The 123,991-nt window shown below is 46.5% G+C and overlaps 3 protein-coding genes and 1 pseudogene across 6 annotated transcripts; 3 read left to right on the top strand and 1 right to left on the bottom strand.

Moving 5' to 3' along the window:
• The first annotated feature begins 12,791 nt into the window (after nucleotides 1–12,791).
• On the top strand, nucleotides 12,792–18,195 carry NOP56 (NOP56 ribonucleoprotein). Its single transcript, XM_082857564.1, has 12 exons — nucleotides 12,792–12,829; nucleotides 12,972–13,061; nucleotides 13,516–13,630; nucleotides 14,213–14,374; nucleotides 14,532–14,730; nucleotides 15,100–15,287; nucleotides 15,369–15,520; nucleotides 15,701–15,801; nucleotides 16,166–16,314; nucleotides 16,531–16,652; nucleotides 16,837–16,974; nucleotides 17,742–18,195. Exons 1-12 carry the CDS (start codon nucleotides 12,827–12,829, stop codon nucleotides 18,108–18,110), a joined length of 1,788 nt encoding a protein of 595 aa, XP_082713690.1. The 5' UTR covers nucleotides 12,792–12,826; the 3' UTR covers nucleotides 18,111–18,195.
• A 37-nt stretch (nucleotides 18,196–18,232) lies between these two features.
• On the bottom strand, nucleotides 18,233–23,318 carry IDH3B (isocitrate dehydrogenase (NAD(+)) 3 non-catalytic subunit beta). 2 transcript variants are annotated; one of them, XM_082857563.1, is made up of 12 exons: nucleotides 23,267–23,318; nucleotides 23,067–23,147; nucleotides 22,857–22,955; nucleotides 22,650–22,770; nucleotides 20,691–20,751; nucleotides 20,481–20,613; nucleotides 20,246–20,379; nucleotides 20,053–20,155; nucleotides 19,817–19,963; nucleotides 19,483–19,577; nucleotides 19,309–19,369; nucleotides 18,233–18,326 (listed from the first exon to the last, which is right to left on the bottom strand). In XM_082857563.1, exons 1-12 carry the CDS (start codon nucleotides 23,300–23,302, stop codon nucleotides 18,246–18,248), a joined length of 1,152 nt encoding a protein of 383 aa, XP_082713689.1. In that variant the 5' UTR covers nucleotides 23,303–23,318; the 3' UTR covers nucleotides 18,233–18,245. The 2 variants fall into 2 exon arrangements, with proteins under 2 accessions (XP_082713689.1, XP_082713688.1); XM_082857562.1 differs by having other exon boundaries at nucleotides 18,318–18,617.
• A 9,627-nt stretch (nucleotides 23,319–32,945) lies between these two features.
• On the top strand, nucleotides 32,946–34,173 carry LOC309973230 (STE20-related kinase adapter protein alpha-like; annotated as a pseudogene). The gene has a single exon. The product of its transcript is annotated as an STE20-related kinase adapter protein alpha-like (transcript).
• Nucleotides 34,174–48,174: 14,001 nt separating this feature from the next.
• Nucleotides 48,175–102,365, top strand: EBF4 (EBF family member 4; the record flags this gene model as incomplete). Of its 2 annotated transcripts, XM_082857073.1 has the most annotated exons (17): nucleotides 48,175–48,513; nucleotides 49,027–49,148; nucleotides 59,053–59,209; nucleotides 59,449–59,512; nucleotides 59,685–59,740; nucleotides 61,376–61,449; nucleotides 62,543–62,611; nucleotides 93,931–94,012; nucleotides 94,796–94,913; nucleotides 95,013–95,146; nucleotides 95,239–95,365; nucleotides 96,908–96,996; nucleotides 97,121–97,186; nucleotides 97,284–97,461; nucleotides 97,556–97,744; nucleotides 100,847–101,044; nucleotides 102,295–102,365. In XM_082857073.1, 17 exons carry the CDS (start codon nucleotides 48,184–48,186, stop codon nucleotides 102,363–102,365), a joined length of 2,124 nt encoding a protein of 707 aa, XP_082713199.1. The 2 variants fall into 2 exon arrangements, with proteins under 2 accessions (XP_082713199.1, XP_082713200.1); XM_082857074.1 differs by lacking the exons at nucleotides 48,175–48,513; nucleotides 59,053–59,209; nucleotides 61,376–61,449 and having other exon boundaries at nucleotides 49,012–49,148.
• Between the last annotated feature and the right edge of the window lie 21,626 nt (nucleotides 102,366–123,991).

Below are 123,991 nucleotides of genomic sequence, written 5' to 3'. Positions count from 1 at the left end.
CAGACAAATTATCCTGTTCTGATGATGCACAACTTTATGTGAAGGAATGTATTTGTTATCTGTTGCTGCATAACAAATTATCCCCAAAACTTAACAGCTTAAAACAATAAACATTTATTATCTCACACAGTTTCTGTGGGTCAAGAACTTGGGATTGGCTTCACTGGGCAGTTCTGGTTCTGCATATTGCAGTCAAGATCTGAGGCAGGGCTATGGTCATCAGAAGATTTGACAGGGCTAGAAGATATGTTTGCAAATGGCTCACTCACAGCTGCTGGCAGGAGCCTTCAGTTCTTTGCTGGCTATCCACAGACTTGATTACTCCCCACGTGGACCTCTTCATAGGGCTGCTTGGGTGTCCTCACAACACAGCAGCTGATTTCCCCCCAGAGCCAGTGATCCGAGAGAAAGCAAAGAGGAAGCCACAAGGCCTCTTATAACCTGTTCTAAGAAGTTACACTATCAATTCCACCAGTTTCTATTCATTAGAATGGAGTCACTAAGTCTAGCTTACACTCAAAGAGAAGGAAATTTGGCTTCATCTCTCGAAGAATTTTTGGACATATTTTAACAGGAGATCTCCTAATTCGAATAGTTACCAGATCTCTATCAAGAAAACGCTAAAGCTTTTTTGAAAGACATCCGTCAGAGGATTCATTAATGATGGCTCCTGCTACTGTCAAGCGCAACAGGAAACTAGGTGAGCTAGGGAGTTGGGTAGAGAAAGAAGGCAAGGGTAAGAGAGGAGGGATGTTCATGTGGTGTGGCTTTACAGCTGGGACATGTCGTTAGAAAACTGTCTAAATTGTGCTTTCATCTCTGCATTCTCAGGTTTGATCTTCCAGCTAATTCCATCTTAAAGCTTCGCTACTCAGCCTATCCAGGGGTCATCAAGCATGAAGACCACTCTTCCCTCCTTCCCTCTTTCCTTCCCTTCCTTCCTTCTTTCCTCTCTTTCTTTCTTTCCTCAGCTCACCTAAGAATGATTTGAACTAGAAAGTCTATTTAATAATTCATCCATAGGAATATAACTGGTATCTTACTGATATTACCTTAGTTTGTCTGTGAATTTGTCTTACTGGAGGGAAATGAAAGAGACACTGAATTTTTCTGTCAGACACTATTTCTACAGGCTGATCCTTTCATTTCTAATAATATACATGCTCAATGTCTATAAAGAGCTCCATTATACACAGAACCACATAAGTAGGAACACACTTTTGCTGAAGATCAAGGGGGACACCTGATCACCCCGTGACTCACACACTCACAGAAACTGGGAGTGATGAACCAGCCAGTAGGTACCTGGGCAGGGTACCAACAGCATCCACTACACTGGTGATCCTCAATTCAGATATGCTTTGTAGAGCCCTACCCAAAGCTGGGGCACCAAAGTTCCACATGCTGTATAAGAGACAATAAGGAATAAGCCTGCCAAACAAAAGGGACATTTGTCTCTCTTGACCTCGCAGAAAGTGGTGGACAAAAAGTCTCCTTTGAGAATTTATATCCACAAGGCAGCCCTCACACAGAGAATCAAAATCCCCATACCAGCTGCATGTTCAAAAAAAAAAAAAACTCAAATGGAAAATTTAACTTAAAGTGATCTTAGGTTATTTACCATCACATCAAAAAGAATAAAATACTTAGGAATAAACCTACCTAAAGAGGCAAAAAACCTGTACTACAAAAACTATAAGACGTTGATGAAAGAAATTAAAGACCATGCAAACAAATGGAAAGATATACAGTGTTCTTGGATTGGAAGAATCAATATTGTTAAAAAGACCATACTACCCAAGGCAATCTACACATTCAGTGCAGTCCCTATCAAATTACCAGTGGCATTTTTCACAGAACTAGAACAAAACATTTTTTAATTTGTATGGAAAAAACTAAAGACCCTGAATAGCCAAAACAATCTTGAGAAAGAAGAACAGAACTGGAAAAATCATGTTCCCTGAATTCAGACTATACTACAAAGCTACAATAATCAAAATAGTACGGTACTGGCACAAAAACAGACACATAGATCAATGGAACAGGATAGAAAGCCCAGAAATAAACTCACACTCTTATGGTCAATTAATCTATGATAAAGATGACAAGAATATACAATGGAGAGAAGACAGTCTCTTCAATAAGTGGTGCTGGGAAAACTGGACAGCCACATGTGAAAGAATGAAAGTAGAACACTTCCTAACACCATACACAAAAATAAACTCAAAATGGATTAAAGACCTAAATATAAGACCAGATACTATAAAACTCCTAGAGAAAAACATAGGCAGAACACTCTTCGACATAAATCACAGCAATAGTTTTTTTGGATTCATCTCCTAGAGTAATGTAAACAAAAGCAGAAATAAACAAATGGGACCAAATTAAACTTAAAAGCTTTTGCACAGCAGAGGAAGCCAAAACAAAATGAAAAAACAACCTATGGAATGGGAGAAAATATTTGCAAACAATGCAGCCAACAAGGGATTAATTTCCAAAATACACAAACGGTTCATACAGCTCAATATCAAAAAAACAACCAATCAAAAAAATGGGCAACAGGGCTTCCCTGGTGGTGCAGTGGTTGAGAGTCTGCCTGCCCATGCAGGGGACACGGGTTCGTGCCCCGGTCCGGGAAGATCCCACATGCCGCAGAGCAGCTGGGCCCGTGAGCCGTGGCCGCTGAGTCTGCGCGTCCGGAGCCTGTGCTCCGCAATGGGAGAGGCCACAACAGTGAGAGGCCCACGTACCACAAAAAAAAAAAAAAAAAAAGGGCAGAAGACCTAAATAGACATTTTTCCAAAGAAAACATACAGATGACCAACAGGCACATGAAAAGATGCTAAACTTCACTAATTACTAGAGAAATGCAAATCAAAATTATGAGGTATCACCTCACACCTGTCAGAATGGCCATCATCAAAAAGTCTAAAAATAATAAATGCTGGAGAGGGTATGGAGAAAAGGGAACCCTCCTAAACTATTTGTGGGAATGTAAATTGGTGCAGCCACTATGGAGAATAGTATGGAGTTTCCTTAAAAAAACTGAAAATAGAGTTACCATATGATCCAGTAATCCCACTCCTGGGCATATATTTGGAAAAGACAAAAACTCTAATTCTAAAAGGTACATGAATCCCAATGTTCATAGCAGTACTATTTTCAGTCGCCAAGACATGGAAGCAACCTAAGTGTCCATCAACAGATAAATGGATAAAGAAGACATGGAATACACACACACACACACACACACACACACACACACACACACACACACACAATGGAATATTACTCAACCATAAAAAAGAATGAAATAATGCCATTTGCAGCAACATGGATGGACCTAGAGTTTATCACACTAAGACGGACAGAGAAAGGCAAGTATCATATGATATCATGTATGTGTGAAATCTTAAAAAAATGATACAAATCAACTTATTTACAAAACAAAAATAGATTCACAGACATAGAAAACAAACTTATGGTTACCAAAGGGGAAGGGGGGGGATGAATTAGGAGTTTGCAATTAACAGATACACATTACTATATATAAAATAGATAAACAACAAGGATCTACTGTATAGCACAGGGAACTGTATTCAATATCTTCCTAGATATTTATTTACAAAACAGAAACAGACTCACAGACTTAGAGAACAAACTTATGGTTACCAGGGGAAAAGGGTGGGTGGGCGGGATAGTTAAGTTTGGGATTGACATGTACACAGTGCTATATTTAAAATGGATAACCAAAAAGACCTACTGTATAGCACAAGGAACTCTGCTCAATATTATGTAGCAACCTAAATGGGAAAAGAATTTGAAAAAGAATAGATACATGTATATACATAACTGAATCACTTTGCTCTACACCTGAAACTAACACAAAATTGTAAATCAACTACACTTCAATAAAATTTTAATTAAAAAAAAGAAAAATAATAAAGAACATTAGCTACTAAAAAAATAAAAATATAAAGTGATCTTAGGTTACTAGTGCCTCCAAGAAAAAGGGGGGGAGGGAGGAGCAAAGAAACAAAAACAGCACAAAAAATACAAAGCATATAAATATAAATAAATCAGAATATATCAGGAATCAAAATAAATGCAAATGGACTAAACCCTCCAGACAGCAGACAAAGATCATCAGATGGATATTTTTATATCTCATGTGCTGTTTCCAAGGGATACCTTTAAAACCTAAGGACAGGTGCATATGGACTTTATCCTTTTTGGTTCCTAGGGAACAAAAACTGAAATTCAATCTTCAAGGGCAAAATCACCAGGTGTGTGCGTGCCATCCAGTTCTGTAAATTGGGATTGGTTTTGAGTGCTGAAGATTTCTATTAAAGACAGCTGTCTGTAGTATTGTGCCACATAATTTATTCTTCAATGCAGTATTAGTTTGGAAAATGTAAAGAAAGGCCCAGCATCATAGTCAGGCAGATGAGGTATGTAGATCATACAGATCTCTCTATCACTGACTGTGTCTGGAGAATTAACCATAGAAACCCAACTTCCAAACTCTGTTGTGAAGATTCAACAAGCAGACACATGTAAGACTAAGTGCCAAGCATTAGGCTAAGCGCTCCATAAATAACAGATATTATCACATATTATTATAAGATCAAACATCCTCAGGCTCAGGTTATGAACACAAGCAGCAATGACTGATCAAAATTTTTACCCTGTACTCCTAAATGATCGTCCTAGAAGGCTTCCCATTCTTCTGAGTCTTTGTGAGGAAATGTTGCATATATGTGTAACTCATTACCAAAGAATGTTGCAGGGTTTCTTTGGCCTAGGAATTGCTAGAAGCCTTTGAAATTTGATGTGAAAAATTCACGAAGTGAGTGTGAAGTGCCGCCATCCTGTGGTTGTTTCATGCAATGTCCTTTCCTGAAACTCTCCCTGGTCCCTGGAACTTAAATAGCACATTCATTGCCACAGATCCCCATTAGTGTTGCCCAGAGTAAAAACTCTGTGTTAATTTATACCAAAATGACACAGTGAGCCAAAGGCTGGGCAAAAGAAAAGAGGAAGAGATGCTATAGTGTATTATCCTTCCCAATGGGTGAACACAGAGAAAAGAAAGACCCACATAGCTTTTTTTTTTTTTTTTTTTGCTGTACGAGGACCTCTCACTGTTGTGGCCTCTCCCGTTGCGGAGCACAGGCTCTGGACGCGCAGGCTCAGCGGCCATGGCTCACGCGCTTAGCTGCTCCGCAGCATGTGGGATCTTCCCGGACCGGGGCAGGAACCCATGTCCCCTGCATCGGCAGGCGGACTCTCAACCACTGCGCCACCAGTGAAGATCTGCCATGTGGCTTTTTAAAGCTGAGCCTGGAGCACGCTTCAGACCTGCTGCCCGTGCAGGACATTTTCTCAGCTGGAACTTGGTGAGAAATCTGTCTTGTACGTCACCTCCAAACTAATCTCCAATCCAACACTGCTTTATGGAGAGTAAGAGTCTCACCAGACCCAAGCCACTCATCCTGGCCTTCATTCAAGGCTTCTTACATCCTGGATCTTACATGCTAGATCCTTTAGTCTTTTGTCCAACTACTGACCAGAATGGATCTTACACCTCTTGCCTCCACTCTCTTTCCACCCTCCATCTCCAAATGACCTACACATTCTTCTGTGAATACCTAAATTCCCTCCTGACCCTGAAATCTTCCTCAGGAACCCTGGTCAGCCTCCCACGGTGAAACATCTTAGCACTTGAGGATGAAGTCTTCAGTGAAGTCTCTGAAGGAAGAGGTCGTGGGTTAGTACTACTACCGCTTTTTTTATCCTCCCAGATCTCTGCATGGTTTATCCGCTTAAGATCTCTACTCAAAATGTCGCCTCTTCACCAATGGCCTCTATAAAACAATGCAACATTCCTTAACACGTACCAAAGCCTGATGTCCTACGTATTTACTTGATTTTCTGTCTCCCCTAGGGTGTAAACTCCATGGTGGCAGGGATTTGGTTTTGTTTACAACTGTACCCCCAGCACCTAAAAAGATACTTGGCATGCAATAGGCACACAAAACCTCTTTTTTTTTTAAGTACACTTACAGTACCTTCACACTCACTTTTTTTTTAGTATTTATTTATTTGTCTGCGTCGGGTTTTAGTTGCGGCACACAGATCTCTGTTGCTGTGTGCAGGATCTTCCTTGTGATATGTGGGATCTTTTAGTTGCAGTATGTGGGATCCTCAGCTGTGGTATGCGGGATCCTCAGCTGTGGTATGCAGGATCCTCAGCTGCGGCATGCAAACTCCTAGGCGCATCATGTGGGATCTAGTTCCCTGACCAGTGATCAAACCAGGGCCCCCTGCATTGGGAGTGTGGAGTCTTAGCCACTGGACCACCAGAGAAGTTCCCCCCTCCTTTTTTTTTTTTTTTGGTGAATGGAAAAATTGATTCTGTAGCTTCTTGAACATTAACAGTTATAGCTGATTCCTCATCCACAAAAGAGGATGTTAGATCATATGGTCTCCAAGGTGCCTGCTAGCTCAAAACATACCTATGTTCTCAGGGGCCCAAAAAAGACCAGCTGAATTACATTGCTTAGTTTGGGTTCTGAGAAGATGAATAGATGCAGCTTTGGGCTCATTTCTCTGCTCACCCTCCCACCACCCCCACCAGTTCAATCTTCCTGTCTGTGAGGTGTGGGCAGACTAAAATGAGTCGCCTGGGCCTCACACACATAAAATGATGCCAGCTGTCAGGGCCACACTGGCAACTTAAAGAACTAGTCTGACATTGACAGAAGCTGGAACAATGCAATCAGGATAGTAAATCTGAGGTGAGGAAATGCAACAGCTTGTGGCACCCCAAAACTGTTTTGATCAATAGCATCTTGCCTCCTCATCCAAAAAGTAAGTAGTGTCCTTTCCAGTGCAAAATTGGATGCTACCAGGCAGTGGTAGGTGGCTGGGGATTTTCTAAGAGAAAGAGGAGGAAATAATGCTTAGAAAGCAGCAATGGAAAGCAAGGCAGACTTCAACCTTTAACACCCATCTAAACAATGTGTGGGTCATAGAAGCTATCATAATGGAAACTAGAATAAATTTGGAATTGAATTATAATGAAAGTATTGCACGCCAAAATTTGCGGAATACGGCTAAAGAAGTACTTAGAGGGAAATGCATATTGAAGGAGAAAAGTTTAAACCAATGAACCAACATTCATATTAAGAAATGAAACAGAGAACAGCAAAATAAAGCCAAACAAGTAGAAGAAAGGAAATAATAAATATAAGAGCAAAAACTAATTTAAAAGAAAATAAACAGACAATAGAGAGAATCAACAAAATCAAAAGTTCATTGTTTGAAATGGTAATAAGATTAAAAACTTTCTGACAAGACAGATGGAAAGAAAGTAAAAATAAATATTAAGGATAAAAAAAATCACAACTACAGATGATGCAGAAAACATAAAAAATTCTCCAATTCAAATCTATACTATAAAATGTGAAAGCACAGATGAAATGAACAAATTCCCAGAAAACTATAACAAAAATGGTCCAAGAAAGTAGAAATCCTGAATAATCTGTGGCCATTATAAATTTGAATTAATAATTTAAAATATGCTTTCAAGACCTCTTTGTTCTTGGTGTTTTGCTGGTTTATTACAATGGGTGAAAGCCTGGATTTCTTTTTATTTATCCTGCTTGAGATGCACTCCTGCACCTTTGGATCCATGCTTTTCATCAGTTCTGGGGAAATTGCATCCACCAGCTCTTCAAATATTGTTCTTCCTGGTGATGGTTAATTTTATGTTGTACACTTGACTGGGCTGAGGGATGCCCAGATAGCTGGTAAAACACTATATCTGGGTGTGTTTGTGAGGGTGCTCCTGGAAGAGATTAGCATCTGAATTGAACTGAGTAAAGCAGATGGCCCTCCCAAACGTGGGTGGTCATCCTCCAATCCGCTGAGCACCAGAACAGAGCCAAAAGGTGAAGAAAGGGCACATTAGTTCCATCTCTGCTTGAGCTGAGACATCCATTTCCTCCTCCCCTTAGACATTGGCACTCTGGGTTCTCAGGCTTTCAGTATCAGACCTGGGTCTATAACATCAGCTGCCTCCACCCCCATTCTCAGGCCTTCTGGCTCAAACTGAATTACATCATCCAGCTCGCAGCCTGCAGACCAAGGAACTTCTCGGCCTCCATAACCATGTGAGCCAATTCCTACAATAAATCTCTTATCTATATTTATATCTATATCTGTATCTACAGCTATATCCTATTGCTTCTGTTTCTCTGGAGAACCCTCACTAATACACTATTTATCCTTTCTGCTTTCTGGGCAGAACAGAAGCTAGATTCTCTCATTCCACATTCTATATCTCCTAATCGCTCTTTCACCTCTTTATCTCTCTTTGTAGCATTCTGGATAGATTATTTGGTTAGATCTTCCAGTTCACTAATACTTTCTTAAGCCATGCCTAATTTGCTAATGAATCGATGCATTTCTTTTAAATTTCAATGAGTTTTTCATTTCTACAAATATCATATCTGTTCACTTCTGCCATGCTCCCCGAACATGGCACAGATGAAGCCGCATACCTCAAGAACAGGAACTGGCAATCCTTTTGCATAAATGGTCAGATAATAAATATTTTAGACTTTGTGGGCCACATATAGTCTCTGTCACAATTTTTTTTTTATAACCCTTTAAAAATGTGAAAATCATTCTTAGCTCTTAGGCCCTACAAAAATAAGCCACAGGCCAGATTTGGTCCCAGGGTCATGGTTTACTGACCTCTGCTCTAGAGGTCCCACACTCACCCCAATGCAATGGTCAGTGCAACACAGGAAAGCTTATAGAGCATTCATGAGGGAAAGGTTAGGATAAAAGTTCCTCTGGTAATGAGCCTGGTCCTCTCAGCCTACGAGTGGCAGGCAGATGATCCCAAAGACCACGCCTGCCTCAGTGAGGAAATACACTGGTGCCACATGGCATGGAACCAGTAGAGGCCTGACATAAGGAGACCCAAAGCTCAGAGATTTCAAGCACCTGGCTGAGATCAGTGTGTCTCAGAGGACAAAGTACACAGGTCCAGGGGCCAGTCCAAAGCAGCCATTTTATAGCAGGGATTGATGGGGTCCCAAGACACAGCACCAGATCCTGAGCACAGAGAACTGAGACACAGAGATCCTGAGCACAGAGAACTGAGCCCCCCTTTTCCCCTGCAACTAGGGTATGAGAATGCTCCCGTAAACCCTAGTGCAATTTTTTTTTTTTTTTTTTTTTTGCCGTACGCGGGCCTCTCACTGTTGTGGCCTCTCCCGTTGCGGAGCACAGGCTCCAGACGCGCAGACTCAGTGGCCATGGCTCACGGGCCCAGCTGCTCTGCGGCATGTGGGATCTTCCCGGACCGGGGCACGAACCTGTGTCCCCTGCGTCGGCAGGCAGACTCTCAACCACTGCGCCACCAGGAAAGCCCCCTAGTGCAATTTTGAAAAGACCTGAAGAAGAGAGGAAATCTGAAGGATTCTTAGCAACCCTGTTTAAACCTGAAACAACTGAGATAACAGTAACTGGCAAGTTTCCACACTGAACATATTTTACAGGTTCCAACAACATTTAATCAGTAAACTGTCCATCTACTGCCACTGGAAGTTGAAAAATGAAATGCAAAACTGTTTCCTGTGTGAAACAAATGTTTAGAGGTGTTCTGTCTACATGTGCAAGTTAATGGCTAACATGATAGAAATGAATCAGAGCAGCTGGGTGTATAAAAAATGGGGTTTTAGTAGATTTTATGGGAAGTGATGGGAGAACTGAGACTCAACTGAGAATAGGTAAAATGAAATATTGTGATAAAAAAATGTATCACTATTTATTGACAAGGGGGACAAAAGAACAAGATGAAAGTCCACTAACATTCGTTGAGTTCCTACTACATGCCAGGTACCACATCTGTGTCACATACTAGCTACCACACCTCTGTCACACCTGGCCTATGTTCAGTAAAATGTTTGTTGACAGGATGAATGAATCCTCCATCTTCATTCTGCAAAAGAAATGAAAACTCAGGAAGGTTGGGCAATTAACTTAAGGTCACTTTGTAAGTAGCAGAGCTGGGATCTGAACCCAGGTTTGCTGACTCATTCATATTCACTGCTGCTTAAAAATCATCCCCAAATTTGGTGAACCTAACAAACAGCCCAAAGGCAAGGGAGATATGGTCTTTGACATCACATGCTACAGAGATGCCCATGGAGGTCAGGATTATGAAGTACCAGGGAAGACAGTTTAGTAGAGGGAGGTAAAGAAGCCAAAGAAATATTCTTACTGTTTATACCATGTCCCCATCTAATCAAAAGCTTTTCTGCCTCACTAGTGGAAGTGCACTTTTCTTCCTCACTAGTGGAAGTGCACTTTTCTTCAGCCACCTCTCTAAGTTAGCAAAGTATGACTCTCTAAGTCAAAGTATGACTCTGGTTAACTTTCAGCTCAGTGACTCTCAGGCTTTCTGTATTTAATCCACAGAAGTGTGCATTTATATAACTTACATATATGGTATATATATTTGTATATACATGTATATGTGTATATTTACATGTATACATATGTATGTTTGAGACAAAAGTTTTATAAATCAATACTCCTTACTCTATGTGATGTATTATTATTTCATATATTCTTTCATCCTACTTTTTTAATGCTGGCCAAGAATGTCTAAATTAATTCTGCAATCCCATTTCAATTTCTCCTTTGAAACCCCCTACCTTAGTAGATAAGCACCTGTAACCCCAGGAATATTTAGGATTAAGTATAGAAGTACGAAGTAAATCAGTCATAGCATTAACATTTTCCATTACACTTTTAAAAATTTATTTATTTTTGGCTGCATTGGGTCTTCATTGCTGCAAACTGCTTTCTCTAGTTGCAGCGAGCGGGGGCCACTGTTCGTTTCAGTGCGCGGGCTTCTCACTGTGGTGGCTTCTCTTGTTGCAGAGCATGGGCTCTAAGTGCGTGGGCTTCAGTAGTTATGGCATGTGGGCTCAGTAGTTGTGGCTCACGGGCTCTAGAGCGCAGGCTCAGTAGTTCTGGTGCACGGGGGCTAAGCTGCTCCACGGCATGTGGGATCTTCCCCGACCAGGGTTCAAACCTGTGTCCCCTGCATTGGCAGGCTGATTCTTAGCCACTGCGCCACCAGGGAAGCCCTTCCATTACATTTTGGAAACTTCTATTTAATTTGGTAATTATAATGTTTAAGAGAATTTAATATTCTGATGTAATAGATTAATTTTGCAATTCCATTTTAAAATGTGAGATGGAGTGACTGATTCAGACTCATGACTGTAAGTGGATACATGTGACAAAATTCAAGCACATTTGCAAGCAATATTGAGACTATGCGATTTTAAGATTAAGTAAAGTTTATTAGGTTTTAAGAGTGAGCTCAGGGACTTCCCTGGTGGTGCCGTGGTTAAGAATCTGCCTGCCAATGCAAGGGACACAGGTTCGATCCCTGGCCTGGTTAGATCCCACATGCCACGGAGCAACTAACCCCATGCGCCACAACTACTGAGCCTGCACTCTAGAGCCCGTGAGCCACAACTGCTGAGCCCTTGTGCCACAACTACTGAAGCCTGCACGCCAGAGCCCATGCTCCACAAGAGCAGCCACCGCAATGAGAAGCTCACGCACCGCGAAGAGTAGCCCCCGCTCTCTGCAACTAGAGAAAGCCCGTGCGCAGCAACAGAGACGCAACGCAGCCAAAAATAAATAGATAAAATAAATAATAATTACAAAAAAAGAGTGAGCTCAGTAATTGGATCTTGTCAAATAACTGAATTGCTTAAGAAAATACCTTAAAATTATAAATGCACGTTAGCTGTGGGAATTTAAGTTATAAAAAAATCCCCTTAAGATGACTTACTTTTAAATTTACCAGCATATATACCACTTTGGGGTAACCAGGATTTGGATTTATAACTCTAATATTAATTATTAAAGCAAAAGTAATTTCAAAATAGTCGCCCGAGTGCCCAAAAGCTGCCCCGAGGACACGGAAGCAGCTCCGGTTCACTCGGAGCTAACCGGGTGTTAAGAATTTAGGGCCGTGCACTAGGGCGAGCGACACGTGGCCCCGCAAAAGGAGCAGGGTTCTGCAGAAGCAGGGAACGAGAAACCGACCTAGGAAGAGGCGGGATCATCGTTCTTTCTTACTTCAGCGCCTGACGCCCTTATTTTTAAGAAGAAATAAAAAACAATTTAAAAGCACGAAGCCAGCCACTAGGAATCACGATGCCTCAGGGTCTGCGCCAGCCCACCCCAGGCCCCGCTTCCGTCCCGGTAAGGAGGGGAGGGCGCGCGGACCCGGGGCTCCAGACAGGGTCGTCCCCACTGCCCGGCGGGGCCGAAAGGGGTCATGAGGTCGCCTGGGTCCAGAGATCCCCGGCGCTGAAGACAGTGGGCTCCGCAATAGTTTCTGCCCGGAAGGATCGCCGCGGCCCGAGCGGGGGCCTCCAGCCCGGATTCCACAGAGCTCTGCTGCCCGTAATTTACAGGATGAAAACATGAGGGATTGGACAGTTATCTGGAAAAGAGCCTTTCCAAACCGTTTTGCCCCCCTCGGCCCCGCGCGTCCCCGGCAACCAAGCCTCAGCCGAGGCTGGAAAAAGCCCACTAGTCCGCACTCGCGCCCCAGCCCTGCGGGCCGTACCACCCCGGCGAACCCCCTCCGAAGGCGCGGAAAGGTACAGTCCCCGGCCTCTGATTGGCCGACGACGCGGGGGCGCGGCCTCCGGAGCCTGGTTCTGCGCTCCAGAACCCGCTCGCCGCAGTGCGAGCCGGGCCAGGAGCGAGCGCCATGGTGAGGAGTGGTTGCGGGTTGCCGGCGAGGCGGAGGCCATGGTTTGGGCCTGGGTTCTGGCCGGGGCCCGGGCCTGCCCGGGGAGCGAAGCCAGGCGAATGCGGGGGCCGCGCTGACGCTCGCGCCCCGGCTCCTTTTCCAGGTGCTGCTGCACGTGCTCTTCGAGCATGCGGTTGGCTACGCGCTGCTGGCGCTGAAGGAAGTAGAGGAGATAAGCCTGCTGCTGCCGCAGGTGAGTGGACGCGGTGGGCTCTCCCGGCCGCGCCGCAGCCCCTCGGGCAGCGCGGGCCCCAGCATGCACTGCGCGCTCCCACGTGGCCGGCCGCGCGTTGGGGGGTGCGCTGTGCGCTACAGCTCAAGAGCAGGGGGTGCTTACCTGCATTCGTGATTAGAATCGTGTTAGAAGCATTTAAGTCCCCCGCATTCGAATTTGTGTGCACTCTCTACAAAATGCAGATTTTCATTTTTGCGTAAAGAGCAAATAAAACTCTATATGAAAAATGCAAAAATATAAGAAAGTAAGTCTCCCGGACTCCACCCCGTACCGATGAAGCGGAACCGGGATTTAGGGCCCGTGATCCGTTCATTTTTAAAGTGTTCGGTTGGTCCAGACCTGCAGCTGCTTTACTGCGCCCTAGAGGCAAGAGGGAGGGAAGGAAACTACTCATCGTCTTTCTCTCCCCCAGGTGGAGGAGTGCGTGCTGAACCTGGGCAAGTTCCACAACATCGTTCGTCTCGTGGCTTTTTGTCCCTTTTCCTCGTCCCAGGTTGCCTTGGAAAATGCCAACGCTGTGTCTGAAGGTGAGTTTGCCACTAAATATTTTAGGGAGATAAGCCTGCTACTGTTAACCTTTTAAATAGCACAGTCTAGGATGTAGGCCTTATTTCTTGTGGGCACTGTAGTGATAAATAATTCCTAAATGAAATCTGGCTGGAGTGGGGGGACTGGTATAATACTAGACCCAATCAAATGTGGTTTTCTGCTACTTTGTTCAATTGATTTTGATACCAAAAGCCAAGAGAAAGAGGTTTGGTCCCAGAAGGTAAATCCAGTACTAAATGCTGTTGTGCTCCAGGGTGTTTTTTAAGCTGTCAGTAATGTATTTTATACTTACGTTATTGGGCCCGAGTCGTGTTCCTCCCATGGTTGATGCAGGCTTTGCAGTGATGACCTGAGTCTGTCAATCCCCTGAGTATAATCACTGATGTCTCCATGTCTCTGAGCAAAGCCTGAAGGGGAGGGCTCTAGGCACACCATCCTAGCATGCTCTGCAAGACCAACGTAAGATCAGTCTGTCAGTGATCAGTTGAGGGGACAGGATTCCTTTTTATAATTTAAGCATCCTTCAGCATGTTAGTGGGATCTCTGTTCTTTGCCCTGAGGTGTTGTTCATGAGGACCTCCGCCTGCTCTTGGAGACTCACCTACCATCCAAAAAGAAGAAAGTGCTCCTGGGGGTTGGGGACCCCAAGATAGGTGCTGCTATACAAGAGGAGTTAGGGTACAACTGCCAGACTGGAGGTGTCATAGCTGAGATCCTTCGAGGTGAGCCCATCTATTGACATTTTTGAATTCTGGGTGGGGGTGTCTAGAAACTCATTAGGCTTAAGGTTGCTTTTTGGAAGCCCTCCTGCTTGGCTGGTGCCCGTGGGTGCAGGAGCTAGCTCAGCCCTTCCTTGCTCACAGTCTTGCCCTCCTCCAGGAGTCCGTCTGCACTTCCACAACCTGGTGAAGGGTCTGACTGATCTGTCTGCTTGTAAAGCCCAACTGGGGCTGGGACACAGCTATTCTCGTGCCAAAGTTAAGTTTAATGTGAACCGAGTGGACAATATGATTATCCAGTCCATTAGCCTCCTGGACCAGCTGGATAAGGACATCAATACCTTCTCCATGCGTGTCAGGTAAAGTGCAGGGGTGACCCCTTAGAAACAAGGTCTTGGGTCTGTGGTTTAGCTAATTTTGAATCTTGAAATCAGGACTGGCTCCTGTGGGTAGAACCACGTGGGCTGGAGCTGGGCCTCCTGGTGCTTACCACAGGCTGTGTTCTTACACTGACTGTATAGAAAGAGGAGGCAGAGTAAACGCACCTCATATACACCTCAGCCCAGGCCCTTTGCCTGGTCTGTATTGTGAATGGGGGGACATGGAGTTGAGGTTTTGGATCTGATTTGTTCCAGTTTCCTCCAGGCAAAGAGTAGATCTGGAGAGGGCTGAGGCTATAGCTTTGAGACATGGCAGCTGGGCCATGGAGTGATTGTGGCTCTTTGCAGGGAGTGGTATGGATATCACTTTCCTGAGCTGGTAAAGATCATCAATGACAATGCTACATACTGCCGCCTTGCTCAGTTTATTGGAAACCGAAGGGAGCTGAATGAAGAAAAGTTGGAGAAGCTGGAGGAGCTGACAATGGATGCAGCCAAGGCTAAGGCTATTCTGGATGCCTCGCGGTCCTCCATGGGTCAGTATAGAGCCTGGCAGCCAAAATAAGGTACAGGGCTCTGAATACTGGGCTCCTGCATTCATACTTGATGTCCCTTAGGCATGGACATATCAGCCATTGACTTGATAAACATCGAGAGCTTCTCCAGTCGTGTGGTGTCTTTGTCAGAGTACCGCCAAAGCCTACACACTTACCTGCGATCCAAGATGAGCCAAGTAGCCCCCAGCCTATCCGCCCTGATTGGGGAAGCGGTGCGTCATGGGAAACCAAAAAATGGGGGATTAAGGAATTACCATGTATATTTGTATTGCTGTATGTCCTGACCCATCATATCTTCCTCAGTTGTACTTGATGGGGAGGAGGTGAAGCAGGATTATGCAGTTGGTAGGTTGGCAATCCCAGCTTCTCTAATTCCTTGAATCCTTCTCCAGGTAGGTGCACGTCTCATTGCTCACGCTGGCAGTCTCACCAATCTGGCCAAGTATCCAGCATCCACAGTGCAGATCCTTGGGGCTGAAAAGGCCCTGTTCAGGTACCAGTGAGGGCACCTGCCCACACTCAGGTGCCACTTCTGGTGCCCACTGCTTGTTTGGGGATCACGGTGATGGTTGACCAGGGCTCCCTGACCTGTACAGGCCTCTGCTATGGGGGTGATGGCCAGTCCTGGTGTCTGAGTGATTCCCTGGGCCCAGCACAGGGACCAACTTTCCAGGTCAGCGACATTGGATGCCTTCCCTCTGCCTCTGGGAGTGGTGGCTTGGCATGAGGTGGGGTAGAGACCCATCCCGGCCTGAGGCTTACCTGGAAACGGGGAAGAGGGGAAGGGAGGCGCTGCCTTAGCTAACGCGGTTGAAATTTCTGATCTTAAAACTCTCCGCTGAATATTCTTCTCCCAGAGCCCTGAAGACAAGGGGTAACACCCCAAAATATGGACTCATTTTCCACTCTACCTTCATTGGCCGAGCAGCTGCCAAGAACAAAGGCCGCATCTCCCGATACCTGGCAAACAAATGCAGTATTGCCTCACGAATCGATTGCTTCTCTGGTATGGGTGGGGAAGTTGGCAGTTGGGAGGGAGGGAGGCTGACTACCCTAGCAGCTTCTACAATGATGGCAGTATTTTTCGTCAACAGCAGTTCACCTAGTGAGTGTTGATAACTTTGGGTCTGAGTGAAGCTGAGGGTAGAGGGAATACTGGGGGTGGTGAGTAGTTTGTCCCTTTAGAGACTGACGTGCTATGTTTACTTACATGCATATCCAGAGGTACCTACCAGTGTATTTGGGGAGAAGCTTCGAGAACAAGTTGAGGAGCGGCTGTCCTTCTATGAGACTGGAGAGATTCCACGAAAGAATCTGGATGTCATGAAGGAGGCAATGGTTCAGGTCAGTTTGGGTCAGGTCAGGTGGGGAGAACCAGAGCTGGCTGTTGGAGTTGATGAACTGTCTTAGCCTGACCATGTAGAGTGGAGGCATAAAACTGATTTAATGAGCCTGATCCAATAAAGCCAAGAGAGAGACCTGGGGAACCAGAGGTCTTCAAGCCTTCTCAGCACTTTTCTTTGGCCAGGCAGAGGAAGCGGCTGCTGAGATTACTAGAAAGCTGGAGAAACAGGAGAAGAAACGCTTGAAGAAGGAAAAGAAAAGGCTGGCTGCGATTGCCCTGGCGTCTTCAGAAAACAGCAGTAGTACCCTGGAGGAATGTGAGGTCAGTAGTAGACAGCCCTTACCCCTGGGTGAAGATCTTAAGCTATAGGACAGAAAACAGCAGAACAGAGGATATGCCACCTCAAGTCAAGGTCTGGAATACAGGCTTTTGGACTGAAATAAGGGTCTGAAACCTCTAAAACTACCTCTTGATTCTATAGGAAGGAGATAGGTGCTGAGAGAACTCGCTCAAGAGCCCAGAGCGCTGGTTTGTAGCAACACCTGTTCACTGGGCTAGTGTGTTCTGTCCTTGGCTGCTTCCCAGGAGTCCTCAACTGTGGGTAGTGTAAATTCCTGCTCTGCTTGTTCCCAGACATATCTAGAAATGGTAGCATTTCATACTGGGGGTTGAGGGCAGGGAGGGCTCCAGTGTGCTATGTTAGAATCATTCTCCCTGGGATTGTTGTTGTGCCCAGTCCGCCAATGTTTCAGGGTCCACTCTGGAACTTGGTGTCATGATTCTTTTGCAACCAGCATGGTAGGGTTTTCTGTAAATTACTTCTTGGGCTTAGATAATTGTGTATTCTCCCTACCTTCTAAGTGATTGGCGGGGGGGCGGGGGGGGTGTCACCTTTGACATGCATTTCCAGAGTTAGAGCCATACAATTTAAAAATCATCCCAGAAACACTGGACAATTTTAACACCATTTCTATCCACCAGTCTTTCTGCCCTGGGTACTTAACAGCTGGAATTCTAACGGGGTATGTGCACGTGTTCATACAATGGATGACACTCTTTCATGCCCATTTTTCCCTTTCTGCCATCAGGAGACAAGTGAAAGACCCAAAAAGAAGAAAAAGCAAAAGCCCCAGGAGGCTCCTCAGGAGAATGGAATGGAAGACCCATCTGTCTCCTCCAAACCCAAAAAAAAGAAATCTTTTCCCAAGGAGGAGCTGGTTAGTGATCTTGAAGAGACAGCTGGCAGTGGAAGTCTTACCAAGAGAAAGAAATCATTCCCCAAAGAGGAACCAGATAGTGACCCTGAAGAGTCAGGAAACAAGAGGGTCCCCAAGAAAAAGAGGAAATTCTCTTCCAAGGAGGAGCCTCTTAGCAGTGGACCTGAAGAGGCTGCTGCCAGCAAGAACAGCAGCTCCAAGAAAAAGAAAAGGCTCCGAAAGCTATCCCAGGAAAATTAGAATGGACATTTCCCTAGTAGGGCATAACTTACAGAGATATTTCCCAGCCCATCCCCTATAGCCCAATAAAAATAAAAACAAATTCACGAGTCATATCATGTCATACGTTTTATTGGACACCTTACATGGTGGGACCTATGGGTTGGACAGGGCACCAATGACCGCCTCAGTGAAGTCTTGGCAGGTGGCATAACCACCCATGTGAGAAGTTCGAACCTGTGGGGGAGAACTGTCATCACCTCTGTGGCCTGGGCCCCATCCCTAACCCCCCACCACCTAAGTTCCCTAAGGAAGCCAGCCCCAGACAACCTAGGCTCTGCCCAGAAGGTGATAATCGTCTACAGGTTTAGGGCTCTTCTCTGGTCCACTGTACTGAAGGGAGGTGTATGGTCCTTGTGAGGCTGGAGGGAATAAAGGGCTCTAGCCCCCATAGGGGTGCAGGTGGCCGATGACAGACTTGATGAAGTCGGTTGTGGTGCTGTAGCCGCCCATGTCTCGAGTCCGCACCTACAGCCACCACCGGCAACAGCCGTGGGGAAGAAAAGAGAGCCCATGAAGGCAGGGAAGTATGATGGAAATGGAATCCAAAGAAGGTGACAAGGCCAGAAAAAGAAGACAATGCAGCAGAGATGCAAGGAGGTGGCCAGGTTTGGAAGAGCATGGACCCATCCATTCCTGTCTTTTGAGGGCCAGAGCCACTGTTCCGAGTTCTGCGGTGGCCTGGGCGAGGGTGGGAAGCTGAGCATGAGTGAGAAGGGAAATGCAGATTGGAGACAGGAGAAGGATGCCTCGGGGGAAATAGAGAAGACCAGGTGGAAGCACAGATGACTGGCAGGGGAATGGCAGATGATGGGCTTCCAGGTGTGGAGGAAGTGGCACTGGTGCCTCATCCTGCCAGCTATCTCCCTCTGTTCCTCCATCTCCCCTTAGATAGGAAGCTGCAAGTTCTGCATTAAGATGGCCAATTAAAGTGCCAATGGACAGAGCAGGAAAGAGGGAATAGCAGATGGGAACTAGGAGGCAAAGGAGAGATCAAGAGGATGAAACAGCCAAGAGAAGGGAAATGAACAGCCCTGACAGGACTGGGGGAAAAGCAGAGAGCAGAGGCTCTTGGGACCTGGAGGGAAAGGAGGCCCCAACTCAGGTTCCCCAGAAAGTCCTGCTGAGACCCTAAACCCCACAGCCTTTCTAAACTCACCTTGCCGACTTTGATCACCTTCTTCACCGCATCTGCAATCGTGTTGGAATGATGCTCGAGACTGTCAATGTGGACAGAAAGAAACTGAGATTCCCCCCACATCATCCCCCTGATTTCCCCACCTGTGCTCCCCGAACAACAGCCAGCTGCCTCCCCGGGCTGACAGTGACCTACTTGAGATGCCGCAGCATGTTGGAAGCTGACAACAGCATGGCTGTGGGGTTGGCTATATTCCTGCCCACCGCCTGGGCAAATGGATGCCGGGCACCCTGTGGAAAGAGGAGCAGGCCAGAGTCACTGGGGGCAGACATTCTGCAGAAGCTGAGATCAGGGAAGGGCATTAGGATGAAAGGTCAAGCCAGGAACACCGAGAAGATGTAAGGGTTGGGAGGACAGAAGCAGGCCAGGGTCACTTAGGAGGGGGATGCACTGGGGGAGAGCTATCAAGGGGACCTGAGGTCAGAAGAAGGGCACAGAGAGGGCTGAGGGAGGTGGTGACTTCACTCACCGTCTCAAAGACTGCATACTCTGCACTGTAGCTCTCACCAGGGACCACACCAGCTCCCCCAACCAGGCCAGCAGCCAGATTGTCAATAATGTTCCCATAGAGGTTGGGCATCACCAGCACATCAAACTGGTAAGGATTCTGCACCAGCTGGGAGCAAAATGTGGGCATGGAGGAGACGTAAATCCTATTCCCTGCCTTGCTCAGCACTGAGAATGGGGACACCGGGAGGGCCTCACCTGCATGCAGCAGTTGTCTATGATCATTGTCTCAAACTTGATCTTGGGGTACAGTTCAGCAACTTCCTCACAGCACTGCAGGAACAACCCATCCCCCAGTTTCCTGTCCATGGACCAAAGGGAACATTCAGCCGAAAGAGTGCAGGGAGCTACCTTCCCATGAACCTACCCCATGCAAAGCCACGTCCCTCACATGATATTGGCCTTGTGGACAGCTGTGACCTTGCCCCGCCCCTTCTTAGTGGCATAGTCAAAGGCGAACTTTGCGATCCGCTGAGATTTGGTTCGAGTGACAATCTTCAGGCACTCAATCACGCCCCTCGCACTCTGCGTAAGAGAGAAGCAGCTGGGGGACACTAGAAAAAAGGGAAGGAGCTGTGCCTCTCTCCCCCCTTCACCCCTGCCCTCTGCGATTTCTAGGGCCTCACCTCGTGTTCCAGAGAGCTGTACTCCCCTTCTGTCTGCTCTCGAATAATCACCAAATCTAGATTGTTGTGTCGAGTCTTGTACCCAGGAAGTGACTTCACATGGACTACGTTGGCAAACAAGTCCAACTTACGCCTGGGGATGGGGCAGAGCCATGAGCACTGTGCCTGGTGCCCCAGTACCCCACTCACCCATGTCCTCCCACCACCTACCTCAGTCGCATATCGTAGGAGGCTAGTTCCCCCTTATACTCCATCGGGGTGTGGATCTTTCCTGCATAAACAAAGTTGAGGTGGGGGGTGGTTAGGCACAGGCCAAGCCCAAGGGAACCCAGATTGGTGTCCAATCCCCTCAGTGATCCCCCCCAGACTCCCATCTCCCACTCCCAAATGAGTGACATTAAATGCCTCTGGAGGCACGGGGCAAAGGAAAATAATGTAGTTAAAACCAGAAACATTTTGCCCACTGTTTCACTTCTAGTCACCAAATTTAATTTATGTTGAAACTTCAAAATGACCTAAAAGGACAGAAAAGAATTTTCTCATGTTATCAAAGAGCCTGGGTTTCGGGACTTCCCTGGTGGTCCAGTGGGTAAGACTCGCCCCTCCCAATGCAGGGGGCCCAGGTTCGATCCCTGGTCGGGGAACTAGATCCCACATGCATGCCACAACTAAAGATCCCGTGTGCCGCACCTAAGACCCAGTGCGGCCAAAATAAATAAATAAATAAATATATTCAAAAAAAAAGGAGCCTGGGTTTAATAGGTTGAGAAACAATCTAGGGGATCCATGACCTTTCTTGATGTTTCTATGTCTATGTATTTGACATCTTTTCAACCAGCACTTATTGAATATCATGTGTCAGGTACTAGGGATATCAACCAAAAAACACAACACAAATTCCTGTCCTCAAGGGGCAAACAATGCATTGGGGGAAGACAGTTAATATGAAAGAAATGATAAATACAATGGGAGAGGTATTACCAACACGCACAGGAGCACAGAGAAGAAATTCCCTCTGGTAACATCAGGAAGTATCATAGAACAGCTGGCACTTCAGCCAGACCTTAGGCTGAGTGAGTGTACTAGGTTGAATAGTGAACCACCCAAATGATATGCCCATGTCCTAACCCCCAGAACCTGTAAATGTGACCTTATTTGGGAAAACAGTGTCTGCAGATATAATAAGTTAAGGATCTTGAGATGGAATCACACTGGATCCAAGTAGGTCCTAAACCCCATGACAAGTCCTTATACAAGAAAAGAAGAAGAAACAGATATACAGACACAGAGTAGAAAAAACCATATCAAGACAGAGACAGAGACTGAACTGATGTATCCAGAAGCCAAGAAACACCAAGGAATGCCAGCAGCTGCCAGGAGCCACCAACAGCTGGAAGAGGCAAGGAAGGATTCTACCCAAGTCTTCAGAAGGAGCTCTGCCTACACCTTAATTTCAGGATTCTGGCCTCCAGAACTGGGAGAGAATACATTTCTGTTATTTTAAGCCACCAGGTTTGTGGTAATTTGTTATGGCAGCCCTAGGAAACTAATACAGTGAGTGAGGAAGATTCTGACAGGTGGCACCAAAAGGAGAACACTGTGGCAGAAGAAACAGCAAAAGTCAAGACAGTACATGTATTTGGAAACTAATATAGTCTGGTGTGACCAAAGCACACAACAAGTGTTGTAGAAACAAAGGCAGAAAAGCTGAGGGTCAGCTCATAAAGAGCTTACTCTCCTACACTAAGGCTGGGCCTGAGAGTCATGCTGGTTTTTCCAAGAAAAGAGCTGTAGAGGATGGACTATAGGGGCAGAAATGAAAGCCAAAAAATCTAATGAGGTGATTACAGTAGGAAAGCAGAAGGGAAGACAAAAGAAAAGCAGCAGCTAGAAATGGCATTCTAGAAACACAGTTCACAAGACTTGGTGACCCATAATGTAGCCCCATGACAGACTACAAACTCATGGAGCCTTCCTGCATAGACAACATGAGAGGCACATGATCTCTCAATTCCTGGGTTTCCAACTGGGTTCCCACTGATGGCCACCAATCCAGTAGTGGGAGATCAGGAGAGTTAATGTATTATGTGTGTGCTGAGGTAAGATTAATGAACATTTATTCGTTTGATTTTAACTAACATGGGTGGGGTAGCAAGGAGGCACGCATACCAATGATGGCCACCTTGTTCTCCTTCATGGAACTCAGCACCTGCTCCAGCTTCTCCTCAGATGCCATATTCTGCACCTCGCTCAGGTGATGCTCCTGGAACTCCACTGGGACAGAGGCAGCCTTCAGGGGCAGGTGTCAAAAATCGCAGGGTCAGAATCGAGTAAGTCCTTTCCAACCCTGCTGGCTGACTCCCCCAGGCCACTCACCTTGAACACCTCCTTGACAGCGTGCATCAGCTCAGGCCCCACGCCGTCTCCCGGTAGCATAGTCACGGGAAAGGCGCCCTCCACCCTCACGTCCTCGCCCTGCGAGCGGGGTCAGCAGAGCTAGAGCTGGGGCTGGGGCAGGAGTCCTGGGGTAGGCCAGGAGAGGAGGGGTCGGGGCGTGGGCCAGACCGGAGCCGAACTTGCACTTACCTGGCTCCGCGAGGCGGCTTGCGCTACGGCCGAGGTACACAGGCTCCTCCATGCCCCGGGATTCGGGGCGGCGACCAGCGTCTACGACAGTCACATAAACCTTTGAGGTCGGATCTGGGAGCCTCGCGCCCCGAATACTTCGGTGAGCCCGGTACAAACCCGCCGCCCTCCCGCCTACCCCAGCATGCCCCGGGCCTCACTCGGGTCACACAGCGGACACCGCCAAGGGCCGCCATGCTCTCCACAGGAAGTCGCGGCGAAATGACGCCGGAAGCCAGCGCGGCCCGGCGCCCCTATTTCCGGTCCGGGACTGATGCTGGGAGGTAAGCTCGTTTTCTCCAGCCGAAACCTCCCATCCGTTCTTCTTCCTCCGCCTTCATCCATTTCTACTCACCACTTCCCTTGGACCGTGATGCTGCACAGCGCCGCTTTGTCTATTGCTTTATTTTCAGACACCGTATTTATGTTGAAACTTCAAAATAACATTAAAGGCGAATATGAGGTTTTATTTTATCAAACGAGTTTAATAACAAGTTGAAAAACAATACTGGAGAATCTGTCTTTTCTTAATGTTTATGTGTCCACGTATTTGTTATTCTTTTAATCAATTCTCACTGAACAATCGTATGTCCGACACTAAAGGCATTAATGAACGCCACACAATCCATGGGAGAAGGTGTGTGTGTCTGGCTTCTTCAGTCTCCTAGCCTGCCCGGTTACTCTGTATTAATCAAGTTTCCTTGTTGTTTTTTCCTAGGTGGGCTTGTTCTTTGCTCTGACAGTTGTTTCCCTAATAGTGCATCCTAGGCCTGAACTCCTCTGAGCAGGATCGTAATTGGAGACAGAAATTACAAGCTTGTAAGTGTGACTAAAAGGGAATTTAAGACCTATTTTTAAATTTCCAGTCACATGCTGTTTACAAACGACATGGCTAAAACAGATGACACAAGTGGACCAGGGGCACTTGTTAAAAGTGCAGACTTATGAGTGTCACCCCAGACTTGCTGAATCCAAATCTCAGAATTGGGGCGCCAGAAAATACATGTCTAACAGGCTCCCCCAGGTAATACACACAGATTTACGAACCACTAACTAGGTGATTTGTATACCTAATCCATCCAAAAAGGTGCAGAGCATTCTCCCAGCCCAAGGGAAAGAATGCAGTGGTTCTAATCTTGGGGATCAAGCACAAGCTTTGTGTCTCTTTTCTGCATTCCTTTAGGAAGGACATTCTCTACTGTTGGGTGAAAAGATTTAAATTAGATAATAAATGCGTAAGAAACCTGAACACATGAAAAGTGCTTGAACACCTGAAAAAGCTGTTAATATTGTAGCTAATTGAATAATTTATCAATGTATAATATTAATATGACATACTCCTCCATCTCCAGAATCAAAACCAGAAAACATTCACACCATCTTGCCTCCTTAGACTCCCTAGTTACCGGTTCCACACTGCTATTGCCATCCACCACCATTTTTCTCTTCCAAATGTTACTCTTTCTTTTTTTTTTTTTTGTGGTACGCGGGCCTCTCACTGTTGTGGCCTCTCCCGTTGCGGAGCACAGGCTCCGGACGCGCAGGCTCAGTGGCCATGGCTCACTGGCCCAGCCACTCCGCGGCATGTGGGATCTTCCCGAACCGGGGCACGAACCCGTGTCCCCTGCATTGGCAGGCGGACTCTCAACCACTGCACCACCAGGGAAGCCCCAAATGTTACTCTTTCTAATGGAGAAAAAGTGGGAGATTTACACTTTTTAAAAACTATATTTTCTGTTACTTTAGGAAATTTAGGGTGGGAAAGAAGAGAGTGCCGTCTTGGTCTAATTTCTGATAATCTATTTTTCATCCCAGAAAATATTAATTTTCTTGAGGGCAACTACAACATTATTTCCATCCCTAAATTCTGCACAGATCTGAGCCCAGCCTGACAAACAACATCTGCTGATTGGTATAACACCATGTGGTTGTCAAAAGGGTGAAAGGAATTGATGAAGGATGCCAGTTGATTCAGGCCAAGGAAATGTGACCATCACTGTCTAAGGCCATTGTGTTCTTCTGGTGAGTTTGGTGAGTTCTCCTGGACTTCGAGTCCCTATTAAGGCATCTCTCGCTGATACTACCTGAGAATAGGGAAGTTCAGTCAGGACCCTTGAAAAGTTCCTTAACCAGACTCTTGGGCAGGTGAGGGAGGTTAAACATCTTGTCCCTTCTAACTGTTATGAAGCATATATGAGTGTTCTGTATGAGGCTGGATGAATTGAATGTCAGTTTCCTAGGCCTATAAATTGTCCAGAATGGGGTCCTAACCAGAGCTCCAGGTGTCCATGAATAGAAACCAGTACCATGAACTTGGAAGGGGAAAATCAAAAAAAATCACATCTTTATTCTCACTAAACTCTAACTGAAATTTAGTATTTCCTATCATTATGAATGTAGAGTGAAATTGTAGTGCTACCTTTAGTACCCTTGACTTTGTCACTAATAGAAATTATAATTCATACTGCATTTCAGTTGTGGCAGATATCCTGAAATATCCTTTACTCTGATCTCTACTTTGACATTATTTGACCTAATGCTAGATTTTGTTATTTAATGCACTAATAAAGCAGCACAAATAGCACTGTATTACAAGGTTGCATTATTACTATCAGTGTAATGAGTTTTATTTGTAATCCTATTTGTTTTGGTTTGTGCATTTAGAATCCTTTCCTAAGAAGAGGGCAGGGGATGGAGCTCAGCAAGATGTAGCCTCAGCTGGAGTCTACCTCAGCTTGTTCTGGGGAGCCCTGGAGCAGGAATGATGTCTCAGGGTTGTTCCAATTTGAGGCAAGGCTTAGTAACTCTGCTTCAGCCCTGCATGGGCTAATCTTCCAGGCATCTCTGGCTCTTGGAGGCTCCATTGACCATGGACAACCCTCCCAGAGAAGTGGGTAGCTATGAGCAGTTAATGACCAACACCAGAAGCAGTTGGACTGGATGCACCAGCTGGCAAAAAAGAACTGGAGAAGGCAGCTACTATTCTGTGGAAGTGAGAATGGCCATGGTGCACTGGGACCCAGTGAGGAGAGCAGGCATGTTTGAGGAGATGAGGTACAGTAAGGAGTAGTGAGTAAGACTGGTTCAAGTTCTAGAGCTGAGAGAAATGGAGAGGGATTAATGAGCAATACTAAGGACCCTGTTGGAATGGTGACCATGAATTTACCATGATATGATTATGTGTGATTTCATGGAGAAAGCCAACACTTGGGTTCATCTAAAGATGTATTTTGCCAGAGAGAGGTACAAGAGAGTTGAGGGTGTTGACAAAATGGGATCGGGAGGGAAGTGAAGACAGTGATCTAATGGATAGAAAGGTGAGAAAAGGATCAAAGATCCCAAAATAGTCAGAATAGTGCTCGTGGGAGTCACTGAGCAAGTAAGATGGAAGGAAAGGAGGGTGTCTCCACCAGCCGTTTTGGAAATGGAGCAGATGCCAGTGATAGAGAAGTCCCAGATGGGACTATGGGAGTGGATCCCAAAGAGAGCTCAAGGAGACCTCTGCAGAGAGGACTCAGACCTACATTGGGTCATCTGTGTCCCCGTGGGAGTCACCTAGGATAGTGTCATGGCAGAGGCAGGAGAAAGGCTAGGATCCAGGAGCTGGGGCCTGCTCTTGATGAACAGGAGAGACCAAGAGGTCAGAGATGGCAGAGAATGAGAAAGGTGATTTCAGTGGGAAGAGTCCCCAAAAAGTAGAACTTCTTTATTCTTGTTAATTTTAGACTATTACCTTTTTTTTTTTTTTAAGAAAATGTTGGGGGTAGGAGTTTATTTATTTATTTTTGCTGTGTTGGGTCTTCGTTTCTGTGCGAGGGCTTTCTCTAGTTGTGGCAAGCAGGGGCCGCTCTTCACCGCGGTGCGCAGGCCTCTCACTATCGCAGCCTCTCTTGTTGCAGAGCACAGGCTCCAGACGCACAGGCTCAGTAGTTGTGGCTCACGGGCCTAGTTGCTCCGTGACATGTGGGATCCTCCCAGACCAGGGCTCGAACCCGTGTCCCCTGTATTAGCAGGCAGATTCTCAACCACTGAGCCACCAGGGAAGCCCCTCTTGTTAATTTTAATATAAAATTTTGCTTGAGTATTTTTAATTGGACAGTAGGTAAATGATTACATTCCTTTTTTAAAAATTTATAAATTATAAATAAGGCCAAAGTTTCTTACCACCCCAGCCCCAATCCTTTTGCCCTGTCCCTATAGGCAGCTAGCTGTCTCCCCCGAAACGTTTTCCATATGCAAGCACACCCCCTTACACGCACGGAATAATATATAGTATTGTTTTTAGTGTATGGGTGTGTGCTTCAGAATAAACGGTTTCATACTCTATATACTTACTGTCTTATAATTTACGTTTTTCCCTCAGCACCATGTCTTAGAGATCTAAGATACCATGTTTTAGAAAATGAGCAGACTTATTGTTTTGCTACATAGTATTATATAATGTGAATTTACTAAATTTATTGAGGTTTTCTCACGTCAATGGATTCTTAGGTGATTTCTAGTCTGGGCTATTACCAGCGATGTTGCTGTGTACATTCGTGTACAATTTTTTTTGTACACATGATAAATGTTACAAAAGTGCATCCAAAACACCTGTATATGTTTCTGTTATGAATGTGATCTGCTGCAATAAACAGAAAACTCATTAAACAAATAAGGGTTGTTGGGTTTTTTCACTGCTTTTCTGAAGGTAAGGAGTTACTGGGATTGGTTTAGTTGTGTGGTGATGCACCCTGAGATCCAGGCTCTCAAAATTTTCACTCTGCCAGCCTTAGTGTATTGTCTAGTATCCTCATCCTTGGTGCCTCATACTCACCATATATGGTTGCTGTGGCTCTGGACAACACTTCTGGATTCAAAGCTAGAAAGGGGGGCTTCCCTGGTGGTGCAGTGGTTGAGAGTCCACCTGCCAATGCAAGGGACATGGGTTCGTGCCCCGGTCCGGGAAGATCCCACATGCCGCGGAGCGGCTGGGCCCGTGAGCCATGGCCACTGAGCCTGCGTGTCCGGAGCCTGTGCTCCGCAACGGGAGAGGCCACAACAGTGAGAGGCCCGCGTACCGCAAAAAAAAAAAAAAAAAAAAAAAAAGCTAGAAAGGGGGAGAAAGAACAGTCACAGCCACATATGCTCCTTTTTATCAGAAATGTAAACAGTATCCCAGAAAAAATCTCAGCGGATTTCCACTTAGGTAGCACAGGCCAGCACTAGGTCCATGACCTCTCCTACTACAAGGGAGACTGGGAAGGAGGGGAAGAAGTTTGTCCTTATTGGCTTAAACTAATTCTTCATAGTCTGACTGCGTATTAGACTCATAGGGGAGCTTTTTAAGAATACCCATGTCTGGACCCTACCACCAGAGGTGTTGATGTAATTGGTCTGGGGTGAGATACTGGTGTTCTTTAAAAGCTCCCTGGATGACTGTAAAAGTTAACCAGAGTTGAGAACCAGTGGCTTACACAAACAATCATGATCTTTCACCTAGGGCTGAGAAGGTGTATCAGTGAGGATTAGATTCAGGTGCAAAGTGATAGTGCACAACATAACCACAACCCAAACAAGAAAGGGCTTTATTTCTTGCTCACATAAGAGTTCAGTGATAGTTGGTTCAGGGCTGGATTGGCCTCCATCCTGTCAGAGGTTCAGACTTCATTATCCTGTTGGTCCACCTTGCAAGGTCTTCATTCCCAAGTTGATTCAAGACAGTTATTCCAGCTCCAGCCACCATTTATGCATTCCACCCAGCAAGAAGGAGGACAGGGAAGAGGGAGAGCAGAGGCCCCCAGCCCTTTAATGACACTTCCTGCCAGTTGCACACACCACTTCTGCTCTCCTTCCACATGATACAGAAAGAAATGTGTCAGTCTGTCTCCAATGCTCTAGCTTTCATTTCAGAAGGCCTCCTGTACCTTAAGGTGATAAGCATATTCTCCAATATTTTTTCTAATGCTATTATGGTCTTGTGTGTTTCTCTGGTTTAGGTCATTAATTTATCTGAAATGTAGTTTTATAAAAGGTGAAATATAAATACCTACGTTTATTTTTTCTGAAAGTTTAGCTAATTGCCCCAGTATCATTTATCTGTTCCTCCAGATAAGAATTTCTACTTTTGTCAAATATTAAATTCCCACATATATATTAGGTGAAACCATGTGAAACTGCTGATATCTATCACTTCACTGGAGCTTTATTTTCTCAGTTTTACCAGTCACTACTAGATGTCATATTATGTATTTGTTTCTTTGTTTTCTGTCTGTGTCTCTCACTTGAATGTAAGTTCATTGAGGGCTGGAATTTTGTCATTTTTGTCAACCCTGGGCCCATATGTATCTGCTAAATGAATGAATGAAATTTATCCTTGCGTCTGTTAATACATATTGATAAACTTTAATGCTGAGCCATCCTTATATGTTAGAAAAGCTTGGTTATGATATATTATTCTTTAAGTATACTGCTGTATTTGATCTGCTAAGATCTATTTAAGTCTTTTGCATCTGTGATCTTAAAAGAGCTTGGGGGGACTTTCCTGGAGGTCCAGTGGTTAAGACTCCGTGCTTCCAATGTAGGGGATGTGGATATGATCCCTGGTAGGGGAACTAAGATCCCACGTGCCACAGTGTGGGGAAAAAAAAAAGAGCTTGAGTTTCTCTTTTCTTTGTTTCTGCTGCCATGATCCAGTCTGGGCAGACTAGAGAAGGGCAGCAGAAACTGCTGATCAGGACTGAGAAACGGAGCTTTTAAAAAAGAGACAAGCGTGGCCTGGAAATGGACATGGAGTAGGAACTACTAGGAGAGGCAACCGGCCATGAGCCCTGGCGTCCCAGCCCAGTCTTCCTGCGTATCCCAAGGATACAGGGTCCTAACTGCTCTTTGCCATTTCTCAGGCTTGTGTTTGTAGTGAGCAACCTTGAGGGATGAAGTAATACCTCCCTCTAGGACAAAAAGCAGGCTTGCTTATTTCCTGCTATAAAACAGGTGGGTTCCCCAAGCTCAGTGTTCCTCAGATGCAACACAAACCCATTGTATGCATGGTATCTACTGGGGCCCTCCATGCTGCCCCTGTGGGACTTGGGGGGGCAAGGGAGCCAATGTAAACATTATGCTTATGCTGCTTAATGTGCCGTGTGTAATAAAGTCCTTTGTCTCTGTCACTAGAGTCTCATCTTGGCCAGCATCTATGAAACAGTAAGAGGCTAATTATTCACTTATCAGCAGGGTAAATTCAAATGCCAGACCCTGACAGTTTTGGCAATGAGGATAGGGTGCTGACAGAGATATGGCTTTCTGGAATAGGAAGGACAAAGGACCCTGTGGACCAGATCAGGGGATATGAAAAGACTCCCTGGCACATGTTAGTGAATCCTCTCACCCAAACAGTGGATGGCAGGGTAAGGGTGGCTAGAGTGAGCGTCTCACATTGTCCTACCTGTCAACGAGGCTAAGCGGTGAGAGGCAGGATTGAAACAAGCCACCTGAATGGTGCTTTGGTTCCTGCTCACTCTCCCCCATGCAGGAGGAGGAAGGATGTTATGACAATGGGGCAGCAAGCTGCACAGCCCCACCCAAAAGTCAATGTGGGTGAGGCTGCTGAATCAAAGGGTCCCCAAAGCTGAAATAAATGGCATCAGCCAGGATGTTTGGAATAGAGCTTTAGATAAGCCAAAAACATTACAAGTTTATTTGATTGAGCCCCACAACTGGCATTCAAACACAAAGTGAACAAACACAAAGCCTTGCTTACTGGCACAGACCCACTCTTTGACCCTGTGCTCCCTATCCCTCTCTCCCATCCACACTCCACCCTCAGCTGCTTTGATGAAATAGCAGAGTATGCTGGGAACTTCATGGAGCTGAGGATCTCAAACCCTTACAGCTCTGTAGGACCCAATGTCCATGTCAGCATCTTACCCAGTCCTGTGGATGGATGCAGGCAGGGGTGGCTGAAGGCACCCAGGGATGCAGTGTGGACTGGGGGAGAAATGGTCCTGGGCTCAGGTTCTCCCTGGACTGATGCTGGAGGTTCATGAGGGAGGAGGCAGTGGCACTCCAACCCTGAAGCCAGAGGCCAAGAGAAAATGAAAGTCTTCCAGCTGCCTGCCCCCTGCCATGAACTAGCCTCTCCTGCTACCCAGCACTTCCTGCTCTCCCTTCTGGAATACCATGATCTCCTGAAGCTGTTGCAGTAGCTCCTGATCCACACACATTAAACCCCTTGGTCTGTTTTCCCATAAGGTAAAAATATCACCCAATTTCAGAAATCTGTTGCGTTTCTATACACTAAAAATGAACTGTCAGCAAGAGAGAAATTAATAAAACAAGCCCATTTACAATTACACCAAAAAGAATAAAATACCTAGGAATACTTCTAACTAAGGAGGTAAAAGACCTGTACTCAGAAAACTATAAATCACTGATGAAAGAAATTGAAGACTACACAGACAGATGGAAAGATACACCATGTCCATGGATTGGAAGAATTAATATTGTTAAAATGACCATATTACCCAATGCAATCTACAGATTCAATGCAATTCCTGACAAAATACCAAAGACATTTCTCATAGAACTAGAAAAAATAATTCTAAAATTTGTATGGAAACACAGAAGACCCCAGATAGCCCAAACAATCTTGAGAAAGAAAAGCTACAGTCATCAAAACAGTATGGTAGGGATTTCCCTGACGGAGCAGTGTTTAAGAATCTGCCTGCCAATGCAGAGGATGCAGGTTCGAGCCCTGGACCGGGAAGATCCAACATGCCGCAGAGCAACTAAGCTCATGCGCCACAACTACTTAACCTGTGCTCTGGAGCCTGTGAGCCACAACTACTGAGCCTGCGTGCTGCAACTACTGAAGCTCACGTGCCTAGAGCCCATGCTCCACAACAGGAGAAGCCACTGCAGTGAGAAGCCCGTGCACTCAACAAAGAGTAGCCCCCGCTCGCCAGAACTAGAGAAAGCCGGAGCACAGCAATGAAGACGCAATGCAGCCAAAAATAAAATATAAAATAAATAAATTTATGAAAAAAAATAAAAACCACAATAAGATATCACCTCACACTCATCAGAATGGTTATTATCAAAAAGACAATAAATAACAAGTGTTGGCGAGGATGCAGAGAAAAGGGAACACTTGTATGCCATTGGTGGTGGTGCAGCCACTATGGAAACAGTATGGAGAGTTTTTTTTTTTCAAAAAATTAAAAATAGAACTACCATATAAACCAGCAATTCCATTCCTGGATATTTATCTCAAAGAAATAAAAACACTAGTTCAAAAAGATATATGTCCCCCTATGTTCATTGCAGCATTATTTACAATAGCCAAGATATAGAAGCAACCTAAGTGTCCACTTAGATGAGTGGATAAAGAAGATGTGGTATATATAATAAATGGAATATTACTCAGCCATAAAAAAGAATGAAATCTTGCCATTTGCAACAACATGTACGGACCTAGAGGGTATTATGGTAAGTGAAATTGTCACACAGAGAAAGACTGTATGAATTCACTTATATGTGGAATCCAGAAACAGAGTTATAGATACAGAGAACAAAGAGTTGGTTGCCAGAAGGGAGAGGGGTGGAGGCAGGAAAGAAATAGGTGAGGGAGATTAAGAGGTACAAACTTCCAGTTGCAAAATAAATGAATCAGTGGTATGAAATGTACAGTATGGGGAATATTGTCAATAACTCTGGCCTCCCAGCAATTGGCCTGGTGTTGGCACAGCCTTAAACCAAGGAGGTGGAGCTGGGTTTAAATTTTTGAAATTAAAGTAGGTCTACATGTTAGGAACTCATGTCTTTTCTTGTAAGTAAATAGAGTGAATTAGCCATTTGGTCTCGGAAAAGTTCATTGTTGAGGGCTTAAGAGATTTGGAACCATTTGGAGACCAACGAGGCAAGCTCAGAGTCGATAGCATCCTTCACTAAACAGGAGATCATGAGTAGCTTTCTGCCAGAGGGAGGGTGTTATGAGCTACTCACCGTTACAGGCAAAGGATTCGAGGACCTGATGACAGTGAATCTAGCAAGGTACAAACCAATGGGAAAGTATGTGACTGTACGAAGGATTAACCTAGAAGCTTGTTCCAATGAGCTGGTGACATACTTGCAAGGGGAGCTCCATGTCTCTAAGATCTTCAGCCATCCCAATATCCTGCCACATCAAGCCACCTTTATTACAGACAATGAGCTGTGGGTTATCACATCATTCATGGCATATGTCTCTGCAAAGGACCTCATCTGTACACACTTCATGGACAGCATGAATGAGCTGGGAATTGCTTACATCCTGCAGGGGGTGCTCAAGGCCCTGGACTACATCCACCACATGGGATATATGCACAGGAGTGTCAAAGCCACGCACCTACGTTCTGATCTCCACAGATGGGAAGGTCTACCTGTCCGGTTTAAGCAGCAATCTTTAAGCAGCATGATCAGCCATGGGCAGCAGCAGCGTGTGGTCCATGACTTTACCAAGTACAGTATCAAGGTTCTGCCCTGGCTCAGCCCAGAGGTCCTCCAGCAGAATCTTCAGGGTTATGATACCAAGTTTGACATCTACAGTGTGGGAATCACAGCCTGTGAACTGGCCAATAGCCATGTCCCCTTTAAAGGATATGCCTGCCCCCCAGATGTTACTGGAGAAGCTGAACGGCATTGTGCCCTGCCTGCTGGACACCAGCACCATCCCTGCCCAGGAGCTTACCATAAGCATCTCGTGCTCAGTGGCCAACTCTGGCCTGAGTGATAGCCTGACCACCAGCACCCCCAGGACCTCCAATGGCAACTCACTGTCCCACCCCTATCACCGCATCTTCTCACCCCACTTCTACCACTTTGTGGAGCAGTGCCTTCAGCACAACCCAGATGTAAGACCAAGTGCCTGCACCCTCCTGAACCATTCTTTCTTCAAGCTGATCAAGCGACGTGCCTCAGAGGCTTTGCCTGAGTTGCTTTGTCCTGTCACCCCATCACCAATTTTGAAGGCAGCCAGTCTCAGGATCACAGTGGAATCTTTGGCCTGGTAACAAACCTGGAAGAGCTGGAGGTGGACAAGTGGGAGTTCTGAGCCTCTGAAGAAGGTGCACATTCTCCATCCTGGGCCATATGAGCCTCTGGGACACTTCCTGAGGGCTAGCCACATTCCCACCCTCCTGGGGGCAGATTGGGCAGAAAGGACATTTCTGCCAGAAAAGTTGGCTGCTTACTGACTGGGAAAGAAATTCCTGGAGAGAAACTTTTCTTTACTGCTCCAAGGCTTTTGAGACACAAGGGAATCCCAACAACCATGGATCGGGAGGGGCTGGAAATCTGACATTCCTAGTCCCGTGAGCTCAGGCGACTTGACCTCTTCAGAAGAAAGAGATGCTGTTCTGGCCCTTGGGGCTGAAGTCCAAGCCCAGGGTTTGACTCCTCCACCCAGGGAACTGTGTGACTTCTCACTCTGGTTCTCCTACCAGCCTGCTTGCATTCTTCTCCCCTGCTCTCAGATCCTATAGGTCCATGGAGGGGCAAGCAATAAGAAACCCCTCCACTCATACCTCTCCCTAATAACCGAAGGGAAGGGTATTTTTTCTTTTTAAGCACTAGGTTAAGGCTATGGCAGTCCATCCTAATCCCCCTTTTCACTTCGGCCCTGACCCCTAAAACCTTCCCTTGGTTCATCTGTGTAGCTCATTCCTTTCCCACCAAGAGTCCATCTTACCGTCTCCTGCAGGCAGCCTTGGTGCTTCTTCCAAGGGCCATGATGTCTTGCCTAGCCTGAGGGCCTAAGTCCTTATGCCGTGTGAGTTTCATTGACAGAACAAACTAAAATTTCCAGAGAATCAAAAGGAAAAAAAAAAAAAAAAACCTCTGTAAGGTTTTTATGTCTGTAAGGTGACATATTGTAACTAGACTTTATTGTAACTAGACTTTATATTGGTGATCACTTTGAAATGTTATAGAAATATCAAATCACTATGTCGTGTAACAGGAACTCACATAGTGTTGTAGGTCACTTATACTTCAAAAACAAACAAACAAATCCATAGAAATAGAGATCAGATTTGTGGTTACGGGACGGGGTGGTATAAAAGGGGAATTGGATGAAGGTAGTCAAAAGGTACAAACTTCCAGCCATAAGATAAATAAGTACTAGGGATGTAATGTACAGCACAATAAATATAATTAACACTGCTGTATGTTATATATGAAAGAATAAATTCTAAGAATTATCACAAGGAAAAAATATTTTCTATTTCTTTAAGTTTGCATCTCTATGAAATGATGGATACTCACTAAACTTACCGTGATAATCATTTCACGATGTATGTGAGCATTGTGCTGTACACCTTAAACTTATACAGTGCTGAATGTCAATTATATCTCAATAAAACTGGAAGAAAAAAAAAGTACCCAATTTCAGCTGACGGGCTATGAGCAAAGTTTAAAGTGGGGACAGGAAATTAAATTGGCCCTACGGTGGGTCCTTTGGGTCAATTCAGTGTACTGTTGTTGGAGCTGCCACTGCTGGAAGTATAATTGGTATTGATGTTTGTACAGGTTTGTACTGTGAATGCCCATAAGTGTCAGAGGGGATTCGCTCATTCAGGGATTGCTGTATGTACGGCGGTGATTCCTGAATCCTCCAAGATGGTCCAGGAGAAACCCTATAGGCTTCCAAGAAGAGAAAGGAAAACGGGAAGAAATAGACTCAGTGGTCACGATTACTCAGAGGAGGCCAGTTTCCCGCACAACAGCATCGCCTTTTGGACACAGTCACCAAGTACATTCCTTTTGGAACCTGCTAATTTCTTACTTACTGACCCATAGATGTCCTGTGACTCTTCAACCTGACATTCCCATTTGGGGATGGGTAAACTTGGATTTGGTGGCTATCCAGGGACGAACACAAAAGGCCTTGCTAGTCAAATGGAAATGCTATACAGTAAGTCCCCTACATATGAATGAGTTCCATTCCGAGAGCGCGTTCAGAAGTCCAATGTGTTCATAAGTCCAACAAAGTTAGCCTAAGTACCCAACTAACACAATTGGCTATATAGTACTGTACTGCAATAGGTTTATAATACTTTTCACACAAATAATACATAAAAAACAAACACGAAAAGTAAAGAAAACATTTTTAATCTTACAGTACAGTACCTTGAAAAGTACAGTAGTAGAGTACAACAGCTGGAATACAGGGGCTGGCATCTAGTGAACAGGCAAGAAGAGTCACTGACTGGAGGAGGGAGAGGAGGTGGGAGATGGTAGAGTTGAAGGATCATTAGCAATAGGAGATGGAGGGCAAGCTGCAATTTCACTCACGCCTGACGTTGATGGCACAGGTTCTGGTTCCTTGCTGGATTCAATTCTATCTACCCTCTTGAAAAAAGGATCCAGTGATGTCTGGGTAGCAGCTCTTTTTTTTTTTTTTTTCTCGTCATAGATGACACAGTAGCACTGGATTGCATTCTGAATGGCTCCTGCAAACTTCATGTACCATTCTACATTCGGGTCCTGTGCCTCAAAAACTAACAGTGTCTCCTCAAATAAAGAAAACCCCCTTGCTATTTCCCGTGTCGTGAATCTCTTCGGTTCTTCAGTTACTTCTTCTTCCTCTTGTCTCTCCTCATGCTTTCTCTGGGCCTCCAATTCCATTAGGTCTTCATTAGTAAGCCCCTCGTGTTGCGCAGCAAAGAGTTCAATGAAGTCGTCCTCTTGTGGAACAAGCTGCAGCTTCTCGCTGAGGGTCACTAAGTTGCTGAAGACTTCTTTGGACTCTTCATCCAACTTCTCAAATCCATGAAAATCATGAACAAACTGTGGGCAAAGGTTCTTCCAAACCCCGTTCATGGTGACAGCCGTAACCTCACGCCAAGCAAATTCAATGTTTTTTATGGCCTTGTAGATGTTATAGTCCTTCCAAAATTGTCACAAAGTTGTTCCCGATTCATCACTCACCTTTACTGCCTGACGAAAAGTGTGACGTAAATAATATTTCTTGAAAGTCGCTATAACTCCCTGGTCCATAGTTTGGATAAGCAACATGGTATTTGGTGGCAGATGCACTATTTTGACATTGGGATGAAAGTCGTCCATGCATGGGGGGGTGGCCTGGAGCACTGTCGAGCAGCAAAAGAATGTTGAATGGATGTCCTTCTCCGAGCAATATTTCTCTACCTCTGGGATAAAGTGGTGGAAAAACCAGTCCTGGAAAATGGCCTGTGTAACACAGGCTTTGGGGTTACTCTTCCATACAACAGGAAGAGAGCCCTTGGCTATGTTTTTAAGGGCTCTGGGGTTCTCTCAATGATAAACTAAGAGAGGCTTCAGGTTCACATCACCAGAAGCATTGCCACCAAACAACAGAGTTAGCCTATCCTTTGCTGCTTTATAACCTGGCATCAACTTTTCCTCCTTACTGATGCAACTTCGGTCTGACATCCCCTTCCAGTACAGTCCTGTCTCATCCACATTAAAAACCTACTCGGGTAAATATGTGCCTTCATCAATAATTTCTGGAAGTGTTTCAGGAAATTCCCAGGCAGCTACTGTATCTGCACTCGCTGCCTTGCCACTTACTTTTACGTTGTGAAGGTTGGCTCTAGCCTTGAAGCAATGAAACCAACCATGGCTGACATTAAAAGTTGCACCCTCTGATTCTTCACTGTGTTTCTTCTTCAAGTCTTCATAAAGGCTTTTAGCTTTCTCTTAAATCAGCATTAAGCTGAGTGGGACTTGACACTGATGCTGATCCTGTATCCAAACACTGAGAAGTTTCTCCACCTCTTCCATCACTTTTCCACGCTTCCTCGATATTATTGTTGACATAATTGGCACAGCAGACTTCACATGCCCCATGATCTTGTCCTTGTTCTTTAGAATCATGCCAATGGTTGAATGATTCATGTTATAAGAATAAGAGACGTCTACCATCTTTTTGCCTCACTCCACTCTCTCAATTATTTTCACTTTTGTTTCCATCTTTATCACTTGGCGCTTCTTAGCAGTACCAGCTACATCACCACTGCTTTTACTCTTGCTTCTGTACATCCTGGGCTTGAAATAAAAATACTATACTACCGTACTCTATACAATACTGTACAGTAAAGTACACAAAGCACGACCACTTGTGTAGAGGATGCACGCACGTGACAATGTACGCCAGATGCATGAACTAACTTACATGATTGGACATGGGAACACACGTTCGCCTCTTTGGAAGTTTGCAACTTGAAGGTTCGTATGTAGTGGACTTACTGTATTCAAGAGCACACCTGACCTAGCTCTAACATTACATCTGGGTTTTACATGAAAGGGTGGCAGCAATCCCTTTGGGAAAAACTTTATTCCTCACTTCATCACCTGAAGCATAACTGCTAGCTCAATGGGACCCTCAGTTCACAGAGGGTCCCCTAAGTGCCTGCCTGGTTTTCAAGCACACCAGCAATGTCCATGTTCAACCTCAGCATCAGCTATGCAGAATCAGAAGCAGGCATGGTCATTCTGCTCAATGGGCAGAACTCAAGGCAGTGCTCATAGTCCTGGCCAATACCTCCCCTGAAGAAACTTAGGACATTTTTACTGACTTTTGTGCTGTTGCCAACGGCCTAGCTGTCTTGTCTGCAAGACTGGCAAATTAAAGGCATTCTTCTTTGGAGCTGCAAACTGTGGAAACAAATTCAGCTGCCAATCAGACAACCTGGGTCTCCCATGGAGATGCCCGTGGTAAGGGCCCTTCTCTAATAAGACCAACTTAAATCAAGCTGCTGATCCAGCCTGTACTGCCCATACAACCACCATCACTGCCTGGATCCATCCTTGCACCAGACGCAGCAACACATCCACCATCATGGATGGGGCACAAAGTAAAGAACTGTATGTTTCTGATGCAGAAGCCACCACTACCTACCAGACTTGTGACACCTCCCAAAAGTTGAGCTGTTTGTCTTATAGTAAAGAGGCCACATTGCACAGGGCATTGCTCCCACCTACTCCTGGATGATTGACTACTCCAGACCTTTGACCCCTTCTTTGGACTATCGTTGGTGCCTCACTGCTCTGGGGCACATTTTCAAGTTACAGTGTTGCTGTTCTAGTCTGATCAGGAGACTCTGGCCACCACCATTGTGGCCCTTGTAACTAAGCCATGTCAAGTTTTTGGCTTTTCAGATCATCTACAGCCTGACAGTGATGCACCCTTCGTTGCAAAAGCCACTCAACCAGGGGCCAATAGTCAAGGTATCCAATGGCCGTGCCATACTCCCTACCACCTGCTGGCACCCTGTATTATTGAGCACTGGAATGGCCTCCTCAAAAATAAACTCAAAAACTTCTGACTACTTCCCTCATCTCCTTTTGTCCACACACCTCAGTGAGGCAGTGTGGTCACTGAATGCAGCCATCCCCAGACAAGGATCATCTCCTCTCAGCCATTTCCTCGTTAATGATCAGGACAAAAAGGGTGGAGGAAGATTTGGGATTCTGACTATTCCTGGGCATGGTGCTTCTTTTTCCTCCCTAACAACAATCCCAGGCTAACCAAGGTGGTATACCCTCCAGGTGTCAGATTAGCAAAAGGGGGCCTAGGGGGTTCAAACTTAATTCTGGTTTAGCCACCTAGATTCTCTTGGGGATTAACGTGATCCTGAATCATAAATGTAATGACCACTTGGTTGAATATACTGCTTGCCAAGTCCCCCTACAGTGGCCCACACAGTCCAAGGTGGGATATATCAATATAAGGGGTCTCTGTATATTTTGCTCCCCTCACACCTGGCCCCTCCAATTAAAAGGTCAGGGTATGAGTAGGGAAATACTGGGGAAAAGGTGAAGATATGGGTACTGGCGTGGGATACACTGCTTCCGTGGCTATGGAGGACTGGCGAGAAGACATCTTAGGTGCCAGCAGGTACAGGGAGGGGGGACAATTAGTGTTCTCTTTGTCCCCTAGATCCAGCAGTGCAGCCTAGCAACACCATCACCTCATTCACATGAGCCAAGTTTCAGCTGGCAATCTGATCCCTTCCCTCTAGGTTTGTCATCCTGTCCACATGCTATGGAAACAGGAAACCCATGTGGGCATGGCTGGTCTGAAACAATTTGGCTGTGCCCTTTGCCATCAGTGGCAGCTCTTGAACATGGAACCTCCCCCCTTCCCTGTGCTGGTAGTACAAACACACCATCCAGCCATCCAGCACAACCTTGTTTCAATCCAACTGGTACAAATGCACATAATTTTCCTGTCACCTGAGTGGCCTTGCTTCCTACATGGCAACTAAACTTGCAACTATTTGGTGACACTACCCATGTGGCTTAACCACATGGTGATGCAAATCAGATTTAACAAGAAATCTTAAACTGGAATGACACGTAACCTATTGGGGTGTGTGTTTGTATGTGGGCCATGGAATGTCTCTCCATCAGGGATGGGGAGTACTTTTGGGCCCATCTAATGCCTCCTATAATTATTGGCAATGACACCAAAGATCAGCAGATCAGTCTAAAATTCACTTGTGAGAATTTTAGTGGATAATAACCTGGGTTTAGACTATATCCTGGCTGTCTGAAATAAGACCTACTGATCCCCTTGGGATTTACAGATGACTGAATCTGGGACCCTGGGTGGCATGGTTGAAGCCAATACTTCAGGTTAGCCTCATCTTCCTTCTTGAAGTTCTATTGATAGTAGCCTTAATTAAATTCTGTATGAGACAGATTGAGCAGATTTGGTCTCAGCCTCTATTTGATCAGACTAAACAGTGTGGCAAATGGAGTGGCATATTCATGTGAACTGTCAAGTTCAGCCAAGAATGTGTAGGGCCAATTGTTGAAAGAATTTGGACACCACAGGCCCTGTGCATCACTGCACGTTTTTACGTGGCATGCCAAGAATATAAGGTCCTGACCACTCTGCCTGCACTATTTCTCAGGGTTGTGTGTGCAGACAGCAACCTTAAGGAATAAAGCAATTTCTCTCTCCAGGACAAAGAGCTTGTTTATTGCCTTCTATAAAATAGGTGGGTCCCCCATTCTCCTGTTGCTCAGATGCAACACAAACCCACTTGTATGCAGAGCACCCGCAGGGCTCCTTCACACTGCCCCTATGGGACTTGAGAATGGGGGCAAGAGGAACTGATGCAAGCATGATGCTTTTGCTACTTGCTTTGCTTTGAGTAATAAAGTTCTCTGTCTCTGATCCAGGAATTTCATGTCTTCTGCCAGCAACCATGAAACAGTAACAGGTAAACCTATTAGCTTGAAAGTAGGGCAAAATCAAATTCCAAGTACTTACATGCCATGGGGTGAAAGAAAATAAACAATAACTGCTGGAAAGAGCCTTAGGAGAAAGGGTGTCCTAGGGTGTAGCTTTAGTCTGCTCAGGCTGCCATAAGAAAATACCAAAGACTGGGTGGCTTAAACAAAGAGATTTATTTTCTTACAGTGCTGGAGGCTGGGAAGTCCAAGATCAAGGCGCTAGCCAATTCAGGTTCTGGTGAGTGAAACCGAGCAGAAGCCTGCAGAACCTTCCCAGTGGCAGACCCCTCTGGGTCCCCCATTTCTTGTTTGTAAAAAAAAAAAAGGCTTTAGTATCCTAGGCCTTGACCGCATTCCAAAGAGCAGACTCAAGCAGTTACTAATTAGAGAAGTGAGGGAATACAGAGAATAAAGGAAAATCAGTCAAGCAAGAAAAGTAATAATAACTTAAACAATAGTTCAACCATAAAATAGAGTCACAGGACCCCTAGTTCCTCCTCAAGGGGTAAAAATACAATCTGACACATATCTTTGAGTTGTTTTACAGAAATCAGGACCCCAATGGATAGAAAGTGCTGACCACAAACACAAAGACCTTAGACTGTTTGGAGCCAGAAGATTAATGATTAAGATTCCCAAAACACCACCCTGTTACCTCACCACCAACCAATAAGAAGACTGTCTGTGAGCTGATCATGCACCCCACAACCCTTCACCCTAATGTTGCCTTCAAAAACACTTCCCTAAAAAACATTGAGGAGTTTGGGTCTTTTGAGCATTAACTACCCATTCTCCTTGCTTGGCACCCTGCAAATAAAGGCTGTACTTTCCATCACCACAATCCAATGTCAGTAGATTTGCTTTGCTGCACATCAGGAGAGCAAACCCAAGTTCAATGTGGTAACATGAGGACTCTCTTCCTGGCTTGCAGATGGTTGCCTTCTTGCTGTGTCCTCACATGGTGGAGAGAGCTCTGGTATCTCTTCCTCTTCTAATGGCACAGCCCTATCAAATCAGGGCACCATCCTTATGACCTCATTTAACCTTTATCACCTCCTCACAGGCCCTGTCTCCAAATACAGTCACATTGGAAGTTAGGGCTCCAACATATGAATTTCAAAGGGACATAAACAGTCAGTCCATAACAGGTGTCATCCAGGTTTCAGTTAAGGCTAGAGATGAGAGAAACCTTTAAAAGATATGTTGAGAATATGAGGAAGTTGGCTAATTAGGGAGAAGGGTTCTGAAGGGTGTGGCAGATGTTTTTTGGGGTGAAGAAATGGTGGCAGATGAGTCAGGCAGGGCCAAGGAGAAACAGAGTATTATGGGACTGAGTATGTAGCCTACCTAACTGTTCCTACCCAACTCCAGATCCTAAGGGAAGATTTAGGTTTGGGGGAGGGGTGGGGTGGGGCTTAAGCTTATACAATTGGAGGGTGGCCCTTTAAGAAGAAAAATACAACATTACAAATACACAATTATATATAAGCATGGGAACACATTGCAAGGAGTTTGTGAAGGGCCTTGGAAAGGGCCTGTGTGGATGAGCTTAAGCCTCCTGGAGAATCAGCCTCTGCCAGGTCTTCTCCCCACTTCACCCAGGACAAGGTGAACAATGGCCCCCTCCAACCTACCCACTCCATTCCCCTGACCCCTACCCACCCTGCTCCACTTCAGGGGTGATGGCTTCCTTTCTTGTTGACCCCACAGCAATCAGAAAAGAAATTTGACCTTCCCCATGCCAAGTTATATATATATATATATATAATTAAATCATGCACTAAATATAGCTGTTCACATTGTTCCACGAAGAAACAAAATGGCTAGGGCCATCCCAGAAGGCTTTCTGGTGGGTATGTTCCAGCTCTTAGCCTTCCTCCCTGCTGACTGAAGCTTACACAATTGGGGGTGGGGGCTGATGCTGTCATTTCAGACTTTCTGCCACTGCCTGTGGGTAGCTAAGGGGCAGCCCTCCAGGGATACTGCTGGTGCTGTTACAGATTTAGGTTAGAAACCTGCAGGTCCTGGACCCTCTCTGAAACCTGGAGGATGAACAAAGGGTCAGCCCTGTGCAGATCTTGCTCCACAAGGGAAATGGTTCCTTTCCTCTTCCTCAGCAGGGACTGAAATTGAGATTGGTTGTCTTTGAGATGGTTTGTGATTGGAAGGGGTGTGAACAACTTGGAATATTGAGGGGACACACAGCCTGTGCTCCAGCCCAGAGACTGAAGATGGGAGTACAACTCTCCTGACAAAAGTGTCCACCATTGTGGCTCCCATTGAGTTATTATATAAAATTTAATAACTCAGCCTCGATGCGGGGAATGGGATGGATCCTAAGGTCAAATAACACCTGTAGTGCAAGTTTTCCTGAAGCAGTTGAAAAGACCTCAGGAGGCAAAAGGGAGGAAGGCTAAGAGCTGGGGCATGCCCACCAGGAAGCCTTCTGGGATGGCCCTAGCCATTTCTGTTTCTTCACAGAACTATGCGAACAGCCATATTTAGTGCATGCTTTAATTTTTAAATTCTTCCTATATTTTAATTCCCATCAGGGAAGTTGACACGAAGTGGATCCGAGTGCTGGCTTAACACTTTGGGGCCTCCAGGGGGCTCTATGGCCCAACACACAGTCTGGTCAAGGGCACTTCTGCCTAATGTGCCACTTTGGATTTGTTTTCTACGGTGCTGCACCCCGCTTTGGTGGGGAGAGAAAGAGAGTTCTGTTGATTTTTTAAATATTGTTTTAAAGCCCAGGCCTACAGGAAAAATTCCATGCTCCTCAGCATGGCATCCTAGGCACAAGCATGATGCTCCAGGTGCTAGAAGCTTCTACCTTGAAGCAAGTGCTGCAAACCCACTCATTCAGCTCTGCCAGTCGTTACAGATGCTGATCCTTCTGCCCAAGACCGCTTTCTCCCCTCTTAGGCTCAGGCCCTTCTTCTGTGCTGGTCCCAGTATTTGCACCTGCATCTTTATCAGCCCAGGTCACTCTGGAGTGACACTGAGTGTTTACACATCTCCCACCACCACACTGTGGTACCCATAAGGACACAGCCTGTGTTTTAGGCTTTGCTTATTCTCTAGCACCAGGCACATGACAAGAACCCTTCCTGTGGTATGAGCACAAATGTCCATGATGGAGAAGGATGAGGTCAGAGGCTCTGGACTGGTGGCCTGGGGTGAGCCTCTGCCTGGGCCATAAAGGACTGGCATTCTCTGTTGCCTTGGACCCAGCATCCTCTATCTGTCACTACCACCCCTCCAGCTCTCTGTGAACACAGCTACAGGAGGCCCCCAAATCCCTTTCTCATGAAGTTACAACGGTTTGAGAGGAGAACTTTGTCAAAGGAACTAAGGTAAAAAAATACAAAATAAAAACACACAAGGAGTTCCAAGAAACAGACTTCCTGGATCTAAAGCAGAGATACTTACCTCTGACTCCAAAAGCTGACCCAGAATTTGCCCTGCTGGGCCCAGTTGGTATTCTCATCGCCCAGGGCCTTGCCCATTGGTTCAGCGGCTCTAACCCAGAAGACCTTCTCAGGGGCTGCAGGCCCTGGGAAGCCTCAAACACCATCTTGGTTGGTTTCTTTCTAGTCCATGTGGTTAATACAAGATAGAAACCCACACAAGTCAGGAGCCCATCTCTGGGTTGAGTGACTCCCCTTTCTGCCCAGGTTAATTCTGAGCACCTATTCCCCAAATCTACCTTAGGAAGAGCCTTCTAGAACCATGAAGACTTGCAACACCAAAGCCATTCAATCATCGTGAAAAGAATGTGGACCCCGTTGCCTCCCAGAGAAGAAAGGTGTTGCAAAAGTGAGGGCACTACAGCTGGAGGGCACAGCCAGAGTAGAGGCACGGAGTTGAGAGTGTGGGACCTGTGTCTGCATTTGGAAAACAGTAGATCTTCTGTGTCAGGCAAGCAAGGGACTCACACAGCAAGGGAATGGAGGGAAAGCTGGCAAGAACGTTTGGATCAGGCATCAGAGGGCCTAGAATGTCCCTAAACTAAGTCCCTAAATGTCTACTTGGGGAGCCAAGAGAGACACTTGGAAGTTTCTAAGCAGGTGATGGCTTGCTTTTTAAAACTGGCAGGAGGATGGAGGGTGGTTGCGGGTAGACAGGTGGGGGCAAGAAGATAGCTAAGGAGGCTGTCCTCAGACTGGGGCAGATTCCTCTTCCAAGCCAGGGTGGAGTCCAGTGGAGGGCAAGTAAATTCATTGTTAAAGATATTCACTGTGGGCCCTGGGGTAGAGAGAAGGACAAGGAGGGAGAATCCTTGAGACTTGACAAAGAGGTGGCTATTGGGCAGGCAAGGAAAGTATCAGAGATGAACTCCTGGGCCCCAAACCTGGTGGGCATCAGGAGGAGGTGTCATGGACAGACACAGGGGAGCCCGGAGGAAGAGCTGGTTTGTGGGGAATGGGCATGAACGTGGCTGGGCATGTGGAGATGAAGCAACCCCAGCCCCGGCTCAGGGGCAGAGCTACTTGGGAGAGGGCCACTCCCTGGAAGCAGGTGCTCCCCTCCTCCCCAAGGGTCAAGGACAGCTCTGTCCTCACCATTGGATGTTCAGGACTGACAGAAGCAGATGGAGGCCCACACTAGGACATCATTTTCCCAAAGATGTCCCCTGAAACTGTGGAAAAGCCTGAGTTCTCTAAGAGAAGAAAAGGAGAAGGGAGCAGGACACAGCAAGCTGGGGCGCACCCAGGGGTAAGAGGAGAGACGGTGTGCTCTGGTCATCAGGATGGCCTTCCCAGGTGTGTGGAGGAGGCAGGTGCGCCGAGCCCAGTGCTGCACGGGGGTCAGAGGGCCTGAGGCCGAGAGAGAGGAACAAACAGCGGCAGAACTGGAAGGGAGCCAGACCAACAGGGCTTCAAGAGTGGCTTGCTGGGGGCTGGCAAGGCAGCCTTGGCGGAGTGCGCCTGTGAACTTTCTCAGAAACAGGAGTGGCACAAGTAGGAGGAGGAGGAGGCGGGGACAAAGGGAGGGTTCTTTTAAGAATGGGGAGGTCTGAGCAGAGGAAAGGAGTGTCAACACACGAACAGATTGCATGGGACAACATCAGGAGGTGCAGAAGAAGGGACTGAGCAAAGAGGTCCCTGAGCCCACATGCTTCTCTGGGTGCAGGGGGAAAAAAGAATGGGTGAGAAGACTGAGAAAGGAGGAAAAACATGGACGGCTGAGAAGGCCAGCAGGATTCTGCCAAGATTCCCTGTAATCTCTCCAGTAAATAAGAGGTAGGCTGTCTGTTGGAAATTTTAGAGAGCCAGAGGTAGGTTTGAAGGTTGGAGAGAGGGGTGGAGCAAGTATGTAACAGCCTTGGGGGGTTTCTCTAGAGCATTGCTTCTCAAATGTAATGTGCATGCAGATCACATGGAATCATGGTACAAGGTCGGCTCTGATTTAGCAGGTCTGGGCAGGGCCTAAGATTCTGCATTTCTGACAAGCTCCCACTTAATGCTGAAGCTGCTGGTCCAGGGACCACACTGGGAGGAGCAAGGATTTAGAGTCAGATAAGGAGATGGAGAAAAAGACTGGTATAAGAATTCACCTTAAGGAGAGACTACCTTTGATAATCCCTGGGGTAAAAACTGAGACCTTGAGAAGTCTGGGTGGGAGTGACAGCCCCCGCAGGTGATGGGGAGGGGGGCATAGGTCAGAAAAGGAGGTGGGGGTGCATCTGGGGTAGTAGGAGGCCCAGTAGTGGCCCTGGGACCTTCATTTGGGTCCATGTGGGGTGGACCACTAACTGCACACTTGGAGGCCCTCCAAAAGAGGATGGGAGTCAGAGGATGGGATGGGGGCAGGAAAGTGATATTCCAGGGGTGTCTGAAAATGAAGCAGCAGGCTGGGTAGGCCACCCCCATGCTGTTCTGCAGGAAAGTGCTGGACTCATTCTGGGCTTGTTCAAAGCCTGGTCAGGACACACCAAGCCAGAATGTGGGGAGAGGGTCAGAAACGGCTCAGCCCTCGGGTCAAGGGCGAGATGATTTCTGGCCCGGGAACTAAGAGGAATGAAATCTGAGAAGGAAGATTCTCTGGCTGGGGAACAAGAGGAAGTGAGTCCTAACTCAGTATCCAACTTGCATCAAAAACCAAGAAGTGTCTGAAAGGCACAGGTTGGAAACGAAAATGCTTTAGTTTTTAGACAAGCCACGGACTGGACTAGGGATGGGGGATGCAGGGACTGCGCTCGGCGCGTCTGGGGCCCAGCCTAAGGGAGAAAGGTTTGAGACCCAGGCTGAGGTTAAACCGAGGTCAGGGGAAGGCGGACAGGACCAATGGGGTGAGCAAAGAACATCAAGAGTAAAAGCCTGAAGGCGTCAAAATGAGCGGCAAGTGCAGGAACCGGGCGTCGGCGTGGAGAGTACGGCGGGTACTTGGGAGACGAAGATGAGTGGAGAAGAAGCCGGGACTTCGTCCAGTGGCGACCCGGAGGCGGCGGAGGTTTCTGAGTGCGGCCCTGCTCGCTCCTCCGGCTTCGCCCGGGCTCCCCCGCCTCGCAGCCCAGTCAGCTCTTTGCCCGGGCCTCCCGGGCCCACGCTGGTCCCTCCCATTCCTTCCCGCGGCCTCGGGCAGGCCGCAGCCCCCAGCCCCGGCGACCGACTCGCCAGGGTCCGCCCCGCCGCGGCGGCCCGGGCCCGGCCGCTCCTCCCCCGATGATGTCACGTCCCTGGCCGCCCCTCGGCCGGCCGCGCCGCCCCGCCCCCGCCTCCCCCGGCCCCCAGTCCCCTGGGCCCGCCAGCTCCCGCCATCCCTCCTCCCGCCCGCTCTCCCTGCCTTCGGCTCCCGCTCCCCCGGGAGCGGCGGCGGTGGCGGCGGCGGCGGGATGGCCCGGGCCCGCGGCCAGGCTCCGGGGAGCGGCGGGCGGCGGCGGCCGCGGCGGGGCGGCGCGGGAACCGGGCCCAGGGGGGAGTCGGCCGGGCTGCTGCTACTGCTGCTCCAGGTGCTGCCGCCCGGGGCTGCGGCAGGGCCAGGGCGCCGGAGCACGCGGGGCGCCGGCGGCGGAGGCGTCTGCTGGCCCGGCGCTGCCCCTGCCTTTCCTCGGGACGCACGGCTGCTGCTGCTCCTGCCGCCGCTACCGCCGCAGTCGCCGCCGCCGCCGCCGCCGCCGCCGCCGCCGCCGAGCTCCGCGCCCGCAGCCTCCTCCTCCTGGATGGTAATCAGCGTCCCGCGCCGGCGCCGCGGGCGGGTGGGCGGGAGGTGGGGGCGGCGAGGGGGAAAGGGCGGGCAGCCCCGCGCCCCCGCCTCGCCTGAGGCAGTTCAAGGGGTGCTTGGGCCCCCCCTCCGACGACCGCGGCCCTGGGCAGCCGCCAGAGCGCGCCTCTAGGGCGCCTCTGCTCGGACCGGGTGCCGTCTCCGCTCCCCTCCCTCACCGCCCCGCGCTCAGTCAGCCCGCCGGCGCTCAGGCCGCGGGGAAATCCCTCCATCTCCCCGCCCCGCGCCCCGGGAGGGGAGGGGACAGCGCCGGCGCTCGCGGACCCGCTTTCTCCGAGGGAGCGCCCAGGAGGCTGGCGCGCACTGAGCGGCCGGGACTGGCGCTGCGCTGCGCTCCTGCAGGCGCCGGGTGCCGTCGGGCGGGCGGAGCTGAGACGCCCCGCAGCCTCGGCGGGACCGGATCCCCGGCTGTGGGAGCGCCCACCGACTGCGCGCCCTTATGTTTCCTGCGCAGGACGCTCTGCCCCGCAGCGGGCTGAACCTGAAGGAGGAGCCGCTGCTGCCCGCCGGCCTGGGCTCGGTGCGCTCCTGGATGCAGGGCGCGGGCATCCTGGACGCCAGCACCGCGGCGCAGAGGTAAGCGCTCGGACGCGACAGGGCGCGCTCGGGTTGGACGGCTCCGCGCCGCCTTCTCTCAGCTTGCTGAGCTGCTGGGGCGAGGGGTTGGAGAGAGCCCCAACTCTGCACTGTCCCGGCAAGCTCTTGTGCCCACCTCTCCCTGAGCGCCTCTGCTTCTTCCTGAGAATGTGGGGCGGGCCGGGGCGGGGCTTCTGCCTCCACTCCTGGATGTCCCGGCTCTGATTTCTGACTGCCGCTCGCTGGCCCAGCAGTCCATGGCTCTAGAGGAGGAGGTCTCCCGGCTGCCCGCAGTCCCACAGCCACCAGCTGTTAAGGAACTGCTCACCCCTCCTTCTCAGGCAGTTAAGTGCCCCTCCTTGTCGAGTTCCATAGATCTCGGCCAGGAAAGGCACGAATCCCAGCCCCCTTTCTGCTTTCTCACATCCCTCAGAGTTGGAGGATGGGGACGTGTGGAGCTGGAGAAGCGGCTGGTGGGGAAGAGATGAGGTGGGCAGTCGGCTTGGTGGAATGATTGGGGCTGAGGATGGGTCAGGGCCGCTCAGGTCCCTCCAGATGTTTTTCTGGTGGGTCCTACCCAAGGCAGGGGATCCCTGGGAACCCAGCACCCACACCCATCTCCTCTGACTCCTTTTCAGGAGTCTGGGCAGGGAGCCTGGGTGGGGGATGGACTCCTGGATTTGGAAAGGAAGCGTAATGGTTCGTTGACCAGCCCCCCACAGCACCTGGGCTTTTTGTATCCCCAGTTGTGAGCAAGGGGAGGGGAGGTTAGACATCCTACCTGGAGTTCTCAGTGCCTGGGACTAGGGAGGTGCTGCCTCTGCAGACATATGGGACACTTGGGAGCTGGGCTTCCCAGAGGTCTGAGCAGCTGATTGTCCAGCAGCTGGAAGGGATTCTGCTGGGGGGTTTCCAGGGCAGACCAGACCTGGATGCCAGCCACACATTCACATCCCCAATCCTGTTCAGGGGATACCACCCCACCACCAACCCCAACCTCACCCCTTAACAGACACACACCTTGTTTCATGTTCAAACTGAATGGTGTTCCTGCATTCCTGTGCTTTCATGACTGTCCAGAGGGAGCACCAGGGCCTCTCTCTGGAGCTCACCTTTTTAGGAAGAGAAAGGGTCTTGCCTATGAATTAATATCCATATTTTTACTCATAACTTTTCTAGGAAAAAAATGAAAATAGAAAACAAAACCCCATCTCTCTAAATAGCTACTGTCAATAATTTAGTGTATTTCCTTCCCATCTTCCCATTAACATATTTTTTTCCTGTGTTATACATACAATTCTGTATCCTGTTTGTTTTTCTTTTGGTTTTGGTTTTTCACTTAATTTGAGTTGGTCAATTTCTTTGTCTTTTTCTCCACCACCGCCTTTGTGGTGAGAGCTCCTGGTAAGAGAGGACGAAGTTTTCCAGTGGGGCCTCATGGTTTAAGGTTCCTACTTCTCTCTGACACTCCCCTCTGTCCCTGTCAGCAGGTTTGATGAGCAGGAAGCCGATGGGAAGGAGGCAGTGCCCTTGTAGCCTGTGTGGGTGCAGGAAGTGTGGCGATGAGGCTCTTCCCATGAGATTGTTGTCTGCATATGGGAAAGAGGTCTTGAGTGGGGTTGAGGTGTCCAGTCTGAGTCCCCAGGGCCGCATCACCAGGACTCAGAAGGCCTCCCCAATTTGAAGAGAGGAATTTCTACAGGCCTGGGCTGCTCATCTCCAAGTCCAGAGGCTTCTCTGTCTCAGGACGCAGATTGGGAGCCCCCACACGTTTGGTTGCCTCTGGGCACCTCCTGCTGATGGGAGCAGGTGGGAGGTACTTCTTTCTCATTCTTCCTGAGATGTCATCATCTCATCCGTTGGTTCTTGATCCTCCATCAGTCCTCTGTTTGGGTCTTTTCATCCTAAAACAACAATGACAGGAATTCCTTTCCCTGCCCCGCCCCCCTCTTCCACCTCCGAAGGCTCCTCTCCCTCTGTCTCGGAGGAACTTGCTCTGGAACACTCCCTGCTAGGTTGCTTGGGGTCTGACAGCTGTCTTTGATGCGCTCTTTGCCTTCACCCCACAGCCGCCAGCTTGTCAAGGCTTCTGGACGGTGCCTCTGGGTCCTATTCCTAATCACAGTGCCCACGGCCAGCTCGTAACCATGACACACACTCTTGCCCTCCACGACTTTCCTCCCTGGCTTGAAGGTTAACCCCAGTGTATCACCTCAGCCTGCTAGCCCACTGTCCCACCTCCCACCTCGCCCCCGCCCCCGCAAACCGTCTGTCATGCACCAGGGGCCAAAGAAACATTTCCAAAGAACTCTTCTCTGATTGTGTCCCTCCCCAGTTAAAAACTTCAGTGACCCACACACACACACTTCCTCCCAGATACTCAGCATTCAAGGCCCATCACAGTCTGATCCCAAGCTTCCTCTCAGCCTCTGTATGACTCTTGGCATCCAACAATGTCTCTTGAAACAGTTCCCCTGCTCCCAGCACCCACACACCCACTGAATAAAATCTTACAACCTCTGGAACCCTCCCCCCAGCACCTTCTCTCTCTGTGCCCTCCCATCCGGCCCAGGGGAGCAGTTCTTAGTGCTGTCTAAGGATGCTTCTCACAGGCCAGAGTCAGCTGTGCCCTGCCTGTCCTGGGCTTCCTTGCCCTGCCAGCCTACACCTTCCTTTAGGGCATGGATGGTGGCTCATTCATCCTCGTGTCCACAGCACCAGGCTCGAGCAGTCAATAGGGGGTAATGAGTATCTGCTGCAGGAAGCAGGAGTGCGTGTTAGAAGGTTACTAAGTCCGTTTTTGTTGGGCTCCGCTGTCCACGTTGGTGATCTACCTGACCCCAGGAACCAGGTACTGGAGCAGCTGCTGCTGCCCAGCTTTACAGCGCCAGGGTTTTTCAGAAGGTGGAGAAGGAGGAGAAAGCCCAGAGCCTGCTAAGATCAGTGAGGGAGGGCCTGCCAACAGGAAGGAAAGTTCTGAGCGCAAGAGGGGTAGGGAGAAAAGAGAGGCTGCATACCATACACTGGAGGTAAGAGGGAAGGCTGGCAGGGTCTTCCTGGTGGGGAACTCTGCACAAGGATCCCTGGCCTACCCTGGGCCAACAGGACTTTATCTCTCAGCACAGAAGCAGTTCTACTCTCCTTCTGATGTGACTCCCAGCCTGGGGAGACTCCTGGAGCACCCAGGCTAGCCCTCCCCCTTGAGCTGGTCCCAGAACACTAGCTGGGCCATGAGAGGGAAGCCAGCTGGGGCCGCATTTCCTGTAAGCAGCAGCAGGCTAGCATCCCTGCTAGGAAATGCTTTTGTTTGCTTTAATAATTAATAGCTCTTCCTCAGCCTGGGACCTGGCAGGCAGGCCTGTGGGTGGGTGGCGAGGGGGGTGGGCACAGAGAAGAGGGTGGACAGTCTTTGGGTAGAATTGAGAGCAAGAGGAAACATGGGAAAGCTGGCTAGTGAGATCCTCCCCTCCCCCCTCATCCAGGGACCTGATGGCTGAGATAATTTCCTGGGGCAAGTGAGCAGAGCCCCTGCTGGGGCAGTGGGACAGGGGATATGAAGCAGCCCCAAAGCCTCATCTCTGGCAGGCCCTTCTAAACCCAGGTTCTGGGCAGCTGCCTCTAGGCACCAGGTCCTCCTGCCTGCACTGTCGCACCCCAGTGAGCCTCTGCTTTTATCTTCCCAGGCTCTGGGCTAGGCCAATAGATCTTGGCTGGAGTCAGGAATGCCAGGCCCAGCTTGATGATTATCAGCAGTCCCAGGGACCCAAAGGATGCCTGCAGGGAGAGCTACGGCCAGTAGGATGCTTGGAGGAAGAGAGGATGCAGAGGAGAGGAAGGTGGGACTTACGCAACCATGCTAGGATGGGGAAAAGAAGATCTAGATTTAGCAGAGACAGTAGGGAAATCTGAGACAAAGGATGAGATGCAGGAAATACACACTTTTACTCCTTCCACCTCCAGGGTGGAGGGGGGATCAAAAAGGAGCCTCCCCCAACTGCTGATAACAACAGGGCTTCTCCCCATTTCCCCAGCATCCCAGATTCCAAGATGGATCAGGCCCAAGCCAAGGCACTGCTCGGAACCTTGGGCTGCCAAGGCAGGCAACAGCTAGCATTTAGTAGAGGGCAGAGGGGTGCAGGGGAGACAAAGGCCTGAAGGTGCCTCTGGGGGAAGGCCAAAGCTCCAGTCTCGGCCATTGTCCTCGGTGGGATTTGAGATGCTTGTTTTAAATTGCTAACACTTATAATAAGTACCTAATCAAGGATGTAAAGACTTATGAATGGCCTTCTGACCCGAGAGCCGAGACTGACTGTGAGGGAGGCGTCGTCTGTCCTAGACAGCTGTGGCGAGGTCCAGCTGCTGCAAGAAGGTTCCTGGGGCAACCTGCTCAGCCTCGAAAAGGAGCATCTCCAGGGACTCCTGGGTGGCCAAGCAATAGCAGCCAGACAACTCTGCAGCCCCCAGATGCCCCCAGATGCATCCCCCTGTACTCTGAAGCACAGGTTACCTGAATGACTCAGGCTGTGAAGGTCAGGTTGCCCTTGGTGTCACCTTCAACCTGGATTCCCAGCACAGTACTCGGGAAGCCCACACACACCCATGCTCGGATGTCCTCCAACCAAAAAAATAGCTGTGCACACTGAAGCTTTTCTGTCCCAGTCTCCTTTAATTTGGGGGCTATTTCAAAAGATGGGAAGGGGGTGAGTGGGCCCTGGTGGAAATATGAAGATGAGCACTTTCTCCTCCCACATCCGTGCTCTTTACAGGAGCACATGCCCCACCGCCTCAGCACACTCCGGAGTTGATAGGAAAGTGTTTTGAACATTTTGTTGAAAACAATCTTTTTAAGAAAGCAAGGAGATGTGTAAATCATTTGGGAGTCTTACAAAAGTGGTTAATGTGGCTGTTTTCATCACTCAGCTGCATTTACCTGGAAAAGGCGTATATGTGGCACGCTTTGTGCACTAATCACGCTAAGTGAATGAGACGTTTCTGAATTATAGGTTCCAGGAATACACGCACCAGGTGAGGCAGTTCTCGTGCATATTGCCAGGCTGCAAGCAGGCCCTTGGGCTGTAGCTTTGCTGGCTTCCACCACACCGCAGGCCTCTGGATGGCTGGGAGTTGCTACCCCACCCATGTCCCTGGGGACCCTTGGGAAAGGGTCTGCTTCCTCTGCCAGCAACTGCCTCCTAAGACTCTTAGACGGCCAGAGCCTGCTCCACCCACCTGCACAACAGGCCAGAAGCACCTGAGAGATGACGCCCCAGAAGCCCTCAGCCAGTGACTGACTGGAGTTGGACGATGAAGACCCCAGCTCCCTTGCTCAGCCCTCTGACTAGCTGACACATGTTCTAGACTTGTTTCCAGAGCTCCCTGGCGGCTGAGCTGCAGCTGCCCACAGTGGTTACTCATGGATAATGCACCTGTTAGGGACTGCCTTTCCTTCTCTCTCTCACTCCCCATACCCGCCAAGGTTTCCTGGACACCTCCCACATAAAGTGTTCACATATGAATCCTTGTCTCAGGGTCTGCTTCTGGGGAAACCCAGATAAAACACTTGCCTCTCTAGACTTCTGGGGCTCTCCTGCCTCTCTCCCTTCTTCTAGATAAAGGATTCCTATCAATAAACATCCTTGCAGTTTCTCTGCAAGGGCCACCCCACTTTGGAGACCACAGAATCAGAGACCTTGGCCTTCATCCACATCTCTGCCTCTAAGGTACTGTGGGAGCACATGTCTTCTCCCAGTGTGCCCCAGCAGGCCTCACAGACCTCTCCACGGCCCTGGTCTACTGAGCTGTTTGAGCATATTTCTGTGTCTCTTTCTTTCTGTTCTTTAATCTTGGTTTGCTTTCTCATTACAAGAGCATCAGCTCTTCCCAAGGGGAGAAGAGCAGAAGTCTCCCCCTCCCGCTCCGCACCCTCTCCCTTTGCAGCTTGCAGCTCTGCTCAGGGATGCTGATTGGTCACCCACTGCACAGGCAGGTAGGCCATGGAGGTGCCTGGGGGACCCAGAAGTCCAGACAGACTTGCATCTGGCACTCTAGCTGCTGTTCTAATCCTCATGTCCTTCTCTGTGTTCATAGGAAATATGAGGGTTTCTTTATTTTATTTTATTTTATTTATTTATTTATTTGCATTATGTGGGCCTCTCACTGTCGTGGCCTCTCTCGTTGCGGAGCACAGGCTCCGGACGTGCTGGCTCAGCGGCCATGGCTTATGGGCCTAGCCGCTCCGCGGCATGTGGGATCTTCCCGGACCAGGGCACAAACCCATGTCCCCTGCATCGGCAGGTGGACTCTCAACCACTACGCCACCAGGGAAGCCCTGAGAATTTCTTTAAACCAAACCTTTTCCATTTCACCTTGGTCTTCTCACTTGTCTCACAGGGGTATGAACAGGGTAAACTGGAGACATTCGCAGACCAGGAGCAGTCCTGGGCATGCCCAGCAGGGGTCTTGCCTATTCTGCCATCCTCTCCTGGTCTGCTTGGGGTCATATTGTTCCGCTGTCATTCATGATAGTGATCCCTGTCCCAGAGCTATAAACTAGCCGCCTCTGTCCCATTGCTTTGCGTGGATGTGTGTGATTGTGCCTCAGACCCACTAAGCAAGGTGGAGAATGGAGGCTGATGCTGGGCTGCCTCGAGGGAAGTAGAATTGAGCTTGATCCCACTGTGGAGTAGGACAGTGCAGCCCCTTGATGCCCTGCAGCTGGCAGCACGGGCTACTGGTCCACAGACCCCAGGCAGGGGTACCTGCTCCCTTTCCCCTCCCCTGGTCCCCCCAACCACTCTCCCTAGGAATCCCCTCCTGCTGAGAGGGCAGGCCCTGTGAAGGGAGCTTGGCTTGGGGCTTAGGGCAGACTTCCCAGGTCTGGTCCTTAGGAGCCTGGTAGGAACCCCAGGCAGCCAGGACCCAGGACTGACCGGTATTTGCCAAGAGGGATGGATGGGAGAGGAAGCTCAGCATTATTGATTGACTCTTGGCCTGGGAAGTACAGGAGTGTCTGTGTAGATAGGGTATGTTGAGGGGTCCAGGGGATTGTGTGCTCGCTCAGCCTCCACCCCTCCTCTGTTAAGGCCTCTTTCTTTCTCTATACGCTCTTTCCTCACTGTCTGAGAGCCTTCCAGGCACCTTTCCTGGGCTAGATGACAGAGTAAAGGGCAGAGTGATCTGGGATGGCCCCACAGCCCATCTCCTTCTGACCTTATCTACCCCCACGTGGTCCTGTCCCTGGGGAGCCTCACTGCCCCTAAGCTGGTCCTGGGGGCTGGAGGGAGGAGTCAGGGTTGCTGCCTCATTAGCATATTCATCAACAGTAATCAGGGACCTGCTGTGATCAAAGCTGTCTTCAGGCTTCCCTGCCTCTTGGCAAGTGGGAAGCGGGAGGGTCAAGGCCTGGACTTTGGACTGTAAGCCTGAGGCTGAGGAGAAGAGAGGGATACCGAGGAAGGAGGGAGGAGGATGATCCTGGAGCAAGGAACGTGTAGAAATAACCTTTGGTGGGGAAGAGAAGGTGTTGGTGGCCCCCTCCTCATCTTGATCAGGAACAAGCAAGACCCGTCACTTCTGCCCCCAAAATTAGCATTTTACATGGACGACTGAGACTCCCGAGCAGGCTTTCAAGAGGAGGAACGGTTTTCATTTTATTGTTTATTTACTGTAATCTGTATGAGTAAAAACACAACAAGCTTCTGAAGCCCATGACATTTCAGATATTATGGCTTTGCAAGAAGCCAAGTAAGAGCAAGTTGATTTAAAATTATACGAAGAAAAATATTAAGTAGTGATGAGTATGGCAGATGTTGTCACAGTGGCATGTCCATGATGGGACTCTGGTCTAAATGGCTCTCAAGACAGTTCCACCATTCTCATCCTCACCTCTGCATCCCTGAAGCAGCCTCTCACTTTTCTACCACACTGTGCCCTCCTTGCTTACAGCATCTTCTAAGCCCTGCCTGAGCAGAGCCTTCTGGTGGCCTTTAGTCATACTTCCCATACCACATCCCTCCACCAAAATGCTCTGTAGTCAAGTAAGCATGGCGTGTTAGTTACCTGTTGCCACATAAAAAAAATCACCCCCAAACTCAGCAACGTAAAACAACATTCATTATCTCACACAGTTTCTTAAAGTTAGAAATCAGGGAGCAGTGTAGCTGGGTAGTTCTGGCTCAGGGTTTCTTATGAGGCTTCAGTGATCTGAAGGCTTGACTGGGGCTGGTAGGCTTCACACAGCTGATCAGTTCGTGCCGGCTGTTGGCAGGAGGGCTCAGTTCTTCTCCACGTGGACCTTCCATAGGGCTGCTTGAGTATCGTCACAACACAGCAGCCAGCTTCCCCCTGAGTGACTAATCCAATAGAGTGAACAAGGCAGAAGCCACGTGTCTTGTATGACCTAACCTTAGAAATTGTATGCTATCGCTTGTGCCATATTCTATTGGCCACACAGACCAATCCTGATACAGTATGGGAGGAAACTATATAAGGACCTGACTACCAGGAGGCAGGGATCATGGGGAACCATCCTGGAGACTCGCTACCGCATGGGGACCACTGGCCTGAGCGGGTCAAGGAGGGTCCATTCCTGGAGGGTGTCCCAGGGCCCCCCACACACTTGTGTATGCACTTCCCAGCAGTTGTGGGTATAGCACTCTTTCATAGAATGAGGATCTGGAGCCATGAGAGAGCTAAAGAACACACTTTGGAAGACCTTGGCCCAGAGAAGAAAGTCTAAACTCCATGGCCTGGTTTTTGTTTGCATGGATAGTCTGGCACTTCCAATAAAACCCTTTCTCTCCTCACTTCAGTCTTTGAAGTGGGCCAGTGACACTAACCCTCATACCTACAGCCATTTCTTATGCTGTTAGTTCTGCCCTTTTGCCTCCTGCCCCTGTTGAGCTCCTATTCATTCCTCAAAGACCAGGGGGAAGGCCACCATCACCGTGAAGTCTTCCCTTCATCACACACAGAAAGAATTAATCGTTTTTCCTTTGCTTTTACGGTTTTTTATATAGTGACATCTCTTAGGGGGCACCCACCACTCTGTCTTGTGTTGCAGCTCTCTGTATCTGTCTTCCCTCCCCTTCCAGGTGTTTCACTCTGGCCCCATGTGGTGCCATGTGGCCAGCGCTTGGTACATCATTGGGGTTCAGGAAATATTTGGTGAACAGGGCCTTGGTTCTTCTCCTCCTCCTGCTCTCACCCTGGCTTTGCTTCTGGGACTGGTTTCTGATGAGCCAGGAGAAAGCAAGGCCAGACCAGAAGATCCTTCTGCCCAAGGGAGCCAGTGGTGTCTTCCTCCAAGCATGGAGGCAGGTCCCCCTATACCTAGGGAGGACATTCCCACCTTCAGCCATAGCTCAGCATCCAGGCTGGCCAGACTAGTGGCCCTGAGCCAGTTCAATGTCTCTTGAGAGTCTGATGGACTTCATCATCTCCCAGGCAATACCGTAGGCTCATGCACATAGCCAGGAGCTGGGGTACAGTGGGATATTCATTCCAAAACCTCCCAGCTTCCGCTTGAGGCCCTAAAGGGCAGTCACAGGAGCCTGTGGTCAGTAAGATGGGTTGCTTGTTCATTTGGTTTTAGAGATCAGCCTTCCAAAATGTGAGGCCCAGGGAAAAGTCTGGGAAGGAGTCTGCCCGGGATGCCTCTGTTGTCACCTGTGCTTGTGCTGCTTATTCCCATAGGAGCAGGCTGGGGTAACCTCAGGGCTCGGAGGCCTGTTCTAGAACTGAGATGGCCCTGGCAAGGGTGGAATGGGCCCATCCAATTTCTTGCCCAAACTCTTGACACATCAGAGCCAAGTCTTGGCCAGCCCACCTACCTGGTCAGAGGTGACGGGGTCTTCCTCTCTGGAGGGCACTTCCAGTGGTTTCCCAGCAACTTTCCTCCCCACAGTGGCGTGGGCCTGGCACGAGCACATTTTGAGAAGCAGCCCCCCTCCAACCTCAGGAAATCCAACTTCTTCCACTTCGTGCTGGCCATGTATGACCGGCAGGGGCAGCCGGTGGAGGTGGAGCGTACAGCTTTCATCGACTTTGTGGAGAAGGACCGAGTGAGAGGCTCATGGGCTCGCTGGGAAGGAACAGGGTGGGGGGCTGGGGAGGGTTTCAGGGAACCCCCTCCCACTGGAGCAGATGATGGATAGGTGGTGGAGAAGTGGAGAAGGGGGTGGTGAATGGATGGGAGGGAGGGGGGTAGGGAGGAAGTTTGGGTGGGAAGGGAGTCGGGGGGAGGGCGGTGGCTGGAGGATCCCCGGGAGCACCATGCATCTTCCGTATCTTGTCCCTGCAGGAGCCCGGGGCTGAAAAGACAAACAATGGGATCCATTATCGCCTCCGGCTGGTATATAACAACGGTGAGCGAGGCCCACTGCCCACTGGGTACCACAGCACCATGTGACACTTGGTGCCCCACTGTCAGGGTGGAGGGGGCCTGGCTTCAGCGGGGAAAGGTGTGGAGTGTGTTCAGTCATCAGAAGCCACAGGGGCTCCCCAAATAGCAAGCCCTCTCTGCCTTTCCACCCTTAGGACTTCGGACAGAACAGGACCTCTATGTGCGTCTCATCGACTCCGTGTCCAAGCAGGTGAGCCAGCCCAGGGGATGCTCAGGCCTGTCCAGCCCCTTCTCTGACCCCCATCTCCCTGTGGTCTGAGCAAGCATCCTTGTCCCTGCCCCCACTTCCCCTATGCCCTTCATCCTCACCAGTCTAGCTGTCCACAGTTCTCAGCACTGTCCACAGGAGGAGGATGTGTAGCTTTTGCCCTCTAGACAAGAAAAAGACAATATTTGTTCAACGACTTTGTCTTAGGTCCTGTTATCTAGAAGTTCAGCCTAGATGGGGATTCAGGTACATATGGTTTATAGGGGAGGAAGGAAGAAGCTCTTAGAAGGGGAGGGAGGAGAAGCAGGACAGGGCAGGGGATGCTCAGCAAGGATGTGGTCTCAGCTGGAGTCTAGCCTCAGCCTGATCCACGAGGAGCCCTGGAGAAGGAATGGCACCAGAGTTGTTCCCCCTTGAGGCAAGGAGGCCAGGATTCTGTCCCCTGTATTGGTCAGTTACTGGCTGGGACCACTCCCAAGGGGAGAGTGTAACCTTCCAGACATTTCCAGGGGAAGCAAGCTCCTGTCTGCTGAGAGCAGTTCTCAAGAGAAAGCCCTTAGCAGCTAATGCTACCCACAGCTGGGGGATGGGTGCACTGGTCCAGGAGCGGGGACTGAGTGGGGCCCCAGAGCTTCCACTGCAGGCCCTCAGTACCTTGCTGACTTGAAAAGACAAGAGAAGGAGGCTCAGGGACCAGCATGAGGAGCTCAGGGCAACTGAAACCTGAGTCAGCCCTGACGGACTGTGCAGCCACAGGGCCCCAAGCCTCAGGCTTTTCAGAGAGGTTGTGTGCGCTGGTAAAGGAGCAGGGCTGAGTCTCAGATGTGAAAATCAGTGGCCTGCAACTTGAGGTGGAGACTTGGGCTTTCCCACACAGACAGTCTTCCAGCAGCCCCCACCGAATCCCAGGGCAGAGTAAGAAGTGGTGTGTTTCTAGGAAGCCTGTGGTCGCCATGGTGTGGGAGGCGGACCAGGCAGTGGCAAAGTGGGATTGCATGGTCAACAAGTGTGGAAGGGGTTGGAGAACGTCCGGAGAGAGAGGGACCCACAAATAAGGGATGGCTGCGTGGCACAGAGGTTATAAGGTGGAAGCCAAATGTGTGGTTTGGGCAGCTCACTCCTTGCTTCAGGGCGGAGGAGAGGCTGGGGGACTGGCTGGGGGTGGGGGGGTGGGGGGGTGGCTGATCCAGCAGTCCAAGAGGGAGCCACTGGCCTGGCCTGCGGAGGTGATAGGGGTGGGGAGAGGGGCCAAGGAGCCAGCGGGACAGCCTGGAGGGACAATGCTTGTGAGAACCGCGGAGGTTGGAGTGTGTCTGCCCTCCCGGCAGCCTGACCTTGGTCATGGTGATCTGGGGACCTCCCTGCCCCTGAGCAGAGCTGGCTCCGGAAAGAGCTGCCTGTGGACAGACAGAATCTGTAGACCTCATGCCACTCTTGCCCATTCTGATAGTGGTACTGGTTTGGGAAGCCAGGTTCCCAGCTCCCTCTTTGCATTCCTGGGCTCCCAGAGAGAGTTGGAGGGCGTACTCTTCCCCGGGAGCGGGGCCCAGCTGCCCTTCCACCTGGCCTTGAGAGGAGCCTCCTTCCCCTCCAGCCTGCGCACTTCCCCTTCCCCAGGCCATCATCTACGAGGGGCAGGACAAGAACCCCGAAATGTGCCGCGTGCTACTCACCCACGAGATCATGTGCAGGTGAGAAGGGCTAGGTCACCTGCCCCTGGCCTCTTGCCCCGACCCCTGCCACTGCCACCAACCCCCTCCCCACTGATCCCCAGGGAAGCCTGGGGTTGGGGGGTGATGAGGGAAGAGTGAGGCCCCTGGGCACAGAGCTGGCTGAGGAGAGGGTCCTTGAGGACCCATTAGCCGGGCCTGTTTATGTGGCTTCTCCGAGTGTTTTTGTAAGAGAGGCCTCCTGCTACTACCGGGAAGCTTAACTAATAAAGCTCTGGGGAGGGCTCCCTGGGAGATGGGGGCAGGGCCTGGGCCTCCTGGGTTAGCTCAGAAGCTGGAGGAGGAAACTTTGCTGCCTCTTATGTGAACTTAAGGGCACCCCCTGGGCAGGCAGGATGGGGAAGAGGGAACACAGTGCTAGACTCCCCTTCCCCATTACCCCAGAGCTTGGCATTTCTAGGCAAGGGCTCACCAGGAGATGTCAGTCAGGAAGGGTCCTCAGAGGCAGCTCTTCATACATGGAAAAGAAAATAGTGTTCAAAAATCTGGTTGGGACAGTGGCTACCCTTGGGAAGGGCAGTGACCAGGAAGAGGCATGAGGGGGCTTCTGGGGCGCTAGTCACATGGTATTTCTTGGTATGGGTGCTGGTTACATGGGTGGGCTCTCTTTGTGATAATTCATGAGGTTCATGCTTACAATTGGAGCTCTTTTCTACTTGTATAAAAAGTGTACAGAGAGAGTAGGTGGTCAGCAGCCTGCCCTTTCCTGGATCCTCCAGGAGCAGCATGCCTTTGGGACAAGGGTTTCTTGGCCATCCTTAACCCCAGGTATAAGGGCTCTCCAGGTCCCTGTGTAGGACCCTCACTGCCTGTCTCCCCCAGGCCCCTGAGAGTGAGCCCCTCTGGCCCAGGGATTCCATACTCAGAGACAGGACATCAGCATCCTCACCCCAGAGCCACACACACACACACACACACACGCACACGCACACGCACACGCACACGCACACACACACACACACACACACACACACACACACACACACACCACGTGCTGTAATCTCCCTCTCCTTCACCCCCTTCCTCCTTCCCTCCCTTCTCATCTTTCCTTCAGCCGGTGCTGTGACCGGAAGAGCTGTGGCAACCGGAATGAGACACCCTCAGACCCCGTCATCATTGACAGGTACAGACCAGGGGAAGAGGGCCTGGCAGCTGCAAGGCCAGGGTAGGCTGGGATCAGCCACAGAGCGCGGGGGCACCCACCACCCTGTTGGTGACTCTGAGCAGAGAGAAACAGTCCCCTGACTGAAGCCCCTGGTGGCAGACCTTCTTGGGGCTGGGCATAAGAGTTTTGTGTCCTGAGGGAAGGAGCTGGAGAGGGCAGGGGTGGAGGGTGGTAGAGGCTGCTGGGCTAGAGGGGCTGGGAGGGCCTGGCAGGGAAGCGGGCTCTAGTCCTGGTGCCTGGTGCCTCTGTGCTGTTTGACTTGACTTCTCTGATCGTCTGTTTCCTTTGTTTAAAAAATAGGGAAATACTTAGCAAGCTTCAATCATAGGATTGTCAAGGTGATGCATATGAAAATGCATTCTCCCACCATGATTTTTTAAAATTATTTTATTTCTTTTTGAATAGGAAATGCATATATAAGGTACAAAATTCGAAAAGTATAAAAGAGTAAATAACGAAAAGTATGTCTGCCCCACCCCTATGTATAGCATACTGTACACAGTCTTTCGTACTTACCTTTTTATTTGTAACAATATATCTTAGAACTCATTCCATATTGGAACATAAACCCTGCCTTGTTCTCCTTTTAGTAAACCATTAAACCATTCACAATGTACTAAAATTCAAGTTTAGGAGGGTTGACAGCAAAGTCTCCTACCGCTGCTGCTGACTCATCCGTTGCCCTCCAAATAAGCAAGCATTATCACCAGTTTCATGGGTATCCTTCCTGAGATAGTCTGTGCAAGAAAATGCAGACACAAGCAGTCTCCTTATTCTTTTTTCTACTGCAAAATATTCCATTGTATGGATGAACTATAATTTCTTTAGTCTCTATTGCTGGACATTTTGGCTGTTTTCATTCTTTTTCAGGGATAAAATATGCTGTCGTGAATTACTTTGTCCATGTGTCACTTAGCACATGTGTGAATTTATATAAAGGAAATTACTAGAAGCAGAATTTCTGGGTCAAAGGAGATGTGCATTTGTACTTTTGATAGTTACTGCCAATTTGTCCTCTGTGGAGATTATACCAATTGATATTCGTACCAGCTATTTTGAGAATGCCTGTTGCCGTATTCTGGCCGATTAGTATGTTGTTTATTCATTCAACAAATAATTTTTTAACATCTATTGTTAAATGTTAACATCTACTGTTAATATGGACCCTGTGCCAGGGTCTCTTCTATATGCTGTGGATTAAGCAGTGACCAACGCAGACAAAAAGTCTTGTGTCGATGGGCTTACAATCTAGTAGGAGAGATAGACATAAACTAACTGAATAAAATGTACAGCATGTTAGATGGTAATAACAGCTAAGGAGAAAAAGAAAGCCATCAGGAAAGATCAGAGAGTGCCCAGGAAGGGGCTACTGCAATTTTAGAGTATTTAAGGAAGACCTCACTGAAACTATGACATTTGAGCCAAGACCTGAAGGAAATAAAGGAGCGAGCCAAGTATGAATCTGGGAGAAGAATGTTCTTGGCAAGAGTGTACTTGTTGTGTTTTAGGAACAGCAAGAAGGCCCACGTGACTGGAATGAGGGGGACAGTAGGAGATGAAGATGTCAGAGATACAATGGGTGGGGCAGGAGGAAGGCCAGACCATGCAGGGCCTTGTAGGTTGCATGTAGGCCATTCTTGTAAACCACTGTAAGGACTTTGACTTTTATTCTGGATGACATGGAAGCCAGTGGGGGTGTTTGAGAAGAATGATATGACCTGATTTATGTTTTGACAAGTTTTTAACTCTAGCTCCTGTGTTGAAGATGACCCGCAGGAAGCAAGGGTGGAGACAGGGAGATGAGTTAGGAAACCATGACAATAATCCAGGAGAGATGATGGAGGCTGCAACAGAAGGGATGTTATAGAGAAGTTTGTAAGAAGTGGTTGGATTCTGGATACACTTCATAGGCAGAACTGACAGGATTTGTTATGGAAGGAGAGACATATGACATTTAAGGTTCTTGCTAAACCTCCAGGTGGAGATGTTGAAAAAGAGCTGAACACATGAGTGTGGCTCTCGAGGGGAAGGTCCAGGCTACAGATGTAGATTTGAATGAATGAAATCATTGAGGGAACGAGTGTTGTAAGAAAACATGAGAGGTCCGAGAACTGCATTCTGAGGTGTCCAATATTGAGAGGTCATGGAGATGTGTAACCAGCAAAGGAAAATGAGAAGCAGCTGCCAGTAAAGTAGAAGGAAAATCAGGGGAGTGGAGTCCCAGAAGCCTAGATAGAAAAATTATCCCAAAAGGAGGCAGTAGTCAACTGCATCAAATGCTGCTCATGGATATGATAAAAAGACTAAGGGTTAATCATTAGATTTAGCAATGTGGGGGACATTGGTGACCTCAACAGGAGCCATTTCAGTGGCAAAAGGGGCAGAATTCTGATAGGAGTATGTCTAAGAGAGAATGGGAGAAGAGAGATTAGAGACAGTGACTAAAGGAACTCTGGACTTTCACCCTAAAGGGATCAAAGAAACAGGATGGAACAGGGTGGTGATAGGAGCACAGTGTAAGGCCAAGAAAAAGATATAGCTTGTTCAGATGCTGATGACAAAAACCCAGTAGGAAATGGAAAATTATGATGCAAGTGTTAGAAGGGAGAATGGCTGAAGCAATGTCCTCTAATCAGCGAAGGGCAGGGTTTCTCCTGCACACGTGGAGGACTGGCTTTAGCTGAGAGCACAGACGTTATCCATGGAGGCAGCAGGGAAGATAGAGAACCTGGACATGGGTAAATGGGAATATCCAACATAGGAGCTTACGGATGTTCTTTTCTGATTGCTTTGTTTTCTCAGTGAAATAGGAAGCAAGGTCAACAGTTGAGGATGAGGATGGAGAGGGAGACACTAGGGCATGAAACAGTTGTCCAAGAGAGTGAATGGACGATGGAAATATTCTGTGATTGCCAAGTGGCACTAAGGGCCCACCTAAGATCTGTGGTCATAAATTTATTTATTTTTAAAATTTATGTTTTTGGGGCCACGCCACGTGGCTCGCGGGGATCTTAGTTCCCCAACCAGAGATTGAACCTGGGGCCATGGCAGTGAAAGCACCGAGTCCTAACCACTGGACCATCAGGGAATTACCTGTGGTCATAAATTAAAAGTGAGCAATTTCCCCAGTCCTGCTGAGCTGTACAAGTGCAGGTGCAGAACAGCTGAGTGGTTGCATATAGCCAGAGTTAGGGGTTTGCTATGTGAATACGATGAAACATGAGAGGGCAAGAGAGTGAAAAGTGTAAGCAAGGGGTGTTTACAAAAATGGAACAAGGAATTTAAGCTCAGAAAGGAGAGGACTATGGGAGAGTGAAGAGAAGGCAGGATGAATGGAACATAGGTTTTGATGGGGCCAAGAATTACTAGAGTTGAGGTACTAGAAGGGGTTGGAGCTGGTGGTTAGGGAGTGGGTTGTCTGTAGGTAGGATTATTCGGAAATTCCGTTTATTGGTAATGTGTGGCCAAGGGAGGGTAGAGAGAAGGTCATTGGAGGAGAGATACTCAAGGAATGGAGAGAAGAATGTGTGGAAGAATTATCTGTTTACATTGATACTGAAATCACCAGGAATTATAATTGATTTTAATGATTCTTTTTAGATCCTAGATACTGATCCTTTGTCAGGGAAGTGTATATCAAGTAACTCAGTGTAGTTGCATTTATCAATATTTTCCTCGTGGATTTCATTCTGCATTTTGTTTAAGAAACCTTTCTCTATGCTGAGTCATAAAGATATTCTCCTATATTTTCTTCTAAAGATTTCACAGTTTTTCCTTGTACATTTAGGTTAGTAATCCATGTGGAGCTAATTTGGGGGCATGGTGTGAATTAAGGTATCAATGTAATTATTTTTGTTTATGAATCACTAATTATTCTAGTATCATTTATTAAATAACTCATCCTTTCTTACTGAGCTTCAGTGCCACCTATGTCCTAAATCAAGTTTCCTTCTATTTGTGTGTCCGATTCTAGACTCTTGTGTTTTATTCTCTTGATCTATTTGATAATCTCTGTGCTAACATGGCATTGTTTGAATCACTATATCTATATAAAAATAATACAGACAAGCGTGTAGGATAAGGTTCCCATCTTCTCTTGTTCTTCAGGGAAGAACTGACTATTTTGGCCTTTTGTGCTTCCATATAAATTTTAGAATCCATGTAGAAAGTTCCACACCAACACACACACACACACACACACACACACACACACACATATATCTCTGGGGGTTTTGTACAGTTAACTTATACATCAATTTGGAGGAGAATTCACATCTTTATGCTACTGAGTCTTCCTATCCATGAATATGGTTTATCTCTCCATTTATATAGATCTTCTTTAAAGCCTTTCAATAAAGGTTTATAATTTTCTCAGTAAAGTCTACATACACTTATTGCTTTCATTCATTCACTCATTCAGTAAATATTTATTGAGCATCTACTATGTACCAGGCACTGTTCTAGGTTCTAGGAATACCACAGTAAACAAAGCAGAAAAAAATATCCATATTCATGGACAGAGAAGACATTGGGGAGATGGGCAATAAACAGTAATTATAAGTATGTTAGAAGGTGTTAGGTGGGAAAAAATAGAGAAAAATAAAACTGATCTGGAATTTGGGGGTGGGGGAGGTGTGGTTTTAAATGGAGTGGTCACAGTAGGCCAAATTAAGAAGATGGAGTTTGAGGAAGGACTTGAAGAGGTGAGGGAATGAACCATTCAGTTGTATGGGTAGCTTATTTCTAGGTACAATTTATATTTTGTTGTTATTGTAAATTATATCTTTTGCTATGTTTTCTAAGTCTTTGTTGATAGTATAAAGAAATACGATTGATATTTGCATGTAGATATTTGTCTTTAGATTTCTTTTGTTTTGTTTTTTCTATAGAGACAGACATGTAAAAAATGACTTGTTTTTCCTATCCAATTCTTTTGCATTTTATTTATTTTTCTTACATTACTGCACTGACTAGAACCTCAAGTACAACCTTGAAAAAATAAGGAGTGATAATGGGCAGTCTTGGCTTGTTTTTTATTTTAAAGAAAATGCTTCCAGTGTTTCACCATTTAAAATGTTGCTAATTGTAGCTATTTGGTAGCTATACTTGATCAAGTTAAAAATGGTTGGTATGAGAGTTTTTTAATTTTTGTTTTTTGGGTTTTTTTCATGAACAGATGTTGAATTTCATGTGTTGTTTTTCTCTACATGTATTGAATTGATCATATGGCTTTTCTTCTTTAAACTGTTAATGTACTGAATTTCATTAATGGATTTTCTGATACTGAGCTACTCCTGGTATAAACCTAGCTTGATGATGATTTACTATCTTCTTTAAATGCTACAGGATTTGCTTTGTTAATAGTATTTAGGATTTTTGCATTTATGTTCAACACGATTGGCTTGTAATTTTCTTTTCTTACAATGTCCTACTATGATTTTGACAGTCTGTGGTATAAGACCCTTAAATAATTAGACAGGGCATGTTCTTTCTTTTACTATTTGCTGAATGAATCTGTATTAGTTTGTAATGATTTGTTCCTTGAAAATTTGTTACAATTTGGTTTTAGTTTGTGGGGTTGAGGAGGAGAGGATTTTTAAGTCATTTATTCATATTTTAACAGTCATAGGACTATTTAGGCCTTTTATTTCTTTTTTACTCTATTTTCATGAGTTACATTTTTAAAGAAATTTGTACAATGTGCCTAAGTTTTCAAATTTGTTTCCATAAAGTCGTTCATAATGTTCTCTTATCTTTTTGATCTCTGCTGTATCTTTTTAAAAAATATTTATTTATTTGGCTGCATCGGGTCTTAGTTGCAGCACGTGTGCTCTTCATTGTGGCTTGCTGGCTTCTCTCTAGTTATGCTGTGCAGGCTCACTAGTTGCGTTGTGCGGGCTTTCTAGTTGTGTTGCGTGGGCTCCAGAACACGTGGGCTCAGTAGTTGTGGCATGTGGGCTCTCTAGTTGTGGTGTGCGGGCTCCAGAGCACGTGGACTCAGTAGTTGCAGTGCGTGGGCTTAGTTGCCCTGAGGCAGATGGGATCCTAGTTCCCCAACCAGGGTTCGAACCTGCGTCCCCTGCATTGGAAGGTGGATTCTTAACCCCTAGATCACCAGGGAAGTCCCTCTGCTGTATCTTTAGCTGTGAACCTTTTCCATTTCTGATATTAATTGTTTGTATCATATCTTTCTCCTTGGTGAGTTTTGCTAGCAATTTTTACTTTTATTTGTGTCTTCTAAAAACTGACAGCTTTATCAATCTTTTTCTAATGTTTGTTTCACATTACATTAATTTTACATTTATCTTTATCATCTCCCTTCTTAGTTCTTTGGGTTTATTTTGTTTTTCTTTTTTAATTTCTTAAGTTGGTGGTTTAGCTCATTAATTGTTGACCTTCTTTACTAATAGTCATTTAAGGCTATGACATTTCCTTAAAATACTATGTTTCCTCTATGTCACATTATTTTTTATTTATTTTTTTGGCTGCGTTGAGTCTTAGTTGCAGCATGCAGGATCTTCGTTGAGGCATGCAGAATCTTTTTGTTGAAGCATGTGGGCTCTTCGTTGCAGCGCACGGGCTTCTCTCTAGTTGTGGCATGCGGGTTTTCTCTCTCTAGTTGTGGCAGGTGGGCTCCAGGGCTCAGGAGCTCTGTAGTTTGTGGCACGTGGGCTCTCTCCTTGAGGTGCACAAACTCAGTAGTTGTGTCGCGGGGGCTTAGTTGCCCCGCGGCATGTGGGATCTTAGTTCCCCGACCAGGGATCAAACCCTCATCCCCTGCATTGGAAAGCAGATTCTTTACCACTGGACCATCAGGCAAGTCCCTATGTCACATTATTATATCTCATATTTTCATTATCAGTTCCAAGGATTGTTAAATTTGTTATGATTTCTCTTTTAATACATGGGCTATTTAGAAGTATGTTTCCTTATTCTTTATTTTTAAATTAACTTTATGAGGTATAATTGATATTCAATAAAACAGGCATAAGACATACAATTTGAAAAGTTTTGACATATGTATACACTGATGAAACCATCACCACAGTTGAGATAGTGAACATATCCTTCATTCCCAAAAGTTTTCTCATGCCCCCCCGGAATCTCTCCCTCTCTCCCCTTACCTCCATCCTCAGGCAACAGTTGATCTGCTTTATGTCATCATAGATTTGTTTGCATTTTCTAGAGTTTTATATAAATGGGATGATACAGTATGTGCTTTTTCTTTTGTCTAGCTTCTTTTGCTCAGCATAATTTTTTTGTGTTATCCACTTTGTTACATGTATTAATAGTTCATTTCTTTTTATTGCTGAGTCGTATTCCATTGTATGAATATAGCAAAATATGCCTTCATCTCTTGATAGACATTTGGGTTCTTTCCGGTTTTTGTCTATTATAAATAAAGCTTTATAAACATTTATGTACAAGTCCTTATATGGACAAGTGCTTTCATTTCTCTTGGCTAAAATAAGTAGGAGTAGAATGGTTGTATATGTATATGTGTATGTGTATGGTAAGTATATGTTTAACTTCATAAGTAGTCGCCTATTTTCCAAAGTGGTTGTACCATTTTATGTTTCCCACCAGCAGAGTGTGAGAGTTGTAATTCCTCTACATTCTCATCGGCATGAGAATGATCTCTGTTTTTAATGTTAGCCATTCTAATAGATGTGTAGTGGTATCTCATTATGGTTTTAATTTGCATGTCCCTAATGACTAATGATGTTGAACAACTTTTCATGTGCTTATTTGCCATCTATATTTTTGGGGGGGGGGAAGTGTTTGTTCACCCCTCCCTTTTTATAGGGTTGTTTTTTAATTTCTGAGTTGTGGGAGTTCTTTATATACTATGGATAAAAATCAGATAAATATTTTGCAGAAAATTTTTCCCAGTCCGTGGCTTGTCTTTTCATTCTCTTAAGAGTGTTTTTGAAGAGCATGAGTTTTTAATTTTGATAAAGTCCAAATTATAAATTTTTTCTTTTGTGTATTGTGTTTTTGTTGTCATAGCTAAAAAATCTTTACCTAACCCAAGGTCACAGAAAATTTCCCCCTTCCGCTATAAGTTTTGTAGTTCTAAGTTTTACGTTTAGGAGTAGGAACCATTTTGAGTTAATTTTTGTAGATGATGAGAGGTATAGATTCAAGACGTTTTGTTTTGTTTTGCAATATATATTTGTTTTGCAATATATATATATATATATATATATATATGTTCCAGCACCATTTCTTGTAAACTTTGTAAAAAATCAATTGTTTATATATGTGTGGGGTTATTTCTGGCCTCTATTCTGTTCCATTGATTCCTTAGTCTAGCTTTTATGCCAATACCACACTGTTTTGATTACTGTTGCTTTATAACAATTCTTGAAATCAGGTAATATAGGTCTTCCAACTTTGTTTCTTCATTGCAACTCTTTTCTTTGCATTTCCATATGAATTTGGGCATCAACTTGTCAATTTCTACAAAAAATTCCATTGAGATATTGACTGGGACTCTGAATCTCTAGACTAATTTGGGAAAATTGATATCTTAACAATATTGAGCCTTCCAACCCATGAACAAGGCATATCTCTCCATTTATTTAGATCGTCCTCAATCTCTCTCATCAATATTTTGTAGTTTTTAGAATGCAGATCTTTCACATCGCTTGTTCAGATTTATCCTTTAGTATTTCTTTATTTTGATGCTATTGTAAATGCTGTTTTAAATTTCAATTTCCAATGGTTTATTTATGGTATATATAAATATGAATTTTTGTATAACTGATTCTGTAGTCTGCAGCCTTGCTAAACTCACTTATTAGTTCTAGTAACTTTTCAAAGAGTCCAACAGATTATCTTTATAGACAATCATGTCATCTGCAAATAAAGACACTTTTATTTATTCCTTTCCAATCTGGATGACTTTTATTTATCTTTCTTGCCTGATTGTACTGGCTAGACCTTCCAGTACAATGTTGATAGTAGCAGTGGTGAGGATGGACACCTATCTTGTTCCTGATCTTAGGTGGAAATTACTCAGTCTTTCACCATTATGTATGTTTTTAATGTATGTATGTATGTATGTGTGTGTGTGTGTGTGTGTGTGTGTGTGTGTAGCTATAGGTTTTTCATAGATGCCTTTATCAGGTTGAGAGAATTCTCTACTATTTTTTGTTACTGGAGTTTTTATCAGAAATTGGTATTAGATTTTTGTCAAGGGCTTTTCTGCATCTATTAAGATTATCATTTTTTTTTAGTTTAATATGATGAATTACATCAGTTGGTTTTCCGATGTTAAACCAACCCTGCATTTCCCAGATGAGCTGCACTTGGTCATGGTGTATTATCTTTTTAATATATTGTTGGATTCAATTTAATAAAATTTTGTTTAGAGTTTTTGAATGTTCATGATGAATATTTGTCTTTAATTTTCTTATAACTTTTTTGTCTGGTTTTGGTATCAGGTGTGCTGATATACTGGCCTATAGATTTAGTTGGGAGGTATATCCAGCTCTTCAATTTTTTGGAACAGTTTGTGTAGAATTGGTATTACTTCTTCCTTAAGTGCTTGGTAGAATTCACCAGTGAAGCCATCTGAGCCTGGACTTTTCTTTGTGGCAAGTATTTTAACTATAATTTCAATGTCTCTAATAGAATAGGCTATCTACTTTTTCTAGAATGAACTTTGGTAATTTGTATCTTTCAAGGAATTTGTCCATTTCTTATAAGTTGTTGAATTTGTTGGCACAAAATTGTTTATAATATTCCCTATCCAATATCTCTAGAATCTGCAGTGATGTCAGCACTCCCATTTCTGATACTGGCAAATTGTGTCTTCTTTTTTCCTGATCAGTCAGGCTACAGGTTTATCCATTTTATTGACCTTCTAAAAGAACCTTTTGGTTTCATTGATTTTCCCCATTGTTTATCTATTTCCTATTTTGATATTTATTAGTTCCTTTCTTCTGCTTATTTTGGGCTTAATTTCCTCTCCTTTTTCTGGTCTCCTAGAGTTAAAACTGAGGTCATTTATTTAAGACCTTTCCTTCTGTCTAAAACAGACTTTTAGTGCTATGCATTACTCTCTAAGTATTACCTTAGGGTCATACCACAAATCATGATATGTTATGTTTTCATTTCCATTTAATTAAAAGTACTTTCTGATTTCCCTTTTGAGTTTTGTTTTAACCCATGCGTTATTTAGTTTCAAAAAGTTTGGGGATTCTCTTAGGATATTTCCATTACTTGTTTCTAATTTAATTCAATTGTCAAGGAATATATATTTTGTATAAATTGAATCCTTTTGAATCTTTTGAGATGCATTTTATGGCCCAGAATATAGCCTGCCTTGATAAATGTTTTGTGTGCACTTGGGAAGAATGTGTTTTCTGTTGTTGTTGGATGGAGTGTCCTATAAATATCAAATAGGCCACATTAGTTGATAAGTGTTGTTTGAGTCTACTATATCCTGACTGACTTTTTGCCTGTTTTATTTTTCTGTTATTGAGAGAAGGGTATTGGAATGACCAACTATTATTGTGGATTTGTCTATTTTTCCTTGAGGTTCTATCAGTCTTGTTTCATATAATTTGAAAAACTGTTATTAGGTACATAGATATATAGGATTATTTTATGTCCTCTTGTTTAATTGACCCCTTTATTATGAATCCGTAAAATCTACTTTGATATAGTAATATAGCCATTCAAGCTTTCTTTTGACTAGTATTAGCATGATAAATCTTTTCCATTGTTTTATTTTTAATCTATTTGTGTCTTTATATTTAACATGCATTTCTTTTTTTTAAACTTTTTTTATTGCAGTATAACAAATACATACAATTTGGGAAAAGAAAAATTGCTCATTTGTAATTTTTGTTAAATTAATGATGTAAATACTCTCTTAATGGTTAATTTTAAGCTACCAACAGTTTGACACTTGACTCACAAATTCCCGTTTAGCAATTGGCCCTCATGAACTAGGGTGAACCAGCTTTAGCACACCACTACAACATGTATACAGAAAAATGTACAAATCATTAGTTTATAGATCATTGTATATCAGCAAAGTGAACACACCTACCACCCTGGTCAGTAAATATAATTATACCTTTCTTTCTTCCTTAAAGGTGACCACTGTCCTAACTTCTAACACCATAGCTAACTTACTTTTGAGATTTATTTTATTTTATTTAAGGGTGATTTATTTTACTTAAGGGTGGCAGTGGGAATAGTCATAGATTTCTAATACAAACCAAATACAAAAATCAAACAACCATAAGAATAATGAAAATCTAAATATGAAAAGCTAATCTAGGAGAAAAATAAGGAGACTATCTTTTTTTTTTGGCCAATGGTAATGGATATGTACGGATATTGACAACAACATTGGAATAGCAGAGGAATTGAAAATGCTATACATTGATCAATGGGAAACTAGCTAAATTAATTATATTGCATATACACAATAAAATACCATGAAGAAAGCAAACACATATATAGTCTTTGGTTGAACCATATACCATTCTAAGTGCTCTACATTACATATACTATCTCACATAATTTCCCAACAATACTACTACTATCCCATTTTACATATGAGACAAGAAGTTAAGTAACACACCCAAGGTGACACATATATATATTTTTTTCTGTCATAATATTGACATTCAGTCCAGTAATCCTCCACTGTAACAGCTTCTTTACTTTACAGTGAAAATTGATTTGTATATTTTTTTTGCCTGAGTCCTTAACATGCATTTCTTATAGTCAGCATGTCATTCAGTTTTTCATCTGATCTGATAATCTCTGCCTTTTAATTGGTATGTGTAGACCATTTACATTTAATGTGATTATTGATATGATTAAGTTTGAGTCTGTCACCTTGATATTTGCTTTCTATGGTGTTCGGTCTCTCTTTTGTTCTTTTCCTTTTTCTCTACTCTTTTAGATTATTCAGGTATTTTTTATTATTCAAGTTTATCTCCTTTGTTGGTTTATTAGCAAAATTCTTTATTTTGTTATTTTAGTAATTGATTTAGGGCTTAAAGTACACATCTTTAACTTATTGCAGTGTACCTTCAATTATACCACTTCGTGCTATTGTCTTAAATTTTATTTTTATATATGTTCTATAATCTACAGTACATTGATATTATGTTTGTTTCAACAGTCAATTATTTTTAAAGAGATTTAAATTATATGAAAAATATCATATATTTACCCATGTAACTATTTCTATTGCTCTTCATGCTTTTCCATAGATTCATATTTCCATCTTGTATCATTTTTCTTATGCCTGAAGGGCATCCTTTAATATTTCTTGTAATTTTTTGAAAGATATTTTCACTGGGTATAGAATTATAGGTTGGCAGTAGTAGTAGTAGTTGTTGTTTTAAGATGTTGCTCCACTGTCTTTTCTCTTGCATTCCCAATAAGAAATCTGATACCATTATTATCTTTATTCCTGTGTACATATTTCTTTTATCTTTGGCTGCTTTAAATTTTTTTTCTTTATTATTCATTTTTAGCAACTTGATTATGATGTGCTTTGTTGTAGTTTTCTTCATGTTCCTTGTGCTTGGAGTTCATTGATCTTTTTGGATCTAGGAGTCTACCATTTTATATATGCCCATTTTTTCAAGATTATTAATTGTGTTGTTCAGGTCTGTATTTATTTATCTTTGTCTGCTTGACCTATTAAAAATTGAGAGATCAGGTTATAATCTTGCACATGAACTTTCAGCTTACCTTTGTGGGTTTCATCAATTATATCCCACAAAGATAAACTGAAATTTCATGTGGAAGATTAATATAAAATTAATTAACTATATATATATATATATATAGAGAGAGAGAGAGAGAGAGAGAGAGACTATTTTGTTAAATGTGGACAGGTTTTAAAATCTTATAGCTTCCTTTTGGATTGAACCTTTTATCAGCATTGATCCTTTATTTCTAATAATAGTTTTGCTTTAAAGTCTATTTTATCTGATATTATTTATTTATTTATTTATTTTTGGCCATGCCCCGAGGCTTGTGGGATCTTATTCCCTGACCAGGGATTGAACCCAGGTCCCCAGCAGTGAAAGTGCCAAGTCCTAACCACTGGACTGCCAGGGAATTCCCTATCTGATATTATTTAAAGGATCTTTCAACTTTTGGTTATATTTGCCTCATATACCTTTTTCTGTCCTTTTATTTTCAACCATTATGTGTCCTTATGTTTCAGATATTTCTTTTCTTTCTTTTTTTTTTTTTTTTTTTGCGGTACGCGGGCCTCTCACTGTTGTGGCCTCTCCCGTTGCGGAGCACAGGCTCCGGATGCGCAGGCTCAGAGGCCATGGCTCACCGGCCCAGCCACTCCGCAGCGTGTGGGATCTTCCCGGACCGGGGCACGAACCCGTGTCCCCTGCATCGGCAGGCGGACTCTCAACCACTGCGCCACCAGGGAAGCCCCAGATATTTCTCTTTTAACAGTATATCACTGAGTTTATTTTTTTAATTTAGTCTATTTTTTAACTGGCAAGTTTATCCATTTACCTTATTGAGATTATTGATTTATTTCAACTCTTTTCTACCATCTTGCTTTGAGCCTTCTATTTGTTCCACTTCCATGTTTCTTTGTTTTCCTTTCTTGCTATTTAAAAAAATAAATTGAATATTTTGTTTGATGTAGTGTATGTATTTCTTATTCAGTTTTTCCATTTACTGGTTTAGAAGTTTATTCACTTCATTTCTGTGCTTTTATTTATTACCCTTGACATTTACTATATACTCCTAACAAAATTGTAATTCCTTTCCTGACTAATACGAGGATTTTTGACAGTGGTGTGCTGGAGCTGGCTCATACTGGTCCATAGGAGCTAACTGTTAGCATCTCTTCTCAACTCCATATTTAATGACATCATATTGGTAGCTTGAAATCAGCCATGGGGGAAACATATATATTTATAACCATAGAAATCAACGAACATTATAAATCAGGGGTTTTCCCCCCCAGAAGTGGTTGTTAAACATTTATCAGCACACCACTGATCTTAGATTGTTTTATTACCCCTGTCACATTTATAAGCCATGTAGCACAGAAATTTAATTCTTTTAAAATTCCACACATTGTTATTATTCTTTTTGTTATAGATGAACAATTTTTCTTTAGATTTACCAAATTTTGTTGCTCTTCTTTTCCTCTGTGCATCTCACAACTTCCTCTGGGGTCATTTTCTCTCTTTCTGAAGTACATCTTTTAAGAAGTTTGTACTTTAGTGAAGGTCTGTGTTGGTAAACAGCACGCTCACTTTTGTTTTGCTATTAATGTCTTTATATCAGTCTCTTTCTTGAAAAATGGTTTTCCTGGGAATATAATTCTAGATTGATAGTTTTTGTGGTTTTTTTTTTACTTAGCAATTTGAAAATATTTCCATTGTTGCTGCTGAAAAGTACAGCACAAACTAACACAACATTCTCTATTTGATAGTTCCAATATCTAAAGTCCTTGGGGTTCTAAATCTATTGTTCATTACTTCTGCTGACTCTCATTCATGAAGCTTGTTCCTTGGTTTGGTGCTTTTGTATTATTGTTGTAGTAGTGATAATTGTAGCTCATATTTTGTTGAACCAAATCAGGTCCAAAATGGGGTATGCTTTCTTCTGGAAGGATTTGTGTTTGATTCTAACAGGAACAGGGGGTGCTACCAACCTGGGACCTTTCTAGGTTCCTCAGAGGATCCAGGGCCCTCCTCTGAGGTGTCTCTGTTCTCCATCCCAGTGTTTATATTGGCATTTGCTACCACTACAACCCTAATATTTGTGTTAGCTTATAGTTCATGGTTTCCACTCAGATTTCAACTCACTTGTTTTTGATTTTTAATATCCTTGGAGATTTTCCTTACCTTTTAGATAAAAGCACAGGATCTAGTTATAATGGGAAGGCACTTCAAGATATGTAGTCTGCCATAATGCTGGAAGAGGAAATTATCCATTTGGAATTTACCCTGGTGAACGGTAGGAAATATGGGTCCATCTATATATTTTTTTCTGATAGCTGCTAGTTGTCCCAACAGCAATTACTGAATAATCCATTTTCTCCCACCAATTGTAAATATCACCCATGCTATAGTCTAAATGTAATTGCATGTATTTCTGAACTTTCCATCCTATTTTATTATACCTACTATCTATTTATTCATATGGAAATATGATGCTTTTTTACTTTTTGAAGATTTATAAAATGTTTTGGTAACTGGTAGATCTAGTACTCTTTCTTCATTACTCTATGTTTTCCCAACTATTCTTAATCATATTTTTCATATTAACCTTACAGTTAGATTGTCTATGTTACCAAAGAATTACTTCCTCATGTCATTTTTTAAATTATGGTAAAAAACAATAATCACATAATATAAAATTTGTCATCTTTACTATTTTTGAATGTACAATCCAGTATTATTAAGTATATTCACATCGTGGTGCAACAGATCTCCAGAACTTCTTGCAAAACAAAAACTCTATACCCATTAAGCAACAACTCCCCATTTTCCCCTTCCCTAGTCCTCATAGCCACCATTCTACTTTCTTTTTCTATGAATTTGGCTACTTTATACATATATACTTATATACTTATACCTCATATAAGTGGAATCATGCAGTATTAGTCTTTTTGTAACTAGCATAGTGTCCTCAAGTTTCATCCGTGTTGTAGCATGTAATAGGATGCTACGTTATGTGTATTTCCTTCTTTTTTAAAGCTGAATAATATTCCATTTTATGTATATACCACATTCATCTATTGATAGACATTCATATGCTTCCATCTCTTGGCTACTATGAATATTAGTGTGAAAATATCTCTTTGAGACCCTGCTTTCAGTTTTTTTGGATATATATAACCAGAAGTGGGATTGCTGAATCATATGATTGTTTTTTAAATTCTTTGAGAAACACTATACTTTTTACCATGGCAGTTGCACCATTTTATAATCCCACCATCAGTGCACAGGTTTCTGATTTCTCCACTTCCTCACCAACACTTGTTACTTTCTGTGTTTTTTTACATTTTTATAGTAGCCACCCTAATATGTGTGAGATGATGTATCATTATAGTTTTGATTTGCATTTCTCTAAGGACAAGTGATGCTGAGCATCTTTTTAGATGCTTGTTGGCCATTTATACATCATCTTTGGAGAAATGTCTATTGAATTCCTTTGCCAATTTTTAATTGGGTTATTTGTTGTAGTGTTGTTGTTGAGTTGTAGGAGTTCTTTATATATTATGGATATTAACCCCTTATCAGATATATGATTTGCAAATCTTATCTCCCATATTGTAGGTTGCCTTTTTTTTTTTTTTTTTCTTTTGCGGTACACGTGCCTCTCACTGTGTGGCCTCTCCCGTTGCGGAGCACAGGCTCCGGATGCACAGGCTCAGCAGCCATGGCTCACAGGCCCAGCCGCTCCACGACATGTGGGATCTTCCTGGACCAGGGCACGAACCCGTGTCCCCCACATCGGCAGGCAGACTCTCAACCACTGTGCCACCAGGGAAGCCATTGTAGGTTGCCTTTACACTCTGATTGTGTGTCATTTTTATGGAGACCATGTTTAATTTAGATCACCCTAGGTGGAAATGAAATCTTTATTATGCTAAGTCTTGAAGGTGCTATGTAAAATGTAATTCATTTATTGTGTGAGTTGCGATAAGGACTGTTGTTCAAGTCTTCTATTTCCTTGTTGATCTTCTGTCTAGTCATTCTATCCATTATTGAAAGTAGGGCATTGAAATCTGCAACTATTATTGTTGAATTATCTATTTCTTCCTTTGGTTCTGTTTTTTTTGCTGCATGTATTTTGGAGCTCTATTATCAGGTGCACATATGTTTATAATTGTTATTTCTGATAGATTGACATGTTTATAATTATAAAATGTCTGTCTTTGTCTTATGTAACAATTTTGTCTTAAAGTCTATTCTGTGTGATATTAATATAGCTGCTCCAGAAATTTTTGGTTAGAGCTTTCTTAACCCTTTTCCAAATCTTTTACAACCCTTTTATCATCAACTTATTTCTATCTTTGAATCTAAACTATATCTCACATAAACAGCATATAGATAATGTTTTCTAATCCATTCTTCCAACTTTTGCCTTTTAATTGGAGTGTTTAATCCATTTATATTTAATGTAATTACTGATGAAGTAGGATTTATGTCTGCCATTTGCTATGTTTTCTATCTGTCATATATATAGTTGCTCTATTCCTCCATTACTGCTTTTTTTCTTAGTGGTTGCCCTGGGAATTACATTCGGTGTCTTAATTTAGGACAATCTATTTCTTTTTTAATTTATTTATTCTTGGCTGCATTGGATCTTAGTTGCGGCACAGAGGATCTTCGTTGAGGCATGCAGGATCTTTCACTGCAGCATGTAAGCTCTTCATTGCAGCATGTGGGCTTCTCTCTAGTTGTGGCGGCAGGTTTTTCTCTTCTGTAGTTGTGGTGCTCAGGCTCCAGGGCACATGGGCTCTGTAGTTGTGGTGCACGGGCTCCAGAGCTTGTGGGCTCTGTGGTTTGTGGCACGTGGGCTCTCTCATTGAGGCACATGAGCTCGGTAGTTGTGGCACGCAGGCTTAGTTGCCCTGCAGCATGTAGGATCTTAGTTCCCCGACTAGGGGTCGAACCCACATCCCCTGCATTGTAAGGCAGATTCTTTACCACTGGACCACCAGAGAAGTCCCTAAGACAATCTATTTTAGATGAATATAAACTTAATTTCAAAATTAAGTATACAAGTATATAAAATAATATATAATGGATTCCATATATAGCTCCAATATAGCTCCATTCCCCCTCCTCTCCTTGTCACATCCTTGTCAATCACATTATATCTATACACATTATAAGCCCATCAACACAGTTTTATAATTACTGCTTTCTGATGTTTTCTTTAATAGATTTTATTTTTAGAGTAGTTTTAGGTTTACAGAAGATGTGAGTAAAAAGTACAGTGTTCCATGTACCCCCTGCCCCCACACATGTGCAGTTGTATTTTATTTTATTTTATTTTATTTTATTTTATTTTATTTTTTTGCGGTACACGGGCCTCTCACTGTTGTGGCCTCTCCCATTGCGGAGCACAGGCTCCGGACACGCAGGCTCAGCGGCCATGGCTCAGGGGCCCAGCCGCTCCGCGGCATGTGGGATCTTCCCGGACCGGGGCACGAACCCGTGTCCCCTGCATCAGCAGGCAGACACACAAAGCCCACAGTTGTATTTTAAATTAGGTAGGAAAACAAAATATTTACAGACAAAAATGCATTTATAATGTCTTTTATATTTACCTGAGTAGTTAACTTTTACCAGTATTATTTATTTCTTCATGGGGATTCGAATTACTGTCTTGTATCCTTTCATTTCACACTAAAGGACTCCCATTACTATTTCTTATAGGAAAGATCTGTTGGTGATGAATTTTTTCAGTCTTTGTTTATCTAGAAATGTCTTAATCTTTCATGTTTATTTAATTTTGTTTAATTTATCCTTCATGTTTGAAGGATAGTTTTGCTGGATATAGAATTTTTGGTTGACAGTCATTTTCTTTCAGCACTTTATATCATCCCACTGTCTTCTGACCTCCATGGTTTCTGGTAATAAGTCAGTTGTTAATCTTATTCAGGCTCCCTTGTACATGATGAGTTGCTTCTCTTCCTTACTGCTTCCCAGATTCCTTCTTTGTCTTTGTCTTTCAATAGTTTGATTATGATGCGTCTGTCTACATGTGGATCTTTTTGAGTTCATACTACTTGGAGTTCATTAAGCTTCTTGTATGTGTGGGATAAGGTTTTTCATCAAACTTGGGAAGTTTTTGGTCATTATTTCTTCATTGTTTCTGCCCCTTTTCCTTTCTTCTCTTCTGCTGAGACCCCCATTATGCATATGTTGGTATGTTTGATGGTGTCTCACAACATCATGGGCTCTGTTCAGTCTTCATTCTTTTTCCTTTCTGTTCCAGAACTGTATAATCTCAATTGACTTATCTTAAGTTCACTGAAATTTGTCTTCTGTCAACTCATTTTTCTTCTGCTGTTGAGTTCTTCTAGAAAATTTTTATTTCAATTGTTTTTCTTTTCAACTCCAGAATTTAAATTTGGTTCTTTATAATAATTTGTATCTCCTTATTGATGTTCCCTATTTGGTGAGATATTATTCTCATACTTTTCTTCAGTTCTTTAGACATGGTTTCCTTTAGTTCTTTAAACGTATTTATAATAGCTGATTTAAAGTCTTTGTCTAGTAAGTCTAACATGTGGACTTGCTCAGGAACAGTTCCAATTGACTGCTTTATGTCTCACATTTGGACCATACTTTCCTGTTACTTTGCATGTTTCATGATTATTTGTTGAGAACTCAATATTTTAATAATATAATGTGGTAACTCTTGATATCATATCCCCCTTCCCAGTGTTTGTTGCTGTTGCTGTTTGTTTGTTTAGTGACTTTCCTGGACTGATTATATAGAGTCTATATTTTCTGTCATGTGTGGCCACAGAAGTTTCTGTTCAGTTAGGTTAGTGGTCAGCTCATGTTTGGACAGGCATTTCCTTAAATGCCTTGAACCAGTAAGTCTTCAACCCTTGCCAAAATGTTCTGTGTGTGTGTTGTGGCATGCCTTCAATGCCCCAGCAAGTTACAACTTTGCCTTAACCTTTACTTCCTGCTTGTGCAGAGTTTCAGGGTCAGCCAGAGATGAGAGACTAGGGCCTTTGGAGATCTTTCCTGACATGTTCTCTTCCCTGCACATACACATGGCCTTTTAGATATCCAGAAATATATAAGAGCTTTTCAGAGCCCCCTATGAACATCTCATTCCCACTTTTTCCTTAAGTTTTTTGGCCAGACTCTCGTTTGCCTCAACCAGTGTCATTGTCTCAAGCAACAACAGTGTTCAACAATTGCTACAGGTTGTTTTCAACAAACACCCTGAGAGTAGGGTTTTTCCCACTAAGCAAGTTCTAAGTCAGGTCAAATAACAAGTCCTGAAAATAGGGCTGTCAGGAAGCTGCCAGACAGATCAAATAGTGGCAATTGTCTGGGAATACAACTTGTTGAGAAGTTCCAAATCCAATCTGTCCCTTTTAGTGGCTACTAGGCTGCTAGTTTTTACAACTACCATGGTTGCAAGCCTGGGAATAGGGCAAATTAAAACACTACAGGGAATTCCCTGGCGGTCCAGTGGTTAGAACTCCACACTTCCACTGCAGGGGGAGCAGGTTCAATCCCTCGCTGGGGAAGTAAGATTCCACAAGCTGTGCAACATGGCGAAAAAACAAAACAAAACAAAAACCCCTGCAAAATTCTCTGTTTTTACTAAGATTCAGCCATTTTTCTTGAATAAACACCCCTTGGATTGTTGTAAACCTTTTGTTAATTTTCAGAGTTTTGAAAATTTTGATTTTGACAGTTTTTGCCTATGTTCCTGTTGCTTTATGGAGGAACAGATTTTCAAAGATCCTTGCTCTGCAATTCTCAAAGTTCTATTTGGGGGCTTTGATACAGCATTCATCCTGTCATAGTAATTATGAATCAATGAGTACCTGCTGTGGGGCAGGCACTATGATAGATGCTTGGGAAAAGATAGAGAAGTTTAAGCAATGATTCCTGCCCTCTGAAAGCTTACAGAGCAGTTGAAGAGACAAAACGTAATTACATAAGCCTTTACATAACGATAAGAGGAACTAGAGAACAATATAAGGCTTTAAGACGACACTATGGAAAAGAATTTCCTGCAATGATGGAAATGTGCTTCACTGACCAATATGGTAGTCAGTAGTCACGTGTACCTATTGGGCATTTGAAATGTAGCTACTGTGGCTGAGAAATTGAATTTTAAATTTTAGTTAATTTTAATTAATTCAAACTTAAATAACTACATATGGCTACCTTACTGGATGCCACAGCTCTAAGACTAAATATTTACTTGATTGGCCAGGATGACTGTGATATAGGAGTGAATGGGGAAAATGTCCTCCCATGGGAGGCCCACAGCTCTCCTCCTCTGACTCCTGTGGTTGGACAGGCACTGTGGTCTATGGATACTCCCTGGCATGTAGCTGTGTCTGGTGAACAGTGGATGTTGTACAGTGACACTGTTGAAACAGGTCATGTCTGAGCCACTTGGCAGAGGTAAGCTGTAGTCTACCCCATTGTGGGCAAACTTAGACCCCAATGCGTAGGTCAGGTACAACCTGACAAATGCAATTTGATGAGAAGGGTTGTGGGAGCTGTGAAAGAATCAGCCCCTCCTCCTAACCCAGTGGTCAATGTAACATTCATTCTTTTTCTCTGCAGCCACAAAACAAGCTCACAGTAGCATCTGTCTCCTTCTGTGCTTTCCAGTAGGGTCTCTTGGCTCCCATACTAATGCTGCAAACACAGCCTTGTGTCTAGGGCCCATTCTGGCAATTCCCCTTGGGGAAACTGAGGTCCTATAACCTCCCTGCTGGGTCAGTGCTGAAGTGGGACTGAGGTTTTCCCTCTTGCCTACAGAATGAACTGCACTTCCTTCCCTACTCCAGCCTTTTCAGAGCTAGGTGCATTTGATGGAAGGAGATGCAGAAGGGGTTAATAAGAAATTCCCCCATGTACCCTGGGAGTCATGTGGACTGGATGCCAGTCACAAGGACAAGGGTCCCCAAGCCACCCTTAATTCAGAGCAAGGACTTATGGGAGGACATCTGGGCAACTGGGGTCAGAGTGGCCCCCGTGCTGAGACAGGAGTAGAGCCGTGGTTAATGCCCCCAGAGGATATTGAAAGAGAGAGGGAGTGCAGGCATGAAGAGGCCTGGGGACTGTAATAGGTGGAGTGGGACGTGGCTAGTGAGTGAACTGTCTGCAATTTGAATGATAAATTCTCTCTGTAAAGGGCTAGTCAGTGCTGGGGACTCGTGCCAACCTGGACTGTCTCGTCCTATGACTCGGAGCAAGGTCACCTTCTTCAGCCTCAGTCTCCTCATTTGTCAAAAGAAGCTGACGTCAGATGGTAGGGGCGGTGTAAAGTTAGGTAAGATGTATTGATGCGGTGCCAGCATAGTGCCTGCCACAATATTATTTCATCCCCCATCCCACCCTCACCCCAACTGATCCTCTTTGAGGGTAAGTACAACTGAGCCTAGACAGTAGCAGGGAAGTTTAGTTAGAGCCAGAGAAGTACATCCTGACTCTGACCACACAGATGAGCAGGAGAGGAATGTGAGCCTCTGCCAGGGGCCCTGGGAGGTCTAAGCTGGGAATGGGTCCTTCTCTAATAGGATAGGGGCAACATTCAACCTTCTGTCTATTCTCTCTGCCCTGGGTTGCTTGGCACATTGTGGAAGCTTGCCAACCCCCCACCTCTTTGTCACATGATTCACAAATAGGAAGTACCAGGGTCTCTGGCTTTGGAGCCTGGCTCACCCACCCAAGGCCAGAGGAACACATGACTTCTTCCTCCCTTCAGTCTTGGGACCCCACCTTCCCCTTTACATCCCTAAATCACTCACAAGCACACCATCCTTCTCTGTGGCTTCCATCTGCCCATCCATCCCCTGTCGCCCAGCCCTCCTACTTTTTCTCAGTCCCTCCTCCTGTTCTGTTCTTCCCATGGAATCCAATATTCTGCATTCACAGAAGATTCCCCAGGCTGGGGGATGTGCAAGGGGTATATGTGTATGTCTGTGTCCACACAGGAATAAACAGGCTTCATGCTCATGTGACCCACTGCTCCAGCCTGTCCCTGACACTCCACATGGGGTGCCCAGAGACCTCCCATTAACAGCCCCTTCACCCCTTCTTCCCTCCCCTCAGGCCCCATTAAGGGAAAGTAGAATCACCACCACTCTTCATGGGCAGCTGGGGGCCCCTTAGTAGTCTCTCCACCTCCTCTCCCCCTCTCCTCAGGCCCATGCCCAGCCCTGAGGTTTGGAGAGCCTAGTAAGTGCCCTATCAACATGTTAATCAAATTACTTAGGAGCTAAAATTGACGCTGTTCATTAATTATACAAGATTATGCTAATTGTGCATGCAAATGCATGCAGGGGAACAGAAGGTGTTCAGGCACATGGTGGGCCATTAGCATAGAGGATGGGGTGCGGGTGCATTGGCATGCTAATGTATGCGCCCCAGCTATTTATAGTCCCCCAGCCCATCTGCACTGCAGCCACCTCTGCCCCAAGTGGAGATCATGGTAGGGAGGCCAGGTCCAAGCCTGGCAGGGGTCTATGGCCCTAGGGATACTCAGCCTTAGCTGTTGCCCCAGGCCAAGGCCAGGAAGTAGCATGTGCCACCGCCACTGTGACCACCCCCACTTGGGCTTAGACTATCACACCAACCTCCTCATTCACCATCCTTTCCCTGGCCTAGGCCCTTTGGTGCCTCGCTCTCCTTGGAAGCAAAATGACTCTTCCAAATGACACAGCCAATATAAGGCACCTCCTGCTGACTCTCCATCACCCACAGGGTCCAAATCCTGCATGTTTTGGTGCCAATCCCCCAAGAGCTCTGGTCCATAGCTGCCCTCCTCAGTCCTGTCAGGCACCACTGGGCACCATGCATACCACCTACCTCTTGGCAGGACTGTTTTTCCTTTTGCATGGAGGGCTCCTGCATCCTACTTCTCTTCAAGGAAAAAAGCCCCAAGTCCTCCAAGACCCAAAATGCCCAAGATCACATGCGACTTCTAGGACTTCTTCTACCTCTCCCAGCCAGAGTGGCTGCCGCAGATTGGCCAGTTATCCTGCTGTGCCCACCATTCTATCTTCCTGGTTGTACTTTGAGTTTTTGTCTTTCTTGCTGGATTATCGTTTCCTTAAGATCTTTTTCACCTCTAGATTCTACTGCCTGACATAAAAGGTGTTTAATACATCTTTTTTAATGGATTTGTTGAGTGAGTGAATGGTCCAGCAATCTGTATCCTCCTCTGTCCTTGAGCCGGGGACAGAAAGCAGCAGACAATGAAAACAGTGGAGAGCACAGACCCTGTCCCAGATGTTCCATTTCCTCTGAGGCTCATGTCCAAAGGCGAGGCCCTTTGGGGTGAAAATTAGGAGGACCCCCTCCCCATTTCCCCACCACAGGCTGCTTTGCCAACTTTGCACTTGGAAATAAATTTCTAGTTTGACTCTGCCCTTTGCTCTCAATCTGCTTTCTCTCCCAAAGCGTTCATAGGACACTTGCTTTGAACACCTGCTCCAACCCATGTATCTCTTGCAGCTCTTCCTCTTTCTAGGTCTATATTGTCTGATAGGGTGCCTATGAGCCACATGTGACTATTTAAGTTTAAATTAATTAAAATGAAATAAAATTGAGGGAGTTCCCTAGTGGTCTAGTGGTTAGGACTCTTTGCTTCCACTGCGGAGGGCCTGGGTTCGATCCCTGCTCAAGGAAATAAGATCCCACAAGCCGTGTGTGTCATGGCAAAAAAAAAAAAAAATTGAAATTTTAGTTTCTCAGTCACACTAGCCACATTTCAAGTGCTCAAAAGCCACATGTGCACAGGGAACTCTGCTCAGTGCTTGTGGTGACCTAAATGGGAAGGGAATCTAAAAAAGAGTGGATATATGTATATGTATAACTGATTCACTTTGCTGTACAACAGAAACTAACACAACATTGTAAATCTACTCCAATAAAAATTAATTTTAAAAAATAAACAATTTTTAAAAATAAAATAAAATGGAAAGAAAATCCACCTGTGGCTAGTGGATATCATTTTTGGAAAAGTTCTATCAGACCACATTTGTGATCTAGATTTCCATTTCCCTGCTCCTGACAGGCCTGTAGCTGCAAGCATCCTTGGGCTCAGCCCAGCTCTTTCAGTTCCTAACAGCTTTCTCTTTGGAAGCGCAAACATAATTTTAGCTCTAAGTAAGTATCTCAGAGTGATGTAGGGAGGGAAAAGCTGGTGAAAGTTCTGTGCCTGATTTTTTAGGATGAGATTCCTAGAAACAGAGCTGGAGATGGGGATTCTTGTGAAAGTGATTTATTGGAGGAGAGCTCTAGGGAGAAAAGGAGTGAGGGAAGCAGGAGCGGGCAGGAGAAGCAGCTTAGCAAGGAGACAGTCTCAGCTGGAGTCTAGCTTCAGCCTGATCCTTTGGGGAGTTTGAGTATGAATAGTACTAAGAGTTGGTCCTCCTTGTGATGTCGGTCTTTCTTTGGTTGTGGGCTGCTGGTGAGGAGCATATGCTTCTGGCTGAGGATAATTCTCGAGTAGTGGGGGCAGCTGTGAGCCATTTATTTATTTATGCATTTATTTAGCCACACCACGCGGCCTGCAGGATCTTGGTTCCCCCCGACCAGGGATTTAAACCAGGCCCCCCCAGTGAAAGGGCAGAGTGCTAACCACTGGACAGCCAGGGAATTCCCCAGCTGTGAGCCCTTTAATAGCCAACACTCACAGGAGCTGCGAGTGGGGGAACCCAGGCAGGCACCAACCCACCATGATACCTGAGCACAGCCTTCCAAAGAGCAGCTCCATCCCACTCTGCTCTCCACCCCCTGAGAACCCAGAGTTTAACAGTGGACTCACATCAATCATCTCCACATTTTCCTTATGTATTGAGTGTCTCTTGAGTAAAGCACTGTGCGAGGGGAGCTTTCCTTGTGCAATGGTGTCACACCTGAGAAGTTATGTGCAAGTCACATGTTTGCACTTGAGTCATATTCAATCCAGCATTTGCTTCTTTGGTATGGAATATTCCATTGACAAGGAAAGTCCATTTTAATTTCATCCTGAGTTGTGTTTACAGGGAGGAATAAAAAGCATTTATAGAAATGATTAGGAAGGCTAGACTAAGTTCAGGATGTGGCAAGGTAGGTGTGTGGGTGAACTGCTCTTATCTTTCACTTATATCATAGGCATCAGAGTCGTGATGCATAACTTCCACCTTTTACATGCTTTATTAGCTGGATGACCACTGTTCAGAGCTCTTCATCTGGTCTTTTATTTATTGAACTTTTTATTATACAGAATGTTGAACATATAGGCAGAATAGAATAATGAACCACATCTGTCCCTCACTGAATTTCAACAATGATCAACTCTTGACTCATGTTAAAGTCCTGATCTTTAATCCTGAAAATCTTCTCAGACTGAGGGCAGCTGTCACAATAGCCAAAGGCCCCAACTAGGACCTGAGTCTCTCCTTTGCACCCCTGATGAATTTGTAACCTCGAGGAAATCCCCATGAAATGGTTAATCTGGTCCCTGCACAGCCAGCCTCTCACGGCTGATTTTGAAGGAAGGCTTGCTGCACTGTCCTGCATTGGCAGCCTCATGGCTGGGGCAGGGTTGGACTCGAAAACCCCACTTACAGGGACTTTTCCATGACTCTTGTCAGTATCAGTGGTTCATAAAGTCCCGAGTTCGTATCCTGACTTCGGCATCTACTGTGACTTTGTAGCTTAGCCTTGCTGATCCTTGGTTTTCTTATCAGTAGAGTGGGAATGATTGCAGACCTACACCACACCACCTCGGGATTATGAGAGGATTAAATAAGATAATGCAAGTGGTAGGCTCAGCAGAGTTCCAGGCACTTGCTAAGGGCTCAATAGATTAGACTTGGATCACTTAAAAAAATTTTTTTGCATAGTTTTGCATTTTATTTGTAATTCATGCTTATATTTATGGTGGTTTCTTCCAGTAATTCTAATGGCAGCTTCTAGCACTTGACCTTTCTATGAGGCCCAGATGAGGAGTCTGTGCCCCCAGAGAACCTTAAGGCCACAATAGAGATGGCACTGGGCACAGGTCATTGCCCCAACCCAGGGGGCATCCTAAAATGCTCACCCTCAGGTCAGCCAACCCTGTGGGCTGTGGCCCATCACAGCCAGGGAAAAGGGGCTTCCCCAGGCTCTCTTCCAGCCCCTAGGTGGTGGGAGGGGAGATGCTCAAAAACACTGGCACTAGGGCTCATCCAGGTTTGGGGGGTGGGGGGTGCTTCCCTGGTGAAAAGCAGGATTTTACAGGCCCTCAACAAAGTGCACATCCCTTCCTGCCTTAGGTCCCTGTAGGGTGTCCTCCTACAGCTCCCCTTCCCACTGGGTTACCTGACCCTCTCCACTTCCCAGCCTCCACATCTATCCTCTGCACAGACATGGCTTCCCAGCCTCCACATCCATCCTCTGCACAGACATGAAGACATGGCATGCACAGACATCTTCTGTCCCTCCTTCCTTTTCCCGACACCATTCTCATCCTTCCCGGACTGCTCTGGGTTCTCCTTCACCCTCCAAGGTGGAACAAAGTGTCACCCTGTGGTGCCAGCCTGTGGAGAAGTTTCCTGGACTGTCCTCACGTTATTCCCACCCTGGCCTTCCAGCTTCCGGGGGTGTGGATGGTGTGTCTGTCTCCCAGTGGTGGGGAAAGAAGGGCCCAGAGCCCCCTTTCCAAGGCTGAGGATAGCCAGGCACTGTTGGGAGGAGTGAGAGGTCTGGGGACTACTTCCGGGCACTCCTAGACCTGAACGGAAATCCCCCAACTCCAGGCCATGTGCTGCAGAATTTCAAGACTAACCTTGGAAGACAGGACCCTTTGGGTGCTACTCACCCTTTTTAAAGCATAATATTCAAAATGTTAGAAGTATGATTCTCATACAAATTATTACTGAGCGTGTGTTGAGGTTTTCTGTAACTTATTAATGAAGGAACCAGCAGAATGACAAAGCTGGTTCAAAGAAGGCTAAGAGAAACTGATATAGACAGTTGAGGAAAGAGTTGAGAAGAGAGAGAAGGAGGGAGGGAGAGAGAGAAAACAGGATATGTGAAAAATACTTGAATAAGATTGCCAAGTTAGACACAAAGCTAGTTAATGTCCATAGGACAATAAAATTGTAAGCTTTAGGGCTCATTTCTCTACCAAACAGAAGTTATTTATTTCTCCCAACAAAAGTCATTTGCACCTTATCAGTTTTCTGCAAATTAGCACCTAACTTTATAGAGTCTGGCCCCAATTAGTAGCAAATATTAGTCAAAGTTTTTTCTCCTAGAGAATTAGCTAACTCTTAGGTGGCTTTGTCAGCGTAATACTCTGGAACAGTACTGTCCAATATAAATATGATGTAAGCCATTATACATTTGTCATTTAAAATTTTCTAGTAGCCACATTTAAAAAAAAAATGAAACTGGTAAAATTAATTGTGATCATATATTTTATTTAACCCAAGATATCCAAAATATTATTTCAGCATGTAATCAACACCAAAAAATTACTAATGAGATATTTTTACATTCCTTCTTTCCTAAGTGTTTGAAATTCAGTATGTATTTTATACCTACAGCAATTCAGACTAACCAAATCTCAAGTGCTCAGTGCCACTCGGGGCTGGTGGCTGCCATATTGGATAGTGCAGCTGTAAAGCAGTGGTTCTCAAACCTCAGGGTGCATCGGAATTACCTGGAGGGCTTATGAAAACACAGATGGCTGAGTCTCACCCCAGGAGTTTCTGATTCAGTGGTCTGCAGTGGGGCCTGAGATTCTGCATTTCCAGCAAGTTCCCAGGTGATGCTGCTGCTGGTGGTCTGGACACCACACTTTGAAAACCACTGTTCCAGAATGACTTTGAAAGGACTCACTGTCATCTTTTTGCCTTATTTTCAAGTTGTAGGTGATTTTGCTTAATAACCCTGAGACTGGTGGTAGGGCTGCAGGCTGTCTGCAGTGTTAGCATCGGCTAGGCCTGTGACTGGGTGGGTGCCGGCTGATCACAGCCTCACCGACTACCATCTGGTGGTGGGTGAGATTTCAGCCACCCTTCTTCCACCATTGATGGCATTGACTGTGTGCAGCTCTGAGCTAGAGGCTCAGGGAGAAAGAAAAAGAGGACTGACCGTCAGTATCCCCCACAGAAGGCCCAGGCCTTGTGTGGCTGCTTTTTACTCAACACCACTCTGCAGATAATGCCAACGAGGCTCAGAAACTGAAATGTCCCAGGACAGGCCTGCATAGATGGAGGTACCGGCAGGGCCCTGAGGTTCTCAAGGAGGGGTGGTCTCCAAAGCCTAGAAGGGCCAGAAGAGGTTGGCCAGACAGGGAGTGAGGATTGGTGTGGACCCAAAGGACAGATGCAACCTGTACTGGGAAGGGAGGGGGTAGGAGACCTGCCAGGCAAGGGCTGCAGGAGGGGATGACAAGGGGGACCCTCCAGGGGGAGCCCGGATCCTGCAGGAAACAGCAGCCTGAGGCTTTGGGAGGCTGAAATGAAGACAGGATCGGAAGGGACCTTGGCAAGCATCAATTGCTACTCTCCTGGTTCATGAATAAGGAAGGATCCCAGAGATGTGAAAGGATTTACCCCAGGCCACACAGTGAGGCAGTGCCTGGAAAGCCCTCATCTCCAGCCACATCCCAGGGTTCTGCAGGTTTGGGAGTGGGGCTGGGTACAGAGGGCACGTGTGTGGTGTCTACACGAGTGTGCACTTTTGGGGGTCACATGAGGTGTCTGCGCCTCCAAATGCTCTGCGGGGGTGTATGGAAGGTCTACACTACATGAAAATATTCTTTGGGTGGTGTCCACTATGGATGAAAATGCGTGCCGATGTAACATCTCTATGGAAAGGGAACTAAAAACGGTTCCCAGAAGGGTGCCCATTGTGTGGGGAAATATGACAGGGGCTGAGGGGGTCACAGGCAGAGTGCAAGGGGAGATGCATCTCCAGGAAAGTGACTGCTGCCAGCTCCCAATGAGGGACGGCCCCCTTGGGACACCTCTGTCCAGGAGTGGTGCCCACCCCTCCCAGAACTTGGGGACCTCCTCTTTGGGGACTAAGCTTTCAGAGCTTGTAATAAATCTGATTTCATGTTCGTAGAGTTTGGAGGCAACTCTGATGAGTTAAATGGATATACATATCTGGAGTTCAAGACCAGGGGGCTGATAAACAGGCAGCTGCTGGAGGAGCTCATAGAGCGGCCCAGGAAGCTGTGCCATGTGCCAGGACCCCCACAGACTTTAGCCCAGCACACTACAGCTTTGCAAAGGGCATCTTCCCGGATACTCACAGAGTCCTGTAGGGGTGAAGGCAGATTACTGATAGTATCCTGAGTTCATGAAGAGTACAAATCCAGAGTATTATCCATGGTTACCTCACGGCGGAGTGGCAGGGCCAAGGCCTTACCATCCGCATCAACTGCCCGGAAGGACTGGAGGATCAAGTTCTCATGTGTTTGTCTAAAAAGCAGTCACATCGCTGCATATACTGTGCTTTTTTCTAATTACCGTATGTGAAAAAGAAGGTATTCACCGTGTAACTGTATGGTGTGTCTGACAGGTATACCATGTGTGTATGATGGCTACACGCTCTGTGTGGTTAGGTTTTTGCTATGTGTATGAGGGAGATCTGTTTGCGGGGGATGTGCCGGGGCAGGGAGTCTATTGTGTGTGAGAGGGATTTGTTGTAGGGGGAACCTCTACATACAGTACATTATATTTTACCGTAATGACGGTACAATATTTGTAATGACTGTATTCTGGGTAATCATATACAACATAAAAATGGTACACTAATGCATACACTCATATTCTTTCTGTGCATATACTATGTAGGATGGGCACACACTGTGCATGATGGTATAGATTCTGTGTGATTAGCATACCGCATGTGTGTGATGAGTCCAACCTGATGTGGAATACATATTGTGTACGCCTCTGTGAAGGTATACCCTGAGTGTGGTAGGTCTACATTATGTGTGATGGGTGTATCTTGTGAGTAGTAGTATATAAGGCATATACAGTGTGGATATAATGGGTATACTGTTGTAAGTAAACATCTTGTGGCTGATAGGTGTACTCTGGGGGAAGGATACACTATGTGATATGGATGCCCTCTGTGTGTGATGGGCATATACTATGACAAACATACATGGTGTGGGTTAAGTTTACAGGTAAGTGGGAGTACCTGCTACATATGGCGTATATAATAATTCATGAGTACTAGGTATATATAGTATATATAATGGATGTATTCTCTAGGATGAATATACTGTGTATAGATGTGACGAGTATATACTTTGTGAGATAATTAAGCACTGTGTGATCTGTACACTGTGGAGGTGGGGGATTTTCTGTATAGGGAAGTTGTCGTTGGGACAGGTCTACTGAATGTGTCACATGTACCCTGTGTGTGTGCAGCTTAGGATGGGAATATGGGGTATGTGCCTCGTGTGAGCAGGCAGAGGGGAAGTTACCCTGCTGGGAGAGGGCGTGGCAGGAAGCAGTTGGATCTTGATCTGTTTCTAGAACCCCCAGACCCTTGAGCCCACCGACCACACTGTTTCAGGTTCTTCCTCAAGTTCTTCCTCAAATGCAACCAGAACTGCCTAAAGAACGCGGGGAATCCCCGAGACATGCGCCGCTTCCAGGTGGGTCTGAGGAGAGTTCTCCCCTGCAAACCTGCCCTATCCTGATGGGGCGGCCAGGGAGGCTGTGGCCCTGCCACCCTGAGAAAGGCCCCAGGGACAGACCCCTGCACAGACCAGTGCTTTGGAGCCTGGTGCTTGCTGGGGGTGGGGCAGCTCTGTCTCAACTTAAGCTGGCTGCCAAGGGAGGCTTCATTAGAGTCCCACTTAAGGAGATGCTAATTGTGACATTTTTACATGATTAACAACCCAGCTAATTTGCATAGCGTGAAGCAGAGAGCAGCTGCCCTTAGCACATCCCCAACCTGCACACCCCGCCCAGTGAAGGGTAGGGGGGAGAAGGAGGTAGCCCCAATTTCCTCCCAAGAGCGGGGGGGCTCCTGCTGATGGGCTCTCAGGCCAATGCTCCCCCTCCATCAAAACACTCACTCCCACTTGCCTAAGACCCATTCCTGCCTTGGAGCGCTAGGGATACAGCCTGTGGTACATGTGGGTGCAAGAACAGTAGCCACTCTGCCCAAGGAGTCAGAGATTTTTCTTCAGGGCTTTTGATTTTTCTAGCTCCTGGAGATCAGTTCCCCTGGGCAGCCAGAGATTGTGCATTTGAGGGTGTCACCTAACCCAGTTGGTCCCCCTCCCACCAACTCAGCTCCAGAGGGGCTGAAGCTCTTCCCCATGCCAGTGACCCTGGACTACAGTATCCAGCCACCGGCCTCAAGTTGCCAGTGCCCCCCAGCAGTCCCTTACTGGAAGCCCCAGCCAGGCTGGCCTTGGCTCTCCCCACAGGTGGTGGTATCCACAACGGTGAGCGTGGATGGACACGTGCTGGCCGTGTCCGACAACATGTTTGTGCACAACAACTCCAAGCATGGCCGCAGGGCGCGCCGCCTGGACCCCTCCGAAGGTCAGGACCCCCAGGCCAGCCCCGGCTGCCGCGGGCCCAGCCAGCCCCAGTCCCCACCTTGGCATGGGCCCCTGACCTGGCTCCTCTCCTGCCTCCCAGCTGCCACCCCCTGCATCAAGGCCATCAGTCCTGGGGAGGGCTGGACCACGGGCGGCGCCACCGTCATTGTCATCGGCGACAACTTCTTCGACGGGTTGCAGGTCGTGTTTGGGAACGTGCTCGTGTGGAGTGAGGTGGGCCGCTCCCGCCAGTCTCCCTCCCAGCCTGGGGCTGGACCCTGCCCTCGCCGGGTCAGAACCCGCAGGCCTCCCCTCTCCCCTCGCAGCTCATCACGCCCCACGCCATACGGGTGCAGACGCCCCCACGGCACATCCCTGGGGTGGTGGAGGTGACCCTGTCCTACAAGTCCAAGCAATTTTGCAAGGGAGCCCCCGGCCGCTTTGTCTACACAGGTAAGGAGTCAGGGGGGTGAAGGGAGGCCCAGGGTTGTGGGATGGAGCCCCACGCCGCACACACCAGCCCTGGTGTAGGAGTCAGCGAATAGCCAGGCCCCCTAAGCCCCTGCTGGCACTCACCCCACATCCCAGGACACCTCCTCTCCGGACCTTCTTTCCCTGTGCTTCTGTTTCCTTCCCTGGCCTCCACGTCCTCAGACGCCCTGCCCGGACATTCTCTCTGCCTCCGGCATTCTCCAGAGCAACTCCCCCCACCCCCTTCACCTTCTGCACTCCCCAGTGTCTAGAACATCTCCACAGGGAGATTTATTTCAAAGATGCCCCCAAATAGCTTGCTGCTCCCCAAATCTTCCCGGTTGTCTTGGTTCCCCCAAGCCACCGCAGGCTTCACGTTGCATGCACACGAACACACATACACACACACCTTGCATGAAGCCAGGGCGAGAAGTTAACACGAGACAGGAGTGTAAGCTACTCCTGAAGATGTGGCTTCATCCCCCTTCCCAGGTCTATCTGACCACTGGCCCGTATCCTCTCCACCTCCACCATCTGGCACTTTTCCCCATTCCCCCACCCCACCTAACAGACATTCACCAAGCCCTTCAAGGGGCACTGGACACTCAGTAGTGACCCTACTTACTGTCGGGGAGCTCCAGTGTAAGAGTGAGGGGGGAACACAGGGAACACAGCATGAGGTGGGTAGAGTTACACAATAGAGGAGCTAGTGGTTGTCAGAGAAAACCTCCAGGCACGAGTGTGGACTAAACTGCTAAGCTGGAACCAGAGGGGTGAATAAGGAGGTAGAGATGAGGAGGAAAAGGCATCCCCGGAGAAGGAATGGCAAGTACGAAGACCGGTGAAGGAGTGCCTTACGTTTTAGGGGAAACTAAAGGAAATTCACTAAATCTAGAGTTGGAGGTGGAGAAGGTAGATAGGGCTTTGAGGCTGGTCAGATAGGTCGGGGCCAGGCTACAGGAGGAGGTGAGGAGGAGGAGGAGGGCTTCGGGAGCCAGGTCAGGAGGCTGCAGCGTCCTCCCCAGCGCCCTGGGTGTGGGGCAGCCCACTCCTGGGACACAGGCATACCCTTAACGGTCAGGTGCCGCTGAGAGGCCACCAGAGCTGTGATACATGAAGACTGTTGGGTATTTTTTTTTTCTTTTTTTATAATAAATAATTCACTCCTGATAAGACCAAATGCAGACAAAACTTTCCAGTCCTGCCCCTAGGAATACTGAAGCTAATATATATACAGTTGCCTTTTTTCTAATCACAAATGGGATCGTATAGTGCATGTGTGTTAATGCCAAGCAGCTGGCACAGGGCCTGGCTCAGTAAACATTTGTTGAATGAATGAGCAAGAAAGGAACTGAGGAAACTTCCCGAGCCTCGCTGACCCGAGTGCCCGGAGTTTTCCGAGAGGCTTGGGCTGGCCTTGGAGGAGGTCTGCAGCAAGGCTCCCGGACTGGTTGCTGGCGGGCTTGGCCCTGCTCTGGGGCCGTGCCTGGAGGGGCGTCCTCCAAACACCGCCCCTCTCCCCAGCCCTGAATGAGCCCACCATTGACTACGGATTCCAGAGGCTACAGAAAGTCATTCCCAGACACCCCGGAGACCCCGAGAGGCTGCCCAAGGTACTCAGAGGAGCGGGGCGGGGAGAAGGGTGGCCGGTGGCCGAGGGGAGAAGAGGCGGCTCCCGGCCCCTCTGCCGCCCCCGGGGCCGCCCCTCCGTCCGGCTGTTTTCCTCCTTGCCCCCAGGAAGTGCTGCTGAAGCGGGCGGCCGACTTGGCGGAGGCCCTGTACGGAGTGCCCGGCGGCAACCAGGTATGGCGCCTCCGCCCGCCTCCCCGCGCCGGGCCCGGGGCTGCCCGCTTCCCGGTGCCCGCGGCTGCCCCGGCCGTGCCCGCTCTTGTCTTCGCAGGAGCTCCTCCTGAAGCGCGCAGCAGACGTGGCCGAGGCTCTGTACAGCGCCCCCCGCGCGCCCGCGCCGCTCGGGCCCCTGGCCCCCAGCCACCCGCACCCCGCCGTCGTGGGCATCAACGCCTTCAGCAGCCCGCTGGCCATTGCCGTCGGGGACGCCACGCCAGGGCCGGAGCCGGGTGCGTCCCGCCGCCCTCGCCCTCCCAGCCGCCGGCGCAGCTCGGACTGCCCCTTCCCTGCCGGCGCGCGCCCCTGACGGCCGCTCTCCCGCAGGCTACGCGCGCAGCTGCGGCAGTGCGTCCCCCCGCGGGTTCGCGCCCAGCCCGGGCTCGCAGCAGAGTGGCTACGGCGGCGGCCTCGGAGCTGGCCTCGGCGGCTACGGGGCGCCGGGCGTGGCCGGCCTCGGTGTGCCCGCGTCCCCCAACTTCCTCAATGGCTCCACGGCCACATCGCCCTTCGCCAGTGAGTGTCCCCTGCCTCCCGGGGAGTGGCGGAGGGACCAGGACCCGGGGAGCAGAATGGGGCTCAGCCCAGCTCCATCCTAGCCTATGAGGGGTGGGGGGAGCTCCTGTCACCTGTCGCATGAGCACCGACCCTGGCCTTGCCCTCAGAGGCAAGGGCAGCCCTCTCTGTGTTCGACCTCTCTCTCTGTGCCTTTGGAGACCCAGCCCTCAACCCCGGCGCCGGGGCACTTCTTGCACTTTTAGTTCTCTTTGCTGACAGCAGTTGTGCACATCGCTTCTAGCCTTCCCCTCCTACTGAAACGAGCTTTAACACGGGGACATCCTGCTTAAACCTAGTGGACCGCCAACCTTTCCAATCTTATGCCAGGACTTCAGGAGGAGGGCTGGTGCCCCCTGCCGGAAGCCCAAGGGAACTCAGGGCCCAAGAAAAGTAGGTTTCCACCTGGCCCCACGCCCCCCAGGAGAGGCAGGGGCCTGAGGAGGAAAGACGTGGCTCCCAGCAATCTGGTTGGGCAGAGCCAGAATTCTGTGTAGTCAGACACCTGGACTCACAGTTTGTCCAAATCAGGAGCTGTCTGACATTCAGTTTCCTCTCTGTAAAACCAGATCGGTACCACCTGTTGCCTAGGGTTGTTCTCAGACCTGAATGTGCCACTGTGCATAAAGGGCCCAGACGCAGTTCAGAAAGAGTGTGTGAATTTACATCCCAGCACTGGCTGTGGGCATTAACCGTCTTCTGTCTGGCTTCTTGGGGTGGGCAGCTCAGAGCTGGGTGGATGGGCGACAGGGCATTTATGCTTTTACCATGCACTGCCCTCGAGTCCCTCCTTCCAACAGCAAATTCCAGAACAGCCTGTCTGCAGGTTCTTATAGCTTAGCTATTCAGCAGACATGTTTTTAAAGCACCCAGCTTGGGGGATAGCTCCACCCCTGCTCACCTACAAGGAGCCTCCCCCATCAATTGTAAGAGAGATTGCACCTTGAGTCCTGGGAGACGCTGTTGTGCCAGAGGAATGGGGAAGGCTGGCCAAGAAGGCTTTTCCTGCCATTCCTTCCCCTGTCCCCTGTCATATGTTTGCTATTGCTGAAGACCAACATATTTGGCACCTGCCTAGCCTTCCTTCCCATGGCCTACATCCTGAGTACTGCTCTTTTTGGCTGTAGGTTTGAGTCTGGCTCTCTACCTCTGGCCTGGGCTCAGTGTTTGGGACCAGAAGCCCCATGTTGCTGGTGTCCACACAGACCATGACCCTCCGGTGTCCCCACCAAGACTCCCGTCTCCCCTTTGCTCAGGGCAGGCTCCACTGCTCCTACTTCCCTTCAGTTCTGGACAGTATTCTTACCACCTCTCTCAGGGTGCCCCCCAGGTCGAAGCTGGTGGAGTTTGGAACACCAGCCCCCCTTCTCCGCCGCACACACAGTGCAGTCAGCAGTGGAGGAACACACTGCCCCAGTGGGCAAAAGTCAGCCACCCGGGGTCTTCCCATTCAGCCAGGAGATCAAGAATTCTACAGCTGCTTAAGCCTCACTCCAGCATCAACTGGGGACACACTGGGCTGGCCTAAGGGTCAGTCCCATCTGGTGGGATTGTCCTGTCCAGTCCCCATCCACTCCCCCTTGTGCACGACGCTTTGTGGTGAAGCTCCAGTGGGCATCATTCTCATTGAGTTTGCCAGGACGTGCCTGTAATGACCTCCGGAACTGTCCCTGCCAGAGGCTGTCTGCTCGGACCTCCCCTCTGTCTTCTGCTTCAGCCGCCAGCAGCCCTGGACTGAACCACAACTCCCAGTACTACCCAAGCTACAAAATGCGGCTGTGAGCTCTGGGCCTTGAGAGATACAGTACATTTTCTGGCATTTATTTCAAGCCCTCCACGGAGCTCCATGGGCCTCATGAGCTAGCAGTCAGCATTGTCTTAAAAGGAGACGGTGATCCATGGGGCCGAGTACATTTGGAACAGGGGCAGCTGTTGAAGGCATCACTGTTCCAAAGGGGGTGGGTGGGGGGTGTTCTGATACCAAAAGCATCTTTCTCAGGCTGCTGGTTTCTTTCAGGAAACCCCCACCCTCATCCCATTGCCCGCTGCCTGGACAACACTCAAATCACAGACTTATTGGTCTTTAGAAGAGAGAGGCAGGGAATTGTGTTCAGATGAGGTTGTAGAAAGGGGAATCCAGAGATGGCCTGGGCAGGAGCCCCCAGGAGAGGAGGCTGCAAGAAGGAGGGGCAGGCAAAGGCTGTGTGCAGGAGGCTCCCTGGCTGTTCCCAGGAGAGCAAGCCACAGCCATGGGGGCTAGGGGGTTAGGGAACAGGAAGATCTGAGGATTTGGATCTCTGTACCTTTCTTTAAAATTGACCTGCTGGAAGAGGGAGATACAGGAGGCCTCCAGGACCAGGGCTGAATATGATGAGGACCTGCATTAAGCTGGAAGAGAACGAAGTGTCAGGGGTTGGGGGGAGTGTAACTGGTAAGGGGAACATATTTGTGGGGGGAGTAAGGGTTCTTGTGTGAGCTGTGATCCTGGACAGAGGGGCCTTATAACAAGAGCCTATGTGTACCCCCCAAACTTCGTCCCCCCAACTCTGCTATGAACCCTGACCTTTGACGCTAACCTTGATGCCCCAGGGCCCGTCAGTGTTTCTTAGTGTCTCAGAATCCCAGTGGTTTGCAGCAGGAATCCTAACCTGTTCCGTTTCTTGCTCATGCCTCATCTTTGCGGGCACCTCTCAGTATCTGGTTTTGTTGGATGTTCTGGTTTTGCTTTAGTTTTTTGGGTTTTGTTTGTTTGTTTGTTTGTTTTTAACCTCATCTGGCCCTATCATCTCCAATGCTAAGAAAGGGTCTCCAGAACCCCCAAAAGGGCAAATGCTAGCCCGCAACCCCAGAGGCTCCCAGCCTGCCTCCAGACTCTACCCTGTACTGGTCTCCCCAGGACCCTCACAGCCCCCAGTGTGGGCTGAGCCTGGCACCCAGGTCAGCAGCCCACACAGGGCATACTTCTCATGCCAGGGCAGCAACCGAGCTGCTCACTCTGGTGCTGTCTCCCTGTTGTGTCTCCCACTGCCTTCCCTGCTGCGCCTGCCCCTCCCCGCCCTGGAGTCATGCCCTCTAGCCCCCCGCTGGCCGCTGCCTCCTCTATGTCCCTCCCGGCGGCTGCCCCCACCACCAGCGTCTTCTCCTTCTCGCCTGTCAACATGATCTCCGCTGTCAAACAGAGGAGTGCTTTCGCCCCTGTGCTGCGCCCACCCAGCTCCCCACCCCAGGCCTGCCCCAGAGCCCATGGAGAGGGGCTTCCAGGTGAGTGCTCTGTGCTGCCTCGCTGGAACCTGGCAGAGCAGCTGGGCCTGCGCAGCCCACTCCATCCACATCTCACAAGAGCTTCAAGCCAGGTGACCAGTTCTCCCTGGGGGTTGCAGAGGAGGGAACTCCGCAGGGGTTCAAGGAGGTCCATCTGGACCCCACTTCCCTGGGCCTCATAGCTTGGGACGGTCTCACTCTGGACCATCAAGGAGACAAGAATACCAGTTGGAGAAGGTCTGGAAACCACTTCGAGGCCTCATCCAGTTGAGCCCAGAGTAAAGACCCAGAGCAGAGCTGGAAAAACCCCACCGTGGGCTGTGTGCCTTTGACCTGTACCTCCCTATGTCCACTGGAGGGTAGCATACACCACTGTGAGAGACCAGGTCACTTGCTGGATGGAGGGGGACTGACCTTAGATAAGGTTTAGCCCAGCTTCTCCTTCCCCATTTTACAGATAGGGAATTGAGACCAGGTCACCCCTCCTGCAGCCCATTAGTGAAATGATTGTTATTTGCCATTTATCAATCTCCTCCAAGTCAACATCCAACTTAAAGCCTGGGTTCTAACCAGTAGTGTATATAGCAAGTCAAAAAGAGTTGCATCCCTTAGAATAAGATGATTCTTGGGGTGGGCTTGTTAGGTGATGCTCTAGGATAACTCAAAGTGGAACACAGTTATATTTAGCCTTGTTTCCAAGTTTTGGATAATTTTTCTTAAACTAAGTGTGCCTGGAGCTTAAAATGCAGGGAATAGGAAGGACAGAAGGCCACCAGTTTCTCCTGCAGCAAACCATGGGAAGGGGGTTAGAAAGAGGCAAGGGTGATGGAAGTGATGAATTTCGTGGGGGTGTGGGAGGAAGACATGCTGCTACCGCTGCATTAGGTATCTGTACTCCTGGAGGCTGACCTCTTCCCTTTGCTGTCCTGATACATGGCCGTCTGCTTCCTCACCTTGAGACAGGCCCTCTGAAGGAGACAGGCTGGGAAGAAGAGCCCAGAGTCATGTCTCTCGATTGAAGAAACTAGGGGGTCAAGGGCTTGGGGCTGTACCTCCTAAGAGGTCTGGGGGGCACACCTCACCTAACTGTCTGCAGTGCTGGGCCTAGGCTAGGACTGGGGGTGGCTGACTACCTTCAAGGCTCTTGATAGTTCTGCCCTCAAAAAGTGCCATATGTCCTGCATGCTGCCCCCAGTCGAGAGGGGCACAGGCTACACATGGCTTATGGCTCCCCTGCTTGGTTACTGCAGACCAGCCTTTTGAAGATTCTGACAAGTTCCACTCTCCAGCTCGGGGGCTTCAGGGCCTGGCGTACTCCTAATTATGGTAGGTCTCTGGCTGAGTCTTGCTTCCCTTCCTGACTTGGATGGGCTCTCTCCAAAAGACTTTAGCAGGGATGGGGAGTTGGGGTCCATGTCTCCCTCTCCAGGGCCCATCTAGACAGCTGTCTGGGCCACATAGCCCAGCCCAGTGGCCCAGGCTGAACAAGAGGCGAGAAGTGGCTTCCTGTCCCCTTGCAGCCAGCCTTCCTACAGGACCTTCGTCTTTTCCTCTCCCCACCAGGTCTACAGGTGTTGTCCCCACTGAGCCCGGACTAGTGGTCCCTCCAGGATTCACGCCCATGCCCTGGATGGCAGCACAGACAGATGCAGGGCCAGGGCTGCAGGCAGACTTCAACCCACAGGCCTGAACAGGGAGAGGCCTTCCTCCCTGTGCTCAAGGGCCCCTCAGTCCCACAGGCTTCTCTCACCTCCCTTGAGGCTGGTTGGAAGCCCCAGCACTGTGCTGATGCTCTCGTTAGGAGAGCATCCCGTGGAGGTGCTGGATGCCCGACCTCACTTGCTGGGTCGGTTCCTCTGGAAGAGATGGACCTTTTGCAGACCAAGGGCATCTGGTGACAGGAGCATGGGATGGGGAGTATGATAAGGAGCTCAGGGAGAGGTGGCCTGGGGAGGTCCTGTTTGCGTCTGACCCATCTCAACCATCCCGGCATCCCAGCTACTCTCCAGGACAAGGGGTGGTGCCCAGCAGCCTCAGGAGGCCTGCCTAGGCTCCCATGGAGCTTCTGACAGCCACTTGATTCTGTGGCTGCCCCACTTCCTTTGAGTCCTGAGCACTCACGCTTGCCACATCATGAATCCCGGTGGGGGCTTTGGGCATGAAGGGTGCAGAAGAGGAGGTGCCAGGCCCCCTGGTTGTGGATCTTGCCCTCAATGGATGTCTCATGGACTCTGGCCCCACACACAGATGACTGGCTGGCCCCATAGAACCATGGAACGAGTCCAGCTGCCCCTGGTCTCATACTCTGCTCTGCTGAGGTTGGAGAAAACAATAAACACAGGTGCAGGTGGCCACCCAGCCTCTCTTGTCTGCTTCCTTGGTGTGGGTCTGCTTTTCTCAGCAGCTCTGCAACTCTAAACCATGTCCCTGGGCAGCCTTCTTATACCTTGGACTTTTTCAACAGCATCAGAGTTCAACTGAGCAAGTATTCCCTGCCCCATATCTGCTCTTGGGTACTGAGTTGGGGGGGTTGGGGAGGGGTGGGAAGACCCAGGACACGGGCTCAGCCCTGAGAACTCTGGCTGGGAGCCCATTCTGGGCACTGAGGACTCAGTCCCCCAGCTGTCTGAGCAGGACCAAAGTTGGGGGTGTCAGAAGGACATTGCTGGGAACCAGAACAGAGCCAACTAAATACTACCCAGATGTACAGAGGCTCAGAAGTGAAATCCTTCTTGACTGGAGGCTGCTGGGTGGGGCAAATTTTGGCTCCTAGGATTGCGTGATTAAGTGACACCCCAAACCTCCTCCCTCCTTCCCAGGCCTAGGCACTTTCCATCTCTCCTGTCTCAGAGTTTGGGAGGATGGGTGGTAGAAAGGCAAGATTCCCAGGCTCATCTACCCAACTTCTAGGGTGAATCCCAGTTGTCCCCCGAAACGTGTTCCCTAGACCCCAAAGGTCTAGCTTTCTGACACTGGAAGCCACTTTTTTGATGCACTGTCCAGAGATCCCAGGGTCCAACTCCAGGCCTCAAGCTTCCTTTTCTCTCCTCCCGACAGCAGTCCTTTGCTCTGACCTCTGGAAACCTGTCCTTCCCCAACCCATGAGCCCATGCCTTGCAGCCCTCTGGACAAATAATACTTGCCAAGGCAGATAGGCTGGCCCTGTCCTTTAGAGTCCTCCACTTTCCTCTCTTGTGTTCCTGCCAATACCTGGGATTCATCTCACCGGGGCCTGTGATGAGATAGCCTCCTACCTAAGAATCCTGCTTTATTCTCAGTGCTCGCCTGGCCTCCCCTCAGTTCCTGCCTTCAGCCTGTGTTGCAGAGCCCCAAAGCCTGCCAGCCATGCCCTGCTCCATTCAGGCTCCGAGCAGTTTCCACGGTCCAGGGCCCTCCCAGGTTGATAATCTGCTGAGCTCTAATCCGTACCAGATGCAGGTTATTACCGGTTCCTGCAATGGGTCAGGTGCCGTGGTTGGTATAAGTAAGATGTGATATTTGTCCTCGTAGATCTCACAACTGTCCTCAAGCCACCATTTGAGTCAACACTGCCCACTCCTGGGAATTCCCTGGTGGTCCAGTGGTTAGGACTCTGCACCTCCACTGCCAGGGGTCCCGGTTTAGGGAACTAAGATCCCGCAAGCAGCACAGTGTGGCAGGTTAGAGAGAGAGAGATAGGTAGATAGATAGATAAATACTGCCCACTCCCTCATCCACAGCAGGCAGAGCTAATCACTATGATGTTTGCTCTGGACTGAATTGTGTCCTCTCAAAATTCATACATGGAGCCCAAACCCCTCTGCCTTTGTGGCTATATTTGGAGACAGGGCCTTTAAGGAGGTGATTAAGGTTAAATAAAGCCATAAGAGTGGGGCCCTAATCTGACAGAACTGTGTCCTTGTACGAAGAGGAAGAGACTCCAGAGCTCTCTATCCACTATGTGAGGACACAGGCAAGAAGGCGGCCACCTACAAGTCAGGAAGAGTCCTCACCAGGATTCAAATCAGCTTGCACCTTGATCTGGGACTTCTAGCTTCTGAAACTATGAGAAAATAAATTTCTTTGTTTAAGCTGCCTAGTCTATGGTATTTTATTATGGCAGCCCAGGCTGACTAACACAATGTTCTTCCCACATGTCTTGGTTTTGGTTCCCCAAGAAGCAGAACCTGAGACAGGTTCCCTGCTGGAGAACTCTGGAAGACAGTGTAGAACATAACTCAGGGTTTTCCCACCCGAGGGGCAGAGGATCTGGGATATTGATCCTCCAGCCCTCATCTGTCACTGCCTGGGGGCTGCTCCCAGGAGATTAACTCTCTTGACTCTTCTGGCCTGCCTGTCCCTCCTGCAGAGAAAAAGCCATCAGTAGACTTCATTGTAGGATATTGTAAGCAAATTCTGGAGCAGTGAGTCTGAGGGGGTATGAACAAGTAGAACCAACAGTTCTCTGCCACAGACCCACCAGGGTCACAAAATCATTTTTAACACAGTCTCTAGTCAGGGCCATCACTTGAGATGAAAACTATTAACCAAATCTGGCAAATATCGCACCAGGTCATTTTGTAGCCAATAAATCAGTGAGGAGTGAGTGAAACCGGACCATGAGTCATGGGTCAGTGCAAGACAAGCCTGCAACCAAGTCTGGGTCTGCATCTGGATCTGCAGCAACTCCAGCAAAGCAACAAGGGCATTTTTTCCTGGGCCTCACAGCCAGAACACCTCTCTGGGCTTCCAACATTCTCTAGTCGAAAGGGACACCATTCTCCATAGATCCAGCCATCCTGACTCAGGATGATATTAAACTGAGTGGCAGAAGCTTGGTCTTGATCTTACATAAATCTGTATGGAGAACCCACTGCCCAGTAAATGCTAGCATATTTATTTATTTATTTTTGGCTGCATTGGGTCTTCGTTGCTGCACATGGGCTTTCTCTAGTTACGGCGAGCAGGGGCTACTCTTCATTGGGGTGCGCGGGCTTCTCATTGTGGTGGCTTCACTTCTGCGGAGCACGGGCTCTAGGCACGCAGGCTTCAGTAGTTGTGGCGTACGGGCTTAGTTGCTCCGCGGCATGTGGGATCTTCCCGGATCAGGGCTCGAACCCTTGTCCCCTGCATTGGCAGGCAGATTCTTAACCACTGTGCCACCAGGGAAGCCTCTAAATGCTAGCATATCACCAGGTCCTAGCCTAGTGACAGTCCTGAGGCCTTGTAGACAAGACAGGATTGATTGGTTCATGGGGACTGACCCCTGCAGGTGCTGGACATCCCAGGCCAGTGGTGGAAGTTCTAACCTTGCCCCAGTGCCTACGTTCATATCAGTCAGAGTGGCATCATGCACCCGGAATGGAGGTTGTCTTCGTGTGGATTCCCCCAGGAGCAGAGCCTGAGACAAAGATTTGTGCTCAGAGGGTTTATTTGGGAGGCAATCTCAGGAAGCACCAGTGAGGAGGGGGGAAGGGAGGCAGGGAGAGTAAGGAAGCCCAATACAGTGTGCTTGTGAGCAAGTCACTCCTGTGAGTTTTCTGGAGCTTAATCCCACCAGGGAACTCTGGGAAACTGTATAAAACACACGCCTCAGAGATTTCCCACCTGAGGGGCGAGGGAGCTTGTGTACTTACTTATACACCGACTTCTGTCAGTCAGTGATCAGAAGCTTCCGGGGGCAGCAGGAGGGGAGCATCATCTTCCTGGAACTTCTAGGTGGCCTCGCAGGTGGTAACAGGCCCCAGAAGCTAGAGAAAGCTCTCAGGGGAAGAGATGCAGTGCTGGCAGATGGGGTCAGACAGGTGTACACTGAAGAGGTAAAGATGAGGGGGTCTGGATGGGGCACAACAGTGTGTACTGGAGGTGGCCCCGGGCCGTCAGCCTGTGGAAGAGGAAGTTTTTCCTAGTTGAAGTAAGTTTATGAATTTTTCGTCATCTGTAGGTCCTGCCTCTCCTGGGACCAGGTGACAGAAATTCTGTTCAGACTGTTTCTAGTTGAGGTACCAAGATGCCAGGTGACAAAGGGGCCCTTCCCAGCATCAGCCTACTGCCAGGCTTTCTTTCCACAGGGCCGATGGGGTGGAAGTAAGATGGGGGTCAGATATTTGGTTGCTTGACCTTTAGAGAGAGAGCATCTCCCAGGAAATCCTCTGCTTCCTTCCCACATATGTTTCCCAGCAGAACCAGGCTGCTGTGCCCTGCATCCTCGAGCAGCCTCTGGGGCTGTACTTGGCTCAGACAGGACCCACTGTGGACAGGTCTCACTGACTCAAGGGAAGCCCAGCAGCAGCTTTGACCAGCCCTACTGCTGACTGTTTTGCAAAACGTCCTCATTCTTCCCATTCCTGCCCTTATTGGCAGGGCCTTTATTTTTTTCCAAAAAGAAAAATCTCCCAGGGAACTCTTTGGTGGTCCAGCTCTTTCACTGCCGTGGCCTGGGTTCAATCCCTGGTTGGGGAACTAAGATCCCACAAGCCACACGGTGCAGCCAAAAACAAAGAAAAAGAAAAATCTCCCAGAAAAATGGAAACTGCTATGCAGTGCAGAAAGATGGTCTTTTCAATAAATGGCATTAGGTCAACTGGATATTCATAAGACAAAATGAAACTTGACCTCTACCACATACCATTCACAAAACTCAGTTAAGATGGATTGTGGACCTAAATGTGAAAGTTAAAAAAATAAAGCCTCATGCCCTTGAAGATAAACTAGTAGTCATTTGCCAGAGTAACCTCTAAAGTCTATTTCCCCCGCCATATGGTCAACTTAGAATGAGGCAAGCGTTAAACATGGTTGAGGTGGTTCAAGTGGACCCCAAATCTCTTTTCTCTTCCCGAGGATGATTTCTCCAAATAGGAAAAAATTCACAGATCACACACAGTGTCTTTGTCCCCTAGAAGAGCCAGGCTCTTCAGTGATTCTCAGAAGCTCCTCGCTCTTGCGCCTGGGCCGGCCACCCTCCCCTCCCTGTCCACACCTTTGCACGTATACCCACAAGCTTCCTTCCTCTGCTGCCATTCCAGTACACGGTAACGACACCCTTTGGGTGACCGAAGGGCATGAGCCACCTTGAAGCCACCAGCTTTGAAGTCTGGTGTTTATAAGAACACCACACCAGACAAGCTCTCTCTCACCAACCCCAACGTGAGAGCCCTCCTATCACTTGTTTCACACTCCCTTGCTCTTCACTCTCATTAAGGGATTTTTTGATAACTAGAACTTCTTAGTTGAATGTAGTCTAAGTTATCAATCTTTTCTTTATGGTTAATGTTTCTTGTATCCTTTTAAGAAATCTTCACCTACCCCCAAATCAAGAAGATATTTTTTTTATGTAGCTATAATTTATTGCCACATTTAGTGTATTAAATTGTAACAGGTATTTCTGATTCTTACTCCTCACTTCTCCCTTAAAAAAAAGCATTTGTTAATTTAGCATACCTCCTTCTGTCTGTTCCATGAAACTATAATTTCTTTTTTTTTTTCATCTTTATTGGAGTATAATTGCTTTACAATGGTGTGTTAGTTTCTGCTTTATAACAAAGTGAATCAGTTATACATATACATATGTTCCCATATCTCTTCCCTCTTGCGTCTCCCTCCCTCCCACCCTCCCTATCCCACCCCTCTAGGTGGTCACAAATCACCAAGCTGATCTCCCTGTGCTATGCGGCTACTTCCCACTAGCTATCTACCTTACGTTTGGTAGTGTATATACGTCCATGCCTCTCTCTCGCTTTGTCACAGCTTACCCTTCCCCCTCCCCATATCCTCAAGTCCATTCTCTAGTAGGTCTGTGTCTTTATTCCTGTCTTACCAAGAAGATACTTTGATTTTTATATATGGTGTGAGCTAGGGGTCAAGTTTATTTATTTTTTGTATGGATAGTCAACTGGTTCATCACCATTTATTAAAATGACCATCTTTTCTCCACTGCAAGTCAGTGGCACCTTTATCATAAATTAAGTTTCCATATGTGTACGGGTCTTTTTGTCTACCTTTATACCAATTCCACACTATCTTAATTTCTTTAGATTTATAGTAAGTTTTGATATCCAGTACCGCAAATTGTCGAACTCAGTTATTCATGATTATCTTAGCTACACTTGGTCCTTTGCATTTCCATTTGAATTTTATAATGAATTTATTAATTCTTTTTGTATGTGTGTGTGTGGTACGCGGGTCTCTCATTGCTGTGGCCTCTCCCGTTGCGGGGCACAGGCTCCGGACGCGCAGGCCCAGCGGCCATGGCTCACGGGCCTAGCCACTCCGCGGCATGTGGGATCTTCCCGGACCGGGGCACGAGCCCGTGTCCCCTGCATCGGCAGGTGGACTCTCAACCACTGCGCCACCAGGGAAGCCCAATTTATTAATTCTTTAAAAGCCTCCTGCATTTTCATTGAGATTGTATTGAATTTATAGATCAGTTAATGGAGAATTGATATCTTTAAAATGTTGAATATTTCAATCTATGAATATTATGTATTGTTCCATTTATTTAAATCTTTTAAACTTCTCTTAACAGTATTTTATAGGCCTCTGTGTGGAAGTCTTACACGTCTTTTATTTTTTATTTTTTTTATATTTTTCCTCAGTATCTGATTATTTTATGCTCTTATATATGACATCATTTTCTTAATTCCACTTCCTAGCTATTTGTTGTGGGTTTATAGAAATACAGTTGATTTTTGTACAATAACCTTGTATTCAGCAACCTTGCTTAGCTCACATATAGTAATACTTTATCCATAGATTATCTTGGATTTTTTTTTAATTTATTTTTTGGCTGCATTGGGTCTTCATTGCAGCACATGGGCTTTCTCTAGTTGCAGCAAGTGGGGGCTACTCTTTATTGTGGTGCACGGGCTCTAGGCGCATGGGCTCAGTAGTTGTGCTCACGGGCTTAGTTGCTCCGCGGCATGTGGGATCTTCCTGGACCAGGGATCGAACCTGTGTCCCCTACGTTGGCAGGCGGATTCTTAACCACTGCGCCACCAGGGAAGTCCCATCTTGGATTTTCTTAAGTTGATAATTATGTCATCTGTAAAGGACAGTCTTATTTCTTCATTTCCAATCCTTATTTCTTTTCTTTCCTTTTCTTGCCAAAATACATCACTGGTGCCTTCAGTACAATGTTAATTAGAAGTAGTGTTAGTGAGTAATTTTATTTTGCTCCTGATCTCGAAAGGTAAACTTCTAACATTAAGTATCATGTTTGGTTTTAGAGCATCCTTCTATTCCTGAGTTTCTAAAAAAAAATTTAATTATGAATAGATGCCAAATTTTATGAAATGCTCCTGTGCATACATTGAGAGAATCGTGAATTTCTCCATTATTTTGTTAACGTGCTGAATTACATTCATTATATGTCTAATGTTAAACTACTGCATTAACTGCATTAATTGTATGCTTAATGGTAAACTTCCATGTCTCCTTTACCCAGGGTATACCATTTGTTAACATATAGTCCCATTCTCTCTCTCTCTCTCTCTCTCTCTCTCTCTCTTTCTGTCTCTTTCTCTTTCTTTATCTCTATCTCTTTCTCTCTTTGTGCTACTCTCCCAGAATGTACCCATTGGTCCTCACCTTCCCCATTTCTCTTCAAGAAGCTAGGTTTCTGGGAAACAAAATGCAGAGATCTGCAGACCACTTCAGTACTTCACCCTGTCATGATACCTTCTGCTGCCTTCTGGGAGAGGGGGAGGGAAAAACAAGAACAAAAGCAAATCAGTCTCTCACTAAGTCATTCTACCTTGATTCTAACCTGTCTGTCCTCAGCTGGACTCTGAGCTCTGGGTCTCCTCTTTTGGAGTTCCAGAAAGGTGCTCGTGGACCGTCTGTCCAAGAGCCCCTATCTCCACTCACTTCTCAAAGGGGAAGGTGTCCACCCCCACTCCCACCCCCTCCTTGCCTCAGTCCTGGCAGGGAGCACAGAGAGCCACCCCCGGTTAGATGGGGGTGAGGGGGGCAAGTGCTGGGATTAGAGCTGAGGGGACTGCCAAGGCGAAGGAGGGGTGTTCTGAGTCCATAGACACCCCCCACTGGAGACAGACTGGAAGAGACTTCATGATTCTAAAGATATAAAAGAGGCTTCCCACCAGGGCAATAACAGAAACTAGACTGTTTCTGCATGAGGGAAAAAGAGCCAAGTGTTTAAAAGGGGAAGGAAAACACCGTCAGCAGCAGGTCTGTTATTCCTTGGGGCCCAGCATCCTGGCATCTGGGTTCTCCAAAGCCTTTCCTTCCTCATTCCCTGCCAGCCTGGGAGTGAACGCTGCCCCTGAGAGACCCTTCGCTGTGCAGTGGGCCCCTCGAGCTGGGCTTCCAGGGTTCCCAGGGGAGGTGTAGGTGCCTCTCCATGGCTAGGGTGTAAGGGGCTATCCATCTAGCACCATGGCCAAGGGCCACACTATAGTGGGCAGCCATCCTGTGAGTCCAGTTCCTGAAGGCCTGCCTTAGGGTGAAGGGTTGGGCAGGAAAGCCCTCTGGCCTGCGTCCCTGCCCCTGCTGCCTCTCTTGGGGTTCCCCCAGCTGGGAGCCTAGCCCCCTCCACACATCCAACCCCTCACCCAGAGCCTGAGTCCACCTTCAGGTGGGTGGAGGAGGGTCTGGCCACTGGGGCTGGCACCGACTCAAGCCCAGCCAGCTTTGGCTTCTGTGGCGAAAGCGGGTTTGTCTGGGCTGCTCCCCAGGCCTTTCTTGGAGCCGGGCCCAGAGGGCCACCTCGCCAAGACAAACTGTGGCTGCCGCGTGGAATGTGGTCGAGTGGCTGCTCAGCAAGCCTGAACCCGGCAGGCCTGTCAGTGGTGCCCCCACGGTTCTGCAGTGTGGAGCCCTACAGGGTCCCCAGGGTCAGGTCAGGCCAGGCCGGGAGCAGGTAACAAGAGGCTGCCAGTTGTAAAGCAACTATACTCCAGTAAAAATTAATTTAAAAAAAAAATTGGCTGCCTGGCATCGATCGCTCTGTCCCTTTTTGAGTGAGGTGGGGCATCCCTTCTCTTGGTCTCATCTGAAAACCAAAAACTCATAATCAAGCCTCAAGGTTGACAGAATTCCTCCAAGCCCACTTCCTCGGGGGAGCAGCTCAGTAGCAGAAGGTGGGGGAGGAGGGGCTGCAGGGAGGCATATGTGCCTGTGTGTGTACGTGTGGAGTCGGGGCTGACAGAGCAGGAGAAAGAGAGGTAGCAAGGCCTCTTCTTCCCTCAACACTGCCCAGGAGGAGTGGCGACATTGACATTTAGACCCACAACTTACGCAGCACTTGCCGTAAGGGGATTCCCTGGAAGCAGAGCCTGAAATGGGGGCTGGGGTGCATGTGGAAGTGCTCTCTAGAAGAAAAGGGCTGAGGGAGGCAGGACAGGGCTGGGGTGGGGATGGGGGGATGCTAAGTAAGAATGTGGTATCAGCAGAGCCTAACCTGATGCCATAGGGAGCCCTGGAGCTTGAAGGGCATGACAGTTGGCAAGGAGATGGCTGTAATACCCCTAGGCGCATGGGCTTAATTGCTCAGTGGTATGTGGGATCTTCCCAGACCAGGGCTCGAACCTGTGTCCCCTGAATTGGCAGGCGGATTCTTAACCACTGCTCCACCAGGGAAGCCCCTCTGTAGGTTTACTTTCTGCCCCACATACCCCAGATTTGGAACAGAAGAAGCTGGCAACTCAGAAATGCCAGTGGGTGAAAAGAACAACAAAAGGCCCCAACAAAAACCTGCTGTCTCTCTAGTCAAGAGACCAAGAAAGGAGCAACCCGGTAAGACAGAAACTTTTAGACAAAAAAGTTTATACTCCAGTCAAATCCCCCAGAAGAAACTGTAGCCCCACCTACACTCACACCAGCAAAGGCCCAGTGGGGAGCCTAAACTTCCATCCTGTCCAGGCTGCAAGGAGGTACCCCAACACCCTGCCAGTGTGATGCCAGAGAAGACCAAGTAAAGGGCAGAGACTTTCATCCCCGCTGGCTGGCGATGAGGCCTCCCCTGGGGCCTCACTCGTGTTTCACCATGTTAGTGAAAACCATGTGAAAAGCCTGCATTTCCACCCCACTCAGCAGTAACAAGGGGCTTCTCATTCTCCCTGCTGGGATGGTGTCACAAGAAACCTAATGAGTCAGGACTTTGACCATGACCCAGAGGTAACAAGGCTACCCCCAACCTGTGGTGTCAGTGGAGATCACACTTGGAGCCAGACCTCCCACCTCTGCCCATCAGTGAAAAGGAACACCACTCCCTGGGTGTCAACAGAGGTCAAGTGAGAAACTTAAGACTCTCTACCTCTGCCTGGCAGCACCCCGCCTTGCCCTGGTAGACTGGTGTCAGAAAAAGCCAGTTAAAATATAAAATTTCGGGGCTTCCCTGGTGGCACAGTGGTTGGGAATCCTCCTGCCAATGCAAGGGACACGGGTTCAAGCCCTGGCCCGGGAATATCTCACATGCCGCAGAGCAACTAAGCCTGCGAGCCACAACTACTGAAGCCTGTACGCCTAGAGCCCGTCCTCCACGACAAGAGAAGCCACTGCAATGAGAAGCCCGTGCACTGCAACGAAGAGTAGCCCCCACTCGCCACAACTAGAGAAAGACCGCACGCAGCAACGAAGACCCAATGCAGCCAAAAATAAATAAATAAAAAAAATTTTTTTTTTTTTAAAAAGTTAACATTAGTGTCAACCAAGTTCCAGAAGGAAAGATAAAAAAGTAGGACTGAAAAAATACTTGAAGAAATAACTGAAAAATGTTCATTTCTCACTCAGGTCTTAAGGGCCCCAACCTCTGAGAAAGGCAATTCCATATTTTTGTGTTTCTTATACAGCTGTAATTAAAAGAACATCTGTGGGCTTCCCTGGTGGTGCAGTGGTTGAGAGTCCGCCTGCCGATGCAGGGGATGTGGGTTTATGCCCCGGTCCAGGAAGATCCCACATGCCGCGGAGCAGCTAGGCCCATGAGCCATGTCCGCTGAGCCTATGCATCCGGAGCCTGTGCTCCGCAACGGGAGAGGCCACAACAGTGAGAGGCCCACGTACCGAAAAAAAAAAAAGAACATCTGTAACTTCAAAGTTCCAAGAAACCTGAGGATTTGGGCCACTACATTGTTTCTGCAATTCCTCCTACACGCAGAGTTTCGTAAGCAATAGTTTGACATTAAATTTTAAGCCTTTGGCCTTTATTTCTTCCACACTTTCCAAGCTTTCACAGACTTGGGGGCATTTAGCGTGTGTCTTATCTCACAGGCTAGAACCACCATTGTCTTCCTCTCCATGGATATCAAACAGGTTTCATCTTAAGCACATTCTAGTACATATGGTGTCTTGGTTCAAATTAGAAAAAGACGTCCCTTTTTCAAGTAAAACAAACAAAAAAAGTATTATATTATATTATTTGTTTCTTAACAATAATAATTAAGACAAATATACAGGGACTTCCTGGTGGTCCAGTGGTTAAGACTTCACCTTCCATTGCAGGGGGTGCAGGTTCATACCTGGTCGGGGAGCTAAGGTCCAACATGCCTTGCAGCCAAAAAACCAAAATATAAAACAGAAGCAGTATTGTAACAAATTCAGTAAAGATTTTTTAAATGGTCCACATCAAAAAAAAAAAAATCTTAAAAAAAAAAAAAGACAAATATACAGGAGCACCTGATCCCTCCCAAAGCTGAGAGCATTTTGTGTCACCTGGTACCTGGGCTGGAGGAGTATTCCTAGATGAAGACTGTGTTGTCTCCAGGGACTTCTCTGGTGGCCCAGTGGTAAAGAATCCGCCTTCCAATGCAGGGGTTGTGGATTTGATCCCTAGTCAGGGAATTGAGACCTCACATGCCATGGGGCAACTAAGCCTGCATGCCACAACTACTGAGCTTGTGCGCCTCAACTAGAGCCAGTGTGCCACAACTACAGAGCCCACATGCTCTGGAACCGTGCGCCACAACTACAGGCCCACGCTCCCTGGAGCCTGTGTGCCACAACTAGAGAAGAAAAAAACCCGCACACCACAAGTAGAGAGAAGCCCATGCACCTCAATGAAGAGCCTGCGCACTGCAACGAAAGATCCCGCATGCCTCAGTGAAGATCCTGTGTGCCACATCTAACACCCAATACAGCCAAAAATAAATTAAATAAATAAATCTTTTTTTAAAAAAAAGAGAGCTTCCCTGGTGGCGCAGTGGTTGAGAGTCCACTTGCCGATGCAGGGGACGCGGGTTCGTGCCCCGGTCCAGGAAGATCCCACATGCCGCGGAGCGGCTGGGCCCGTGAGCCATGGCCGCTGAGCCTGCACGTCCGGAGCCTGTGCTCTGCAACGGGAGAGGCCACAACAGTGAGAGGCCCGTGGACCGCAAAAAAAAAAAAAAAGAATGTGTTGTCTCCAGAATCCAAAGAGACCACCAGTCACTGTGCTTTCTTCTTTGTGGTGGAGGATGCAAGATGCAGCAATTAGTCTTTTACTTTGGAGGAGATATCATGGCATGCCCTTGATGAATGGATCCCATAGGACCTTACCAAAGTGGCAGTTTCCTGAATCTTCATAGGGTTTATTTCCCACTATCTGGAGTGTGTGTGTCGTACCAAGGTCTCTAGTGTGCTGGCTGTGTCATGTTCATCCTGCCCAACCAGTATGATGTCAGCAATGTAAAGAACCATTGTAGCATTCTTCACAATGTACAGATAGTCCAGATATATTCAAACTATATTATGATAGAGACCGGGAGAGTTAACATCAGTGTGAAACTCCAAGTGATTATTTTTGATCATTCATTGTGAACTAGAACTGTTTCTGATCCTCTTTTCTAACTAGGATGGAATTCTAATATGGAATTCACCGTATTAACAAACTGAAAAAGAAAAATAGAAATGATCATCTCAATAGATGCAGAAAAAAGCATTTGACAAAATCTAACATTCATTCCTGATAAAAAATTCTCAGCAAACTAGGATTAGAAGGGAACCTTCTCAACATGATAAGGGGCATCTATAAAAACCTAATAGCTAACGTCAAACTGAATGTTTCCTTCCTAAAATCCACTCTTACCACTCTTGTACTTCTTTGATCTACAGATTTATATCTTTCACCAAATTTGGGGAGTTTTCAGCCATTGTTACTTAATTCCTATTTGATATAGTACTGGAAGTTCTAGCAAGTGCAATAAAGCAAGAAAAAGAAATAAAATGCTTAATACTGTAAAGGAATAAATAAAATTACCCCTATTGATAGATGATATGATCATCTATGCAGAAAATTCTAGGGAATCTATATTTTTTTAAAGTCCTATATCGAATAAGCAAGTTTAGCAAGGTCACAAGACTTGAGATCAATATACAATATTCCATCATACTTCAATATATTAGCAACAAGGGGCTTCCCTAGTGGCACAGTGGTTAAGGATCCGCCTGTCAATGCAGGGGACACGGGTTCGAGCCCTGGTCCGGGAGGATCCCACATGCCGCAGAGCAACTAAGCCCATGCACCACAACTACTGAGCCATGTGCCACAGCTACTGAAGCCCACGCACCTAGAGCCCGTGCTCTGCCACAAGAGAAGCCACCGCAATGAGAAGCCTGTGCACCGCAACGAAGAGTAGCCCTCACTCGCTCCAACTAGAGGAAGCCCGCAAGCAGCAACAAAGACCCAACACAGCCAAAAATAAATAAATATAATAAATTTAAAAGAAAGAAAAGAAATGTACTTATAATAAAAAAAAGTGTTCCTTAAAAAAAATATATATATATATATATAAGCAATGAACAACTGGAACATGACATTTTTGAAAATAGTAACTGTATTTTTTTGCTAGGGCTGCCACAGATTGGGTAGCTAAGAGGACAGAAATTTATTTTCTCACAGTTCTAGCTATGAAGCCCAAGATCAAGGTGTTTCAAGATTTCATTTCTCCTGCCTGACCTCTCCTTGTTTTATTGATGGAGGTCTTTCACTGTGTCCTCACATGGCCTTTTCTCTGGGCATACATGTCCCTGGTATCACTCCCTCTTTTTATAAGAACACAAGTCACATTGGATTAGGGCCCACCCATCTGACTTCATTTAACCTCAGTTACCTTTTTAAAGTCTCTATCTCCAAATATAGTAACATTCTGAGGTGTGTGTGGGAGCGGACTTCAACATACAAATTTGAGGGGGACAGAATTCAGTCCATACAGTACCATTTGCAATAGCTCCAAAAAAATGAAATACTTGAATATATCTAACAAAACATATACAGGATCTGTATGCTAGAAACTACAAAATGCTAATGAAAGCAATCAAAGAAGAATTAATAAAAGGAAAAACATACCATATTTATAGATTGGAAGACATAGTATATTTAAGATGTATATTCTCCCCCAAATTGAACAATAAATTTAATGTAATTCCAATTAAAATTCCAGCAGGACTCTTTGTAGATAGAGACAAGCTAAATCTAAAATGTATATAGGGACTTCCCTCCTGGTCCAGTGGGTAAGACTCCACGCTCCCAATGAAGCAGGCCCGGGTTCCAACCCTGGTCAGGGAACTAGATCCCGCATGCTGCAAATAAGATCCAGTGCAGCCTAAATAAATAAATAAACATTAAAAAAAATTTCAAATAAAATGTATATAGAAAGGTAAAGAAACTAGAATAGCCAAAACAATTTTGAAAAAGAAAAACAGGGCTTCCCTGGTGACGCAGTGGTTGGGAATCCGCCTGCCAATGCAGGGGATGCAGGTTCGAGCCCTTGTCCGGGAGGATCCCACATGCCGTGGAGCAACTAGGCCCATGCACCACAACTACTGAGCCTGCACTCTAGAGACCACAAGGCACAGCTACTGAGCCTGCATGCAACAACTACTGAAGCCTGTGCTCTGCAACAGGAGAAGCCACCGCAGTGAGAAGCCCGTGCACCGCAAGGAAGAGTGGCCCCTGCTCACCGCAAGTAAAGGAAGCCCACATGCAGCAACAAAGACCCAACACAGCCAAAACTAAATAAATAAAATATATATATTTTAAAAAGTAAATAAATTTTAAAAAGAACAAAAACAAAGATGTAGGATTCACATTAACCACGTTTTTGTAGGTTTTTTTTTTTTTTTAATCTTTTGGCCACGTCACACAGCATGTGGAATCTTAGTTCCCCGACCAGGGATTGAACCCACGCCCCCTGCACTGGGGGCGTGGAGTCTTAACCACTGGACCACCAGGGAAGTCTCTGTAGGGTTTTTTTAATTTAGTTTTTTAATTGTGGTAAAATTTAGCATTGTAATCATTTTTAAGTGTACAATCAGTGACATCAAATAAATTCACAACATTGTAATGCTGTACGTGCTATCTATTTCTAGACCTTTTCATCATCCCAAACAGAAACATGTACCCATTAAGTTATAACTCCCCATTCCCCTTACCCCCAATCCTTAGTAATCTCTACTCTTTTTTTCTTTAAAATTTCTTTAACTTTTATACAATTTTTAAAGGTTAGTTTCCATTTACAGTTATTACAAAATATTGGCTGATTTCCCCATGTTGTACAGTACTTCCTTGAGTCTATCTTACACCCAATAGTTTGTACCTCTCACTCACCAACCCCTATAATGCCCCTCCCCCTCCCAGTGGTAACCACTAGTTTGTTCTCTGTATCTGAGTCTGCTTCTTTTATGCCATATTCACTAGTTTGTTATATTTTTTAGATTCCACATATAAGTGATATCATACAGTATTTATCTTTCTCTGACTTATCTCACTTAGCATAATGCCCTCCAAGTCCAACTATGTTGCTGCAAATGGCAAAATTTTGTTCTTTTTTATGGCTGAGTAGTCTTCCATTGTATATATACATACCACATCTTTATCCATTCACTTAATTTGGTTTCATGTCTTGGCAATTGTAAATGCTGCTGCTATGAACATTGGGGTGCATGTGTCTTTTCAAATTAGTGTTTTTGTTTTTTTCAGATGTATACTCAAGAGTGGAAATGCTGGGTCATATGGTAGTTCTCTTTTCAGTTTTTTGAGAAACCTCCATAATGTTTTCCACAGTGGCTGCACCAACTTACATTCCCACCAGCAATGTACGAGGGTTCCCTTTTCTCCACATCCTCACCAACATTAGCTATTTATGTTCTGTTTTTGTTTCTGTTTTGTTTTTTTGTTTTTGTTTTTGTTTTTTTTGCGTTATGCGGGCCTCTCACCGTTGTGGCCCCTCCCATTGCGGAGCACAGGCTCTGGACACGCAGGCCCAGCAGCCATGGCCCACGGGCCCAGCCGCTCCGCGGCAGGCGGGACCCTCCCGGACCGGGGCACGAACCCGCGTCCCCTGCATCGGCAGGCGGACTCTCAACCACTGCACCACCAGGGAAGCCCTATGTTCTTTTTTATGATAGCCATTCGGACAGGCGTGAGGTGATATCTCATTGTGGTTTTGATTTGTATTTCCCTGATGATTAGCAATGGTTAGCATCTTTTCATGTGCCTGTTGGCCATCTGCATTTCCTCTTTGGAAAAATGTCTATTCAGTTCTTCTGCCCATTTTTTAATCGGGTTGTTTGGGTTTTTTTGATATTGAGTTGTATGAAGTAACCTCTATTCCACTTTCTGTCTCTATGAATTTGCCTTTTCCGATACCTCATATAAGAATTATATGGAGGGCTTCCCTGGTGGCGCAGTGGTTGAGAGTCCACATGCCGTTGCAGGGGACATGGGTTCGTGCCCCAGTCCAGGAGGATCCCACATGCCGCAAGGCAGCTGGGCCCGTGAGCCATGGCTGCTGAGCCTGCGCGTCCGGAGCCTGTGCTCCACAATGGGAGAGGCCACAACAGTGAGAGGCCCACGTACTGCAAAAAAAAAAAAAAAAGTATTATATGGAAACATATAATATTTGTCCTTTTGTGTCTGGCTTATTTCACTTAACATAATGTTTTTTTGCTCACAAGTTTTGTCTTTAATGGCACATATCAGAATTTCATTCCTTTTCATGGCTGAGTAATATTCTATTGTGTGTATACTACATTTTGCTTATTCATTCATTTTTTGATGGACACGGATTTTGTCTACCTTTTGGCTATTGTGAATAATGCTGCTCTGAACATTGGTGTACACATATCTGTTTGAGTTCCTGCTTTAAATTTTTTTGGATATATACCTAGAAGTGGAATTACTGGGTCATTTGGCAATTCTGGTTTTTTAAAAAAATATTTTATGCCTTTATTAAAATAAATTTATTTATTTTATTTATTTATTTTTGGCTGTGTTGGGTCTTCGTTGCTGTGCGCGGGCTTTTCTCTAGGTGTGGAGAGCGGGGACTACTCTTCATTGCTGTGCACAGTCTTCTCATTGTGGTGGCTTCTCTTGTTACGGAGCACAGACTCTAGGCGTGCAGGCTTCGGTAGTTGTGGTTCATGGGCTCCAGAGCACAGGCTCAGTAGTTGTGGCCCACGGGCTTAGTTGCTCCACAGCATGTGGTATCTTCCCAGACAAGGGCTTGAACCCTTGTCCCCTGCATTGGCAGGCGGATTCTTAACCACTGCACCACCAGGGAAGCCCTATGTTTAACTTTTTGAGGAAACACTAAACTCTTTTCCACAGCAGCTGTAATATTTTACATTCCCACTAGCAATACACAAGTGTTCCAATTTCTCCACATCATAGCCAAAACTTGTTATTTTCCATTTTATTGCTAATAGCCATCTCAATGGGTGTGAAGTGCTATCTTATTGTGGTTTTGATTTGCATTTCCCTAATGACTAATGATGCTGAGCATCTTATCCTGTACTTATTGGCCATTTGTATATCTTCTTTGAAGAAATGTATTCAAGTCCTTTGCCCATTTTTGAATTAGTTTGTTTTGTTGTTGAGTTGTAGGGGTTCTTTATGTATTCTGGATATTTAAACTTCTGTAAATATTTTCTCCCATTCTGTGTGTTATATTTTCAGTCTTTTGCAGTGTTCTTTGATGCACACAAGTTTTTAACTTTTATGAAGTCTAATTTATCTACTTTTTTCCCTTGTTGCCTGTGCTTTTGATGTCATATCCAAGAAATCATTGACAAACCGAATGTCATGAAGATTTCCCCTTTTTCTTCTAGGAGTTTTATAGTTTTAACTCTTAAGTTTAGATTTTTGATACATTTTGAGTTAATTTTTGTATATGACATAAGGTAAGAGTCCAACTTCATTCTTTTGCAACTTCATTCTTTTGCATTCTTCATTCTTTTGAATTTCTTCATTCTTCATTCATGTGCATACTACCCAATTGCCAAATGTATCATAAAACTACAGTAGTCAAGACAGTGTGGTATTGGTGAAAGAATAGATGCATACCAATGCAATGGACTAAAAATTCCAGAAATAGACCCATATCAATATGGTCAACAGATTTTTAACAAAGGTATAAAGGCATTTCAATGGAGAAAGAACAGTCTTTTCACCAAAAGGTGCTGTAAAAAAACTGGACCTCCATATGCAAAAAACAAACAAACAGGGACTTCCCTGGTGGTGCAGTGGTTAAGAATCTGCCTGCCAGTGCAGGGAACACGGGTTCGATCCCTGGTCTGGGAAGATTCCACATGCCTCAGAGCAACTAAGCCCGTGTGCCACAACTACTGAGCCTGCTCTCTAGAGCCCTCGAGCCACAGCTACTGAAGACTGCGCACTCTAGGGCCAGTGTGCCACAACTACTGAGCCCGTGTGCTGCAACCACTGAAGCCCACGCACTGCAATGAAGACCAAACACAGCCAAAAATTTTAAAAGATTAAAAAACAAACAAAAACAAAAAACACCTCAATTTATATCTCACATATATAAAAATTAACTCAAAGGGATCATAAACCTAAATGTAATATGTAAAGCTATAAAACTCTCAGAAGAAAATATAGGAAAAATATCTTCATGATTTTTGGTCAGTCAAAGAATTCTCAGATAGCACACAAAAGTACCACCTATAAAAGAAAAAATTGATAAACTAAACTGTTTAAAATTTAAAACTTCTCTGCAAAGAACACTAACAAGAGAATTAAAAGATAAGCAAGAGATTGGAGAAAATATTCGCAAGTCACTTATTCAGACAAAGGACTTATATCCAACTCTCAAAACTCAAAAATAAGAAAACCACCCAAATTTTTAAGTGGACAAAAGATCTCTTTTTTGTCACTTGTACACGATGAGTCGCTTCTCTCTTGTCACTTTCAAGATTCTCTCTTTGTCTTTGGTTTTTGACAGTTTGATAATATGTCTAGATGTAGAGCTTTTTAGGTTAATCCTGCTGAGAATTCACTGAGCTAAAACAAAGATGTAAGAACAGAAATATGATCAGTGGTTGCCTAGGGTTGGGATGGGAGGAGAGTCTGAATACAAGGGATGGCACAAGTGAATTCTTTATGTCTGTGTCTATGGTGGTGGTTACAAGAAGCTTTGTGCATGACTCATTGAAATGTACATCCAAAAAGTGAATTTTATTATATGCAAATTTTTAATAAATGAAAATGGATACTTTAAGTACATAAAATGTTCACACAAAGTTTAACATATATTTTTAAGTGAACACCAAAGGATTCTCATCAGGTAAAGAAAAAAAATGTTACTAGCACTTCAGAAGCCTCCCCACCCCCTGCCATGTTCTCCTCATTGACTGTTGCTCCATTGATCCTCCCAGAATCAATCACTATCCTAACTTTTATCATAATTATATCCTTGCTTTTATTATTTTATGCAATCCATAAACAATATAATTTTCCTTTTGTGCTTTGCTTATTTCACTCAAAATTATTTTTGTGAGTCATCCATGTTGTGTATAGTCGTTGTTTGTTTTCATCCTGTATAAAATTCCATTGTATAAATGTACCATATTTTACTCTCCAGTCTACTCTTGATGGATTTTGGGGTTGATTCCAATTAGAGTCTACTGTAACTAAAGCTGCTATATGCATTCACGTGTCTTTTTGTACATGTGCAAGGGTTTCCCTATAGTTTATATTGTACACCCAGGAATAGGGGCATGCGTGTCTTCAGTTTTACTAGATTACGCTGAGTGTTCTTCATCTTGTCATATATGTCAAGCATAATGCAAAGACAAACACCTCTAATGACACATGGTACAGACACAAATAAGGGTTTATTGGAGGGAACGTCTCGGCAAAGAGCTGGGATCATGCATATAATGCCTCAAAGTCCCATTATCCAAAAGATGGCTTGCTAGGCCAGGAAGGGCTGATCTGGGTGTTAAAAGAGCAGGAGAGGGGCCCCATTTTCACGCCACTTTGCATATTTATGAGGAAAGTAGAAGGAACCTTGGAATCCCTTGACAACTATGTAACAGAGGGAGTTTGCTGGCCAGGGAAATGTCTTACTAGAAACGGGGGAAATTCAGAGCTTGAGTTCACATGTCATTTCAGTTATGCTGAACTAGCTGTTTCTAGGGTACCTAAGAGAGAAGGGAAAGATTCACTGGAAACTTCCAGCAGACAAGGCTGGCTGCGTTCAGTTATATTATTATATAATGTTCCTTTCTGTCTCTGGTAATTTTCTTTGCCCTGAAGTCAACTTTATCTGATATTAAGATAGCCACTCCTGCTTTCCTTTAATTAATGTTTGCATGATACATCTTTTTTTATTTTTTTACTTTCAAGGTGCCTGTATCTTAACACTTGGAGTTTGTTGTAATTACAGTTGAGTCATGTCTTCTAATTTACTGTGCCAATAAGCTGTGCACTTATGTGTACTTTTAATTATATATATTAAACTTCAATGAATAATAATTTTTTTTTTTTTTGGAAAAAGTTTTGCTGTACAAGAAGCATTGGAGATGGGGAGAAAAGGAGCAGGGAGATGGGAGATGTGGTACTAATCCCTCATGGTGATCTGAGATTGAAAATGAGAGACAGGCAGAGACAGAGACAATACAACAGCCCAGCACTAGGCAAAGCTTACATAATAGGCTACATGGATGTCTTTGTGCCATAATTTGCCTGTTAGTATTTGCCACATTCCTGCCCTTGCAAACTCTCCTCTGAATTGCAGG

This window comes from Leucopleurus acutus (genome assembly GCF_964270905.1).
Source record: "Leucopleurus acutus genome assembly, chromosome: 16".
NCBI lineage: Eukaryota > Metazoa > Chordata > Mammalia > Artiodactyla > Delphinidae > Leucopleurus > Leucopleurus acutus.
This window is presented reverse-complemented; position numbering and strand designations above follow the sequence as displayed.

Excerpts from the sequence above, each read along its gene's own strand:
- IDH3B (XM_082857562.1), bottom strand. The coding sequence starts at position 23,302 with ATGGCGGCCCTTGGCGGTGTCCGCTGTGTGACCCGA. Across the intron at positions 20,614-20,690 it reads TCCTACGATATGCGACTGAG|GCGTAAGTTGGACTTGTTTG; the intron begins GTAGGTGGTGGG and ends CCCCATCCCCAG. Across the intron at positions 20,380-20,480 it reads ACAGCTCTCTGGAACACGAG|AGTGCGAGGGGCGTGATTGA; the intron begins GTGAGGCCCTAG and ends TCTCTTACGCAG.
- NOP56 (XM_082857564.1), top strand. Across the intron at positions 13,631-14,212 it reads TGCCAACGCTGTGTCTGAAG|GTGTTGTTCATGAGGACCTC; the intron begins GTGAGTTTGCCA and ends CTTTGCCCTGAG. Across the intron at positions 15,802-16,165 it reads GCTGAAAAGGCCCTGTTCAG|AGCCCTGAAGACAAGGGGTA; the intron begins GTACCAGTGAGG and ends TTCTTCTCCCAG.